Source organism: Thalassophryne amazonica, chromosome 13 (assembly GCF_902500255.1).
Source record: "Thalassophryne amazonica chromosome 13, fThaAma1.1, whole genome shotgun sequence".
Taxonomy (NCBI): Eukaryota; Metazoa; Chordata; class Actinopteri; order Batrachoidiformes; family Batrachoididae; genus Thalassophryne; species Thalassophryne amazonica.
Window position 1 is genome coordinate 49,890,911 of NC_047115.1, and position 119,954 is coordinate 50,010,864.

General features: G+C 41.6%; 2 protein-coding genes, 1 long non-coding RNA gene and 1 pseudogene across 9 annotated transcripts; 2 read left to right on the forward strand and 2 right to left on the reverse strand.

The window, feature by feature from the left end:
* The first annotated feature begins 4,520 nt into the window (after nucleotides 1-4,520).
* On the forward strand, nucleotides 4,521-24,578 carry agpat4 (1-acylglycerol-3-phosphate O-acyltransferase 4 (lysophosphatidic acid acyltransferase, delta)). 2 transcript variants are annotated; one of them, XM_034185672.1, is made up of 9 exons: nucleotides 4,521-4,811; nucleotides 7,943-8,124; nucleotides 8,826-8,995; nucleotides 9,102-9,263; nucleotides 9,349-9,502; nucleotides 13,360-13,462; nucleotides 13,577-13,652; nucleotides 22,551-22,749; nucleotides 23,424-24,578. In XM_034185672.1, the coding sequence occupies exons 2-9, from the start codon at nucleotides 7,947-7,949 to the stop codon at nucleotides 23,510-23,512; spliced, it is 1,131 nt and encodes a 376-aa protein (XP_034041563.1). In that variant the 5' UTR covers nucleotides 4,521-4,811; nucleotides 7,943-7,946; the 3' UTR covers nucleotides 23,513-24,578. The 2 variants fall into 2 exon arrangements, with proteins under 2 accessions (XP_034041563.1, XP_034041562.1); XM_034185671.1 differs by having other exon boundaries at nucleotides 4,522-4,766.
* On the reverse strand, nucleotides 23,759-71,845 carry map3k4 (mitogen-activated protein kinase kinase kinase 4). Of its 6 annotated transcripts, XM_034185666.1 has the most exons (27): nucleotides 71,743-71,845; nucleotides 62,548-62,738; nucleotides 61,022-62,451; nucleotides 56,816-57,082; nucleotides 56,262-56,414; nucleotides 55,951-56,108; nucleotides 53,600-53,716; nucleotides 53,395-53,494; nucleotides 53,144-53,227; nucleotides 52,773-53,042; nucleotides 50,845-50,994; nucleotides 49,780-49,941; nucleotides 45,637-45,770; nucleotides 42,286-42,364; nucleotides 42,102-42,180; nucleotides 34,011-34,104; nucleotides 33,557-33,679; nucleotides 32,296-32,396; nucleotides 31,379-31,459; nucleotides 31,077-31,268; nucleotides 30,927-30,997; nucleotides 30,700-30,816; nucleotides 30,437-30,596; nucleotides 30,218-30,340; nucleotides 25,355-25,461; nucleotides 24,631-24,810; nucleotides 23,759-24,507 (listed from the first exon to the last, which is right to left on the reverse strand). In XM_034185666.1, the coding sequence occupies exons 1-27, from the start codon at nucleotides 71,775-71,777 to the stop codon at nucleotides 24,487-24,489; spliced, it is 4,779 nt and encodes a 1,592-aa protein (XP_034041557.1). In that variant the 5' UTR covers nucleotides 71,778-71,845; the 3' UTR covers nucleotides 23,759-24,486. The 6 variants fall into 6 exon arrangements, with proteins under 6 accessions (XP_034041557.1, XP_034041558.1, XP_034041561.1 ...); XM_034185667.1 differs by having other exon boundaries at nucleotides 23,759-24,810; nucleotides 56,816-57,079; XM_034185670.1 differs by lacking the exon at nucleotides 33,557-33,679.
* On the forward strand, nucleotides 34,742-48,480 carry LOC117523979. The gene is made up of 3 exons (XR_004564661.1): nucleotides 34,742-34,892; nucleotides 46,047-46,050; nucleotides 48,469-48,480. It is a non-coding gene; the product is annotated as an uncharacterized LOC117523979 (long non-coding RNA).
* Nucleotides 71,846-77,088: 5,243 nt separating the features above from the next.
* LOC117522951 lies at nucleotides 77,089-100,220 on the reverse strand (annotated as a pseudogene).
* Nucleotides 100,221-119,954: the final 19,734 nt, after the last annotated feature.

Below are 119,954 nucleotides of genomic sequence, written 5' to 3' on the forward strand. Positions count from 1 at the left end.
AAAGAAACGTTATATTTACTTAATCTTGTTATGTGAAATGGCCCCACAAAACTTGGTTGTTGAAATGGAAAAAGCAAACTGTTACCTCCACCAAGGAGGTTAAAAGTTTCACTGGTGATTAAAGGTTTATTTGTCTTTCAGCAGGATAACTCAAAAAGTAATGGAAGGATTTCAATGAGGTTTGGTGAGCAGATAGCTCATGTTCCAGGAAAGAAGTGAATCAATCTTAGAGATGATCTGGAACATATTTTGGAACTGAGACCCAGAAAAAATATTTGGCATGTAGTGACATTTAACTCAAAAAGTTGTGAGAAGATGTTGATGCAATTTGGTGAGAGAATAGATAATGTTCTAGCAGGGGTGGTGGCCAAGTGTTTACTGTGTTTAGTTTCAGTGCGGAAGGTTCCTGGTTCAAATCTCACCCCTACACATTATTCCATGCAATGTGTAGTTGTGCCAGGAAGGGCGTCTGGTGTAAAACTTGTGCCAAATCAACACACAAGCAGCCAAAGGGACTTACTATGGATAATGTCCTAGAAAATTGGGATTTTATTTGGAATTTGGATCCAAGATACAGATGTTTGAAACTTTCAGGAAAATTGAAAAAAAAACTTTTCACCACAAAGAAAAAAAAAGTCTTCAAATAAAAAACAAGTGATCAAAAATGGAAACATATGATGATCAAGTTTGAACCTGCAGATGCAAACTGAGTAACTGAAGCTGGGGGCCTGAATGTGATACATTTGGAATGCTGCAGGAAGATGCCACTGGATGAACAAATGCAAACACATTTAACTCTTCCTCTGTGTGCTCAGATCAAAACTCTGCATCATTCCATCACATCTGCAGCTACAGCTGAATTTATGGATCATTTTTTAAAAGTTTCTCCTGATAATACATTTGGCATTTGAATAGGAGTACTATATGTTTGGGCCTCCTCAGACAGACCTGGCCTCTCTTTAAACTTATTTGGACTAATGATTCTCAGTGAGGTGGGAGACGCACACACATCTTTTACTGGTCTCATGGTTACAAAGAAAAACAATTGCGTAACGCTGACTTCAGTTTAAACATGACAGTATATAAGCTTAACTGACAAAAACAAAGTTTGTGTGTGTGTGTGTGTGTGTGTGTGTGCACGTGCGTGCAGAATGAGGTCAAATCGTTCAGCGCATCTTTAGCTCCCTCTACTGTTGTAAAGAGGAATGTTATTAAAGAGAAGGACAAGAAACCTTTCCATTCTCGTGAAAAATAACGGAATACTGTTTCAACTTGGGAGGAAATTAAAATAGACATTTTTCTGGCAACTGACCATAACATCAGGCCTTTATTGTGCTTTTGTTTACAATCATCGTTGTATACAATCGTCTAAAAGTATTAAGAAATTGCTTTTAACAGCTGGTTAATCAAGTTTTTCAACTATTTCAGGTTGTTCAAAGTTTCCAAATGACTTTTTTTTTCTTCTTAGAGCTGATTGTGAGATAATCAGATTAAGCTGTTTCAGATAACAGAGCTCGATCCTCTTTGGTTTCATTTCATGCACCAAATACGTGAAGCAAACAATAAATAAATAATACTAATACTAATAAAAAATACTAAAATAAATGTGCACAGCCTTAACCAGTGTTTACTTATCATTATTTATTTGATATCTTAGTCAATGCACTAAGATCTTCTGTGTGAATAAAACTCTTTGAAGAAAAGACTTGCAGTTTAGTGCCACCAGATGGCGCTGTCTACCAAGGATATACACAGTGGTTTCATATGAGACGGACACAGACTGGGCGTGACACATGATAAAGACAGAAACACAGAAACATGATAAAATGTTGCTCTATATATAATTATTTACTTTCATTTGCTTTGTTGTAGTATTTATAAATACTGAGGTGGATAAAAGACCCACTGCGCATGCGCTCTCCTTCCAGTTCATGCATGTGACTTTACACCGGATGCCAGATAAGGAAACGGCTGAGAGGAGGCAAACAGAGAGAGAGAGTACTCACTCCGCCAGTGTTTTTGTGTGAAAAAAAAATCAACAGGAAACATCTTACATTACCTTTGTTTGTTTGTGACTCATTTTGATATGCTGCGCACTGTAGAGATGTTATAACATTGTGACATCATTTTAATTTAATCAGGTTAGTCCCATTGAAATCGAGATCTCTTTTGCAATGGAGACCTGGGCAATTATGAAGTTTCCAATTAACCTGCATCTTTTAAATGTGGGAGGAAACCGGAAAAAAACCCCACGCAAACACGGGGAGAACATGCAAACTCTCACAGAAAGGCCACAGGTAGGGATCCAACCCAAGACCTTCTTGCTGTGAGGCAACAGTGCTAACCACTAATCCACCGTGCTGCATAATAATTGCAATATTAATTGGCACAACAAACATAAAACTTATTTTCATTGTGGTCCTCGATTATAATATTATAAAGTCATATATGGTTCTGTGTGGCCTTGATATTTGACCAGTTCTGTCCAAAAGTGAAACAATTTACATTAAACTATCACACATTTCTTCTATCATGAATTTCATCTTGTATCTTTGGCTCTGACCATGAGTGTGATATTTCAAAGTGACCAAAGGTCAAAATAACCATTGTAAATATCCCCTACATACAGCATATGCACTGGGCCAAAAGTAGTAGGTTGTAGCAGGAGGAGTACAAGTAATACTAGTTTGTATTAGTAGTAGTAGTAGTAATGATAGTAGCAGAATCAGCAATAACTGTAGTAGTACGACTACAAGTAGTAGTTTAACCTCTGCATTGTGTATGTCTGTTTCACGTCCGTCGCTCCACTCGGGACACAAACCTGTGATCTCCGGCATGGAAGGTGGGCGGTCTAACCAGAAGGCTAAAACCTGTGACCTCTGGCATCTGTGGCTAGAGTGTGTTTTGTTGTTGGGAAGTAAAGTTTACTGACTACCATATGCACAGTGACTTCTGTTGGCCTCCATCTCACTCACCCCCCTAAACATCACTCACATCCGGGTCACGGCACCAGTTTAACCTCTGCATTGTGCATGTGTTGGTCTCCTCTGTTGCTCCATTCGGGATGTGAACCCACAATCTCCACCATGAGAGGCAGGTGCAGAAGGCTAAAACACATGGCCTCTGGTGTCTGTGGTCAAACTGACGTTTGGCATTAGAAAGTGAGGTTTACTGACTACCATATGCACAGCGACTCCTGCTGGCCTCTGTCACAGTAGCAGGACTAACAGAAGTAGCAATAGTAGCAGTAGTAGGCGGCTGTACTAGTAGTAGTAGCAGTAGTAATTGCAGCAATGGTAGCAGTAGCAGTCATACTAGGAGGCGTACTAATAGTAGTAGTTGTATTAATAGTAGTAGCAGCCATAGCAAAAGCAGAAATAGTAGCAGTAATAGAAGCAGCAGTAGTAGTAGTTGTTGCAGTAGCAGCAGCAATAGTAGTAGTAGTACTAGTAGTTGTAGTAATAGTAGTAAGAGCTGCAGCAGAAGCAGCAACAGTAGTAGGAGGAGGAGTACAAGTAGTAGTAGTAAGACTAACAGTATTAACAAAAATAGTGGCAGTAGCAGACGTAGTAGGTTTAGGACAACTAGTAGTAGCAGAAGCAATAGTAGCAGAAGGAGGAGGAATACAAGTAGGAGAATGAGTAGTAGGAGGAGTAGTACTGGTAGCAGTAGAGTTTTTGATTTAATTTGATTTATTTGGCAAGAACAATCAATATACATGAAATACATAAATCAGAACTTGCAGAGGATATCACATTAAATCACAGAGACATTTATTTCCTTTGTGGTCCTTGAACTTTAATTCAAGAGACTGTTAATTTCACCTGGTTCTTATTGTAATACTGTCCCTTACAAAGAACAAAGTCAAACTATTTCTAAATTTAAATGTATTCAAAGTCACACAAAAACAGGCCTGGATTCCGAAGAATGTCTCTCTCTCCGGAGATTCACCCATTCAGAACTTGAACAAAGGACTAAAACAGTTTTTATATTACACAACATGGGTATGCCAAAGGCGGACCTTATTTCGCAAAATCCTTCCCTTATTGTTCCGCGTGGGCATTAGAGGGAAGTCCAGCCCCTGCCCATAACCCGCGTGATAACAGGACATATTATAATGTATATTGTAACTTGAATCTCTTTTTTTTTTTGTAAGTGGTAAAACTGGTTCAACTCACTTCAGCATGCACATTTAGACAAATAATAGACTAAAAATTTACCAAACTAAGAATATAACCATTTAAGTAAAGTAAAACAAATAGCAAAGAAAACTAAATAACAAATAATATATAAACACACAAATATATCCAACAATACCCTAACCATTGTTTCGTAAGTAGTACTAATACCAGCGGTAGCAGTAGCAGCAGCAGAACTCATATAGGCCCTAAAAAAATCGTATACTAATCTTATTATGACAACAGAGCGACGGACCGCTGTGTGGAGTCCGGAAAACGCCGACGTTACCTATCTTGTCAGACACAGACGATCTTTGTAGGCAGCGCCCGAGGTTGTAGAAGGAAGCGAAGCTCGCGCTTCTTCGTCTGGTCTCCGGGTGTGGTTAGCTGGTGGGTGTGGCTTCCGCGGGGAAGTTTCGTTCAAACAGTCAAAAACAAATTAAGGCCCCGCGTTATGTGATGCGAGTTGAAGGAAACAACTTAGTAGTTTATTATGGGCAAGCAGTAAATATTGGTGGGAGTTTATTTTTCTTCTTTACTTCGAAAGGTTGAAGGTGCACACGAGCCCAAAGGCGGTGACACAGCAAGGTAACAGTGACGTGTGAATCCAGGTGTGTCCGTTTGCTGAAAGAGGTGCTGCTTAGCTAACGACTTAGCATTTTACTCTGTTTCAGGCTAGAAACATAAAACATTATTTCATTAGTGCTGTACATTGTCCTAATATTTCTGCTGTGTATCTTGTGGAGGTTGTCATGGACAGTCAGATTTTATTTTCACAGTCAAATTAGTTAGAAAACTATTCGAATGTTCTTATAGTTGAAATCGGAGCTTGTCTTTTGGAGCTTGTACATACAATTTAAAGGCGTCATATTGTACACTTTTTGGGGAAAAAACTATGTGTCACAAGGTCTTTCAAACACAGACTAATGCTCATAGACAAAATATGCTACAATCATGGGGCAATGCAGCTGTTCTGCCCAATATAGGAAGATGGGAAACTTCTCGCTTTGGACCTGGACTGCATTGAAATTATCATACTGCACAAGGGTTCCAGATGTGCTTGAAGCCATCTCGTGGATCTGGAAGTATTGTTTAAGTTTCCAGGGTATTTATTTATTCAGTCAGTCAGTCAGTCATTTTCCATACCCACTTACTCCAATTAAGGTTCATGGGGGTTAGCTGGACCTGGACCTGGAGCCTATCCCAGCAGTCATGGGGCGTGAGACAGGGTACAACCTTGACAGGACACGAGTACATTGCAGGGCCACATATTGACAAACACATTCACACCCGCATGCACCCCTGTGGAAGTTAGACTTTATGCGTTCCAGAGAAATTAAATCCTAACCCATTTATGGCAAAGTAATTTGTAGATTTATACTGTGTTCCATTTATCTTGGAATTCATAAGTCGTATCTTGGAATGACATCACAACTGAAGCGAATGCATTCAATTTTCCACACAGCACCACAAGTTAGAAAATAAGCTGGATGCTTCTAAGACATTCGAGTATGGAGTGCTACAAAAATATTTGGTCCACAAAGAAACCTTATGGAAGAGAACAGATGGTGCAGAAGTTGCATTAACATTTTAATTTAATGCTTTGTTTGTAGCATGGTATATATGGTCTTGGTTTGTGACAGCTAACGGGTTAGCCAACATTGGCACTGCCAATTAACACATTACATGGTATTTCATGAATACTGCAACATGTCTGCAGCCAGCCATAGGACGGTACTTTGTGCATGATTTCTTTAAAGGACACAAAAAAGACAAGCAGTAGAAACACTAAAAACTAGAACGTTCACTGCTGTTGTCATGTTGGAATTTATGAACTCTGAGTATGTGGGGCTCTTGTGAGTTGACAAATGGGGTGGTGGCCAAGTGGTTAGTACCAGTGTTGTAATACTTAAGTAGAATTTTGATGTATCTGTACTTCGTTATTTACATTTCTGGTGACTTTCACTTTTACTCCACCACATTTCCTCAGTAAAATGTATACTTTTACTCCGATTCATTTCTCTTAAACGTCTTTGTTACTTCTTGCTACAATAAGAAAGTATAAGAAATTTGATTGGGCAATGCCTGTTTGCAGAGGTGAAAGTAAGGGCCCCTTCACACATAACATAATTGAAGCTGACGAGCACACGCAGGAGGAATTGCATGCCATTTGTGAAAAATCAGAGTTGCCTCCAATACCTCGTATACCTGTCATTACAACTATTCGTGCACACAAGAGGCTAAAAGACAGAGTGTGCCCTGTGAGAGCCCATTCGATCCCTCTCGCGCCAGGTGTCGGCCAAATTCCAGGTGACACACATGAACATTAACCACTGCTTGCTTGACACTTAAAAATGTGTGGCCATTTGCACTGTTAGCACGAAAATAGTGAGCAGACAATCACTTTTGATATGGATTTGAAATTTGTCTAAGTGCCTCCACGAGTGTGGCATTACAAAAAGTAAAATGTGGCGCGCATGTGTTTCGAGCCTTTTAGTCAAGTAATATTTTTCAAGGAGACTTTAACTTTTGCCAAAGTAATTTTATGGTAAGATACTTGTACTTTTACTCAAGTATCACTTTGAGGTACTTTATACAAGACTGGTTATTGCACTTGGTTAAGAAATAGGAATTCTGATTTCAGAGGTTGTTTTCTGGGGGTGTAACTAGGAAATTACAACCTCCATGCAGAAATGGAATGCACCATTACTAGGCAGTTGACAGAGCGGTTTAGAGCCTGTTTTGGGCATCCAAAGACTTCAGTGTTTGTCCACCTTCCCATGCTGCATGGAACAAAAACTTTTTGGTGTGGGGGGGCAGCGACTGTACATCATTCAGAAAATAGCCCGAGTCCTGTAGATGGGTTGGGTATCATTTTGTGTGTGTAATTTTTATTTATTTTCTTATGCCAATGCTATACTGCTACTTTGGAAATGGGGCGAGTTGCCTGAGCAGACTTTTTTTTTATGCACAACACAAAACCACGGTGCCATGTTGGGATCTAGCGGTCCAGCAAAGCCCTTCAGTGGTGCCAAAACCAGACTTGCGTAAACTTGTACCTAGGGTAATCCTAACATAGTCTCAAATGACTAGTAATTGTAACTGAATAATCACAATAAATGAGTTTCACTTTAAAAATGGCAATAAAACAATAAGGAAATTACATCATACAGTCTAATGTGAGATAAGGTGGAACTGTCATATCGGGTGACATTTCTTGAGGTTTGGTCATGCATCAGAAGACGATTCCTTTTAAAAATACCTTCTGCTGTGCATGTCAGAGGTCTTTAAAAAAGTCATTTTCATAAGTAAATTTTGCTTGTAGCAGCAGAAATTCTAAACGCACAAACTGAATTGTGACTTTGTGGTGGTCCAGCATGAACATTCAAACATTTTCAAATATAACAAATGAGCAATAATAATTTTGTACAATATAAAGCCTTCAATAATGGCCTTAATTTTAGTGGTGTCAAAGTACAGCTTGTTGTGGTACAAAAAGGTGACTGTAGAATGATTTAGCAATGAGGTTGTGTAGTCTGATGTGCACACTTTTGCCCAGTGCACGCTGCAGCTTAAAGGCTCCATTCAGAAAATGTGAAAAGAGGGAGGGAGAGAAAAAAAAACCCTCTGGTCAAAGAAAGCCTTTATTTCAGGCTGGCTGTTTTAAATGGTTGCTGTCACTGGCAAGGCGAGCCTCACATTTGAGCTGACTGCTCTGTTGGATGCTTCCCACAGTGCATGTGTGTGTTAATGTCTTCTCACAGAATTATGGGGCTTCTGCAGCTGCTGAAATCCCAGTTCTTGTGCCACCTGATCATGTGCTCTGGGTTCCTGGTCAGCGGCCTCATAATAAACATGCTGCAGCTCTGCACCTTACCTGTGTGGCTGCTCCATAAGCAGCTGGCCCGCAGGATCAACTGCAGACTGGCCTACTGCATCACCAGCCGTGAGTACTTCCTGCGTGCCTCTCAGAAACAAGTTAGTGTAGTATACACATACACACGGTGTGTTTGCTTTACAGCTGACTGTTGCCAAGACGGAAGTCACAAACGAGGTCACTGAAAGGGCGCATGCCTAATGGTTTTGCCCTTGGCAGCTGATTCTGACACTCCACCTAACGCACAAAAAAAATCAGGCTTGTGTGAAGTCACATGGTTTAAAAAAAAAGACAAAAGATAAGAGGCAAAAGGGAAAACCTGTCTCATTTAACACACCATAATGGAATGGAGATCAAACAAGATTTGATGTTGATCTGGATCAAATCCAGTGGATTTACATCAAGTTTAAAGTTATGACACCAGTGCAGCCTCAGAAGTATTCAAGCAGTGCAAATTTTAGAAATATTTCATGTTTGCTGGTGATTATTTTACTGAAATTCAGATTTTCTATTCATTTGACTTGGGTTCAATTAATGTAAATGCATATCATATGTACTTTTTTTTTTTTTAAATGAGCATGCCATAACTGTGACCATCTGCATCATGCAGATGCATTCAGACTTTTGACTGGTGGAGGCATGAGAATTCCCATCAGTTTTCCTATTAGTTGGATATTACCCCAAGAGGACAACTGTTTTGTTCACATGAAGCAAAAGTCAGGCAGATCACAAAACTGAGATTTTTCTGGTTGTGTTTTTATGATTCGAAGAAATGGTGGCTCTGCTGGAGTGGTGGTCCAGAACAGAATGTGTTCTCTACACAGACCCAAAGATGCATCCACTTTATGGAAAGGAGAACGCTATTGTGGTTCTCAACCACAACTTTGAGATTGATTTCCTTTGTGGCTGGACTTTCTGTGAGAGATTTGGAGTTCTTGGGGTAAATGAAAAGTTCCAGAAAATCTATTCTCAGCATCTTCAGACTTTTTGTATGCATTTAGGTGGTATTGTTCAATTCTTGAACATTTATATTCCGCTTCTTCCAGAGTTCAAAGGTGTTGGCTAAGAAGGAGCTGGCCTTTGTACCTGTCATTGGTTGGATGTGGTATTTCCTAGAGATCGTTTTCTGCAAGAGGAAGTGGGAGGAGGACCGAGTGACTGTAGCCAAGAGTCTGCAGAACCTCCGGGATTACCCAGAGAACTTCTGGGTAGGTTTGAGGTCATTTAAACTGATATCTCAAGGCTTATCTTGGAGCAGTGCTACTAATAAACATCCTCATTTGTTGGTGCTAGATGTTGCTTTACTGTGAAGGAACTCGCTTCACGCCAAAGAAGCACCAAATCAGTATGCAGGTGGCTGAGAGTAAAGGTTTGCCCAAACTCAAGCATCATCTTTTGCCTAGGACAAAAGGATTCTGGATCACAGTCCAAAACCTCAGAGGAACTGGTGAGCACCCACTCTGCCACCCAAGGTTGCGTAGGATTACTTTGAAAGAATACATGTGGATTACATGTATGTATGTACATACATTTGGATTACTTGTAATCTGATTACTTTTGGATTACATTTCAAAGTAATCCTACCCAACCTTGCTGCCACCCCAATGAAACATTCACGTTTTGGCATTAGTAAATACCACATGGATTTTGAGCATTGATAACTTGGCAGAGCTTGTCTCTGTGCATGTTGTGTAGTTCTGTTCAATTTTTCCGTGTGTGTGTGTGTGTGTGTCTTACACACACATTCAAATCACAATTGCAGCAAGCTGCTTCACACAAGGAAGGTCTAACCTTCACCACCCCAAATTTGTAAAAAAAAAAAAAAAATTTTTTTGTAACATTGTCATGGATGAAATTTATTTTTCCTCAAAATTCTACACACAATACCCCATTATTGTGTGTACAATTTGGAAGAAAAAAATGTATTTCATCCATTTTGGAATAAGGCTGTAGCATAACATAAAATGTGGAAAAAGTGAAGTGCTGTGAATACTTCCAGGATGCACTACAGTGTAAAATAAGAAATCACATGTACATAAGTATTCAGTTTTTGCCATGAAGCTCAAAATTGAGCTCAGGTGCATCCAGTTTCCACTGATCAAACTTGACCTGGGGTGTAAATTAAGTTGATTAGACCTGATTTCAGCATTAGTGTGGAAGACGCTATCATCTACCTGCTGCACAGCTCTCTGTCACATCTGGAGTCCGTGAGAGTCATGTTCTTTGACTTCCCCAGTGCCTTCAACACAATTCAGCCATCACTTTTCAAGGGAAAGCTGGAAGGAGCTGGAGTCGACTGTCACCTGGCTTCATGGACCATCGACTACCTCGTCAACAGACCACAGCATGTGAGGCTTCGAGACTGTGTCTGATGTGGTAGTATGCAGCACGGGGGTCCCACAGGGTACAGTACTCTTTCCTCTTCACGCTGTACACATCAGACTTCAGCTACAACATGGACAGTTGTCACCTTCAGAAGTTTTCCAACGACACAGCCATTGTTGGACGTCTGTCTGAGAGGAACGATCTGGAGTACAGGAAGGTCATCACCAACTTTGTGGCCTGGTGTGAACTGAACCACCTGTGCACCAATGGAAGCAAGGCAAAGGAGGTGATGATTGACTTCAGAAGGAATGCTCCTCAGATTGTGCCTGTGAACATCCAGGGCTTGGACATAGAGATTGTGGAGAAGTACAAATATCTGGGTGTCCACTTTAACAGCAAAGTGGACTGGACACGCACCACAGATCTTCTGTAGAAGATGAGCCAAGGTCGTCTTAACTTGCTGAGGAGACTGAGGTCCTTTGCTGTGTGCAGGACACTGCTGAAAACCTTTTATGACTCTGTGGTGGCATCAGCCATACTTTACACTGTGGTCTACTGGGGCTGTGGAAATCCTGAGAGGGACAAAGAGACTCAGTAGATAGCCAGAAAGGCAGGCTCTGTCCTGAAATGCACTCTAGACCCCATAGAGGTGGTGGGTGAGAGGAGGATGTTAGCTAAGCTGACATCAATTTTGGACAACCCCTCTCACCCCTTACATGAGACTGTGGGAGCCTTAACCAGATCCTTCAGTAATAGATTGCTGCACCCTCTGTGCAAAACAGAAAGCCTCCGCAGGTCATTTATTCCAACTGCAGTTAGACTGTATAATACCTCAAAATGTTTTAGCACCATAATCACCTGCTGATTTTGCACCATTAACTACACCTACTGCCATTCTATTTGTGCTTCATTGCATGCACAACTGTGCAGTTCATCCTGTGCTGTAAATTTTTACCATATCTATATATTCTTGCACTTATATTCTATTTTTCACAATTTGTTCACATAACTATTTATGCACCCTTCAGCAAACATTGCAATATACTTTAGTCACCTTTCTTTAATGTAAATATTTATTTTTCTTTACTACTGTACGACTCTTCTTGCTGCAAGAAGTGATTTTCCCCACTGTGGGATCAATAAATCTTATTTGGAAAGCCACACCCCTGTTTGCATATAAGGTCCCACAGTTGACAGTGCACATCAGAGCACAAACTAAGCATGAAATCAAAGGAATTGTTTGTAGACCTCTGAGACAGAATTGTCTGAAGGCACAAATTTGAGGAAAGGTACAGAAACGTTTCTGTGGTCTCCATCACCCGTAAATGGAAGACATTCGGCTCCACCAGGACTATTACGAGAACTGGTCACCCGTCTAAACTAAGATCGGGGTAGAAGGACCTTCATCAAGGAGGTGACCAAGAACTTGATGGTCACGTTGTCAGAGCTCCAGCATTCCTCTGTGGAGAGAGGAGAACCTCCCAGAAGGACAGCCATCTCTGCAGCAATCCACCGATCAGGCCTGTATGGTGGAGACAGAAACCTTAGTAAAAGGCACGTGGCAGTCCACCCGCAGTTTGTCAAAAGGCACCAGCAGCAGGACAGTGACCCTAAGCACACTGCCAAGATATCAAAGAAGTGGCTTCAGGACAACTGTGAATGTCCTTGAGTGGCTCAGCCAGAGCCCAGACCTGAATCTGATTGAGAGATCTGAAAATGGCTATGCATTGATGCTCCCCATCCAACCTGATGGAGCCTGAGAGGTGCTGCAAAGAGGAATGGGCAAAACTGCCCAAAGATAGGTGCACCAAGCTTTTGGCATCATATTCAAGAAGATTTGAGGCTGTAATTGCTGCCAAAGGTGCATCAACAAAGTATTGAGCAAAGGATGTGAATACTTATTTACATGATGTTAGTTTATTACATCTGCCAAGGACGTAATAAAATCATTCGCATTTATTTATTTGTCTGTCTGTTAGTAGGATTATGTCAAAATTACTGCGCTGATTGTGACTAAAATTTCACCAGATACATATTAGGCCATGGAAGATTCCACAAAATTTTGGAGGTGATCCAGATTCTGGATCAAGATTTCAATTTCTATAGGCTTTGAAGGATTACGTCAAAACTATTGTACAGATTCTCACCAAATTGCCACTACAGATGGATATTGGAGCATGGAAGACTACTGAATTTTGGAGATAATCCAGATTGGTGGACGTCAGAAATCTTGAATTGCTCCTGTTGTAAATGTCACTTTCTGGTTTGCCACATATGGTGCATCTGTAAAGTATTCACTGTGCTTCACTTTTTCTACATTTTATATTACAGCCTTATTCCTGTCACTGTCAATTCTGGATAAAACAAATGCAAGTATCAGTGTTTCTGCAGTCACCAAAGACAGGTTAAATCTATGCCATTTAAAGCAAGCATTCTTTGTCATGTCTGAACCCACACTGTCCTTTAAGCTCCACACAGATTACCTTAGCACTTTTTTGTGTTCTTGTGATGATGAATGAAATGCATCCAATGTTATATTCAGGCTATCTGAGACTGTGCACTGAGGAATTTATTTTATCTTAATGCAACTTGGATGTCTCATTTTAGGTTTGCAGAAGTTTCTTGGTATGCACACACCAATAGTGAAATTGTGTGTGTGTGGGGGGGTGCAATTCGGCCACTATCAAAAGTTTTGGGCACAGTGTTTTGTTTTTTGCTCTTACAATGGGAGCCTCTAAATATTTTAGGAGCATGCTGACTGATACAGGATACAGTCTCTATGAAAGTGTTCCTTCCCTTTCAAACATTGTGGAATCCAGTAATATGGTGAGGGAAATTAAGGCAGGACAACCACTATATGTGGATAGTGTACAACCACATTAAGGGTAGGCCTGGCAGGTTCTCTAAACACTTACTTAGTGGCCTGCTGTATTTTCCTCATGTCCACTCCCTTTCAAACGCTCTTTCCCATCTGTTTAGTTGCAGCTGTGTATGATTCCACACTGAACTTCAGAAACAATGAAGTGCCGACCTTTCTTGGAGTTCTAAATGGGAAGAAATATCATGCTGATTTGTATGTAAGGTGGGGCGGCTCTTTTGTGTTTCACGTTCACATCCTATTTGTTGCTTAATTTCAGGCTTTTGTGTTTCTCTAGCTTGTTCCCACTGAGGCCTCACTTCCTCTTTTCGCTTTTAGGAGAATTCCTTTAGAGACGATCCCAGATGATGAGGCAGGCTGCGCTGCTTGGCTTCACAAACTCTACCAGGAAAAGGTAACCACCCTGAAAGTTCTGCACTCATTGGTCACACTCATTATGGGGCTATTCCACAGAGCGCCAATCCTTCCTGTGAATAGCCAATTGGGCTTGTTTTGAAGTATCATAGTAATGCCTTGATCTATCTTTGTCAATCTTAAACTTGGTATACATAGTAGCTGTGGCCATCATCTGCACCAGTTTTGAAATCTGGGTCTAATTTTTGAGCTGTTAAAAGATTTCATTCTGATTTGCAAAATCATTGCTAATGGGTGGTAACTTCGGGCCGTTCATAGTCTTAACAGCTTTAATCACATTCGAATGCCTCTAAATGGGGTATTCCTAGTGAGTACAGCTTGAAACATGTTTGATCATGCTCCATATTTGAAGCTGAACTAGTTTTGTTTGTGGTCCTGGTCATGGCCACTTTACATGCGGGTTGCCAGGTCTGTACTTCATAAGTCAGCCTGGTAAGAGGGAAGTAGGGTTAAGCAGTTTCATCCTGTGATTTTTATTTTTTACTTTTTGGTGTCCGATCATAGTAGAATGGCACCCTTTGGAATAGGGGTGTTATTAACCTGGAGTAGTTTGCAATCCCAGCGCTAAATAATTACAGTAAGTCCCTTCAGCTGCTCCCTTGTTTTTCCACTGTAGGTCGCCACAGCAAATCCGAAGTGGATCTGCGTGTTGATTTGCCACAGGTTTTATGGTGGATGCCCTTCCTGACGCAACCCCATATTTCATGGAGAATGGGTAGGGGTGGGTTTTGAACCTGGAACCTTCCACACTGAAAGCAAGTGCACTTAACCACTTAGCCCTGCTTCAGGTCATTGACCAGGTCCTCCCATGTAGTTCTGGGCTTTCTCAGAATCATCCTTACCGCACGCGGAGAAATCTTGCATGGAGCCCCAGACAGAGAAAGACTGACAGTCATCTTGTGTTTCTTCCATTTTCCTAATAATTAGGCCAGCAGTTGTCTTCTCACAAAGCTGCTTGCCTGTTGTCCTGTAGTCCATCCCAGCCTTGTGCAGGTCTACATTTTTGTCCCTGGTGTCCTTAGACAGCTCTTTGGTCTTAGCCATGGTGGACAGGTTGGAGTGTGATTGATTGTGTGGACAGGTGTCTTTTATACAGGTAACAAGTTCAAACAGGTGTAATTAATACAGGTAAGCATGCAGAATAGGAGGGCTTCTTAAAGACTAACAGGTCTGTGAGAGCCACAATTCTTGCTGGTTGGTAGGTGATCAAATACTTATAGTAGTGTTCAGAATAATAGTAGTGCTATGTGACTAAAAAGATTAATCCAGGTTTTGAGTATATTTCTTATTGTTACATGGGAAACAAGGCATCACTAGATTCTCATAAATCCAACAAGACCAAGCATTCATGATATGCACACTCTTAAGGCTATGAAATTGGGCTATTAGTAAAAAAGAAAAAAAAGGGGGTGTTCACAATAATAGTGGCATTCGGTCAGTGAGTACATCAATTTTGTGGAACAAACAGCTGTGAATCAGGTGTCCCCTATTTAAGGATGAAGCCAGCACCTGTTGAACATGCCTTTCTCTTTGAAAGCCTGAGGAAAATGGGACATTCAAGACATTGTTCAGAAGAACAGTGTAGTTTAATTAAAAAGTAGATTGGAGAGGGGAAAACCTATACGCAGGTGCAAAAAATTATAGGCTGTTCATCTACAATGATCTCCACTGCTTTAAAATGGACAAAAAAAAAAAAAAGACACGTGGAAGAAAATGGAAAACAACCATCAAAATGGATAGAAGAATAACCAGAATGGCAAAGGCTCAGCTCCAGGATGATCAAAGACAGTCTGGAGTTACCTGTAAGTGCTGTGACAGTTAGACACCTGTGTGAAGCTAATTTATTTGCAAGAATCCCCCACAAAGTCCCTCTGTTAAATAAGAGATGCAGAAGAGGTTACAATTTGCCAAAGAACACATCAACTGGCCTAAAGAGAAATGGAGGAATATTTTGTGGACTGATGAGAGTAAGACTGTTCTGTTGGGTCCAAGGGCCGCAGACAGTTTGTGAGACGACCCCCAAACTCTAAATTCAAGCCACAGTTCACATTGAAGACAGTGAAGCATGGTGGTGCAAGCATCATGATATGGGCATGTTTCTCCTACTATGGTGTTGGGCCTATATATCGCATACCAGGTATCATGGATCAGTTTGGATATGTCAGAATACTTGAAGAGGTCATGTTGCCTTATGCTGAAGAGGACATGCCCTTGAAATGGGTGTTTCAACAAGACAATGACCCCAAGCACACTAGTAAACCAGCAAAATCTTGGTTCCAAACCAACAAAATTAATGCCTTGCAGATGTGAAGAAATCATGAAAAACTGTGGTTATACAACTAAATACTAGTTTAGTGATTCACAGGATTGCTAAAAAAGCAGTTTGAACATAATAGCTTTGAGTTTGTAGCGTCAGCAGCAGACGCTACTATTATTGTGAACACCCCCTTTTCTACTTTTTTTTTTTTTTTTTTTTTACTAATAGCCCAATTTCATAGCTTTAAGAGTGTGCATATCATGAATGCTTGGTCTTGTTGGATTTGTGAGAATCTAGTGATGCCTTGTTTCCCATGTAACAATAAGAAATGTACTCAAAACTTGGATTAATCTTTTTAGTCACTTAGCACTATTAATGTGAACACTACTGTATTTCATGCAATAAAGAGAAAATGATACTACAGTCACGTTTGCAATTTTGCCTCTGCACAATGGTGTTGAAATGAAACGAGAGTTACGAATGTAACTATGATTCTATGAATTCCGGATGACCGCCAGAGGGTGGTGCTTTAGCACCTGGATAACTACATGTGCGCAGCACAAAGGTCGAGAGTATATACAAACAAAGTCACTCCATTGGATGTGACCTGGGTAACGTCACTGGTTGTCTTTATATAACAGACGCACCCAGCGCTCGCTTCTTTTCGGAATGAACTCGCAATACTGAGTGACAAGCAACTCTGGCGGTCATCCGGAATTCGTAGAACCGTAGTTACATTCGTAACTCTTGTTCTATTTCATTCCTCCTGACTGCCAGAGGGCGGTGCTTTAGCACCTGGATGACTCAATACCAACAAGGTCACGAAGAGTCACACTCACCTCGCATCAGCAGTGGGGAGTGGAGGCAGACACCACCACCGAAGTCACCGCAGGAGGAGCAGCCACATTTAGTCTGTAATAGCGGGCGAAGGTACAGGACGAAGCCCATGTAGCAGCAGCACAAATATCACTCAAAGGGACACCTCTCAGTGCAGCCCAGGAGGTGGACACCCCTCTGGTGGAACGGCACGTAACCTTAGGAGGCAGAAGACCTCTGGACCTATATACTTGTAAAATGGCATCCACGACCCAATGCGAGAGTCGCTGCTTTGAGACAGCACAGCCTCTTTTGTGATAACCGTAACACACAAACAGGGCATCTGTTTTCTGGATCCTGGCAGTCGCACTAATGTACTGCTTCAGCATTCGGACAGGACACAGGGAACCTGAAACAGATAATCCTGGATCAGAATGCGGGACATACACAGCCAAGGAAACTGGCTGGTTAACATGAAAGGTTGAAATTCTCTTGGGTAAAAAGGAGGGATTAGGCCACAGCATAACCCCAGATCCGTCAGAATTCCATCGCAAACAGTCCCCAGTGACTGATAGGGCATGGAGCTCTCCCAAACGCTTAGCCGAAGACAGTGCAAGTAGAAAGGCAGTCTTCACTGACACCCATTTAAGATCAGCACTTTCAACTGGTTCGAAAGGGGATAAGCTTAAACCCTCCAGGACTAGAGGAAGGTCCCATGAAGGTACGTGTGCAAGCCTTGGAGGCCGCAAACGTAGAGCACCTTTCAAAAAACGACACACTAAGAGGTGTGAACTCACTGATCGGCCATCAACGTAGACGTGCCGGGCAGAGATTGCAGCAACATAAACCTTCAAGGTAGCGACAAAGTCCTTTCTCTAGCAGTTCTTGTAAATATTTGAGGAGAATAGGCACAGGGCAACGCTCTGGGTTTAACTTCTGGTTCTCACACCACCGCGCCAACAGCTTCCATCTGTTGTCATACAAAGCCCTGGTAGAAGCAGCACGTGAATTAAGGATAGTCTGAACAACAGCCTGGTCACAAGAACTTAACAAGGAGTCCGGCCCCTCATCGGCCACACATACAGTTGAAGGCGTTCTGGGTGAGGGTGCCAAATCCTCCCCTGTAGCTGTGACAACAAATCCTTCCTCTCCGGGAGAGCCCAAGGTTCCCCCTCGAGGAGCTTGCAAATCATGGGAAACCAAATCCTCCCTGGCCAGAATGGAGCAACCAGCAGCATCCTGTGGCTGCTCTGATCTATTCTGTGCAGTGTCAACATCAGCAGCGGGAGAGGAAGGAAGGCATAAAGGAGGCAATTCGGCCACGGGTGAGCCAATGCTTCTTGCCCCAGCGGGCTGTCTGGTTCCGAGAGGGAGTACCACCGTGGGCAATGTGTCGAGGTGCTTGAAGCGAAAAGGTCCACTTCCGCTACACCATACTTCTGCCAGATCATTTGGACCACAATCGGGTTCAGTCTCCACTCTCCCGGTGGTGGTTTCTGTCTGGAGAGTAAATCCACAGCGCTGTTCTGTACGCCGGGCAGATGAACTGCTCTGACACTTTGAAGGCGAGGCAACGCCCATAAGAGAAGCCTCCAAGTTTCTGTCAATGAGTGATTGGACCTGGTGCCCCCCTGATGGTTTATGTGATAGACTGTTGACGTGTTGTCCGACCGGACAAGAACACGTCTTCCTCTCATGGCCGGGAGGAAATGCTTGAGAGCCAGTCGCACAGCGCGAAGCTCCAGCACGTTTATGTGTTGGAGTCTCTCCTGAGGACTCCAGACACCCCTCACCATCCTGTGATTCCACACGGCCCCCCAACCTTTGAGTGATGCATCTGTAACAACCACCTCTCGGCAGAAGGCACTGGTTGGAGAGTCGTACAAGCTTGTGCTGATGCAACTTTGAGTTGAGGCCTAGGTTGTTGATCTAAATCTGTAGGGGACGTAAGAACAGAAGTCCCAAAGGGATGGCGATGCAGTCATAGTCAGGGAGTTGATGGCAATGCCGATAAAGGTCGTTTGTTGACTGGGAACAAGAGAACTCTTTGCAAAGTTCACTGAGTCCTAAATGAGAGACATGGTTCAGTAGAAGAGCTGTGTCGTTGTGTGCCTGCTCCTGAGTCGGAGCGCAGACAAGCCAATCGTCTAAGTACGGTAGGATTCTTAATCCAAGAGCTTGCAGTGGGGCTAGTGCTGCAGCCATACATCTGGTAAATGTACGAGGGGCGAGAGAGCGACTGAAAGGAAGCACCCTGAACTGGTATGACTGACCTTCGAAAGCAAAGCAGAGAAACTGCCTGTGACGAGGCGCCACTGGCACATGGAAATAGGTGTCTTTTAAGTCAACACTTGTGAACCAGTCTCCTGGTGTGATAGTTTGAAGGACGTCTACTGTGCAGAGCATGTGATACTGCAGCACTTTGATATAATGATTCAGACGTCGGAGATTGAGGATAGGACGAAAGCCGCCATCCTTCTTTGGAACAAGGAAGTAAATTGAATAGAACCCCCTGAGCTGGTCTGAACTGTGAACTGGCTCTATGGCCCCCTTCTCCAGGAGTTCCAAAATCTCCCGTTGTAGGGCAGCAGACTGCACCGAGTCAGAAACAACAGTCATCCTCACCCCATTGAACCTTGGAGGACGACATCTGAACTGAATTCTGTAACCTTCGAACACGGTTGAAATGACCCATGGGTCTTCAACTCAGCCACTGGGAGGCTCAAGTTCATTTTGTGAAAAACTGCTGCGGGCCAAACGTTGGCAGTCAGACCTGACCACCTCTGCCTCACATCCTTGACGACCTCTGGGCGCGATTACTGGAAGCTCTGTGAAACTGTTCAGTTCTCGGGGGTCTGCCCGTAGGCTCCCGAAAGGCAAGCTGCTGGGAGAGCTGACCCTCACCTGCGAAAGCACGTGCAGCTCTGGGCGTCAGAGGAAGCCTGGATGTAGAGTGAAAAGCTGTAGCACTGAGGTCTGGAAGACCGGTGTAGGTCAACAAACTGTTGCCGAGATTTACTAGCCTTAACAGCACGCTCCAAAGTTTGTTGGGCCGCAGGTCCAAATACTTGGCCTGGAAGAACCGGCAGCGAACGGAGTGTGCCTCTGCAGGATTCGGACAGGGGGGACTGTGCAAGCCACCCCTTACGTCTAGTGATGGTAAGGGTTGACATCAGTCTGCCAAGCTCTCTGGACATATAAGCAAATGTGTGGAGTGAGGCATCACTAAGACTTTGCATAGCATCATCAACCTCTGCCTCCCTCAAAGACTTTGGGAGGGCAAGGGCTAAATGGGACAGTGAGTTTCCTAGGTGACCGATGCGAGCACCTATGTCATAGCTTTTGGTGAGGTCATCAGTGACCCTACACTGAGGTCGTGGGCAGCGGGCATCCGGCCGAGCAGCATCAGCTGGAGCCACAACCAGGTTCGCAATAATGCTGTCAACGGCAGGCATACGGTTCAGACCATACTGCGCCAAATCACAGCGTTAACAGCTCTGCAATCTCCAGGTTTCCGCAGGGGGATTGTCAACCCCAAGCCTGGATAAAGCAAACAGAAGAGCTTGCTTGACAAAGGATAGTTCAGGTCCGGTTTGCGGCAGGGACTCTGCCTCAGAGGTGTGAGAGCCCACTAATGAATGGCTTGGAGAAAGACCCCTCTCATCCTTATCCTCCACACAGTTTATATCACTTGTCATGTACAAGGAATCAGTCGTAGCAATAGACACGACATCTTCCTCCTGAGTAACATTGGTCTGATCAGCCTCATTAGGGACAACAGGAACTGTCACTGCATCCCTTGGCTGTAGATTCAGAAGCAAGGACTTAATCTGAGCAAACTCAGAAGTCAACGTTTCGACCTTTTCAGCCAAAGCATGGTTATGAGTAACCTTCTTAGCAGATGGGGCTCCTGCATGTTGGTGTTCATGGCGCTTTGGTTCCTTCCTGGGGCTGGAGGCCAAAGTCACACTAGATATTCCACTTTCCAATGCTGCAAGTCTAGCAGATCTCTGTCAGTGGCATGCTGGCACAATTAAGGCAGGCATCGCCAGTCAGGGCTTCCCTCAGGTGTCCGATCCCAAGATACGAGGGGCAAAACATATGTCCATCATCTGGGCTCAAGGGAGCCAAACAGGTACTACAGCCATGCAACAAAGGCCCTGTCAACATTGTGGACTGTGTGTAGATGGCTAACGCAAGCCCTGACGGTTACAAATGGAAAGACAAAGCGCGAATCACACGCAGTGTAAATAGTAACACGAGGCACGGAGCGCGAAGCACTCACAGCCGCAGACTCGGCACGGAGCGCGAAGCACTCACAGCCGCAGACTCGGCACGGAGCGCGAAGCACTCACAGCCGCAGACTCGGCACGGAGCGCGAAGCACTCACAGCCGCAGACTCGGCACGGAGCGCGAAGCACTCACAGCCGCAGACTCGGCACGGAGCGCGAAGCACTCACAGCCGCAGACTCGGCACGGAGCGCGAAGCACTCACAGCCGCAGACTCGGCACGGAGCGCGAAGCACTCACAGCCGCAGACTCGGCACGGAGCGCGAAGCACTCACAGCCGCAGACTCGGCACGGAGCGCGAAGCACTCACAGCCGCAGACTCGGCACGGAGCGCGAAGCACTCACAGCCGCAGACTCGGCACGGAGCGCGAAGCACTCACAGCCGCAGACTCGGCACGGAGCGCGAAGCACTCACAGCCGCAGTAATAACACAATGCACACAGCCGAAAAACTCGCAGCCCGAGTGCTAAGTCACTTAGCGCAACGACGACAGCACTAGCTGCTAGCGGAGCTGTTTAACTTAGTAAAATGGCGGCAGTGCAGACGAAGTACTTCAAGGAGTGGAAAACACTCACTGCAAGCCCAACACAGTACACTATACTGGTTCTGATACACACACTACCACGTAGTTAATGGGGTTAGTGACACAACTAAACAAATAGCCAGGTTTCATCGAAACAACACAGCTAATGTGCACAAAGGAAAATACCCAGCAGGGCAGTGGCAAAGGCGCGTACCCAACGTTTAGGAAGGTGTACTCATGACAGGCGTCAGTCAAAGAATACAAAAACGGTGAAGCAGTGTCTTGCGGCCTCTGGAGGACGTGTGCAGTGCACATAGCTCCAACCAAAGGTGGGTTGCGAGGCTACAAGCGAGAGCGGCAATCGCAGCTGAATGCGTTCTCAATCTCTAAGAATGCGAGAATGTAGAAAGAAGCGAGCGCTGGGTGCGTCTTGTATATAAAGACAACCAGTGACGTCACCCAGGTCACATCCAATGGCGTGACTTTGTTGGTATATATTCTTGACCTCTGTGCTCCGCACATGTAGTTACCCAGGTGCTAAAGCACCGCCCTCTGGCGGTCAGGAGGAATGAAATAGAACCATCGAGATGTGCTTGTAGTGTTGGTTTCTTTTAAATGCACCCTCTGATTTTTGTAATCGCTCAGTCTGACAGTCCACCCTGCTGTAAATGGGCACCAGCCTTGGCTGGGGTAGTCATCCGCATCTGGCTGGTGTCCCATCCAGGAGGATTCGTAGACTCATCTGTTTCACACTAAGGAATTTGGAGATGAGCACCAACACTAGTGGGCTTCAGGGCCTTTTAGGCTTTACTTCTGTGTAATGTGACTAATTGTGCAGCTCTCCTGATTTTAAAGCATTGATGTAAAGGCTTTGAGCTTCTGCATCAACTAGAAAACCCATGGCGTACTATTACCTGAAATTGTCATGGTGGCAGGTCTGTGATGTCGACGTGAGCAGCTGCAGCAATATGTCCTTCATAATTTGTCCACAGGATAGCCTTCAGGAGCACTATGCACAGACCGGACGGTTCCCTTCCCCTGTTGTGGAGACAATACGCCGGCCTTGGCCCCTGATCAACTGGCTGTTCTGGTCTTCCTTGTTCCTCTACCCACTTGGCATTCTTCTTGCCCAAATGATCAGCTCTGGATCACTGATGACAATCCTGGTTTCAGTGGCTCTCTGCACTACAGGTTAGTTTTTGATGACATTTGAGCCCATTGTGGAGTCTCCCTGAAATTAGTATAATGGGCCTTCCTTCAGTTTAACCAGCACCTCTTTGTCCAAACACTCCATAAAGCAGCAGCAGATCTGACAACTCAAACGTAAGTTGCAGTTTTGGAAAATTGGTGCACATCCTTTTATCCAGGCATGCCCTTGTTTTTATACATGAGTAAAATAAAAGCATTCACTCACTGGAATAACACGATGTTAACAGAGAAACCTGTTTCTCTAACAGCATGGGTTCACCAGCAGCATGCAGTGTTTCCACAATAAATAATGCATGGATTTAGTTAGTAAAATGTCAAATCTGAAATGGTTCAATTTGTTGGCTTTACGAACTGTCAGTTAAATTGGAACAAAATTCCACACCACAATTTTGGCCTAAACAACCTGATTGTGAACCATCCCTCTTGTTTTACAAATTTTAGTTTTGCAGAATGACAGGTCACTATCCAGTTTTATGCTGACCTCTAAATTCTGACTCCATAATAGTTAAGCTTCCCGTTTTGATGATTTCTAAATTGAAGCTAAAAATATTTACGGTGGAAATATTCATATTTTGTACATGAGCTCAGACTGCTGCCCCCCACAGTAACTCATGCTTGTAAAACTACAGGAATTAAGATTCACTTCTGCTTCCCAGGTTCACTGGGAGTTCGCTGGATGATTGGCCAGACTGAGATCGACAGAGGCTCTAACTATGGGAATAAGGAAGCTTGTCTGAACAACTAAAGGGATTGGGATCCACTTACTGAACTGTGCTGGTCCAACAAGTACTAATCTGCTTGAGTGCAGACAGGATTACTTCAGCCAAAGGTTCCAAGCAGAACTGTAAAGATCACACATGCCAGGCATTTTGAGAACAGCTACCTCTGAAAACAGCTACATTATGATTTCTTTGGGGGGGGGTTGCACTAAATTAAATTAGAATATTAAGATATTGTCACTGTACTTGTCAATGTCACACATTTCACTTTCTTTACAAAAAGATTGGTTTATTTATTAATGTTTGTACATAGCAAACACTGAATGAGCAGCAGAGGACCAGAAGTTTGTTTGTGTGTGTGTCTTGTGTTCAGCAGCAGGGAGGGTGAGCAGACCACATTTCTCCTGTAGCAATGCTCCAATCACTGATACTGTTCATATCAGCCCCCTCTTGGAGGCGTCACAACCAACCTGACATTTACCTTTCAACAAAGAAAAATACATTTAAAATGAGCCTCCTCATGCAGACGCTTGCCAGACGATAAGTTAATTTGATAAGGTGGATGTTTTGTGCCATAAACCAGCAGCTCCATTCAGTCACAAATGGTGGCTGGTATCATCCCTCTACACAACTGCTCCCTACGGTAAACAATTTAAAAAGTGCCATAGATATTGCCACCCAACCCTCCTAAAGTATTCCTCAATGCCTCTTCTATGAGAATAAATGTAGCAATAGTTAAATCACTTTACAAATATGGTTTATACAGAGAATTAAAGCCAATTATTCTTACAGTATATATACAGCAACCCCCCCCCCCCCCCAAAAAAAACCCCTGAACTCAACAAGTTCAGTTATACTCTGAAATGATAGTGTGCAGTTCCTCAGCTTAAATCCATGTTCCTTCAGATGAGTCTTCCTCTTCTGTTCCCAGTTTTCTTTTTGCTGACATGTACAGTAGTGCTTTATTTTGTAAACCTGAACACCACAGTGCAGATCCTGGTCACTCTTCATCTGTGCAAACCTAAAACAGACAAACCAGCAGCTGATGGGGCAGAGTTTAGAGCAGCTTTAATGTTCAACAAGTTGCACCTTGGGAAACCTCTTTCAAATTCTTAACTGATCAGTTGCACATGCTCAGTCTCACCTTAACAAACGGGTGGTCAAGCAGCATGCTTGCTGTCCAGCGGCGTTTAGGTTCGCTTTCTAAACAGTGAGTGAGGAAGTCCTTGCCCTCTGTGCTCAGTTTCTCTGGAATGGGGGGTTTGTGGCCCATCCCCACTTTGTACATGATCTGGAAGTTGTGTTCATACTCATGCCAGGGTCTCTGGAGGTTTTACATGAACACAATGAGATGTGTTTGTCACAATCAACCTTCTGTCTTTATACAGTACTGCTGAGAGAGGGCCACAGCTGAGTAAATGTTCTTTGGCAGGTTGCAAAGTATGATTTTCTTTAAACAGTACTGTACAAGGTTCATGTCAACCAATTGTTTTGTTTTTTTACCCCCCTCTAAAGAAAGAAAAACATTTCAGCTTAAACAGCTTTACAGCAAATACCTATACTTATTTTAACACAAGCAGGTGAACCATTGAGACTGAATGTTTAACTGTTTGAGGTGAATGTTTGGAGGAATTTTTACTGCCTTACAGTAACTGTGTGCAAGTCACAGCTGATTTAAAACCTTGTCATGTTGCAATAACTGCTCCAACATCATCTTGCAAGACAGTAATAAAGATCTGTTTCTAGTCACTGGCTGCAACATAATTCTTTGCATAAGATTAATGCTGGGTTTTTTGAGGAGGTTCTTTTTAAAGTGAATCGATTGACACAACTTTAAATAGCTGTACTTCACATTGTGTAATAGTTACCTTTCCAGTCACCATTTCAATGAGCACACAGCCCAAACTCCAGATGTCTGCGGCTCGTCCGTGACCTTCACCCTTTGCTCTTGTGATTACTTCAGGTGCCATGTATGCTGATTACAAGAAGCAAAAGGAACAAATAACCAACAGTGAATGCATTAAGTCCATGTTGTACACTGACGCACGTCGCAGCAGCCAATCAGATATTCAAGTTTGAGGGCAAATATGAGCTTCCTGTGTTTTATCCAAATCAGACTGTAGGAATTACAGCACAGTGCACCAATTATGAGAAGAGTAATTTATTAATTTTTTTTTAAGTCTTGGGTTAAGTTCATGTCACGTATTATTGCCAAATCTGCTTACAGCAGGTCATCCTGGTATACTACGTAACTGACTGACCACCAAAATGCCTATACCACCACTGAAGGTGTTACAAACTTGAGTGGTTATAACTGGAAAACAACTTATCTTGTCCTTTACTTTGTCAGTTACAACTTGAAGGTATCACATTTTTCAACCTGGCCCCGGCTTCAAAAAACAGTCTTTTAGTCTACTAAACTTACTTAGTCGACAAAGATTAGTCAGCCACCATTAGCTGTCTAATCGCTGTTTCACATTGACGGTTAAACTTGTAGATTAGCCGCCTTACGTTAGTCGAAGATTTTCACGGGCATGGCAGCCTCGCGAGTTCTGTTGCCAAGAAATACCTCCAATGTGCAAGAATTTTGTTTACTTCAGGAATATCGTCTGGTACAACCATGGCTGAGGCGGACAAATGTGGTATCACTGTTGAAACTTGGCATCCATCTTCCATGGATTATTCCGGTCCCAGAACAGCCGCTCCCACCACAAGACTGTCCTTCGTTCCTACTCTTCGTACATGATAGCTGCCATTTTTAAGATAAGACAGTTTTTGTCAGCTAAAATAAGATTAGCCTCCTCTGTACCAGGCTAAAAACTTCATTCAGCTAACGTGAAACATTAGCCAACTAAGAGCTTTGTGTAACGACTGTCAAAAGATTAATCAAGTAAGTGACCTTAGTCGACTAAACAAGATTAGAGTGCTTGATGAAACTGGGCCCAGGGGTCTATTTTTAGAGCCACACATACACAGGTATTTTTGAAAACGGGGGAAGATGAAAGTTGGAAAAAATTACTTCAAAACAGTGGCAGTGTAAGTGTTCCTAACGGTGTTTCAAATTTGCTGTCACTAATTTGTGGTACCAACATATCTATTCATCTCAAGGAAATATGGTCAAAACTTTCCTGAAACCTTTGTCATGGGATCACTCAGTTTTTTACAACAGATATGAATACAGAGATTTGAGAAAAAACATTCCATATTCTTGGTGAGATGTGCATAAATATGAACAGCTGAATGTGGTACTAATAGGGCACCGCAGTCTCGTTTGAACCCTGTGTGATATCACAGGATTTGACCACTTAGGCTTGGTTCACACGGCAGGATAATTAGGCCGCTATCAGAGCTGATCTTCCCCTTCCGACAGTCTTAAGGACGCCCCGAATATCGTGATGATGCTAAAGATGATAATCTCAGATATTCCTGCCATGTGTGGTGTGTTAAGAGCGTTCTGATCTGCTCGGAAAGACGTCAAGGGCGCTCCGATCACAAATCGGGGATATTCAACATGTTGGATTGTCTTGGGCCGTTATCGCAGACTGTGTTGTGTCCTCCAACCACAAATGAGCACGCAGCCTGCTGAATGTTACGTGCAGCCATTCAGAAAGCAATGTTACGGACATACGGAGCGGAAAATGAAATCAAAACAGCTGTCCTGACTTACCAGAAAGTCTGGTGGTCGCGCTGTCTCCACTCCTTTTAAAGAACACCTTTAATTTTTCTTTTTGTATTTTTTTTTTCCTCTGTTGTAAACAGTCCATAAAGTATCTCCATTTGTTTACTCTGAAGTCACGTTTAATCTCGAGAGATTTTGCGAGATTTGCTGTCTGAGCTGTGAATGTCGTGTGTGGTGGTGTTGTCCTTACTGTGTGGCTGAACACCACACACTGTACGACCAAACCTGTTAGATCTATGATTTTTTTTTTTTATCTCCACGTGTGTGGTCTCAAGTTTTGGAAACCTAAGGATAATTTTTAAATCCTGTCGTGTGAACCAGGCTTTATGGGGACCTTTGCTGCCATTGTGCAATATATACACAGCTTAGCTTCACAAAAATAAATGGTGTACTCAGGGCTGTGAAATGAAAATTGTGAAATCCGAGGAAAATCTGCAGGGGTCCAGGGGGCACAGGCCCAGAGGAGCTGGGTTCTCGGGCCCTGTGGGATCCCAGAAACCAAATTAATTTTTTATCTAATGATACATTTTCAGCATCTCCTGGAACAAAAAAATCTCAAAATTAGTGCATATTTAAATGACCTTGGACAAGGTCTGTCCGAAAAGTAACGGACCTTTGGCTGGGAAAAAAAAAAAAAACTGGCTTACCTGGAGCGTTGGAAACCTAATCACCCTCGAAGTAGTCTCCTTGGGACTCCACACACTTCTAGCGGTGTCGCCACTGTTGGAAGCATTCCAAGAAAGCCTCTTTTGGAATGGAGTGCAGCTCCGCCGTCGTTGCAGCCATAATGTCCTTGTCTCAAATCGCGTTCCTTTTAATGTTCTTTTAAGTTTTGGGAACAGCCAGAAGTCGCAAGGGGCCATGTCAGGAGAGTAAGGCACCTATTGAACCACCGGAGTCTGGTTTTTCGTCATAAGTCTGAATTAAGTGAGAGGAATGAGCTGGAGCATTGTCATGGTGGATGCGCCAATTTCCTGTGGCCCACAACTCCGGTCTCTTGCGCCGCACACATCACGTAGACGGCGAAGGACATCCCTGTAATACTCCTTCGTTACTCTCTGACCCTGTGGTACGTACTCGTGGTGTACCACACCACAGGAGTCAAAACAGTCAGCATCACCTTTACATTACTGTGCACTTGGTGCGCCTTCTTTGGTCTCGGCAACGTGGAACACTTCCACTGTGACGACTGGAATTTGGTTTCCGGGTCATACCCGTACACCCAGGACTCATCACCGGTGATTATGGTGTCCATAAAGCTGGGATCAGTTTGAATGGAGTCCAGCATGTCCTGTGAGACTTCAACACGACGTTGCTTTTGCTCCGCCGTCAGCAACTTTGGCACAAATTTCGCCGCCACTCGTTTCATGCCCAAATCTTCTGTCACGATGGAATGTTCCGAAGTCTTTGTAATGTCCACCTCTTCCGCAATTTCTCGGACAGTCACACGACGGTCCCGCATAACCACAGCGTTTACTTTGGAAATGATCTCGTCATTTCGGCATGTTGAAGGCCGACCGGAGCGCGGCGCGCTCTCCACCATTACGCGGCCGTCTTTAAACCGGTTATACCACTCCTTAATCCGTGTGATGCTCATAGCTTCATCTCCGAAAGCCGTCTGGATTTTCCGAATCGTTTCCACCTGGCTGTCGCCCAGTTTGTAGCAGAATTTGATTCAATAGCGCTGCTCCAAGCGTTCGGCCATTTTCCTCACAATAAAAATCCGACGAGGTGGGTGGACCAGTGCTCACTCAAAGCCTGCCCACAGGTGAATAACGCAACGACAGGCGTGAAAAAACTCACGCATGCGCATGAAGGTTCAAGCTTGGCTGATGCAATCACACGTGATTCAAATCCATACAGTTTTCGAAAAAAATAAAAAGGTCCGTTACTTTTCAGACAGACCTCGTATTCAACCTTTCATTTGAACTGTCAATGATAATGTTGAAATAACAGAATATGACGTGGAAGTGGGACCTGGAATGATTTTCTTTTTAATTGTAAACCAAATTATGCATTAACTCAGAACAATTAAACTACATGAAATTCATGAAGATTGAAAAGACTGTTAAAGCATTTCAAAAACCACAGCTAAAGCTTGGAGAATATTTTGAAAATCATGGTAAAATATCAATAACATACATTATAGTAAAAAAGCAACATATTCTTGTGTAAATTCCTGTAAATCCACTGAAAGCCACGGTGTCTTTTTGTTTTGAGTTTGTAGCGTCAACAGCAGACGCTACTATTATTGTGAACACCCCCTTTTCTACTAATAGCCCAATTTCATAGCCTTAAGAGTGTGCACATCATGAATGCATGGTCTTGTTGGATTTGTGAGAATCTAGTGAATCTACTGGTACCTTGTTTCCCATGTAACAATAAGAAATATACTCAAAACCTGGATTAATCTTTTTAGTCCCATAGCACTACTATTATTCTGAACACTACTGTAGTCTGTGAGCTGCAGAATAGACATGAAACGGAAAGCGCATTCACAGTTATTAAATCATTATCGGCCCCGCAAGTCTGTGCTATGGAACAGCGAGGCAGATGTGCACTTTTGATTTTAACAGCACTGTGCGCTGATCAAACACTGGCTGCTTGCTACAGCTTGCAGACGAAGTATGCAGTTTTTTAGTGAATCAAGTTTAACTAATGAAAAAATGCCTTTATAGGGCTGAAAACTGAGCTCCTGGAATAACCTGAAAACTTTCATCTTTGTGAGTCACAAAGTATTAGCATTTATTGTGTTTGAGTTATGGCCTGCTCAAGCTTGCTGGGATGACTCACTTTCCCACAGATCCCCATTTTCACTGTCCAAGCCTTAAGCTGTCACCAGACAGCAGGCAAGCTCATAAGACAGTGACGCATTAAAATGTAGTTAGAAAACATACATTTACAGGAACATGTAATAAAGTGACATCAAACTTGATTTCAAATACTTCTACCATATAATTACAAGCAGACCTTCAATAAAAAATATGCAGTCAAGTAAGAGATTTTAAACAGTGACCCCTGGTGGTTACATATATCCAAAAGAAGACATTACCTGCTGTTCCCAGAGTGCTGTTCACTTCTCCTGGCATAGTGTGAGTGTTGTTCCTCAGTTTAACTGAACAGCCAAAGTCACCCAGTTTAATCAGACCAGATGATGTCAGAAAGATGTTGGCTCCTGATTTAAAAAATAAGAAGTGAGAGTTAAGCATGGAAATCTATCAGACTTTTCTGCATTTTTTGGGTGGCGGCGGGTGGGGGGGGGGACACTAACCTTTGATATCACGGTGGACGATGCCGTGTTCGTGGAGGACGTTGATCGCTATAGTGATCTGTTTACTGTAAAGTCGAATGACGTGCTCCTGCAGCCCTAGTCGGGAAACCTCCTCCAGCGTTCCCTCATCACAGTACTCCATGAAGATGTACATCTCCTCCTGCAGACACCAACATGAATATGAAGACAAAACAGCTTAACTAACAAATCTGCAGTGAATGAGGAATTGCGCACGATGCTTTAAACGTATGTATGCCTCTTACTCGATGGAGTTCGACTCCGAAGTAGCGCACCAGGTTTGAGTGTTTAATGCCCTCAAAGATTTTCAGCTCATCTGCAGTCTCTTTGATTGTTTTGTGGTCATTCGGCTGGAATCGGATCTGTTAGAAAATATGAAGTGTGTAACGCAACCTAATCCAAACTGCCATTATTCTGAGAATGATTATTATTAATCTGATTATTATATAATTGTTCATGATGGTGTACAAACCTCCTTCATTGCCATCAGTTCTCCAGTGTCCACGTTGATACACGTATACACTTTTCCATACTGGCCCTCGCCTGTTTTTGTATACACACTAAAGGTTACTGCCTGTATACTGTAAGGGAACATGCACAAACTACCCATGTGTAAACGTACCAATCTTATTGCCCCTCTGCCACTTGAAGGTCACTTTCCGAAGCCCAACGTGCATTACATTGTCATAGGACTTCGGTGTGTGGCACACTTGGCCAATGATGTTTCGCTGCTTCATCACGGCGTAGCGTTTTTCCTCAAACTTGCGGATGGAGCGACGCACAGCCTCCATGGGACTTTGCCGAGCTGCTGTGTCTGAAATTGTTAGGCGTGGAGATATGAAAAGTGATTTCATGGTTCTGAGACAGACAGAACCCGCTGTGTGGTGCAGGTTTCCAAATGCGCAACATCATTTAACATCTCACCTTTTGACTGGGTGATGAAATTGCGGAGTTCCCAGCTTCGGCGAGCAACACTGCTCGGTTCTCCTTTAGGATAAGATGGTTCTAAAGAAATAAATCACAGAGATCAACAATGTACAGGTCTGAATGTCATGTGACGTGTCTGGCAGGACATTCATAGACTGACTGAAAATGTATTGAACCAAAATCAATTTTTGAATCTTATAAATTCACACTGCACTCGGGGCAAAAGCTTTTTTTTTTTTGGTGTTAGTTTTGGGGATGAAAATTTACAGGGTGATTCCATAATTTTTTCCTCAGAATTGAGTGATTCCATATTTTTCCCTCTGCTTGGTCTAAAAAAGTAACCGTTACTGACTGCCACAATCTTTTTTCTTGATTTCTTATAGTGTTTCTTAAAGCCAGAAAGTTGCCATTTGAAATGACTTTAGTTTTGTGTCATGTCTGTGATCTGCTTTTTTTCTACAAAATTAAACAACTGAATGAACATCCTCCGAGGCCGGTGATTCCATAATTTTTGCCAGGGGTTGTACATAATCAAAACATCTACAATATTCCTTCTGTCTACTTAGGACATGTTTGGAGGAAATAAAACCGCTGGAGGGAACAAATGTGGAAAAATCCAGATGAAGGGGAAAAAAAAAAAAAAAAAACCTCTACTGTTACCATTTTACAACTGGCAGTGGACATGCCACACTAATTGAGCACTGCTCCTCGCATGTAGACAGCACCAGCACATTTATTCCCCAATAAACCTATATGCTGGGAACGGCCAAGAGATCGAGACAAGGAGGTCTAATATGTGCTGTTTTAGTTGCGACTGCCACCAATGTCCTTAGCAGTCTTGGATTTAGGGGTAATGGGACATCGACTCCCAGAGTTCCACAAACTTATTCTGCAGATATAAGGGTGGAACCCACCTTCTCTGTCCTCTGTTGGGCTGGAATGTCGGCTTAGAGATTTGAAGTGCGACTCTGCTGCAACTGAAGACAGGCGGTCATTCTCATGAAAACTGGATCCCCTGCAGGCAGATGGAAGAAAGTAATGCAACTGTGTGGCTGAATCAGATGGTTCATTAGTCTGCTGTTAAAATGTCCAGTATAGTATCAAGAGAACAGTCATTGTTGACAATCTCCACATGATTTACAATGCTTCTGATACTAGAACTTAATGATTTTCAAGTCTTTCCATCTAATAGGCCAAATGTCTCCATTATATCACAAAAGCAGAAATGGGAAAAGTTCACACTTGACTATGAATTTTAAGTAGAAGATATTTAAATAATGAATTTTGCAGAACTCTACAGTATTTGGATTCACATTATCATAAATAAAAACTGCCCAAATCATGTGAGAGATGACACCTTCAATCAGTGTATCAAGTGACGTCCAAAAATAACTCAGCATGCATCATTAGATCAAACACTTTCAGGTTAGAGTGCTGCAGTGCATATTCTGATCTAAATAGCAACAGCCAAAAAGAAAAGAGTCAATCACCAGGATAAAAGCCACACTGAGGTTAATAGCACTTGACAGCAGAATATCAATACTCAGTCTTACAGTGAAGGAAGACATTTTCAATTGTCACATCATGGACAATCACAGTCCCTTCCCTTGATCAGTAGGAGGGCTTGAATAGGCCTGATGATAGTTTGTTGGGAGTAATAAGATCACAGACATTTTTTCAGTAGTTGAGAAAAAAAAATTAAATTACTTTAGTGACGATTTTTGTGATCGTGCTATGTGTAAACCACCACAATAGAGTTGAAATGCAACAAGATAAGCTTGTAGTGTAGACTTAAAGCTTTAATTCAAGGGGTTTAACTAGAAGACTAGAGCCCACAAGTACAACTCCAAATCAGAAAAAGGTAGTATATGAAAAATGGGGGGGGGGGGGGGGGCAATTCTTACTTCATTTAATTTGTTAATACACTGTCATTCTCAGATTAAAGGCCTGCAACACTATTACAAAAAAGTTAGGACTGAAAAGCATTTTCCACTTTGAAATGCTGCCATTCCTTCTCGCAACGTTTAAAAAATTGTCTCAAAGCTTGGGGATAATGTCTTTCATTTCGTAAGAAAAGCATTCCCTTCTTTGATTTAATGGAATTTATAGTGAACAGTTACTTTATAGTTTGGGTTAGACAACAGTGTCCACTACATGATTCAGGGGTACGACTACCTGACATCATTGGGGGTGCTGCAGGGTGCTTTGCTGTGGCTGTGTTCAGCCGAGCCCTGAGGGGCGGGGCGGGGGCCATTGGGGAACAGCTGGTTCCGGAGGTCACAGGGGAGGCTTCGGGAGCTGCATGTTGAAAAACAAACAAACAAACAAAAAAAACTGCTTTGGGAAGCAAACTTGGTAGGGATATGCATGTTGTGAGTGACTGGGTGAAAGGTGAGGGTTGCTCACTTGTCTAACTCACACAAACAAGACCACACGACTGCACACACACAAACACACACAAAAGAGTTAAAGACAGAAACGCTCCCATTAAGCAAAGCTCACACGAAGCACAAACTCAACAGCAACAAGCCAAACCCCTCAATGATCTAAAGCACGAGCCATGCAGGATAAAACATCACAATTACAAACCCATTATATAAAAGAAAACAAGTACACGGTTACCACCTACCTGAAACCTTCAGCATTGGGGATGAACAGATTGGGGTTTGGTGGATCACTATGGCAGCGAGGTACCTTGACTGGGCGAGGGCTGTTCCTAGCCGCTTTAAGTGAAAGAAGGGAAGAAAAAGAATCCAAAACAACTGTGTTTAATAATCAGAACACCATATTTTCAGAATTATGCCATTAACAACAACAACAAAACTTATATTGCTAGTCATACAACTTATATATGAAAAATACTGCATTGTCATCTATGGACACAACATAGTAGGACCTACACACGACAAGATGTTCCTGTATTAATGCTCTGAAAGAGTGTGATTGACACAGTGGAGCAGAAAGTGGTGGTCATGTACCATTAAGCTGGATACCAACCACACAATGAGGGAAATTAATAAATCATGCTCTCAAACTGAAAGACCACACTCTTGAATAAAGAAAGGGAACATAGCCTTCATACTACTCGGCACTCCACTTGTTTGGATGTTGTGGGACAGCCAGAACAGCAATGAGCGCAGAGCAGCTTGGCGAAGGACAGGCTACAGTGCATTCGGCAAGTATTCACAACATTTCACTTTTTCCGCATTTGTTATGTTATAGCCTTATTCCAAGATAGAGTAAATTCATTTTTTCCCCCCTCAAAATTCTACTCACAGAACCCCATAATGACAACATGAAATAATAAGAGTGCTCTGGAGCAGATTTTCATCCAGGATCTTTGTACATTGCTGCATTCATCTTTGCCTCAATCCTGACTAGTCTTTCAGTTCCTGCTGCTGAAAAACATCCCCACAGCATAATGCTGCCACCGCCATGCTTCACTGTAGGGATGTTGCCTGGTTTCCTCCAAACATGACCCTTGGCATTCACACCGAAGAGTTCAGACTTTGTCTCTTCAGATGAGAAAATTTTGTTGAGTCCTTTAGGTGCCTTTTGACAAACTCCAGGCAGGCTGCCATGTGCCTTTTACTAAGAAGCAGCTTCCGCCTGGCCACTTTACCATGCAGGCATGACTGGTGGATTGCTGCAGATGTGGTTGTCCTTCTGGAGGGTTCTCTTCTCTCCACACAGGAATGCTGGAGCTCTGACAGAGTGACCATCGGGTTCTTGGTCACCTCACTGACTAAGGCCCTTCTCCCCTGGTCGCTCAGTTTAGACAGGCAACTAGCTCTAGGAAGAGTCCTGGTGGGTCTAAACTTCTTCCATTTATGGATGATGGAGGTCACTGTGCTCATTGGGACCTTCAAAGCAGCAGAAATTTTTCAGTACCTTTCACAGATTTCTGCCTTGTCTCAGCGGTCTACAGGCAATTCCTTTGACTTCATGGTTGGTTTGTGCTGACATGCACGGTCATCTATGGGACCTTATATGTAGTATTGCCTTCCCAAATCATATCCAATCAACTGAATTTACCCCAGGTGGACTCCAATTAAGCTGTAGAAAGATCTCACGGATGATCATTGTAAACGTGATTTCTTAGTTTTTAATAAATTTACAAAAATCTCAAAAAACAAACAAACATTTTTCACATTGTCATTATGGGGTATTATGTGTAGAATTTTGAGGAAAAAATTAATTTCATCCATTTTGCAATATAGCTGTAACAAACTGTGGAAAAAGTGAAGTGCTGTGAAAACTTTCCAGATGTACGATAACTCTTTTAAAGCGTATGGGTTTTTAAAAAGTTTAATTACATTTAGTAAGGTATCTATGCATGCATTTAGCTCTGAACAGAACCCCTAGAGACGTTTTCTACTTTATGGCACATCACTCTGCGAATACTATTTAAAATGAGTACATTAAAGAATAAAAAAGAAAAAAAAAACTGTCCTTGCACACTGAGGACTAAGATGGATTACTTTCTTAAAACTGTTTCAAGTATCATCAAGTTGAATTTAATGGTATATGAGAATAAACTGTGACTAATGGTGCACTTGAAAGGCAGCTGTAAGTGATTTTTACATTCTCCCTTTCAGTTCTATTTCATTCCTCCTGACCGTCAGAGGGCGGTGCTTTAGCACCTGGATTATTCCATGCGCACATGCATAGAGGTCGAGTCTTATACCAACAAAGTCACGCCAGTAGGTGTGACCTGGGTGACATCAGCAACAGTATATGAGTGCACGATACCCAGCATTCAGGTCTTTTTCCATCTCTCACATGAGAAGCTGAAGGCCAAACTTTTTAGGGTCGCTTGTTGATCAGAGCCTCGCAACCTTCCGTGGTTGGAGCTGTGCATACACGCCCTCCAGAGGCTGCAAGTCTACGAGTTCTTTACTCTGTTCTGCTTATCGCTGTGGGCGAGTAACTTCGTTTGCTGCAGGTGTTCAGTTGATTTGGCCTCAGCTCTAGGTGAGTAATTCTATTGTACTACGAGTGAGCGGCTGTGGCTTCACTTGTTTTCTGCTACTTTGTGCGGGACACGTCGCTCTCGTTTTCCTACGAGTGCGTGTTAATTTGTTACCGCTACTGTGTGCCGGATGTGTCGCTCTCGTTTTCCTACAAGTGCACGTTAATTTGTTACTGCTACTGTGTGCAACACTGCTGTGTGTGGGACATGCCAGGGCATGTCGCGCTGTCTTGACACTGTGGTATGAATGTTAATTAGTCGCTCTGAAGTTATTACACACTGCTGGCTCTTTTTCATGGCATAGTTCGCGCTCACGTGCCCGTTTCGCTTGTTGCTGTGATATTACACTGCTACAAGTTTGTTCACTGCTGTGGGTTTTTTCCCCCACTCCTGGTCATTCTGCTGCAAACATGCAGCTCACTGGCAATTTCTTGAATTTGACGCTGTTGCGCTTGAAAACCGACGCTGTTGTGCCTGCGAACTGACGCTGCAGCACTTGAACACTGCCGCTGTTGCTGCATTTAAAATTGACGCTGCTGCACTTGCAAATTGACACTGTTGCAAGTGGTTTCGCTCCTCTGCAACTGTGTTCCACACGCTGAGTTTGGACGCTGTGCTGCAAGTGTTTTTCCGCTCCCTGGTTACTTGGTCTGAATGTGCAGCTCGCTGTTGTCTTCTTTGAAATTACGCTGTAGTTGTGTTTTTCACTCCTGCGCTACAGCTGTTGCTCCAGTTCGTTCATGTCTTCTTGACATTGTGCTGTAGTTGTTAGTGTCTGGGCTCCTGTTGCACTGCTGTTCTGCATGCAATTCTGGAGTATTCTCTGACTTCCCTGCTGGTTGCGAGTGTTTTTCACTCTTTTCCTGCAGCAGTTTTTCACAGGCTGTGTTTGCCCGCTCCTCTGTATGTACCTTTCCACAGTAGCTCAGGGCTACTTTGCCATTTGGTGGCTCACATTTGTAATGCCTAGTGTCAGTTTGTGGGCTGAGTGCCGCCTCTCACTACTGCTCTTACAATTAACGCCTGGGTGTGAGTTTGGGATACTGTGAGTACTCTCGCTCACTGCACCCCAATTTTGTGTCTCTCTTACTTGTACACCAACACATGCTAATGTCTATTGTGTTGGTGCACATGTGCAGTAGCTGTCTGGTGTCTCTGGACGCAGAGGATGGCCATGCTTCATGCCCATCCTGTCTCGGACATGAACACTTGAAACAAGCATCACAGACGATGCTTGCTTCAACTGTGTTTCTATGCCACTGACTGACAGACTGGTTAGACTGTTCAAGTTTGAAGCGGAGATGTCCTCTGCGACACTGGCTCCACGCTCACGTAAGCGACCGCATGCTGAGCCCCTTACTGCTATGGTGAAGAAGGGTGCCCATGACTTTAACTTCTCTGATAAGGTTGACAACCTGGCCTCTGAATTTGCTCAGATAAAGTCATTGCTTCTTTCTCTGCAGCCTTCTGAATCTTCTGCTGCTCCTCTCACACAGCAATAGACACCTTCCTGTGATGACAGTGAGGAGGAACTGACCCCCACCCCCCCCACCCCCACCCAATGTCCCACAATCCTTGCCATATATTAAAGAGCTGCAGAGGTGCTGGTCTGACCCAAAATCCTTCACCCATATGCCCCAGGATTGTAGGACACTGTGCACAATGTCTGATGCACCGCAGTATGGCTTAGACCACATGCCTCCAGTGGATAGCTTTGTTAGTAGCCTGATTGTAGCACCTGCTGATGCTGCCCGGCCACAGGCCTTTGCCCATGACCTCAATGTAGGGTCACTGATGACCTCCTTACCAAGAGCTATGACACTGCAGCTCAAATTGGTCGTCTGGAGATCTCTGTGTCTCATCCTGCCCTTGCACTTTCCCGGCCTCTCCAGGATGATGCAGCTGACACTGACACACAGAGCATGAGTGATGCTTTGTTCCAAGCTTTCGCCTACATGTCATGGGAGCTTGGCAGACTGACGTCCACTCTGACCATAGCCCGGCGCCAGGTGTGGTTGGCTCAATCCCCTCTGTCTGAGGCTAGCAGGGGATCACTACACACACTGCCTGTTATCTCAGGTCAGGTTTTCGGCCCTGAAGCCCAGCAGATCCTGGAACATGCCGTTCAAGCTAATAGGTCTCGGCAGCAATTTGCCGAATTACAGCGCACTGGTGGCTTCCTTCCAGCTAAATGCAATGATAAATGCATCCCTTCACACGCAATAGCTCTTTCAACCAGCTCGATCAGCTGTTTTAAGCACGCACAGGCGCTACCGGGCTGAGTTTCACCGCACACTTGCACGCCCAGCATGCACGGGTGCTACTGGTGCGGATCATTTCACTGCACACTCATACTCAGGTTGTGTTCTGAGTGCGCACATGTCCACCATTTGATCAGCTGTTGTTGTAAGCAGGTACAGACATTGTGGGCTGTGTGGATCATGCAGTCACATGCACGCGCGCCAATTCGATTAGGAGTTAACCTGGATGTAGAAATGTCCTCCTGCTGGTGATCAGTCTGTGAGCAGGAGAATGGACTTTATATAATTTGTTGCACTCGTGAGAGAATTGAAGGAGGTGAAAAAGCAAAGCAGAGTGCATGTGGTAGTTGTGCTCGCAATCCGCCATGATAAGTGGACAGTAGATGGTGGACATGTCCTCCTGCTGGAGATTTGCCTGTGAGGACTTGCTCGCTCGCTCACTCCCTCCCTTTCTTTCTGATCACCAGGTCTCTTTAGCTGAGATAAGGCTGATCGTAGACAGAAGCACTGGCTTGTAGTTTGTGATTGCCTTTGAATTTACTCAGAAGTATCAGTAGCTGCCAGTGTACTGGAGTCGATACTAAAAGTTATGGGTTTAGCTTTTAGCTATAACTACTGCTAAATGTTTTAGGGGTTTATCGGTTTAGAATAGAATAGGTCTTTATTGTCATTGTAATATATACAACGAAATTTTTAAGTGCTCTCCGGTCAGTGCAACATCCCTATGTATATAAATATATAAAAACTTAAATTACTAGTACACATACATGCATACATAAATACATTCACACCACACACACCTCCACATACATAGTTGGCACGGTCACACTGTTACTATCCTCTAATGGCATTGAGGATAGTTATTGCAGATGGATAAAAGTTGTGTTTGATTCTGTTTGTCCTTACATTCAGTGACCTATACCTTCTTCCTGATGGTAACAGTTCAAACAGGGAGTGACCTGCATGGTGTATGTCCTTGATAATGTTCTTAGCTTTTTTGAGACAACGGTCACTGTGTAGCTCTTCCATTGTGGTGAGAGAGCAGCCGACAATCCCTTTGGCGGTATTGATGACCCCCTGGAGCGCTTTTCTCTGAGCCTTCTAAAACCCTTCTTAGCTTTCTAAAAGTTAAGTTTTCAGTTAACAGATTAATGGTTACTGAAGCTAACTTTTTGGTTAGCTGTGCCTACCACTGGTTGTGAGTTCTCAGGTGGCTGATGAGTCCAATTCTTGGCTTGACGCTTTGGTTGCAGTTACAGCATGTCATTCCTGGGGGTATGGATAGACTCGGTTGTAGTTCTTTCTCCTTCGCTGCTTCTCTTCCAGCTCCTGACACTGTTTGGCTTCGAAGGGCTCTACTCCTTGTTTGACTGTTGTTCTCCAGAGTAGCTGGTCTCTTGCGATGTCTTCCCAGCTGTGAAGATCCATGTCACATTTCTTCATGTTGGCTTTCAGGATGTCTTTATGGCGCTTCTTCTGTCCGCCTCTGCTCGGTTTGCCTTTTTTTTTTTAAGTTGGGAGTAAGCCTTGCTTTAGCAGACAGTCACTCATCTTGACAACATGGCCACACCATCTGAGTTGGTTCTTGAAGATACAGGCTTCTATGCTGGTCGTTTTTTTTTTTTTGTGTGTGTTTTTTTTGTAGGACACGGACATGGGTTCTTTGATCTTCCCAACTGATTTTGAGGATACTTTGAAGACAACAGTGGTGGAATTTTTCAAGTGTCTTCAGATGGTGATGATATGGAGTCTACATCTCTGGCGCATGCAAGAGGGTTGGAACTACAAATGCCTTGTAGACCATTGCCTTGGTGTTGATTGTGATGTCTCAATCTTGGACAACTCTCACTCGCAGACAACTGAAAGTGCTACCAGCACATTTCAGGCAATGCAGAATTTTGGTGCCGAGATTGACATTGGCAGAGAGATGACTTCCTAAGTATCAGATGTGGTCCACATTTTCCAAAGTTATTTCATCAAGGTGGACCAAAGACAGATTGCGAGCTCCTTCGTTCGGAGGTGGTTTGTAGATAACTTAGGTTTTCTTGACTCTCATGTTCAGTCCCAGCATCATGTATGCACGATGGAAGGGCTCAGGATTTGCTGGAGATTGTCTTCGTCAAGGGCTGCAACGCCGTTGTTGCCTGCATATTGGAACTCGATGAGGCTGTGTCGATATTTTGCGCTTACTTTTCAAAAGGTCATGGCTGACCAGCTTGCCATCCATTCTGTAGACGATTTCAATGCCTGGTTTTAGGTCATACTTGATAATGTAAAGAATGGTCACGATGAAGATGGTAAAGAGTGTGGGCGCAATGACGGAGGTTTGCTGCACTCGACGCCACTTTGAAAGGTTCCGTGTTTTATCTGTTGATCTTGACTGAGGCAAGCATGTCATCATAGAGGAATTGCAGAATTTGAATTAACTTTTCAAGACAGCCGTATCTGGCCAGGAATTCCAAGTGTAGTTTTCTCAAGATGCAGTCAAGCGCCTTAGAGAGCTCAATGAAAGCCATGTACAAAGGCCATTGTTGCTCGTGACATTTTTCTTGCAATTGGTGCATGATAAAGACCATCTCTACTACGCTTCTGGATGGTCTGAAGCCAGCTTGAGTTTCAGGGTGGATCTTTTCAGAGACAGTTTTGAGCATGTTGTTCAGGATTCAAGCCAGGATCTTCCCTGCAGAGAAATTCCATGGTGGTTCCAGGATTCTAAATTTTTCACCTTTCTTTTTAAAAATGGTAACAATAACTACATCTCTGAAGTCTGACAGATGCTTAGCCTAATGTCAGAAAATAATACAAATCAATTAATTTAAAATTCTTATGAGGCTCAAGTTAGATTCAAATTAAATATTTTGTCTTGTCTAATGAACAGGTCAATCCAAAGCTGTTTTATGCTTCTATTTTAGAAAGTTGAAGTTGTTATGTATTTCATGTTTGCTTGAACACTGACTGACTATCTTGTTATCAAAGTAGTTTACAATATAGAACCAGTAGTTTAGAGTATTTCTGTCAGTTGACTAACTGACCTAGTAACTAAATGCTTATTATGACTCATTTTTACAATCAGTATAGTTTTTGAATAATCAAAAGTGTCTATTGTATTTTCCAGAGTATAAGGTTTTGGGAGGTCTTGCAACTCTGTGGCACCTTATACATTGGGGGGGGGGGGGGGGCACGAACACACACACACACACACACACACACACTCACTAAACTAAACCAACCATTATATTAAAGAAAGAAATGGTCATAACATATACTATAACAATGTACAAAAACCTCAAATTAAGAGTTGATAATACAGAAGAAAGGTACCATTTATATTCTTGTGGAACTTGTACTCTGTGTGACTTTTTCTTCCCCTCTTCAAGAGGCATTTTTTGACAGGTGTGACTTAAAATACAGTAATTTTTACTTGTTAGGTAGAAAAGAATCAGTGTCAACACAGTAAACCAAATCCGAACTCCAAGTAGGTCCTCACCAATGTACGAGCCAGTTACTGGGCTGTGAGGTTTGCCAATCACATGCCCAATACATTCATTCATCAGTGCTTGTAAATTCTGCAAAAGACAAGGTAATTCACAGTCAAGAGAAACATCAATTCACCCTATGCATAGTATGATCACTGCAACGGCGCACAGAACAATTAAATCAGGCCATTTTACCACAAAATCCTCCTCAGGTAGTGCTGATATGAAAGCAGGTTCAATAGCCTGAAGAAAATCAAAACCCTGAGTAGCCCACCTGGAAAGGAAAAGACAGCATTCAATAAGTGTGTCCAAAAACTTTCAATTAACATTCAATCCATTCCATCACACCACAACACTATTTTACAACAGGAAGTGATTTCTTCAAAGTAATGGGAGAAAAAAAAGAAACACAGAAGTATCCACGAAACACACTAAGACTAAAAGTAGCTCCTAGTGACATTATTCTAATAAATATCTTAGAATTCCTGGAATTCTTAGACATTTCTTAATATTTTCCCTTGGTAAGATAAATGTTGTTCATAAAGCATCTTAGGCCTTAAGAGAGCTCCTAAGGTGACAACCTATTAAGAATAGGGAGGAGAACTTTTAAAAAGCCTAAGGGTGTCTTAAGCAGAGAAGAAGGAAAAGACAGAGGAAGGAGTGATATTCCCTGTATGTTGAATGGGAGTGATTCAGTAACATGCTACCAGTTTGATGGTGCAGTGATAATGTTGGTGGTTGACCTCATCATAAATTAGCTTACTTTACCTACCCAGCATAATAACTTAACGCCCAAGATGAAGGACATCACAACATTGCGATACTTGGCTACGGGAAAAATGTAGACTGCATACTGCAAATGTACATACACACACACACACACACACATATATATTTGTACATAGAGATTTTCATTGCACTGTCCTGTAGGATTTCATACTTATAACTATTTATACCTTTTGTTTTTTTTACTTCATCCATTTTCACTGACAAAGAAGAAGCTCTCCCCAGTATCATTGTACATTTGGTGTAATGACAATAAAGGGGATTCAATTCTATTCTCTATAACATTCATACAACTATTAATATCAAAGTAAGCGATGTCAATAGCCATAGCCTAAAATCACCAGTTTGAGACTAACTTCGCTTGTGTGCTGTGATCTCTGCTCTGCCTTTGGATTACAGCACGTGTCAATGCTTCTCTCACTTGCCGCTTGTGCGCAATTACCAGCATGGTGATTAAACTTAGTAAGATAATCAATATAACTAGCGCATTGCCCGTGGGGATCCACAGGCTCTAGATTGAGCAGTGTTTATAAACTAGGTAGCAGACATTTTTCAAGGGTGGTAAAAAATTATGTAACGTTTCTATAATGAGTTGGAATGGCATGCAAGTCCAGAATGTTTTTAGAACCTTAGACATCAACAGTATTTACAAGTATTTAACCCTTTTTTCCTGTTAATTACATCATGTTTTATGTTAATTTACTGTCTTAATGTATTTAGAAATTGTTTAGTTTCCTGTTATCATACACACTATTAATATTGGACTCACACACCTTTCCAGCAGGGGGAAGTAAATCATTATATTAAAAGCACAAGTGTGATTTTATTTCATAAGTTCAATGTAAGTGCACATAATTATAAATACGTTAAAAATACATGAATGACAAGAAAGTGAAAACACTTACTTTCATTATGGTCCATTTAAAAATCAAATGAAAAAATAGAAGTAAAAATAAAATGAAATAATAATAATTAGAAAAATGTGTATATGATAACAACAAGCTCAACAATTTATAAATGCATTAAGACAGTAAACTAACATTAAAAAATACATAATTAGCAAAAAAAACAATTCGAGGGTTGAATTCTTCTTCTAAAACTTGTTGAGGTCTAAGGTTCCAAGACATTCTGAACAAACACGCCATTCCAACTTATTGCTTAATTTATTACCACCCTTAAAAAATGTCAGCTACCTATTTTATAAACACTACCCAATCTAGAACCCATGGACCCCCACAGGCAACAGGCTAGTTATTATCATTTTTATTATCGGCATTATTAATATTGTTTTATTACTTCTATTTTGTCATTTGATTTTTAAAAGGACCACAATGGAAGTAAGTGTTTTCACTTTCTAGTGTCATGCATGTATTTTTAACATATTTACAATTATATTATGTGCTTACATTGAACTTACTAAATAAACCATGCAGGCACGCATGCTTTTATTATGAGGTACATTCAAACATTTTCAAGCTGTGCAACAATTCATTTAATTTTGCTGATTTTCGCCATCATTACATTAAATTATTTTCGCCATTACACAGCTTAATGCAGTTCAGCTTTTCAATCGGTTGATTTCACTGTCTATTCATAACGACGAGCGCAGAGTGCATTTGTTTTTGTTTTTTTTCCCCCTTCCCATTTTGTGACAACCAATCACAGCTCCTGGCAATATACCTGGCAAGGGGGTCAACCCTGCTTCCTCACGTAGATAAAAGTTTCTCTCCCTTACTTGCTCAGATCTCAGACCCCTCTTGGATCTCTCTTAGGCTAGGATTCCTTGCCAGGAACTTCTAGGCTATGTTAGGAACTCAGAGAGCTTTGAGTTGCTTTGTGGATACAGGCCCAGAAAATTACGGCACGCAAGAATTTCAACCAACATCAGAGGTTCTTCAATCAAGTATTTTTGTTTTAGTTCTTTTTGTATGAGACTCTTATCACAGTTACAATATAAACACTTAAGCCCTGGTTACACCTTGGGTTACAACCATGCTGCCCCAGGTTGAAGACAAAAATCACAGGTGTATTTGCCACATTCTCTCAACTGTTGCAAAAACAAAAAACAAAACACGTTGTGGACTGAAATTCAGACATCGAAAGTATTTTACACATCTCCAAAATATACTCTAACTCTAAAGTGTGCCAACTGATTTTCAACAAGCGTACCACAATGGTGCCACCAAAGTGTGCATGTCGGCAACTGTTGCCATGACTTTGGAGGGAAAAACAGTTGAATGATATACGCACAACAGTCTGATAAATTCATGCCATAAATACACACAAACAAGGTTGTCTGGATGTGTGTCCCACAACAATTTCACCACTATCATGCATATGTTGTGCCACAGTCCCTTCTCGGCCATCACAAAACAGTCTTATGTTTTGTGACTGCAGCTTTACATTTTCCCATAAACATCAGCAACCATAACATTCCCCAAATTGCAGACAGTCTTGTTCCCATGTTACTGGGGCTTTAACCCACTTAATTTTCAGAAATAATTTGAATCAATACGTTTTTGGCAAACTTATGCAGATTTATTCTTCTCACTCAGCGCATACACAAATTAGAGAAGGGATTGGTAACAGACAGGTGTGTTGTCTATGTGTTAGCAAGGGAGAAATGGTGCAAGCCAGGTGGAGCCACTCCATGTGTGGTGTCAAAAGACTGGACACACTTTTCCATTCAACTGAATGGGAAAATCTACAGCAGAGTTTAATATGCATTGTGTTCATTTTGTGGAAAATAATGTGCCTTACCTGGGCTTTGTTCCCCTTCCACTCTCACACTTTGTCAGAACATAGTTCATCCACTTTTGGGCAAAGGCTATGTAACGTTCTCCGATCCTCTGCCTGAATTCCCCTGACATCAGTCGTACCACCTCTTTGTGATACTGGAAGAAAATTCATTTGAAATTATAAAGACAGAAAAAAAAAAAATCTATTCAACACCTCCCAACATGTTCAAATGATGACTTATGAACTCTTCCACTGCAACTGGATTTCTGTTCAGTATATCTCATCTATGGATCCAAGATCACCAGCTGAAATCAGAAGAGTGGATGTCACTTACTTTTACCCCACATCTCCAAAAAAGCACAAGGTCACTGTTACTCCAGGACACAAAATCTAATGGCTCCACTGATGTCACTCAGTGACTCAAAGTAAAGAACTGTGTGGAATTTTATGGTTTTACAGACAACGGGCCCATTTCTGCCACACAAACTTGACAACCTTTTTAGTTGCCTTGTATTTAAGGCTAAAGTTTGTTTACTAGCTGTCACTAGCACTTCATGTTTGCTGTCACAGCGACCCTGGAGGTTCTTCACCGTAGTAGAGACACAATAACTGAGAAGGCCACTAAACAGGCTGTTCCTGTACCAGTTCTTAAAATCTGGAGAATAGGTAGGATTCCCGCAGTGGAAATGGGCCTTATTTGAGAGCCTTAGTGCTACAGAGTGCATTCTGAAATATATTGCAATTCAACATTAGTTTGGAATTTTAGAATCATGAAAGAGACATTAAATTGTGCAGTCATGACACACAGTACATGTATCACAATTCATATTAACATTTACTCATTGACTAAAAAAAGCTTTCATCTAAAGCAAGGGTGTCCTAACAACAGCCCAGGGGCCAACTGCGACCTGCCATCCATTGTTAATTGACCCTTATCAAAGTCTAAAAATATTATGGACTACGGCCCACACATAATTGTGCTTAAGTGTGTTGTACTTCTTACACTTGGTGGCGCAACTGTCTTGAACAAGGCAGCATGTCCACAAAGCAAGAAAACAAAATTGGTCAGGGACACCAGAAATGGTGCAACCGAAGACATACAAGATTGAAAGCGTGTGCAGAAAAATTTATTATTTTTTCATAGAAACCAAGGGGAAGTGTGTTTGTCTGACTGCAGTGAGAGTGTTGCCATAATGAAAGAATGTTCAAAGGTATTACGAGACAAAGCATCAGGCCTTCACCTCCTACACTGGCGCCCAGCGAGAAGGTGAAGTAAATAACAGCTAGCCTGGAAACACAGAAAGTTTTTTATTCCATGCTTTAGATTCTAAAGCAACTTATGAGTACAGAACAAATAATCAAGCTCAAGTAAAAGATACTACAGTAAGTGGCACCACATCAAATCAAAGAGGTGGTAACAAAATGGACAATGAATTAAAATGGGAAGTGAAGTAAGAGGATCGGGTCTGCTACATATACATATGATCACTCTCTGTCCAACATGCAAGTGGATGACTTGAAGAACCCCCCCACCAGGACAGGAAAAAAAAATACACACACACACACACACGTTAGTAATGCCAAGTATTACTAATTTGGACATCAATCAGCGCTCTGAGTGCTCTGCATCAGGATTTTGCAGCACTCTGGTGGTTTTGCCCTCACATAACTTCCAGGGTAGTAACCTTTTTTCTGATTTCACATGACATTAATTGCTTATTATTTTTTATTTATTATTTTGCAGCCGGTCTGCTCTGTGTCAGCCTGATCCCATCAGATCTCAGAAGCTAAGCAGTGCGGCATCTGGTGAGTACTTGGATGGGAGACCTCTTTGGAACACCAGCGGCTGTACGTGTTTCTCCAGGTAACACTGGAGCTGCGTGAGGAAGGGCATCCGGCGTAAAACTTGTGCCAAGTACCAGTGCAGATCTATCCGCTGTGGTGACCCCAAACAAAATGGGAGCAGCCAAATGGACAACACTTTTTATTTATTATTTTATCTAACAGGAGGTCAACTGACAGCAGGCCAACATTAAAAACTTTGCATCAGTCAGAATTTTCTTAGAAGGCAGCAGAAATCATGATCTGACATCTGTTAGACACGATTTTGACTTCTATCTACATCAGGGGTGGGCAACTTGTTCCAGAAAGGGCCAAGAGGGTGCGGGTTTTCTTTGCAGCCACTGACTCCACCAGGTGATTTCACTGATTAACTGATTCCATCTGCTCAAAGTGATATTAATCAGTGAAATCACCTGGTGGAGTCAGTGGCTGCAAGAAAACCTGCACCCTCTTGGCCCTTTCTGGAACAAGTTTCCCACCTGTTCTACATGATACAAATCACCACCTCCCTGAACACACAAAACTATCTGTTCTGTTAAAATTCCTTCAGTAACTCTTGTATCACACCAGACATGTGTTGTTGAAGACAAAGTATTATTTTATATACAATTATAAAACTTTGATGATCCACCCCCTGATGGTTTTGTCATATCAAAATACACTGAGGATGATCTGCAAAGTTTTATTAAGTACTACATGTTCTTGGGTGTGGGGGGAACACGTAACAATGTTATCATTAATCAATATTGGTCATGCATGAAATGAATGTTTTAGCTATAAAAATATTTATGTCAAACATTCATTTAATGAATGCCCAAGTCCTCCAACATTGCCACAGTAGCCACAGAAATGCACTGTAGCTACTAAACAGGAAAATGCATTACAAGTATGTCTCATGAAAAAGACTGAATTTAAAGTAAGTAAATACAGTTGTCACATCAAAACCATTATTATTTTAGGAGAGACCTGACTCATTGACTTGGTAACTGTCTCATTAGGTCAGTTACTTAGCATCACACCAGAATGTCATTTTTCCTTTGCAAGACCCCTGGTTATGTGAGGGTGTTAAGAGGTTTAGCAGAGGAGGCACTCTTGGAAGAGATGGGTCTTCAAGATAAAGAGGGATGTCCCACCTGACAGCAACTGGGAGTTTGTTCTATCATTGTGGCGTTATGACTGGGAATAGTCTGGACTGATACCAAACAGCGTTCTTTTGAGGAATGCAGTTGCCAAGACGAAGTATAAGCCTGTATGACTGAGCTCAAATAACTGGGTGAGGAAGCAGTAATCACTCTGTAACCATACATTCGTGAGCCAGTTGAGGTCAATGAGCAGCGGCCTCACGTGAACGTTTGAGCTGACACGCCACCATGTTGTGAACCCTTTGTAAAGGTTTGAATGCACCTGCCAGAAGAGGCAAGAAGGGGACTGCAATGAAAACTTTTTTTTTTTTTTTAAAGTTATTCTCTGAAGCCGAGCTCCCACTTCCAATTTTAGCCACACGTTGCATCCTGATAACAAGACTAAAGAAACTGGGTCTGATTTATTAAAATAACAGGCAAAATTTGTGTTTCCTATGATTACTACTGACTACATCAGAGTATGGCCAAGTCCCATGACACGAGTGCATGATTTGCACAATGCTATTCCATAGTCCATGTGGTTGTTACCACACATCTTTTCTACGAAGCTCACGTTATTACCACACTTACCACAAAGCTAAAATGTAGCTGTTAGCATCTTAAGATGGTCTATTGTTGAAAAGCATGACATGCAGAGAATGAGGAAGCTTCTGCTCAGAACAATAGGTCCTTTTCACTGCAGGTTGTACCAGCATGTCCACAGTCATCTGCTTACATACATGTGTAGGACATCTATGCTTTTGCCAGAGCGATTGCACCACTCCTCATTGTGCATGGCCCTGTATGAACCCAGGTTATATACCTTCCTCTGCACACAGCTACAGCAGACTGCTGCACTCATGACTGCTCTGGCCAAAATGTCCTCTCTGCATACATGTCCTGACTTTAGTTCAGTGGCAGCTCTATCTGCACAAATTACATCCAATTATTCATGTCTTCCTGATCACTCTCTGTCCCACAAATTGTTTTTAAACATGTTTGAATCTTTCCCAATTGCTCAGTTTTCTACAACACTACATTTACCCCAGATTACACCCATCTACATTCCCCGACTGGGTAACCATTTAAAAAAAACAAAGAAAAAGAAAGTATAATAAAACCTACCAAATGTGTACAGCTAGCAAGCTTCACAGTGAAAATATATAAGCTGTTCTCATACATAATCCCCAGAAGCTGTTACCTCAAAGGCAAAATTGTAGCCCTGACACATTGTCTCTCTGTAGTACTGCTGCAGGGTGGCTGATTCGGACTCTTCCACCTCACCATCCAACTCTGACGTGAACATGTACTCCACTTTGTCAATGGCAATGCTGATCTTAATGCATAGTCCTAATGCCTCATTCTGCAGCAGGTGAGACAACAAAAGGAGATGAAAGTCAGCAAAAGGGTAGTTCGAAAGAAAGGCATAATTTACACAAGCACATTTAGAGGTGCAGCAAAAGCAATAATTCAAAAAGCAGTTTGTCAGCATTCAAGACAAGGGACCCAAAAAAAAAAAAAAAAAAAAAAAAAAAAAAAAAAAAAAAAAAAACCCCGAAACTGCCACAGCAAGAAAATAAGTAAGCATATGTGGTACAGTTCTATGTAAAGGTTTGGGCACCTCTGATGATTTTAAGCGGGCTGTCCATGCTTGGAAACCAACAAACCTGACATGTATTGTAAAGAAGAATGGTCCAAAATACCTTCAACCAGAATCCAGACTCTCATTGGAAGCTATAGGAAGCATTTAGAGGCTGTTATTTCTGTCAGCAAAAGGTGGATCTACTAAATATTGATGTATTTTTTCTGTTGGGGTGCCCAAATTTATGCACCTGCCTAATTTTGTTTAAAGAATTATTGCACATTTTCTGTAAATACTAGAAAATTCATTTCACTTCTCAAATATCAGTGTTTTCATCTGCTATTTGATATATTTAACTGAAATTTCTGATCCAGACAATCAATGATTTATAAAGGAAAATCATCAGGGGTGCCCAAACTTTTGCATACAGCTGTATTAGTTTCTGAATGCAACAGATTCACACAACTTCCTTTTTGACCATTACTTCTTACTTCTGGTGTAATACTGGTCAAGAATCTGATTCAAGTTCTGATCATACTGAGAATGGAAACTCAAGGGAACCGACTGTAGCTGCAACAAATAAAAACTTTGAAAGTTGGACACTAATATGCCCCAGAATTTGCAGCCAAAAATGAAGCAGAGCAGATGTAGGTTAGAAATCAACTGATGTGGTTATTTCAGCACCTTGAGCTGCTCCAGTGCACTTGCAATGAGAGGCTGACTGGAGGTTTGCTCCCGCCAAAGAGTGAGGACATTCTCCATTGACTGTTGGAAGGACTTCCTTTGAGTCACCAAGTGAGCAGACTGCACCACAATCAGCAACATGTTCTCCACCTTTAAACAGAATAAACCAGTCAGAGGAATATAAAATTTTTGACACACTTGTTTCAGATGATTTAAGGCATAAATTATATACAACCCCTGGCAATAATTATGGAATCACCATCCTCGGAGGATGTTCATTCAGTTGTTTAATTTTGTAGATAAAAGCAGATCACAGACATGACACAAAACTAAAGTCATTTCAAATGGCAACTTTCTGGCTTTAAGAAACACTATAAGAAGTCAGGAAAAAAAAATTGTGGCAGTCAGTAACGGTTACTTTTTTAGACCAAGCAGAGGGAAAAAATATGGACTTACTCAATTCTGAGGAATAAATTATGGAATCACCCTGTACATTTTCATCCCCAAAACTAACACCTGCATTAAATCAGATCTGCTCGTTAGTCTGCATCTAAAAAGGAGTGATCACACCTTGGAGAGCTGTTGCACCAAGTGGACTGACATGAATCATGGCTCCAACACGAAAGATGTCAATTGAAACAAAGCAGAGGATTATCAAACTCTTCAAAGAGGGTAACTCATCACGCAATGTTGCAAAAGATGTTGGTTGTTCACAGTCAGCTGTGTCTAAACTCTGGACCAAATACAAACAACATGGGAAGGTTGTTAAAGGCAAACATACTGGTAGACCAAGGAAGACATCAAAGAGTCAAGACAGAAAACTTAAAGCAATATGTCTCAAAAATCGAAAATGCACAACAAAACAAATGAGGAACGAATGGGAGGAAACTGGAGTCAACGTCTGTGACCGAACTGTAAGAAACCGCCTAAAGGAAATGGGATTTACATACAGAAAAGCTAAACGAAAACCATCATTAACACCTAAACAGAAAAAAACAAGGTTACAATGGGCTAAGGAAAAGCAATCGTGGATTGTGGATGACTGGATGAAAGTCATATTCAGTGATGAATCTCGAATCTGCATTGGGCAAGGTGATGATGCTGGAACTTTTGTTTGGTGCTGTTCCAATGAGATTTATAAATATGACTGCCTGAAGAGAACATGTAAATTTCCACAGTCATTGATGATATGGGGCTGCATGTCAAGTAAAGGCACTGGGGAGATGGCTGTCATTACATCATCAATAAATGCACAAGTTTACATTGATATTTTGGACACTTTTCTTATCCCATTAATTGAAAGGATGTTTGGGGATAATGAAATCATTTTTCAAGATGATAATGCATCTTGCCATAGAGAAAAAACTGTGAAAACATTCCTTGCAAAAAGACACATGGGGTCAATGTCATGGCTTGCAAATAGTCCGGATCTTAATCCAACTGAAAATCTTCTGGTGGAAGTTGAAGAAAATGGTCCATGACAAGGCTCCAACCTGCAAAGCTGATCTGGCAACAGCAATCAGAGAAAGTTGGAGCCAGATTGATGAAGAGTACTGTTTGTCACTCATTAAGTTCATGCCTCAGAGACTGCAAGCTGTTATAAAAGCCAGAGGTGGTGCAACAAAATACTAGTGATGTGTTGGAGCGTTCTTTTGTTTTTCATGATTCCATAATTTTTTCCTCAGAATTGAGTGATTCCATGTTTTTTTCCCTCTGCTTGGTCTAAAAAAGTAACCGTTACTGACTGCCACAATTTTTTTTTCCTGATTTCTTATAGTGTTTCTTAAAGCCAGAAAGTTGCCATTTGAAATGACTTTAGTTTTGTGTCATGTCTGTGATCTGCTTTTTTTCTACAAAATTAAACAACTGAATGAACATCCTCAGAGGCTGGTGATTCCATAATTTTTGCCAGGGGTTGTATTATTTACCTTCATAGTCCTGAGGGTGTCAATGGTTTCCATCTGTGGAACCAGTTTCAGCATCTTTCCATCCCACTGAGCCCAGTCAGAATCAGCAGTGGAGTCCCCAGTTCCATGTTTACTTAAGAGCAGATAGGCCTCATCCTCATGAATATCATCTGGCTCTTTGGAGCACTCCTTTCCAGCAGCAGCATTAAGAAGTTGTAGGATGAGTGGACGCTGATCCATCAAGCCACAAGGGACAAAAATCTGCAGCTCTTCCAAGCCTGGAATCTGAACCTGAAGATGAAAGGACAATATTAGAAAAATAATTAAATATTCAAGACTAAAAAAATAGAAAACAGACATGAAATTAATATAAAACAAAATTACTTGCATACCTTGACATAGTTTTTCTCCTTTAGTGCCTCCAGGAGAAAGGGCAACCCCTTTGTAATACTAAAATCTGCAGCAACTTCCAAATCCTGCAGAGGGGAAAGCAAAGAATGCATGTTTCAGGACACACAGGCCCAATTCCTCAGTGTGCAGAAAAGTAGGGTCTGAAAACACTACTTCTCCAGTGCTGTTATGGTATTTGGTGATGTAAAGGGGAAAGGAAAAAAAAAAAAAATTAGAAAGTGCATTCTCTCACTTTGCGAAGCATTTTGGCAAAACCCAAAGCCTTGGAAGCTCTTTCTCTGGCTTCATGAAATAGCTCTTTGAGCAACCGACTCGTCTCAATAACTGACCGCCTTAAAAAGAGAAAATAATTTAAATTAAAAACTACCACCACCAAGAAGAATATTTTTAATTATTCATTATAGACTCCAATAACTGAAATGTAATATGCCCCTTACCTGATCTCATCTGAGGCTGTGCTGCTATCTGCACATTCACAGAATTCATTGCCGCTCTTTTGCAGGCCAGCATCAAGGAAGTCTCCAGTGGATTTCAGCAGCATCCCAGCAATGTCACTGTAAGGATCGGAACAACAATTAACTTATAAGCACAAAACTCCAAAATTGCATGTTTTTTGTTTGTTTGCGTTTTGTTGGAGGAGGCAGGGACTACATTTTGTGATAAAAAAAAATGCATGAATAAATAGATAAGCATTTTTCCTGACACAATTTAACATATTTTTTAAAGAGCTTGTAGAACACTGAATGGAAGCAGTTTCCACTGATGTGCTATTGCACATCTATTGACTTTTTGCACAATGGCAAAGCTGCTGGACGCATTTTTAATTTAATTTAACCTTGTTTTAACCAGGTTAGTTCCATTGAGATCAAAATCTCTTTTACAAGTGAGACCTGGACAATTACAAAGTTTCCAATTCACTTAATCTGCATGTCTTTAAATTACGCAAGGAAATATGATGGAAGAGCAGCCGATCAGAGAAACGCAGAGCAGGCTGGTCACCTGTGTGACCATCAGAGCTGCGTGGTAAATTTTAGCCCCTATTTCAGCTTAGAGTCTCGGTTTCTCCGTATCACCATGTGGTTTTGTAGTATTTGTTCAGGGTTTGTGCTGAGCTGCTTAGATCACAATGATCTAAACAGAACCATTTCATGCAGCAGCTCTGAGTGGAACAAGACCCAAACAGGAGGAGACCATTGGCCTATCGCACTGATCGGATTCTGATTCGCTAGTTTATACGGATATAATAACTTTACTCAGAGACCATTCTTAATGAGGTTCATTTTGTCACCAAATAAGCTCCAACTCTGAAAGAAGCAGCAGACTAAGCAGCTTTTCTGTGACAAGAGTTAATTCATTATGAAACCATTAAGAATCTGGTGCAGATGTTTTGTGACAGCAATTTTTCAGCTTTCACATTTAGATAGTTACAATATAATGTTAATAAATGTTTTTAAAGTGAGAGCATCATACTCTGTATATCAATATGGAGAGCCTCTTGTCAAATTGGGGACCAAACAAAAAAACATAATACCTATAATTCATGGAGTGAGCTTTATTTTTACAGAAGACAATAAGGTAAAGCTCATTTATGCAAACATTAAACATGAACATGGTCAGAGACTTCTGTCCACATTCTGTTGTTTTTAAACCATTTTGCAGTCAGCTTTCATCATGTTTGATGTTGTCAGTACTTCACTGAGGGGCTGCAATGCCTCATCCTCCAATGGATGCTTTGCTTAAACTTGGCAATGTAAAGGATGTATGGAAGTATGTGGGCAGTGATGGTTACATCGTTTGAAAAATGCAGATAAATCGGGTTCAACAGCTTCCCAGTTTATCAAAAGATACTTAAATATGACTGACCAGCTATATTTTATTTTCCTTCAAAACAGTACATGAAAGTTCAACGAGAGTCTATATACTGCAGGGACCAACAACACTATATGCCTGTGATACACTGTCAGATTTACGAGGTAACAGCATCACGACCACTGGGACGCTAGGAGTTGACCTAAAAATAATACCACAGCATTTCAATACAGTAACAGTATTACTGCGTTTGCGCAGTACAACTTCTATAATACTTATCTTGCTTGAGCACGAGTTTAACTTGAATTATTTTCATTTTTGGATTTGCTCCTTCAAAACTAAGAACTAAATGATAAACTTCATGAATCAGGTTCACAGTTCACAAATCTGCAGCCGTTTTCAATTAATGCTTCTTAAAGCTAAATGAGTGCACACAGCACAAATGTCCACTGGTTTACCTCACAGAATCATAGTTTAGCAATTCCCATGACTGTTAATCAAATCAAATATACCTTATTGTTCCCCACAGGGAAATTTTACATGGGCGCTATAGCAGCTGCAGAGTAATTCAAAATGTATAAAACACCAAGTTATTTCTTCATGTGAATGTAACTTTATAACCAGTTAGATCTGTAAAAAAAAAAAAAAAAAAAGTATTTAACAGGTGTTTTGATGCACATGGGGCACAGCACAACAGACAAAATAAATAAAAATGACCACAAAGACCACCGGCTCTGATCGTCACAGCCTCACCAATGCAGTGCTGATCAGGACTACACTGATCTCATGGGTATTCAGTACTGTTATGGGGAAAAACTGATTCTTCATGGTGGTGGTGGTATTGCTGAATTCATATTCTGAAGCACTATCGTACCAGTGATGACTAAGACACTGGTGTACTGCCCGAGCGCTACAGGTCGAGCTTGTGAAAAGCTCAAATTTGCAGCAACACATGTAAGTGAACTGCAGGTTCACTGACCAGAAAAGCTTGCCAGACTGGGCCTCTCCTCCACGGATGTAAGGAGTTATGACCTTAGTAAAGTGCCACTCCTCCTCTAACAGATTCTTTAAGCTGTGCGATGCCTGAGGCAGCTGCTGCAACATCTGGATCCAACTGTGCATGTAGTCAAAGTATACCTACAAAGCCGGGGGGGGGGGACAGACATTTTACACATAACTTTTACATAAAATTCACAAATCTTATACACTTTGAAATGTTTCTTTTGAGAATACGACCTATTTTCGAACAATCATAACTTTTACTAGAGGGAGAAAGGAGCATGATCCTACCACAAGCATCTTGTGAAGATCCTCCTCAAACTCATCAATGCTGGCATTCGTCTGCAAGCCCTGATCATCAGTCACCACACCACAAAGCATGAACTGATAGTACTGTTTCATCAGAAGGCCGCCTTTAAGAACCTCCTTGCACTCACGCACCAACTGCACAGCACAAAGATGACAGATTTGCATGAAACAATTCTGTCATACATGACTTAATTTCTGGAATAATGCAATAAACAACTGCTCAACAAACTTCAGTGTTTTCTTGTATTTCAATTACTTATGGTCATTTTGTTTTATTAAAAGCTTAGAATTTTTAGATGACAAATACTGCCAGATTGCCCTGTGACTGATTGGCAGCTAGTCCGGGTTGTACCCCAGCTCTTGCCAAATGACTGAGATAGGGTCTTAATAGCTATAAGCAGATTCAATGAATGAATACTTTAAGAAAATAGATAAAACAGCATAAACTGTCATTGAATGGGTGGTGCTGCAGTGTCATGAATCAAGCACAATACCCAGCTGTAAGACTAGGTTAGCGCACTAAAGCGGTTGCTTACTTGTTTGATACTGAGCAGTGAAGGTTCTCCAGCCGGCCGCTGCTCAAGCCGTAACTTAAGGCATTCGTGAATGACATTGAGAAGGACTCTGCATAGTACAAGGAACGCTGGTCGGAAAGATGGGAGGTCCATGTCTAGTAAATCCTTCCAGGACACCTGGTCTTCTCCCAACTTCGAGTCAGCAGGACCACTACAGGACACGTGACGTGACAGTTCTGGTAGGCAATCACTGTACATCATGGGGTCTGGGAAGTCTGCAAACTGCTGCTGGAAGATAGATCCAAAGAGCTTGATTCAGCATGACATTAAGCCCAAACGGACTTTGTGTCTCCTTACTGTTCTTTAATTCTCAGTCCTTGCTCAGCATAACCATCTTAAAATAATAACTGCAACTGTAATATCACTGATTATCTTGGGCAATTTTAAAGAACAAAATGTTTTGCCTCAAAACTTCATCTATTCAACTATTATGCAGAAGAAAGTGAGTACAAGACAAAAACATGACTGACTATTGCACATACTAGAAAAAAGAAAAAACAACCTTAACATCCATTGATCCATTTCCAACCACACATGCAGCAGTGAAATTCTCTCATGAATTACTAACCTATACAAAGTTAAGTCCATAAATTGCAAGACAGACTGCGAGACTGGCAAGTTTTAAAAAATAAATATATAAAATCCAGCAGCATATTGGTATCAAACGAAAAAGATAAACATGAGCTTCTACTGTAGAATTTATGCTTGAATTTGAAAGCCCACAATATCCAAAGCAAGTGACCAGTGTCAAGAGGTTAAACAAATGTACCATTTTTTTTAAAGAAAAAAAAATAAACTGACATTTGGTTGATGATTTCTGATGATGTGCAATTTTGTTATTTCACCGACAAGGTGGCAAAGAGAATGTTTAAAGTTGATTTCAAGTGCTGCACATCATTGGGACTCCAGTTAAATCAATAATTAAGAAATTTAATGAACCGTGCACAACATGGCAAATCATGACAGAGCAAGTGGTCCTCAAAAAATGAGCAACCGTGCATAAATGGCACTAGTAAGGCAACCCACCAGGGCATGAAAGGCAACAATGAAGGCAGTGTAAGCTCCGACTGTACAACACCTGCTGCTTCACCAGGGACAGTTTAAAGGTAGAGTAACTTAAAGAAACAAAAAGATGACAAGTAAACTTGAGCTTGTTTTCCACATGCCTTCAGGAAAACTCAATCCTGAATTTTATATTTCATATGGACGAGCCACAGACACATGGAGTTTGGGCTGCATGTGTATTAAGGTAATGGTTTGAGTGGGGAGTACCTGTGATGTAAAAAAAAAATAGTTTTTTTTACTGAAAACAGTTCTTTCTTTACTCCAGAGGCTTACAATAATAGCTAACATTTGAGGATACCGACACAGTGCAATCAGCCACAAATTACATAAATACATTAACTACATTTTAAACATCTTTATCATGAAATTGTAGTTATACTGGCCTTTCTGTGTGGAGTTTGCATGGGTTAAGTGAATTGGAAACTTTAAATTGGCCATAGGTGTGCATGCAAGTATGAATGAGTCTGTCGACCCTGCAATAAACTGGCATTCTGTCCAGTGTGTACCCAGTGGTGGGCACAGTTCCGATAATACGATAAATAATTATCAATGAATGTTTTCATTATCGGATTATCTTTTTAGATAACTTTAAAAACCATTATCGGACTAATTATCTTCCGGTAAATTTTTATCTGATAACTTTTAGACCGATAACACAGTAAACAAAGCTGAACAGCGGCAAACATTTTTAAAATTTAAAATCAGTTGAGCACCTACCTGAAAAAAGTTTCATGACAGATGTATAGTTCTACCCTCTGCAAACAGAAGAGAGCTGCTTCCAGGAAAAACTGCTCTATCCTCTGCAGGCAAAGGAGAACTGGTCACACAAAAAAAAAAAAAAAAAAAAAAAATTCCTTTAACGCCATACTAATACGCTGGCAATATCATCCAAAGTCATCCAGGCATACATTTTTAAACTTATGGTTCAAATTTTAACCAAACTAATTTTGGACAAGTTATTTAAAATTACTGTCATGTCTGAAGTTTTATAAAGTGAAAATATCAGATATATGTTTTAGTTTTAAAGTAATGTGCCAATTTTTAACGTTTTAGTGAGCACATGCTGTGCCCAGCAGTGCATTATAGGTAGGATAGGTAATCTCAGTACGTTCACGACAGGACAAATGCATTTCAGACACTATGTTCAGGCTCCACGGACAACAGCATTAAACTCTAGTGCCTAAAACTCTCGTGAATATATTCTTTGGGTTTACAGACATTGTTATTGTATTTGTGTTTATTAAATTCCACGCATCTTAAATGTAGCAGACACGGATTATCTGGAATTTTGTTTTGTCAAGTTTTCAAGGCCTCTACCGCCATCTACTGGCCAGGAGTGTTCATGGCAGTATTCGTCCTGAAGCTGGGCAGACACTGTTTGATATTTTTAATCACTGTACTCGGTTTCAGTTCAAACTGTACCACAGAACCGCACAGTATAAGAGTTCAGAGCACACAATTTATGTTCTCACACACATTGTACGTTCAAAAACCACACATCGAACTCGTGTTTCCAAAAGCAAAACGTAAGCCTTTTTTTCAAACTTAATTTACAAAAACTCTTGATGAGAGACATCAAAGTTTAAAAACAAAACAACAAAAAAAATAAAAACATTACAAGACAGGTCTGCCGTGTTTGCACATGCACAGTGCGAGCGGTTGGATGCTTGTAGCTCTTCAGCAGCAGGATACCCTCACGACGGCCGACCAGAATATCAAACAGGTTTGATTTTCATTCGACCATACGATCGGCGATCAGGAGGTGGTCGTGAGATGTTAAACGCAGCTTGTTACTCCATGTACACTACACGATGCAGAACGTGCGATTAACCTGAAACTTGATCCAAAAAATTCTCGTACGAATGAAAAATCATCTGAAAAAGGGCCAAAACTCGCACAGTGTAAAGCCAACATTTATGTGTCAAGACAATATTGAGTGCATGTTTTACAACATCATAAAACGTGCGCACATTCTCTCCACATGCAAACATTTTGCGATGACACTTCCAGGGCTCTGTAAAAATGCCTGTTTTTACAAATAAAAAAATGGAATATTTTACAAAAGCACATTTATCTGTAAACATCAACACACGACACATTAACGTGTTGGCTTACATAATGAATGACTGAACCAATCAGTGTTTAGCAGAGGCACTTTTACCCAGAATCCTTTGCGATCTGTCTGTTTGTTACAAAACCTCAGAATTAGTGCATTATTCAACATTAAAAGATATGTTATATTTTAACTTTGTACAAATGACAGAATTGACATTAATGGAGTTATTCTATCAGTATTTATTTATTGACTATTTTCCAAGACCTCCGCCTGACTGGAGCATTGTGATTGGTAGAGAGCTGGCTTTGTGGCTGCTCTCAGGGTACTTCTGTGGTGGAAGCTGTGTAGTAAACAAGAGCTTCCAGCAGGGGGCAGGATGTTCCTGAGGCATTCCCAAGCTAGCTGGGAAATGTAAACCCTTTGGCTGAATGTGCCTCGAAGAACTCCCCAGGGAGACGACCAAGGGGCATCCTCACCAGATGCCAGAACCTCCTCATCTGGCTCCTGTCAATGTGAAGAAGCAGTGACAGAGTCCCTCTCAGATATTCTCATCACCCTGTCCCCGAGTATAAGCCCATATATGCCCGGCAGAGGAACCTTATTTCTGCCACTTGTATCTGCCTCGCCATAACAAAGGTAATAGGCATTTCCACTGTTTTTTTAAACAAAAGTTCTGTTTTCTAGCAATTCTCCGTCGCTTCTAACATTCTTTCAATTGTTACATGAGCCACTCTGTGAGAACTTGTACTCCTACAAATGGTGTTTCAGCTTCTTTCAAGCACCAAATAAAATTAGTCACATTTACTCAGCAAACATTACAGCAGGCTGTTTGACTGCTTTTCCTTCACTGCAACTGCAGTTTTTGCTCCAGCTGCTTTAAAACTGCTCACCTTAGTATTAGCAAAGACATAATTACACTTATTGAACTGACTTAATTAAAAGGAGGGGGGGAGGGATCAGGAAGTTGCTTGTTCGCAGACTGTAAGATCTGTTATAAAATATGGTGATCATTATAAATTATGTAGCCAAAGCTATAACAGCCTCACCTCCTGTGCAGGAGTGTGGCAGAGCAGTGCTGCCCTAGACCTCTGGAGAGAGCGGTCCATCAGTTTGTGCAATCTGAGGATCAGTTTACGCAGTCCCATCTGTTTCAGAGCCTTATCCACAAATGGTCTGTAAATGGACGTGGGGCAAAACACTCCCCCTCCTCCTCCCACTTCTGCAGTACCTGCCACAGCAGTTGGGAGAAACTCATCTTCTGACAACAGTCGAGCAAATTTCGGAATCAAAGAGGGAGACAACTCTCCCTCTGCTGCACATCCCACTTTTCCATCTGGCTCAGCATCTCGGTCCTCTGCATCACTTTCAGCTGTGAAAGTGGCTGTTGAGTCATTCTCCTCGTCCTCTTCATACTCTTCTTCTTCATTACCACGGGAACAGCGGGGTGAAGGGATTTCAAACACAGGCCACCCGATACGGGACACATCGTGCAGGCCCAACACAGTAGCCATAACGCGCAGCTTCTGGTTGAGGTCCTGGGTGATGTTGAGCCACAGACAGAGCGCCTGCACCCTGCCCTGGAAGTCTCTCTCTGCATACTTCTCATAGTCCCTCTGCAGTGCCTGCAAGGAGGGGTATAATGCTTCCACAGATTCAAGCAATTCCATAACACGCTTGACCTGGTCAAATGCTAGCCGTTGGCGCTGAAGATGTTCCCTGTAATCAGCCCCGTTGCCAAGAGGCTCTGCTGTGTTCATTGCTGATGACGGACAGGCACTAAAGGCCCAAGAATCAACTCCACAGTGGTTGGTCTCTGCTACAGGAGACACCCTCTCTTCTTCACAAACTACATCTGAGGCATTCTGATAATCCTCTTGGGATCTTTGAGTACCTGAACACTGGGCCACTCTTAGGCTGTCGTACTTTACTTTAAAATGCAGCACCTCATTGATGATGTCAGGGATGGCCTTGCGAGCAGTGAAAAGGGAAACATCTTGATCACTGGTTGAGCGTCGTGCGTGCCAAGCCTGCAGCTCCAACCAAATAACTTCTTTGTTGTGACCCATAAAGGCCATGTTCTCCAAGCCTCTCTGCTCCTTCTCCTTCCTCTTGGAGGACATAGATGTGAGCTTGAGCAGCAGCCGCAGAGTCTCAAAGAACTTGAGGCGGTCGGCTGGACAGTCTGTTCTGGAGGTCTGGCGATGGGGTCGGGCCATGGGGTGAGGCATAGAAACAGGAAGTTTGTCACTGCTGCAGCGTAAGCTCAAATAATGCTTCCTGGGATCCATGTTAACGGCACCAAACGGGCTAGATTTTGACAGTGGATCCAGCATAAAGGAGCCTTCAAATGTCTTCTTGTGGTCTCTCTCCGTCGAACGCTGGGTGGCTCTTTGCTTCTTACCCTGCTTGTAGTTGTACTCTTCAGCTGGCTCCACTACCCTGGGACTCTCCCTCAAGAGAGATGAGCTGAGGTCGGCTGAAAAACATATGCTTATAGGTCAGAATTATTCAAAACATTATGTTGCTTTATAAAAAACACACAAATTCCAGTTATATTGTTCTCCTAACTTACCCTTGTTGGGAGAACGACCGGCACTCCTTGACTGGCTGTGCCTTTGATGTTTCCCTGACATGCGTTTCATCTGACGGTTGGTATAAGGAGGTGATGCCCCATACACAGCTTCCTCTTCCTCGCTGTGAGAGTCACAAGATTCATCCGCTTGAGAATTCTGTTTGGACGCATCTTTCACTGAGTTGGCCTGCCTGTCAACACAATAGAATTGAGAAAAAACAGACGATGCAAACTATTAACAAGAAGTAGACATTGCAGTTTTGCAATCACCACTGCTACCTACAAAGCATGATCAAAATTTTACATTCACACCAGGAATCCAAAGAAACGTATGCACAAGTTAAAACAGAGCAGGTGTTGATTATTCAAAATAGAATCTTCAGAAAATGCCTGTTAATACCAAAGCAAACAGCATGCTAGATGGAAGGAGAATAAGTGCCTGCTACAACCTAAAACAGAATGACAAGTGTCTGTCCTTGGAGCCCGACTGGCTTGTGTCCCAAATGTGCAGCAGCAGCAAGCAATGCTGTGTGCATGACCACAATCATCCAGACAAGAGATAATAAGCTGTGGCTTCTCCACTGGCACCCTCACTTAGTCTAGGTAAACATAATGGTTCAACTGAACAGGCAGAAATATTAAACTCCCTCCTTGTCATCAACCTGTCTACCTCTACAAGTCAAACTGCATTATGCACTCTGTCTCATTCAGTCAAAATGTGCAAAAACTTTATTATATGCAAACAGGGCTCTGGCCAATCAAGGAAAAACTTTTTAACTGGGCAATATTATTTTTCTATTGAAGAAAGTTCATAAGGCATAATATGGTACATTGGGCTCTGCAGAAAGAAAGCACTATAACAATAATAATAATAATAATCGTCTGGGACAAACAAAAAAGACACATATATACAAACATAAAAAGTAAAAGGATGGGGAGAAAATGGTGATAACAAGTGCAGACAATCTTTGCAGATTACAATGTCAGAGCTTTGCTTCCTAATGCCTTTCTGATTGTTTTTTAATAGGATTAGCATGAAAAGGCTGGAAGGTCTGACCCAGCCAACAGAAACAAAAGACAAAGATCAGGAGGGGGCACGAAAACAGATGTTCTATATGCTCGTCACCATGTGTCCTTCCATCGATCACAGACTGAAAGGCACGTGTGTATTACCGTGCCTGTAGAAAGTTCATAGGGGCAGGGATGTGTCACTTTCACTTGGGGTGTGCACTCGTATGGGGGGGAGGGGGGGGGGGTCTAGAAATCACCTGCTTAAGTTTAAAAAGAGCCATTTGAGCCTAGACTTCTGTTTTCCATCTGCCTGACTGCAAAATCTGTCACTTAAACACACAGACAGTCCTTGGACGGGAGCAGATTTGAAGTAGAAAGAACACCTGCTGCAAGGCTTTTCTAATTCATATGTAACAAAGTTTTAGATGGACTAAAGTCTTCATCTACACAAGACTTGAAGTGAAAACAAGACTTCACAGAACAACAGCAATGCAGTCTTAACTGCAGAATTTTTTAAAACTCTGGTGTCTTTATGAGTGCATTATGGAAGCTAAGAAAGTTCCTTGTTCTTCTCTGACCAGGGAAAGCAGGACCTTGGTGCACTCTTTTCACTATGCAAGCACAGTATTGTGTGTAACAAAAAAGCAACTCACGGTAACAGCAGACTCATATGTCATATCACAGTGTTTTATCAAAAAAGACACCACATACACAATGGGACACTGCATCATGAAAATAGATAGTGGGACACTAGTCCTGCCAAGTACTGTAAAAAAAAAAAAAAGTCCCATAGTAGGAGTCTCAAGGGTGACATGACTGTGTGAATTTGTAAAAATTCCAAAGTGTGCATGGTGTCTCGGGACATAGATAATGCATGCAAACTTTAAAAGATCATTTATATGCATAAAAGAGCATGACTAAATTGCTCAGGAATGATGGCAGAACCAATGACGCCACTGCTACCGGTTGTTTGTGTCGTTGCCATGAGACGCTTCAGCTGCAGACTGTGACAGCTTGCAGGAAAGATTGCACAAATTCCTCTTCAAAACGCTTTGCAGGCTGCACAGAAAGTCACTTGGCGAAAAGAGGTTTGAGTTAGCCACTGCTGTGGTTTTGAAGCCATCTTTGCCCGAGTGCCACAAGTGAATTATCACTGCAGATGGCGTCTGGCTGCTCTCAACGGCTCATCTGATGGCTCATTTAGGGCTCAAATAAAGGCCAGTGGAATGCTCAAGCCCCCCCCCCCCACAGCAGAATCACTGAGTGCATAAAAAAAAAAAAAAAAAAATCAAGACTCTTTTCTGTATGCTGACTAAAGCAGTGATACCAAGGGCTACCAGAGTGAGGGGGGCCTGACCTCTGACACCCAACCATCCTCACTATTGTACCAGGAAGGGACATTCTATTGTATGGTTGCGACACGTGGCTCGTGAGGCCCACAGCAAAATAGCACACAGCTGGTTAGTGAGCACACTTTCTCACAATAGCCAAACTACAGGGGGATTTTTGGAGAGCGGAAAAAGCAGAGAAGCAGAATGAGATTGTATAAGAGCATGCTTCCATCTCATGAAGCCATGATGGCATAAGTGGCAGTCAGTAGGATAACTCTATATTTTGATTATTCCATTTAAGATGCTGTGTCTGCAAGTTATCAATTTCTACCTGGAGTTAATGACAGAATCAGTAATGCTCTCTTCATGCAAATGTGCATGAATTTCAACATCAGTGGAGTTCACCAGAGGCAGCAACATACACTCTGGTCATACACATGAATTTCAACAACAGCAAAATTCTCAAGAAGGTACAAGTACAACCCAAAATGCATGTCTGATCTGCTGTGAATCCATGAAGAAAAAAGAAAAAAAAAGAAAAAAGCATGTTCATTATACAAATGAACAATAGCATATCTGGCCCAACTCTATTCTGGAACAGTGAAACAACTGAAACTAGACCTCCCACTCTTTCTCGCATGCGACTGTGAAAAGCAAGCATGCACAACAGAATAGTTTTCCACTGGGAAAGCACATGTTTGAGCACAATGCATGAGAACCAGGAAGTGCACGTCTCTGCTGTGCTTTCTCTTGGATCTGACAAATTACTTAACTCTCCTCAGTCACGGAACACTTAGGGAATCCAGTGTACCAGTTGCACTGCAACAAGTCACATGATCTAAAAGGTATCAGAATGTAGACGGCGCTTGCAGACTGCATGCTACCGCATGGGGTAAATATTGTTTGGGGGTTCCACCTGAAGCCACTTTCACCATGTGCAGCTGTCTGCTCCACTTTTGACATGTAATATGAAACTATAAAAACTCATAACCAACATGTTCATCAGCCTCCAGTAATGTTTGAGCTCCTTGTGTTACAGGATCTTACAAACTAAAAGCATCTGATTTCATTTCATTTCAGTTCTTATCAAGATCCCATTGTAAAAGGAAAACAACAGATGACAGTGACAGAATTTGAGTTCTGTGTTAGTTTCTCAAAAAGCAGGTGTGGGCAGACACAGAATGCGGTCTGAAAATGCTAGAGGATGCTCCATCTGTATTCCACAGCCTGTGCTCCTGGCAAATACAGGCATTAATGAGTTTTGAGCGCCTCCCACCCCGGCTCCAGACAGCTATCCACTGTACGCAGTACACCACATCCTGAAATCACTGGAATGCCTGTGAGCCACAATGCCTTTAGACTGATTCTGAGAACAAGACATTACTGACAAAAGCTCACACCACTTAGGCTCAATCCCAACACTCTGCCTTCACGCTACCACTTTGCCATTTCCCTTCATTTTCCATCTTCAAGTGAATGCGCAAGATGAAGCAAAAGGGTGCAGTGATAGGGCGAAGGGAGAGTATTGGGACTGGGCATTAATCTTCATTTGCAAAAGCGCATAAGTCATCCGAGTAAAAAATTAAGACTGAAAACATAAAAATGAAGTGAAATTGCCATTGAAGGAATCTGTCAATCTATTAACTATTTTGATGGTGGCTTAGTGGTTAGCACTGTTGCCTCACAGCAAAAAGGTTGCCAGATCGCTCCCCACTTGGCCTTGTCTATCTATATGTGGCAGGGTGTACCCCACCTCTTGCCCAATGACTTTTGGGATAGGCTCCAGTTCCCTTGTGACTCTTAACTGGGGAAAAAGCAGGTACAGAAAATGAATGAAGAAATATATTCTCCATGTTACATCTTGGTCATTTCATTTTCATTTCATTTATTTATTTATACAGGAAAAGGTTAAAAAGCATAATTGCACATTACTCCAGGCCTGACTCAGTAATACTGTTTTACAGCAGGTTCCTGTTTTATACACAAACATTTCATTCAATCATTTGGACAACAGACCTAACATGTACAGCACACATTCATAAAGTGATCAGTCAAGTAGGTGATTAATGATTTTTTTTTTATCCTGTTATTCAATTCCACTTAGCACAGAAATGCAGGAGTAAAACTATGACACAGCATAACACTGACTGAATGTTTTAGTTGTTAAAAATATATTCATTATGACTACTGTTATGATTATTAGTAGTAGTAGCAGCAGCAGTAGTAGTAGTAGTGTGCAAAATGTCTTAGAAATGTTTTCAAAAGTGGAACTTTACTCTTTGGGGGGGGTTGCAATAAAATTTTATTTTTATTTGTGATGAAATCAGACATTTTATTGAAACAGGTGTTCCGACGAAGTAATATTGGCCCCACTCTCCAACAGGCAGAGTTTTGCGCGGAACAACCTGAGCACTCTGATGCACAAATACAGCATTTATTTTTTAAGTTTACACCCATGGGATGTCCATTATTTTGCATCAGTACTGCATTCAAACAGCAGACACTCTGCTGCTGATGATGTGTGATTAAAATAGAGGGTGTATTGCATATTTAATATGAAGTAGTGTGATAAACTGATTTAAAAAAATTTGTGCTCTGTGCTGAAACCTGCACACAAAATACTACTTGATATATGGTGTAACAACACTGACAGATTAATTCAATGGTTCTTTCACTTATTATTTTCTGACTTGTAAGTGGGTTCAGTGCTGGTTTGGATTAAAGATGTTGCAGTCAGGCCCACCCTAGCAACAACCTTCTTCGATTGATCAGATGAGTACCATGAACAATTTTGCAATGGCCATAGGGTTTGGCAGTATGACTTAAAATTAACAATAGGGTATTTTTCACTTTTTGGACTGTGACTGTATTATAGCACGGTATTACTAGTTTTGCACTATACAACCCCTTTAATAATTTTTTTTTTTTTTTTTTTTTTTTTTTTTTTAAGTTAAACCTTGACTGTTTTCACTTTTCAAATCTGCTCCTTCGAAGTTAAAATCTGGGTGATAAACTTAATAAATCAAAGATTATTACATTTTATATACTTAAAAGGCCCTGTGCTGTGTTAATTAGCAATTAAGACTTAAAGGAGTCAGCAGCGCAAAAACTCCTCTGGTTCAGTTTAACCATTTTTATGATATAAAATCAGACGCGCATTCGTATGGAGAGCTGGCAACATCAGACCACACTGCCTTACCTCAGACTGCACACACCATCCCTCCCTCCTCTCCCCGCACAAGGAAGGGGATGCCCCTTGTGCTGCCCTGAGAACACCATGACCCCCCAAGCTCCTGCCCTGTGCGACATGTCTGCCTCTTTGGCTGTGGCCTCAGATCAGATGAAACGACCCACCGAATTTAAGCATATTACCAAGCAGAGTAAAAGAAAGTAAATAACCAGGATTCCCTCATTAGCGGCGAGCAAAGAGCCGGTGTATGGAAGATTAATATACGCTGCTGTGAAAATTTGCTTTTAATGAGTTATGCTGATAAGAGAAGTATTTTAACAGGTGTTCCGATTCACCAGAACATGGGGAGAGAAATAATGGCACCACCTGTGTCTGCGGGTCTGCTGTGGATGGACTACGTTAGCATCCACAGATGTATCTATGCACTATATATATATACACACATACATATATATACATATATACACACACATACATATATATACATATATACATACACACACACACACGAGGTCTATTAGAAAAGTATTCGACCTTATTTTTTTCAAAAACCATATGGATTTGAATCACGTGTGATTGCGTCAGCCAAGCTTGAACCTTTGTGTGCATGCATGAGTTTTTTCATGCCTGTCGGTTGCGTCTTTCGCCTGTGGCCAGGCTTTGAGTGAGGAGTGGTCCACCCCTCTCGTCGTTTTTTTCATTGTTTAGGAATGGCTCAGAGACTGCCGCTTTGCTTGATCGAAATGTTTTCAGAAACTGTGAGGGACATCAAAGTGCACACCATTCGAGAAATTCAGATGGTTTTTGGTGAAACTTTTATGGGCTTCAAAGAGATTACAGCGTGTTACTGTCGCTTTAAGGATGGCCCAGAGCGACTGGTGGTGCGCCGCGCTCCAAAGCCGCCATCGACAGGCTGAGCGACCATTTCATTTCTAAACGGATGGCTGTATGGATCCATGACCATCGTGTGCAATTTCTCTGGTTATCACAAGAGCTGGACAGCAACCATTTTCCGGCAGATTTCACTTTTAACAAGAGATTTTGTCATGGAAAGCTGAGCGGAGGCTTCGCGCATCACGATGGATTCGCTACTGGAGCGAGACAAAACCACCTCCATTTTGGTCTCACAGGACGGCTTTGAGATGGCGTTCAGACAGCTGTCGGTGGTTTTTCCATTGAGTGATTATCCGAGAAATTGTGGATGTGCCTGGACATGCCAGAACATGTCCTGTGAGGCTTCATCACGGCGTTGCTTTGCGCCATGCGGCACCGCCGCGATGCGCGAAGCCTCCGCTCCTCTTTCCATGACAAAATCTCTTGTTAAAAGTGAAATCTGCCGGAAAATGGTTGATGTCCAGCTCTTGTGATAACCAGAGAAATTGCACGATGGTCACGGATCCATACAGCCATCCATTTAGAAATGAAATGGTCGCTCAGCCTGTCGATGGCAGCTTCGGAGCACGGCGCACCACCAGTCGCTCTGGGCCGTCCTTAAAGCGACAGTAACACTCCGTAATCTCTTTGAAGCCCATAAAATTTTCACCAAAAGCCATCTGAATTTCTCGAATGGTGTCCACTTTGATGTCCCTCACAGTTTCTGAAAAAATTTTGACCAAGCAAAGCGGCAGTCTCTGAGCCATTCCTAAACAATGAAATAAACGACGAGAGGGGTGGACCACTCCTCACTCAAAGCCTGCTCACAGGCGAATGACGTAACCGACAGGCGTGAAAAAACTCACGCATGCGCACGAAGGTTCAAGCTTGGCTGACGCAATCACACGTGATTCAAATCCATATGGTTTTTGAAAAAAATAATAAGGTCGGATACTTTTCTAATAGACCTTGTATATATATATATATATATATATATATATATATATATTCAATTCAAAAATAGTTGGTCAGCCTTTAGAGGGTTGGTCAGCCTTTAGAGGGCCTGTATGAGACCTCTTATCACAACACAATAAGGCTGGCAAAAAACATCTCTGACAAATATGTCCTCCTTCCATCTGGATGTCGATACAGTGTTCCACAGTTTAATAAGGTCAGACTGAAACATTCTTTTGTGCATCAGTTGATACTTAAACTAAATATGGAGCTTAATCCATAACATTATCAAGGCCGCAATGTGAGTAAATTTTTGTTGTATGGATTGTTGGTTTGTGAAATATGTGTATTATTTGTGTTGTAATGCACTACTGAATATGTAAGACAAATTTAGGATCTGATCTGACAATAAAGTATTATCTTATTCATATATGTTTTTAAATGGTCCAAAACTATCGTGGGGCACTATCACATGTGACATGGGTGTACTGCCCATTTTCTTTCACATCCTACTCAAGGACACTATGCAATTTGGCACACGGAGCTGCCTCAGTAGAGTTATTTTAAGTTTGAATGAAATTACACTGTGATTTCCGTTATAAAAGCTAAACTCGTGTTCCAGTTTTAAAGATAATATATGCCAAAATAACCATGTTTACATGCGTGTTATAAAACCATGCAAAGCATACAACTGTCATTTTGTTTGTTTCACCTTTCACCTAAAACTCTGTGCACATATTTTAAGTGTGTTGAAATCACATTCATTCTTGACAAGGACACGTTTCCAGCAGCACTGTCATCAACAGGTCAGCATTCTAATTTTTGCCTTTTTTGACACGGCAACAATGTTAGGCATCAGTGGCATTTTGTAGGGCAGCATTGCACAATCTGTTTTTGTCCAATGTAGGTTGATGAATTAAGGGGAAATTGCTAGGATTTGCTGCTAAAATTATCTACGACCGTGCTGTTCCAACGTGTCAATCCTTCTGCAAGGCATGTGAGAAAGAAGAGGCAACAGACATAACAGTAGATTCCACACAGGGTCTGTCGCCCTCTCAGGGGCAAACAGCAGCGATTTGATTAAGATGACGCGCACAAAAACAGTTACTGCACGCAGAAAAAGCCTGCAAGTTGGCAAAAAATGCATTGTATATTAACCGCATGCAACTTATTTACAGACCTAATCAAGAAGTTATGGATGCAAATAACATTTTGCATAAAATATAAAACGAACTACTCGCTTCATGATTCAGCAATAAAGTCCGAAACAACAAGAGCAGGAGCACCAAGTGAAGCTACACAAATAAGAGTGGAGCTAACTCAGCTAGTTAACTTTGGGGTTTGGTATTATGCTCAAATGCATGCACAGAAAATTACGCATAACCACCAAATTATTAGCAATTCCACATCACAAGGGCACAGCGTAAACTTATTCAGTTCCACCTCAGGCGGCGTATCTTTTAATGAACTTGCGTGCGAACAATAAACTGACTCAGCGACCGCTAACGTTAGCTAGCTTCGTCTCTGACAGGTTTTTAAGAGTTTTATAAATGTCGGCAGCGTTACCTTCTCATTTGGTGAACATTCTGACTTGGTTCTCAAGCAAAACGAGCCGATACCGACGTAAAAAAAAATAAAAAATACGCGGAAAAAAAGTGGCTCCAAAAAAAAAAAAAAAAAAAGTTTGCAAGTCCAGCCTTGCAAAAGCAGTGTGAACTGCGCGCGCCACTATTTGACAGGAAGCTCGTTTCTTGGAGATGCGTAAGCGCCCACCCGTAGAGGCCGCTGCGGCTCTCAATTTGGCAGCGGTTGAGAAGCTGTGTGTTCAGAGCATACCTGCTGCTGGGCTTCTTACGATCCGGAGGCTCCATAGCAAGGCACTGGCTTTTTGTTCCTAGTCGTGCATGGAGTAAACCATGTCGGAGCAATATCAGAAACAGTTTGCCACCTTTAAATATTGCAAGAATGGCGGTGATGTGTCTCTTTGGGTCACTTTCTAAGCGCCGGCACAATTGACTCTCGCTTGTGCGTATGCTGTCGCCATTTTTTCTACGCTCATTGAGGAGGAGTGCCACAGTTTTGCACGACTACGGCAAGCCGGGCAGGTCAACTCCCATTGCAAGCATAGTGTGGAGGTTATGTATGGGACACGGTTTGCGCCAATGGACCGCAAAAAAAAAAGAAAAAAAAATCAAGAAACCCGTCATTTGATTATCAGTAATAAGTAGCACTAGAGGTGGGCGATACTGGGAATTTGGTATTGATCCAATACCAAGTAAATACAGGCCCAGTATCGCCGATATCGATACCGATACCAATACTTTTCATATTTCTGCTTCATAGATCCAAAGGATCCAAAAGACCTAGGATAGAATTTCGCCATTGTACGTGACAACAAAATACTTTATTATCACAATCAACATTTTTGTTTAAAAACGTATCACTCAACACAACTTAAAACAAAATCTCCTGAGGTAGAGGGCTGACAAACCACAATACAACAAAAATTAACACACCACAACAAATACTGTAAACAGTTTCAAAACATTCTGTTTTTGAAGTCAAACAATACAATAAAATAATACAAAAAATAAGGAATTTTTTCCCTTCAGTGCACTTCTCTACACTGTTTCTTAAATAAAAGAGTGTTTAAAAAAAATAGAACTTAAAGCAAATTAAAACAATCTTCTGAGGTTAGAGAGCTGACAAAACCACAATAGAGAAAAACTATAAAAAGTTTTGAAACGGAATTTTGATGAAATTTGTGGAGTGGTTGGAAATGACAAGAGGAACAAGTGTTTAAATTTTAGTGGTGATCTGGATCACGATCCAGATCCCGATGCTAACGCGTTAGCATGTCTATGGCTTTTTCAATGTTAAAAGTTAGCATTAAGCAGTTGCAGCTGTCATCACGTTCGGGTGCATTTGTTTACAAATTGTAATATTTCTTAAATTTATTTTTGTTTATATATTAATAATCTAATGATTATTATATACAATTTTAGAGAAAGAGACAAAAGAAATAGATCCTACTGTGCCAAGGAGGGAATCTCTTTAGGGTCAGTGACCCTATGGCCTTGTTTAGAGAAGTGTTCATAAATGTTAAAAAATTCATATATTTGCAGTTTAGTTGAATAATAAATTTAATTTGTCGTCTTATTTGTTTTTGTCTATAAGCACATGCAATATCAATATCAGTGCTCAGATGACAGTAGCTTCTGGGAAAGGTGCAAGTTGCAATAAACTGTGATGCCAAGCACTAAGGATACATGCTATCCAGTCACAGCAGATAAACTTTTTTTACTACTGAGCAAACATCATTGTTAGACTTTGTTAAGTTCAATGATTCCACGGCGTGTAGATGTTATGGCGTCATTGACCCCATGGCCTTGGTGAGGTTTGCACTCTCTGAGTGCTTCAGTTCTTTTTTTTTCAGTCGAACAATACAAGAAAATAATACAAAGAATAGGAATTTCCTCCCTTCAGTGCACTTCTGGCTTTAAAACAAAATAAAAACATTAAGTGAAAATTAAATAAAGAAAGTATAAATAAAGAAAGAAAAAGCACTGCTCTTACAGACAGAGAGTAGGCTTTGATGATCTGCGTGCGCAGCAGTCAGTGCGTGCGGGAGAGAAAAAAGCTTGAGTATCGATCTTTACACACGAGGATCATTCAATATCAATACCAGCTAGATATTATCGATATTAGGATCGATCCGTCCCCTCTAAGTAGCACATTCTCAAAGGTTGAAATACTGAGACATAAATAAGACCTTAACATTGTCTTTACAATCTGTTATAGTAAATCATAATACAAGCTACAAGCGCTGATTAGGAATGCGGTTATTTATGTGACAAAAAAAATAAAAGTGAAAGGAATTGTAAAAGAAATGGTGGTGGTTGGAAAGATCTTTAACTAGACCTCAAAAATTGTATTTAGATGTTTCTTCTATGTCAAATATGAAGAAAGGTATGAGCATTTGAAGTTTCAGAAGATCTTGATAATTTACTTCATAAGAAAAAAACCTTCATAAGAAGGGAGTAAAATACATTTTTAGTCTTGACTTAAAAATGTCAATCTGAGTGCCTCACGGTTGTAAGGAGGCTGTTTCCATAGAGCGGGTAATGATAAGAGAAGGCTCTTTGACTCTCTAACTTCTTCTTCACCCTAGGAACACACAGTAGTCCAGCATCCAGTGCGTAGGGCTTCAGCAAATCGGCCAGGAAGAGGCACCAGTCCATAGAACAATTGTTATAGGTTAGCAGCAAGACCTTAAAATCTGCTCTTACAGAGACAGGAAGCCAGTGTCCAGAAGCCAGAATGGGTGTAATATGTTCAAACCTTCTGCATCCGTGTCAAAAGTCTGGCAGCAGCATTCTGAACCAGCTGGAGACCACTAATGCTGGACTACGGTAACCCTGAAAATAGGACATTACAATATCCAATCTAGAAGAAACCAAAGCATGAATCAGGGTCTCAGCGTCAGCCATAGACAGGATGGGGCAAATCCTCGCTATACTTCACAGATGGAAAAAGTAGTCCTGGTAATATCCCTAATATGGAGGTCAAAGGGCAATGTGGGATAGAAAATTACCCCAAGGTTCCTTACTTTGTCCCTATGATGTGTGACACATGAACTCAGGCTGAACACCAGCTGGTCAAATTGATGCAGATGTCTTGCTGGACCAAGAACCATAATTTCAGTTTTATTAGAGTTTAAAAGTAGGAAGTTACTAGACATCTAGCCTCTCACTGATGCAAGACAGTCCTTCAGAGATTTTGTGGGATTGAGATTTCCCGCAGTTATCGGCATGTACGACTATCATCAGCATAACAGTGAAAGGCAATCCCAAAAGTCTGCAGTATACGCCCAACAGGTGCTACATAAAGGGAGAAAAGCAGGGGGTCTAAAACGGATCCCTGTGGAACCTGTGACTAAGGCTGGAGGTAGTGTTATTATACAAAACACACTGAGAACAACTGGACAGGAATGATGTTAACCACGCAAGGGCACTTCCAGTAATCCCCAAAAGATTCTTCCGCCTATCAAGCAAAATATGATGATCCACGGTATCAAACGCAGCACGAAGAGCTAACAGCACCAAAACCGTAGTGGTGTCCGAGTCCATTGCTTGCAGAAGGTCATTTACTACTTTCGTGAGCACTGTCTCTGTGGAGTGATATTTTCTAAAAGCAGACTGCAATGGCTCAAAAACATATATCTATCATATTTTTAAAAAGCACATAGCGTTGTGTGTTGACCCACTGGCTGCTCTCCGCATTCTAGACAAAGTGAAAGGATGCACACTTTAAGTGAACCAAGTGTGACTGGGAGGTGATGGTCTAGTGGTTAAGTTTCCAAGCTAAAAAACCCCGGCAATTTTGCCATGTTCACCGTCTTACCAACTCAACATCGGTGTGGGAGAATCATAAAAATATGCATATGAAGGCATTGATCACCACCAAACTTCACAGAAAGGTAGATAATTACATTAATGAAATATTCTATATGATTTTAAAATCTATCTTACTCACCTTCAAGGCAAAATTTCTTTCGACTTTCTAAACGCAAAAATTTCAGTCACGGAATTTTCCGTTCAAAAACAAGGTTTCAGCTATGTCATCAAATAGGAGGATTCCCCATTTCCAAGAAATAAACGCATTCCACAAAGTGCGAACTCAGCACTACTGCCTGGAAAGTCTCAGGCAAGGTACAGCTGATACATCCACAGCAGCGGATGCCATATTTAGGTTATACATGCATACCTATGTTATGATATGATAACTCAGGTCTCTCCGCAAAATGTAGAGCATGATGGTGTTAGAGGTCAGGTCCATTGGTATTTTTCAAATTCAAGTGGAAGCCATTTCCTGCAAATCCAACATTACATCTTATCTAAAATTATAAACTAAGGCCCTGCCCACACAGAAACGGATACGATGTTTTTCTTTGTTGTTTTCAAAGAGTGTTACACAAACACCGCACCATTAAGATAAGATAAACTTTATTGATCCCACAGCGGGGAAAATCACTTGTTGCAGCAGCAAGAGTTGTGCAATAGCAACGAAAAAGAAATATATTTACATTAACGACAGGTAAGTAAAATATATTGCAATGTTTGCTAGTGGGTGCATAAATACCAATGTGAACAGATTATGTGGAAAATAGAATATAGTGAGTATAAGTGTAAGAATGTATACCTAGGTAAAACTATTGCACAGGATAAATTTCACAGTCGTGCATGTAAGGTGATGGTAGATGTAGTTGAAAATCAGCAGGTGTTATGGTGCTAGAAACATTTTGAGGTATTACAGTCTGACTGCAGTTGGAATAAATGACCTGTGGAGACATTCTGTATTGCACCAAGGGTGCAGCAATCTTTTACTGAAGGAGTGGCTTAAGGCTCCCACAGTCTCATGTAAGGGGTGAGAGGGGTTGACAAAAATTGATGTCAGCTAACATCCTCCTCTCACCCACCACCGCTATGGAGTCCAGAGTACATTCCAGGACAGAGCCAGCCTTTCTGACTAATCGACTGAGTCTCTTCCTGACCCTCTCAGAACTTCCACAGCCCCAGTAGACCACAGCTGCTGTAGTGTGGCTAATATCTCCACAGAGTAAGGTTTTCAGCAGTGCCCTGCACACAGCAAAGGAACTCAGCCTCCCAGCTGGAGAAATATCTCCAGACCATAGACTATAGTATATACATCAGGCCTGTATGTGGCGCTGTAACACACAAGATGTGGAGCAAATGCATAACTGGTGCAAGGAGCTAATCGATGGAGCAGCAGAAGTGAGAACTTTACAAAATGGCACACTGAGTAAAATAAAGCATTGAACAGGATTAGGAATGAACATATCAGAGGGACAGCTCAGGTGGGACCATTTTGAGACAAAGTCAGAGAGGCAAGATTTAGATGCTTTGGACATGTGCAGAGAGAGGAGGGACCCAGGGTATATAGGGAGAAGGATGCTGAGGATGGAGTCACCAGGCAGGAGGAGAAGAGGGAGGCCAAAGAGGAGGTTTATGGATGTGCTGAAGGAGGACATGCAGGTGGCTGGTGTGACAGAGGAAGATGCAGAGGACAAGGTGAGATGGGAACGAATGATCTGCTGTGGTGACCACTAAATGGAACAGCCAAAAGAAGAAGAAGAAGAAGAGCATTCTGTGGCTGTTCTTATCAACTCAGCAGTATCAAACAGCGAGACAGAGACGCTTGTTGAACATCTAAAAGAGAAGAGTTGTGTATACAAAGCACTGTGTTCGCATATGTGACTGTGGGACCTTTGTGGCCCGGACGGCAGTGGGATTGAACCCCGGACTGCTCGAACTAGAGACCAGGGCTCTACCAGGTCAGCCAAAAGGGAATTCCCCATTAGCCAAGCTAGTGGGAACATCTTTTCAATCTGGACTTCACCTTGCTACACATATTTTTATAAACCTCACGGCGCTGTGTGTTGACCCACTGACTGCTCTCCACATTCTAGACAAAGCGAAAGGATGCACACTTTAAGTGAACCAAGTTTGACTGGGAGGTGATCTTCTAGTGGTTAAGTGTTGGGCTTCAGACCAGAGGATCCTTTGTTTGAACCCCAGTCTGACTGGAAAATCACTAAGGGCCCTTGGGCAAGGTCCTTAATCTACAAGTTGCACCCGGTGTGTAGTGAGCGTCTTGCATGGCAGCACCCTGACATCAGTGTGTGTCTGTGTGAATGGGTGAATGTAAGACATAATTGTAAAGCACTTTAAGTGTCTGATGCAGATGGAAAAGCACTATATAAATGCAATCCATTTATCATTTGACTATTGAAAAAACACATTTATCGGGTTGATTCTTATTGGATTTGATCTGAGTTTTCATCCACTCTTCAACAGCATGTGCAGCAGATTTATTAATGCGGCTTTGCAGAAAGCTGCACTCCACAGCCCAGTTTTCAATGATGCCTTGCATTCACCCATTCACATGCTGATGTCAGGGTGCTGCCATGCAAAGTGCCCACACAAAGTACTCACTACACACCAGGAGCAACTTGGAGATTAAGGACCTTGTCCAAGGCCCCTTAGCGATTTTCTAGCCTGACAGGGGTTTGAACTGAGCATCCTCCGGTCTGAAGGCCACTGCTTAACCACTAGATCATCACTTCCCCGTCACCTAGACCATCAGCAATATACTCATGATTTTGTTGTAGGAAGCCATATCTATGTCATAACTGGTAAGACATTAGCGGAGCAGATTCCTACCCAGTGGCTTTGCATTTCAAAATATAGCAAACTCTCGAAGTGGACATATTTGTCCAAGATCTGCGAGGGACAATTGTGGGTTTGCTGGGAGAATTGCTGTAATCTTTGTGATTGTTTGTGTGGGAATCTTAGTGTGATCTCTTGATCCCAAACACCTTATCCTTCCTAGATGAGATGCTGCCCAGTGTAGCATCACAAAAACTACCTGTATGACTCACATTCCTTCTCTTCAGACCGCTTAATTTGGGCGAATCACTCAAAAACAGGCATAGTTATTGTTCTTGTCTTTACTGGAAATTGTAGTGTGCTGACTTTTGCACCGATTTATGGAAATGTGAAACCACAGTAAAATGTATGTATGCTTTGTCTGTCTGTGTGTGTGGCCGCAGCCCATATATGGTACAAGAGGTGGAGGCTGGGTGAGACCGTTTATATCCTGGGCAGGACAAATGAAACCAGAACACAGACAAATTCAGCTAACAGACTAACGGGTACTAGACTGGCCTGCCTGCAGTCCAGACCTGTCGCCCATTGAAAATGTGTGGCGCATTATGAAGCGCAAAATATAACAACGGAAACCCCGGGCTGTTGAACAACAGAAGTCGTACATCAAGCAAGAATGGGAAAGAATTCCACCTACAAAGATTCAACAATTAGTGTCCTCAGTTCCCAAACGCTTATTGAGTGTTGTTAGAAGGAAAGGTGATGTAACACAGTGGTAAACATACCACTGTCCCAGCTTTTTTGAAATGTGTTGCAGGCATCTATTTCAAAATGAGCAAATATTTGCACAAAAACAATTAAGTTTATCAGTTTGAACATTAAATATCTTGTCTTTGCGGTGTATTCAATAGAATATAGGTTGAAGAGGATTTTCAAATCATTGTATTCTGTTTTTATTTACATTTTACACAACGTCCCAACTTCACTGGAATTGGGGTTGTAGATGTGCACCAGTGCACGCTCCAAGGCCTGACTTTTTTTTATATATAAATTATCATTATGAAATAACAAATCATAATTTGAGATGTTAAAATCACAAGACTGTAAATTTAAGGTTGTAAAGCAAAACTACTAGATAATAAGCAATAATTACAAAAACCTAAGTCATAAATATGGGATATGGACTCAGTTACAAGATGCTATACCACATTTGGAAGCAGAGACGTCTCACATTACTTTGAAATGTAATCATACAACCCCTGGCAAAAATTATGGAATCACCGGCCTCAGAGGATGTTCATTCAGTTGTTTAATTTTGTAGAAAAAAAGCAGATCACAGACATGACACAAAACTAAAGTCATTTCAAATGGCAACTTTCTGGCTTTAAGAAACACTATAAGAAATCAGGAAAAAAAATTGTGGCAGTCAGTAACGGTTACTTTTTAGACTAAGCAGAGGGAAAAAAATATGGAATCACTCAATTCTGAGGAAAAAATTATGGAATCATGAAAAACAAAAGAACGCTCCAACACATCACTAGTATTTTGTTGCACCACCTCTGGCTTTTATAACAGCTTGCAGTCTCTGAGGCATGGACTTAATGAGTGACAAACAGTACTCTCTTCATCAATCTGGCTCCAACTTTCTCTGATTGCTGTTGCCAGATCAGCTTTACAGGTTGGAGCCTTGTCATGGACCATTTTCTTCAACTTCCACCAAAGATTTTCAATTGGATTAAGATCGAGGATCAAACTCTTCAAGAGGGTAACTCTCACGCAATGTTGCAAAGATGTTGGTTGTTCACCAGTCAGGTGTCTAAACTCTGGACCAAATACAAACAACATGGGAAGGTTGTTAAAGGCAAACATACTGGTAGACCAAGGAAGACATCAAAGAGTCAAGACAGAAAACTTAAAGCAATATGTCTCAAAAATCGAAAATGCACAACAAAATGAGGAACGAATGGGAGGAAACTGGAGTCAACGTCTGTGACCGAACTGTAAGAAACCGCCTAAAGGAAATGGGATTTACATACAGAAAAGCTAAACGAAAACCATCATTAACACCTAAACAGAAAAAAAACAGGTTACAATGGGCTAAGGAAAAGCAATCGTGGATTGTGGATGACTGGATGAAAGTCATATTCAGTGATGAATCTCGAATCTGCATTGGGCAAGGTGATGATGCTGGAACTTTTGTTTGGTGCTGTTCCAATGAGATTTATAAATATGACTGCCTGAAGAGAACATGTAAATTTCCACAGTCATTGATGATATGGGGCTGCATGTCAAGTAAAGGCACTGGGGAGATGGCTGTCATTACATCATCAATAAATGCACAAGTTTACATTGATATTTTGGACACTTTTCTTATCCCATTAATTGAAAGGATGTTGGGGATAATGAAATCATTTTTCAAGATGATAATGCATCTTGCCATAGAGAAAAAACTGTGAAAACATTCCTTGCAAAAAGACACATGGGGTCAATGTCATGGCTTGCAAATAGTCCGGATCTTAATCCAACTGAAAATCTTCTGGTGGAAGTTGAAGAAAATGGTCCATGACAAGGCTCCAACCTGCAAAGCTGATCTGGCAACAGCAATCAGAGAAAGTTGGAGCCAGATTGATGAAGAGTACTGTTTGTCACTCATTAAGTTCATGCCTCAGAGACTGCAAGCTGTTATAAAAGCCAGGGGTGGTGCACAAAATACTAGTGATGTGTTGGAGCGTTCTTTTGTTTTTCATGATTCCATAATTTTTTCCTCAGAATTGAGTGATTCCATGTTTTTTTCCCTCTGCTTGGTCTAAAAAAGTAACCGTTACTGACTGCCACAATTTTTTTTTCCTGATTTCTTATAGTGTTTCTTAAAGCCAGAAAGTTGCCATTTGAAATGACTTTAGTTTTGTGTCATGTCTGTGATCTGCTTTTTTTCTACAAAATTAAACAACTGAATGAACATCCTCAGAGGCTGGTGATTCCATAATTTTTGCCAGGGGTTGTATTATTTACCTTCATAGTCCTGAGGGTGTCAATGGTTTCCATCTGTGGAACCAGTTTCAGCATCTTTCCATCCCACTGAGCCCAGTCAGAATCAGCAGTGGAGTCCCCAGTTCCATGTTTACTTAAGAGCAGATAGGCCTCATCCTCATGAATATCATCTGGCTCTTTGGAGCACTCCTTTCCAGCAGCAGCATTAAGAAGTTGTAGGATGAGTGGACGCTGATCCATCAAGCCACAAGGGACAAAAATCTGCAGCTCTTCCAAGCCTGGAATCTGAACCTGAAGATGAAAGGACAATATTAGAAAAATAATTAAATTCAAGACTAAAAAAATAGAAAACAGACATGAAATTAATATAAAACAAAATTACTTGCATACCTTGACATAGTTTTTCTCCTTTAGTGCCTCCAGGAGAAAGGGCAACCCCTTTGTAATACTAAAATCTGCAGCAACTTCCAAATCCTGCAGAGGGAAAGCAAAGAATGCATGTTTCAGGACACACAGGCCCAATTCCTCAGTGTGCAAAAAAGTAGGGTCTGAAAACACTACTTCTCCAGTGCTGTTATGGTATTTGGTGATGTAAAGGGGAAAGGAAAAAAAAAAAAATTAAAAGTGCATTCTCTCACTTTGCGAAGCATTTTGGCAAAACCCAAAGCCTTGGAAGCTCTTTCTCTGGCTTCATGAAATAGCTCTTTGAGCAACCGACTCGTCTCAATAACTGACCGCCTTAAAAAGAGAAAATAATTTAAATTAAAAACTACCACCACCAAGAAGAATATTTTTAATTATTCATTATAGACTCCAATAACTGAAATGTAATATGCCCCTTACCTGATCTCATCTGAGGCTGTGCTGCTATCTGCACATTCACAGAATTCATTGCCGCTCTTTTGCAGGCCAGCATCAAGGAAGTCTCCAGTGGATTTCAGCAGCATCCCAGCAATGTCACTGTAAGGATCGGAACAACAATTAACTTATAAGCACAAACTCCAAAATTGCATTTTTGTTTGTTTGCGTTTTGTTGGAGGAGGCAGGGACTACATTTTGTGATAAAAAAAAATGCATGAATAAATAGATAAGCATTTTTCCTGACACAATTTAACATATTTTTTAAAGAGCTTGTAGAACACTGAATGGAAGCAGTTTCCACTGATGTGCTATTGCACATCTATTGACTTTTTGCACAATGGCAAAGCTGCTGGACGCATTTTTAATTTAATTTAACCTTGTTTTAACCAGGTTAGTTCCATTGAGATCAAAATCTCTTTTACAAGTGAGACCTGGACAATTACAAAGTTTCCAATTCACTTAATCTGCATGTCTTTAAATTACGCAAGGAAATATGATGGAAGAGCAGCCGATCAGAGAAACGCAGAGCAGGCTGGTCACCTGTGTGACCATCAGAGCTGCGTGGTAAATTTTAGCCCCTATTTCAGCTTAGAGTCTCGGTTTCTCCGTATCACCATGTGGTTTTGTAGTATTTGTTCAGGGTTTGTGCTGAGCTGCTTAGATCACAATGATCTAAACAGAACCATTTCATGCAGCAGCTCTGAGTGGAACAAGACCCAAACAGGAGACCATTGGCCTATCGCACTGATCGGATTCTGATTCGCTAGTTTATACGGATATAATAACTTTACTCAGAGACCATTCTTAATGAGGTTCATTTTGTCACCAAATAAGCTCCAACTCTGAAAGAAGCAGCAGACTAAGCAGCTTTTCTGTGACAAGAGTTAATTCATTATGAAACCATTAAGAATCTGGTGCAGATGTTTTGTGACAGCAATTTTTCAGCTTTCACATTTAGATAGTTACAATATAATGTTAATAAATGTTTTTAAAGTGAGAGCATCATACTCTGTATATCAATATGGAGAGCCTCTTGTCAAATTGGGGACCAAACAAAAAACATAATACCTATAATTCATGGAGTGAGCTTTATTTTTACAGAAGACAATAAGGTAAAGCTCATTTATGCAAACATTAAACATGAACATGGTCAGAGACTTCTGTCCACATTCTGTTGTTTTTAAACCATTTTGCAGTCAGCTTTCATCATGTTTGATGTTGTCAGTACTTCACTGAGGGCTGCAATGCCTCATCCTCCAATGGATGCTTTGCTTAAACTTGGCAATGTAAAGGATGTATGGAAGTATGTGGGCAGTGATGGTTACATCGTTTGAAAAATGCAGATAAATCGGGTTCAACAGCTTCCCAGTTTATCAAAAGATACTTAAATATGACTGACCAGCTATATTTTATTTTCCTTCAAAACAGTACATGAAAGTTCAACGAGAGTCTATATACTGCAGGGACCAACAACACTATATGCCTGTGATACACTGTCAGATTTACGAGGTAACAGCATCACGACCACTGGGACGCTAGGAGTTGACCTAAAAATAATACCACAGCATTTCAATACAGTAACAGTATTACTGCGTTTGCGCAGTACAACTTCTATAATACTTATCTTGCTTGAGCACGAGTTTAACTTGAATTTTTCATTTTTGGATTTGCTCCTTCAAAACTAAGAACTAAATGATAAACTTCATGAATCAGGTTCACAGTTCACAAATCTGCAGCCGTTTTCAATTAATGCTTCTTAAAGCTAAATGAGTGCACACAGCACAAATGTCCACTGGTTTACCTCACAGAATCATAGTTTAGCAATTCCCATGACTGTTAATCAAATCAAATATACCTTATTGTTCCCCACAGGGAAATTTTACATGGGCGCTATAGCATGCAGAGTAATTCAAAATGTATAAAACACCAAGTTATTCTTCATGTGAATGTAACTTTATAACCAGTTAGATCTGTAAAAAAAAAAAAAAAAAGTTAACAGGTGTTTGATGCACATGGGGCACAGCACAGACAAATAAATAAAAATGACCACAAAGACCACCGGCTCTGATCGTCACAGCCTCACCAATGCAGTGCTGATCAGGACTACATGATCTCATGGGTATTCAGTACTGTTATGGGGAAAAACTGATTCTCATGGTTGGTGGTATTGCTGAATTCATATTCTGAAGCACTATCGTACCAGTGATGACTAAGACACTGGTGTACTGCCCGAGCGCTACAGGTCGAGCTTGTGAAAAGCTCAAATTTGCAGCAACACATGTAAGTGAACTGCAGGTTCACTGACCAGAAAGCTTGCCAGACTGGGCCTCTCCTCCACGGATGTAAGGAGTTATGACCTTAGTAAAGTGCCACTCCTCCTCTAACAGATTCTTTAAGCTGTGCGATGCCTGAGGCAGCTGCTGCAACATCTGGATCCAACTGTGCATGTAGTCAAAGTATACCTACAAAGCCGGGGGGGGGGACAGACATTTTACACATAACTTTTACATAAAATTCAAATCTTATACACTTTGAAATGTTTCTTTTGAGAATACGACCTATTTTCGAACAATCATAACTTTTACTAGAGGGAGAAAGGAGCATGATCCTACCACAAGCATCTTGTGAAGATCCTCCTCAAACTCATCAATGCTGGCATTCGTCTGCAAGCCCTGATCATCAGTCACCACACCACAAAGCATGAACTGATAGTACTGTTTCATCAGAAGGCCGCCTTTAAGAACCTCCTTGCACTCACGCACCAACTGCACAGCACAAAGATGACAGATTTGCATGAAACAATTCTGTCATACATGACTTAATTTCTGGAATAATGCAATAAACAACTGCTCAACAAACTTCAGTGTTTTCTTGTATTTCAATTACTTATGGTCATTTTGTTTTATTAAAAGCTTAGAATTTTTAGATGACAAATACTGCCAGATTGCCCTGTGACTGATTGGCAGCTAGTCCGGGTTGTACCCCAGCTCTTGCCAAATGACTGAGATAGGGTCTTAATAGCTATAAGCAGATTCAATGAATGAATACTTTAAGAAAATAGATAAAACAGCATAAACTGTCATTGAATGGGTGGTGCTGCAGTGTCATGAATCAAGCACAATACCCAGCTGTAAGACTAGGTTAGCGCACTAAAGCGGTTGCTTACTTGTTTGATACTGAGCAGTGAAGGTTCTCCAGCCGGCCGCTGCTCAAGCCGTAACTTAAGGCATTCGTGAATGACATTGAGAAGGACTCTGCATAGTACAAGGAACGCTGGTCGGAAAGATGGGAGGTCCATGTCTAGTAAATCCTTCCAGGACACCTGGTCTTCTCCCAACTTCGAGTCAGCAGGACCACTACAGGACACGTGACGTGACAGTTCTGGTAGGCAATCACTGTACATCATGGGGTCTGGGAAGTCTGCAAACTGCTGCTGGAAGATAGATCCAAAGAGCTTGATTCAGCATGACATTAAGCCCAAACGGACTTTGTGTCTCCTTACTGTTCTTTAATTCTCAGTCCTTGCTCAGCATAACCATCTTAAAATAATAACTGCAACTGTAATATCACTGATTATCTTGGGCAATTTTAAAGAACAAAATGTTTTGCCTCAAACTTCATCTATTCAACTATTATGCAGAAAAGTGAGTACAAGACAAAAACATGACTGACTATTGCACATACTAGAAAAAAGAAAAAAACCTTAACATCCATTGATCCATTTCCAACCACACATGCAGCAGTGAAATTCTCTCATGAATTACTAACCTATACAAAGTTAAGTCCATAAATTGCAAGACAGACTGCGAGACTGGCAAGTTTTAAAAAATATATAAAATCCAGCAGCATATTGGTATCAAACGAAAAAGATAAACATGAGCTTCTACTGTAGAATTTATGCTTGAATTTGAAAGCCCACAATATCCAAAGCAAGTGACCAGTGTCAAGAGGTTAAACAAATGTACCATTTTTTTTAAAAAAAAAAAATAAACTGACATTTGGTTGATGATTTCTGATGATGTGCAATTTTGTTATTTCACCGACAAGGTGGCAAAGAGAATGTTTAAAGTTGATTTCAAGTGCTGCACATCATTGGGACTCCAGTTAAATCAATAATTAAGAAATTTAATGAACCGTGCACAACATGGCAAATCATGACAGAGCAAGTGGTCCTCAAAAATGAGCAACCGTGCATAAATGGCACTAGTAAGGCAACCCACCAGGCATGAAAGGCAACAATGAAGGCAGTGTAAGCTCCGACTGTACAACACCTGCTGCTTCACCAGGGACAGTTTAAAGGTAGAGTAACTTAAAGAAACAAAAAGATGACAAGTAAACTTGAGCTTGTTTTCCACATGCCTTCAGGAAAACTCAATCCTGAATTTTATATTTCATATGGACGAGCCACAGACACATGGAGTTTGGGCTGCATGTGTATTAAGGTAATGGTTTGAGTGGGGAGTACCTGTGGTAAAAAAAAAATAGTTTTTTTTACTGAAAACAGTTCTTTCTTTACTCCAGAGGCTTACAATAATAGCTAACATTTGAGGATACCGACACAGTGCAATCAGCCACAATTACATAAATACATTAACTACATTTTAAACATCTTTATCAAATTGTAGTTATACTGGCCTTTCTGTGTGGAGTTTGCATGGGTTAAGTGAATTGGAAACTTTAAATTGGCCATAGGTGTGCATGCAGTATGAATGAGTCTGTCGACCCTGCAATAAACTGGCATTCTGTCCAGTGTGTACCCAGTGGTGGGCACAGTTCCGATAATACGATAAATAATTATCAATGAATGTTTTCATTATCGGATTATCTTTTTAGATAACTTTAAAAACCATTATCGGACTAATTATCTTCCGGTAAATTTTTATCTGATAACTTTTAGACCGATAACACAGTAAACAAAGCTGAACAGCGGCAAACATTTTTAAAATTTAAAATCAGTTGAGCACCTACCTGAAAAAAGTTTCATGACAGATGTATAGTTCTACCCTCTGCAAACAGAAGAGAGCTGCTTCCAGGAAAAACTGCTCTATCCTCTGCAGGCAAAGGAGAACTGGTCACAAAAAAAAAAAAAAAAAAAAAATTCCTTTAACGCCATACTAATACGCTGGCAATATCATCCAAAGTCATCCAGGCATTTTTAAACTTATGGTTCAAATTTTAACCAAACTAATTTTGGACAAGTTATTTAAAATTACTGTCATGTCTGAAGTTTTATAAAGTGAAAATATCAGATATATGTTTTAGTTTTAAAGTAATGTGCCAATTTTTAACGTTTTAGTGAGCACATGCTGTGCCCAGCAGTGCATTATAGGTAGGATAGGTAATCTCAGTACGTTCACGACAGGACAAATGCATTTCAGACACTATGTTCAGGCTCCACGGACAACAGCATTAAACTCTAGTGCCTAAAACTCTCGTGAATATATTCTTTGGGTTTACAGACATTGTTATTGTATTTGTGTTTATTAAATTCCACGCATCTTAAATGTAGCAGACACGGATTATCTGGAATTTTGTTTTGTCAAGTTTTCAAGGCCTCTACCGCCATCTACTGGCCAGGAGTGTTCATGGCAGTATTCGTCCTGAAGCTGGGCAGACACTTGATATTTTTAATCACTGTACTCGGTTTCAGTTCAAACTGTACCACAGAACCGCACAGTATAAGAGTTCAGAGCACACAATTTATGTTCTCACACACATTGTACGTTCAAAAACCACACATCGAACTCGTGTTTCCAAAAGCAAAACGTAAGCCTTTTTTTCAAACTTAATTTACAAAAACTCTTGATGAGAGACATCAAAGTTTAAAAACAAAACAACAAAAAAATAAAAACATTACAAGACAGGTCTGCCGTGTTTGCACATGCACAGTGCGAGCGGTTGGATGCTTGTAGCTCTTCAGCAGCAGGATACCCTCACGACGGCCGACCAGAATATCAAACAGGTTTGATTTTCATTCGACCATACGATCGGCGATCAGGAGGTGGTCGTGAGATGTTAAACGCAGCTTGTTACTCCATGTACACTACACGATGCAGAACGTGCGATTAACCTGAAACTTGATCCAAAAAATTCTCGTACGAATGAAAAATCATCTGAAAAAGGGCCAAAACTCGCACAGTGTAAAGCCAACATTTATGTGTCAAGACAATATTGAGTGCATGTTTTACAACATCATAAAACGTGCGCACATTCTCTCCACATGCAAACATTTTGCGATGACACTTCCAGGGCTCTGTAAAAATGCCTGTTTTTACAAATAAAAAATGGAATATTTTACAAAAGCACATTTATCTGTAAACATCAACACACGACACATTAACGTGTTGGCTTACATAATGAATGACTGAACCAATCAGTGTTTAGCAGAGGCACTTTTACCCAGAATCCTTTGCGATCTGTCTGTTTGTTACAAAACCTCAGAATTAGTGCATTATTCAACATTAAAAGATATGTTATATTTAACTTTGTACAAATGACAGAATTGACATTAATGGAGTTATTCTATCAGTATTTATTATTGACTATTTTCCAAGACCTCCGCCTGACTGGAGCATTGTGATTGGTAGAGAGCTGGCTTTGTGGCTGCTCTCAGGGTACTTCTGTGGGGAAGCTGTGTAGTAAACAAGAGCTTCCAGCAGGGGGCAGGATGTTCCTGAGGCATTCCCAAGCTAGCTGGGAATGTAAACCCTTTGGCTGAATGTGCCTCGAAGAACTCCCCAGGGAGACGACCAAGGGGCATCCTCACCAGATGCCAGAACCTCCTCATCTGGCTCCTGTCAATGTGAAGAAGCAGTGACAGAGTCCCTCTCAGATATTCTCACCCTGTCCCCGAGTATAAGCCCATATATGCCCGGCAGAGGAACCTTATTTCTGCCACTTGTATCTGCCTCGCCATAACAAAGGTAATAGGCATTTCCACTGTTTTTTTAAACAAAAGTTCTGTTTTCTAGCAATTCTCCGTCGCTTCTAACATTCTTTCAATTGTTACATGAGCCACTCTGTGAGAACTTGTACTCCTAAAATGGTGTTTCAGCTTCTTTCAAGCACCAATAAAATTAGTCACATTTACTCAGCAAACATTACAGCAGGCTGTTTGACTGCTTTTCCTTCACTGCAACTGCAGTTTTTGCTCCAGCTGCTTTAAAACTGCTCACCTTAGTATTAGCAAAGACATAATTACACTTATTGAACTGACTTAATTAAAAGGGGGGGGAGGGAATCAGGAAGTTGCTTGTTCGCAGACTGTAAGATCTGTTATAAAATATGGTGATCATTATAATTATGTAGCCAAAGATATAACAGCCTCACCTCTGTGGCAGGAGTGTGGCAGAGCAGTGCTGCCCTAGACCTCTGGAGAGAGCGGTCCATCAGTTTTTGCAATCTGAGGATCAGTTTACGCAGTCCCATCTGTTTCAGAGCCTTATCCACAAATGGTCTGTAAGATGGACGTGGGCGCAAAACACTCCCCTCCCTCCGTCCCACTTCTGCAGTACCTTCCACAGCAGGTTGGAGAAACTCATCTTCTGACACCAGTCGGCAAATTTCGGAATCAAAGGAGGGAGACAACGCTCCTCTGCTGCACATCCCACTGTTTCCATCTGGCTCAGCATCTCGGTCCTCTGCATCACTTCAGCTGTGACAGGTGGCTGTTGAGTCATTCTCCTCGTCCTCTTCATACTCTTCTTTCTTCATTACCACGGGAACAGCGGGGTGAGGGATTTCAAACACAGGCCACCCGATACGGGACACATCGTGCAGGCCCAACACAGTAGCCATAACGCGCAGCTTCTGGTTGAGGTCCTGGGTGATGTTGAGCCACAGACAGAGCGCCTGCACCCTGCCCTGGAAGTCGTCTCTCTGCATACTTCTCATAGTCCCTCTGCAGTGCCTGCAAGGAGGGGTATAATGCTTCCACAGATTCAAGCAATTCCATACACACGCTTGACCTGGTCAAATGCTAGCCGTTGGCGCTGAAGATGTTCCCTGTAATCAGCCCCGTTGCCAAGAGGCTCTGCTGTGTTCATTTCTGATGACGGACAGGCACTAAAGGCCCAAGAATCAACTCCACAGTGGTTGGTTCCTCTGCTACAGGAGACCCCTCTCTTCTTCACAAACTACATCTGAGGCATTCTGATAATCCTCTTGGGATCTTTGGTACCTGAACACTGGGGCCACTCTTAGGCTGTCGTACTTTAACTTTAAAATGCAGCACCTCATTGATGATGTCAGGGATGGCCTTGCGAGCAGTGAAAAGGGAAGACATCTTGAGCACTGGTTGCGTCGTAGCGTGCCAAGCCTGCAGCTCCAACCAAATAACTTCTTTGTTGTGACCCAGTAAAGGCCATGTTCTCCAGCCTCTCTGCTCCTTCTCCTTCCTCTTGGAGGACATAGATGTGAGCTTGAGCAGCAGCCGCAGAGTCTCAAAGAACTTGAGGCGGTCGGCTGGACGTCTGTTCTGGAGGTCTGGCGATGGGGTCGGGCCATGGGTGAGGCATAGAAACAGGAAGTTTGTACCACTGCTGCAGCGTAGCTCAAATAATGCTTCCTGGATCCATGTTAACGGCACCAAACGGGCTAGATTTTGACAGTGGATCCAGCATAAATGGAGCCTTCAAATGTCTTCTTGTGGTCCTCTCTCCGTCGAGACGCTGGTGCTCTTTGCTTCTTACCCTGCGTTAGTTGTACTCTTCAGCTGGCTCCACTACCCTGGACTCTCCCTCAAGAGAGATGAGCTGAGGTCGGCTGAAAAACATATGCTTATAGGTCAGAATTATTCAAACATTATGTTGCTTTATAAAAAACACACAAATTCCAGTTATATTGTTCTCCTAACTTACCCTTGTTGGGAGAACGACCGGCACTCCTTGACTGGCTGTGCCTTTGATGTTTCCCTGACAGGCGTTTCATCTGACGGTTGGTATAAAGGAGGTGATGCCCCATACACAGCTTCCTCTTCCTCGCTGTGAGAGTCACAAGATTCATCCGCTTGAGAATTCTGTTTGGACGCATCTTTCACTGAGTTGGCCTGCCTGTCAACACAATAGAATTGAGAAAAACAGACGATGCAAACTATTAACAAGAAGTAGACATTGCAGTTTTGCAATCACCACTGCTACCTACAAAGCATGATCAAAATTTACATTCACACCAGGAATCCAAGAAACGTATGCACAAGTTAAAACAGAGCAGGTGTTGATTATTCAAAATAGAATCTTCAGAAAATGCCTGTTAATACCAAAGGCAAACAGCATGCTAGATGGAAGGAGAATAAGTGCCTGCTACAACCTAAAACAGAATGACAAGTGTCTGTCCTTGGAGCCCGACTGGCTTGTGTCCCAAATGTGCAGCAGCAGCAAGCAATGCTGTGTGCATGACCACAATCATCCAGACAAGAGATAATAAGCTGTGGCTTCTCCACTGAGCACCCTCACTTAGTCTAGGTAAACATAATGGTTCAACTGAACAGGCAGAAATATTAAACTCCCTCCTTGTCATCAACCTGTCTACCTCTACAAGTCAAACTGCATTATGCACTCTGTCTCATTCAGTTCAAATGTGCAAAAACTTTATTATATGCAAACAGGGCTCTGGCCAATCAAAGGAAAAACTTTTAACTGGGCAATATTATTTTCTATTGAAGAAAGTTCATAAGGCATAATATGGTACATTGGGCTCTGGCAGAAAGAAAGCACTATAACAATAATAATAATAATAATCGTCTGGGACAAACAAAAAAAGACACATATACAAACATAAAAGTAAAAGGATGGGGAGAAAATGGTGATAACAAGTGCAGACATCTTTGCAGATTACAATGTCAGAGCTTGCTTCCTAATGCCTTTCTGATTGTTTTTTAATAGGATTAGCATGAAAAGGCTGGAAGGTCTGACCCCAGCCAACAGAAACAAAAAGACAAAGATCAGGAGGGGGGCACGAAACAGATGTTCTATATGCTCGTCACCATGTGTCCTTCCATCGATCACAGACTGAAAGGCACGTGTGTATTACCGGTGCCTGTAGAAAGTTCATAGGGGCAGGGATGTGTCACTTTCACTTGGGGTGTGCACTCGTATGGGGGGGGGAGTGGGGGGGGGTCTAGAAATCACCTGCTTAAGTTTAAAAAGAGCCATTTGAGGCCTAGACTTCTGTTTTCCATCTGCCTGACTGCAAAATCTGTCACTTAAACACACAGACAGTCCTTGGACGGGAGGCAGATTTGAAGTAGAAAGAACACCTGCTGCAAGGCTTTTCTAATTCATATGTAACAAAGTTTTAGATGGACTAAAGTCTTCATCTACACAAGACTTGAAGTGAAAACAAGACTTCACAGAACAACAGCAATGCAGTCTGTAACTGCAGAATTTTTTAAAACTCTGGTGTCTTTATGAGTGCATTATGGAAGCTAAGAAAGTTCCTTGTTCTTCTCTGACCAGGGAAAAGCAGGACCTTGGTGCACTCTTTTCACTATGCAAGCACAGTAGTGTGTGTAACAAAAAAGCAACTCACGGTAACAGCAGACTCATATGTCATATCACAGTGTTTTATCAAAAAAGACACCACATACACAATGGGACACTGCATCATGAAAATAGATAGTGGGACACTAGTCCTGCCAAGTACTGTAAAAAAAAAAAAAAAGTCCCATAGTAGGAGTCTCAAGGGTGACATGACTGTGTGAATTTGTAAAAATTCCAAAGTGTGCATGGTGTCTCGGGACATAGATAATGCATGCAAACTTTAAAAGATCATTTATATGCATAAAAGAGCATGACTAAATTGCTCAGGAATGATGGCAGAACCAATGACGCCACTGCTACCGGTTGTTTGTGTCGTTGCCATGAGACGCTTCAGCTGCAGACTGTGACAGCTTGCAGGAAAGATTGCACAAATTCCTCTTCAAAACGCTTTGCAGGCTGCACAGAAAGTCACTTGGCGAAAAGAGGTTTGAGTTAGCCACTGCTGTGGTTTGAAGCCATCTTTGCCCGAGTGCCACAAGTGAATTATCACTGCAGATGGCGTCTGGCTGCTCTCAACGGCTCATCTGATGGCTCATTTAGGGCTCAAATAAAGGCCAGTGGAATGCTCAAGCCCCCCCCCCCCCACAGCAGAATCACTGAGTGCATAAAAAAAAAAAAAAAAAATCAAGACTCTTTTCTGTATGCTGACTAAAGCAGTGATACCAAGGGCTACCAGAGTGAGGGGGGCCTGACCTCTGACACCCAACCATCCTCACTATTGTACCAGGAAGGGACATTCTATTGTATGGTTGCGACACGTGGCTCGTGAGGCCCACAGCAAAATAGCACACAGCTGGTTAGTGAGCACACTTTCTCACAATAGCCAAACTACAGGGGGATTTTTGGAGAGCGGAAAAAGCAGAGAAGCAGAATGAGATTGTATAAGAGCATGCTTCCATCTCATGAAGCCATGATGGCATAAGTGGCAGTCAGTAGGATAACTCTATATTTTGATTATTCCATTTAAGATGCTGTGTCTGCAAGTTATCAATTTCTACCTGGAGTTAATGACAGAATCAGTAATGCTCTCTTCATGCAAATGTGCATGAATTTCAACATCAGTGGAGTTCACCAGAGGCAGCAACATACACTCTGGTCATACACATGAATTTCAACAACAGCAAAATTCTCAAGAAGGTACAAGTACAACCCAAAATGCATGTCTGATCTGCTGTGAATCCATGAAGAAAAAAAGAAAAAAAAAGAAAAAAGCATGTTCATTATACAAATGAACAATAGCATATCTGGCCCAACTCTATTCTGGAACAGTGAAACAACTGAAACTAGACCTCCCACTCTTTCTCGCATGCGACTGTGAAAAGCAAGCATGCACAACAGAATAGTTTTCCACTGGGAAAGCACATGTTTGAGCACAATGCATGAGAACCAGGAAGTGCACGTCTCTGCTGTGCTTTCTCTTGGATCTGACAAATTACTTAACCTCCTCAGTCACGGAACACTTAGGGAATCCAGTGTACCAGTTGCACTGCAACAAGTCACATGATCTAAAAGGTATCAGAATGTAGACGGCGCTTGCAGACTGCATGCTACCGCATGGGGTAAATATTGTTTGGGGGTTCCACCTGAAGCCACTTTCACCATGTGCAGCTGTCTGCTCCACTTTTGACATGTAATATGAAACTATAAAAACTCATAACCAACATGTTCATCAGCCTCCAGTAATGTTTGAGCTCCTTGTGTTACAGGATCTTACAAACTAAAAGCATCTGATTTCATTTCATTTCAGTTCTTATCAAGATCCCATTGTAAAAGGAAAACAACAGATGACAGTGACAGAATTTGAGTTCTGTGTTAGTTTCTCAAAAAGCAGTGTGGGCAGACACAGAATGCGGTCTGAAAATGCTAGAGGATGCTCCATCTGTATTCCACAGCCTGTGCTCCTGGCAAATACAGGCATTAATGAGTTTTGAGCGCCTCCCACCCCGGCTCCAGACAGCTATCCACTGTACGCAGTACACCACATCCTGAAATCACTGGAATGCCTGTGAGCCACAATGCCTTTAGACTGATTCTGAGAACAAGACATTACTGACAAAAGCTCACACCACTTAGGCTCAATCCAACACTCTGCCTTCACGCTACCACTTTGCCATTTCCCTTCATTTCCATCTTCAAGTGAATGCGCACGATGAAGCAAAAGGGTGCAGTGATAGGGCGAAGGGAGAGTATTGGGACTGGGCATTAATCTTCATTTGCAAAAGCGCATAAGTCATCCGAGTAAAAAATTAAGACTGAAAACATAAAAATGAAGTGAAATTGCCATTGAAGGAATCTGTCAATCTATTAACTATTTTGATGGTGGCTTAGTGGTTAGCACTGTTGCCTCACAGCAAAAAGGTTGCCAGATCGCTCCCCACTTGGCCTTGTCTATCTATATGTGGCAGGGTGTACCCCACCTCTTGCCCAATGACTTTTGGGATAGGCTCCAGTTCCCTTGTGACTCTTAACTGGGGAAAAAGCAGGTACAGAAAATGAATGAAGAAATATATTCTCCATGTTACATCTTGGTCATTTCATTTTCATTTCATTTATTTATTTATACAGGAAAAGGTTAAAAAGCATAATTGCACATTACTCCAGGCCTGACTCAGTAATACTGTTTTACAGCAGGTTCCTGTTTTATACACAAACATTTCATTCAATCATTTGGACAACAGACCTAACATGTACAGCACACATTCATAAAGTGATCAGTCAAGTAGGTGATTAATGATTTTTTTTTTTATCCTGTTATTCAATTCCACTTAGCACAGAAATGCAGGAGTAAAACTATGACACAGCATAACACTGACTGAATGTTTAGTTGTTAAAAATATATTCATTATGACTACTGTTATGATTATTAGTAGTAGTAGCAGCAGCAGTAGTAGTAGTAGTGTGCAAAATGTCTTAGAAATGTTTTCAAAAGTGGAACTTTACTCTTTGGGGGGGGTTGCAATAAAATTTTATTTTTATTTGTGATGAAATCAGACATTTTATTGAAACAGGTGTTCCGACGAAGTAATATTGGCCCCACTCTCCAACAGGCAGAGTTTTGCGCGGAACAACCTGAGCACTCTGATGCACAAATACAGCATTTATTTTTAAGTTTACACCCATGGGATGTCCATTATTTTGCATCAGTACTGCATTCAAACAGCAGACACTCTGCTGCTGATGATGTGTGATTAAAATAGAGGGTGTATTGCATATTTAATATGAAGTAGTGTGATAAACTGATTTAAAAAAATTTGTGCTCTGTGCTGAAACCTGCACACAAAATACTACTTGATATATGGTGTAACAACACTGACAGATTAATTCAATGGTTCTTTCACTTATTATTTTCTGACTTGTAAGTGGGTTCAGTGCTGGTTTGGATTAAAGATGTTGCAGTCAGGCCCACCCTAGCAACAACCTTCTTCGATTGATCAGATGAGTACCATGAACAATTTTGCAATGGCCATAGGGTTTGGCAGTATGACTTAAAATTAACAATAGGGTATTTTTCACTTTTTGGACTGTGACTGTATTATAGCACGGTATTACTAGTTTTGCACTATACAACCCCTTTAATAATTTTTTTTTTTTTTTTTTTTTTTTTTTTTTTTAAGTTAAACCTTGACTGTTTTCACTTTTCAAATCTGCTCCTTCGAAGTTAAAATCTGGGTGATAAACTTAATAAATCAAAGATTATTACATTTTATATACTTAAAAGGCCCTGTGCTGTGTTAATTAGCAATTAAGACTTAAAGGAGTCAGCAGCGCAAAAACTCCTCTGGTTCAGTTTAACCATTTTTATGATATAAAATCAGACGCGCATTCGTATGGAGAGCTGGCAACATCAGACCACACTGCCTTACCTCAGACTGCACACACCATCCCTCCCTCCTCTCCCCGCACAAGGAAGGGGATGCCCCTTGTGCTGCCCTGAGAACACCATGACCCCCCAAGCTCCTGCCCTGTGCGACATGTCTGCCTCTTTGGCTGTGGCCTCAGATCAGATGAAACGACCCACCGAATTTAAGCATATTACCAAGCAGAGTAAAAGAAAGTAAATAACCAGGATTCCCTCATTAGCGGCGAGCAAAGAGCCGGTGTATGGAAGATTAATATACGCTGCTGTGAAAATTTGCTTTTAATGAGTTATGCTGATAAGAGAAGTATTTTAACAGGTGTTCCGATTCACCAGAACATGGGGAGAGAAATAATGGCACCACCTGTGTCTGCGGGTCTGCTGTGGATGGACTACGTTAGCATCCACAGATGTATCTATGCACTATATATATATACACACATACATATATATACATATATACACACACATACATATATATACATATATACATACACACACACACACGAGGTCTATTAGAAAAGTATTCGACCTTATTTTTTTCAAAAACCATATGGATTTGAATCACGTGTGATTGCGTCAGCCAAGCTTGAACCTTTGTGTGCATGCATGAGTTTTTTCATGCCTGTCGGTTGCGTCTTTCGCCTGTGGCCAGGCTTTGAGTGAGGAGTGGTCCACCCCTCTCGTCGTTTTTTTCATTGTTTAGGAATGGCTCAGAGACTGCCGCTTTGCTTGATCGAAATGTTTTCAGAAACTGTGAGGGACATCAAAGTGCACACCATTCGAGAAATTCAGATGGTTTTTGGTGAAACTTTTATGGGCTTCAAAGAGATTACAGCGTGTTACTGTCGCTTTAAGGATGGCCCAGAGCGACTGGTGGTGCGCCGCGCTCCAAAGCCGCCATCGACAGGCTGAGCGACCATTTCATTTCTAAACGGATGGCTGTATGGATCCATGACCATCGTGTGCAATTTCTCTGGTTATCACAAGAGCTGGACAGCAACCATTTTCCGGCAGATTTCACTTTTAACAAGAGATTTTGTCATGGAAAGCTGAGCGGAGGCTTCGCGCATCACGATGGATTCGCTACTGGAGCGAGACAAAACCACCTCCATTTTGGTCTCACAGGACGGCTTTGAGATGGCGTTCAGACAGCTGTCGGTGGTTTTTCCATTGAGTGATTATCCGAGAAATTGTGGATGTGCCTGGACATGCCAGAACATGTCCTGTGAGGCTTCATCACGGCGTTGCTTTGCGCCATGCGGCACCGCCGCGACGCGCGAAGCCTCCGCTCCTCTTTCCATGACAAAATCTCTTGTTAAAAGTGAAATCTGCCGGAAAATGGTTGATGTCCAGCTCTTGTGATAACCAGAGAAATTGCACGATGGTCACGGATCCATACAGCCATCCATTTAGAAATGAAATGGTCGCTCAGCCTGTCGATGGCAGCTTCGGAGCACGGCGCACCACCAGTCGCTCTGGGCCGTCCTTAAAGCGACAGTAACACTCCGTAATCTCTTTGAAGCCCATAAAATTTTCACCAAAAGCCATCTGAATTTCTCGAATGGTGTCCACTTTGATGTCCCTCACAGTTTCTGAAAAAATTTTGACCAAGCAAAGCGGCAGTCTCTGAGCCATTCCTAAACAATGAAATAAACGACGAGAGGGGTGGACCACTCCTCACTCAAAGCCTGCTCACAGGCGAATGACGTAACCGACAGGCGTGAAAAAACTCACGCATGCGCACGAAGGTTCAAGCTTGGCTGACGCAATCACACGTGATTCAAATCCATATGGTTTTTGAAAAAAATAATAAGGTCGGATACTTTTCTAATAGACCTTGTATATATATATATATATATATATATATATATATATATTCAATTCAAAAATAGTTGGTCAGCCTTTAGAGGGTTGGTCAGCCTTTAGAGGGCCTGTATGAGACCTCTTATCACAACACAATAAGGCTGGCAAAAAACATCTCTGACAAATATGTCCTCCTTCCATCTGGATGTCGATACAGTGTTCCACAGTTTAATAAGGTCAGACTGAAACATTCTTTTGTGCATCAGTTGATACTTAAACTAAATATGGAGCTTAATCCATAACATTATCAAGGCCGCAATGTGAGTAAATTTTTGTTGTATGGATTGTTGGTTTGTGAAATATGTGTATTATTTGTGTTGTAATGCACTACTGAATATGTAAGACAAATTTAGGATCTGATCTGACAATAAAGTATTATCTTATTCATATATGTTTTTAAATGGTCCAAAACTATCGTGGGGCACTATCACATGTGACATGGGTGTACTGCCCATTTTCTTTCACATCCTACTCAAGGACACTATGCAATTTGGCACACGGAGCTGCCTCAGTAGAGTTATTTTAAGTTTGAATGAAATTACACTGTGATTTCCGTTATAAAAGCTAAACTCGTGTTCCAGTTTTAAAGATAATATATGCCAAAATAACCATGTTTACATGCGTGTTATAAAACCATGCAAAGCATACAACTGTCATTTTGTTTGTTTCACCTTTCACCTAAAACTCTGTGCACATATTTTTAAGTGTGTTGAAATCACATTCATTCTTGACAAGGACACGTTTCCAGCAGCACTGTCATCAACAGGTCAGCATTCTAATTTTTGCCTTTTTTGACACGGCAACAATGTTAGGCATCAGTGGCATTTTGTAGGGCAGCATTGCACAATCTGTTTTTGTCCAATGTAGGTTGATGAATTAAGGGGAAATTGCTAGGATTTGCTGCTAAAATTATCTACGACCGTGCTGTTCCAACGTGTCAATCCTTCTGCAAGGCATGTGAGAAAGAAGAGGCAACAGACATAACAGTAGATTCCACACAGGGTCTGTCGCCCTCTCAGGGGCAAACAGCAGCGATTTGATTAAGATGACGCGCACAAAAACAGTTACTGCACGCAGAAAAAGCCTGCAAGTTGGCAAAAAATGCATTGTATATTAACCGCATGCAACTTATTTACAGACCTAATCAAGAAGTTATGGATGCAAATAACATTTTGCATAAAATATAAAACGAACTACTCGCTTCATGATTCAGCAATAAAGTCCGAAACAACAAGAGCAGGAGCACCAAGTGAAGCTACACAAATAAGAGTGGAGCTAACTCAGCTAGTTAACTTTGGGGTTTGGTATTATGCTCAAATGCATGCACAGAAAATTACGCATAACCACCAAATTATTAGCAATTCCACATCACAAGGGCACAGCGTAAACTTATTCAGTTCCACCTCAGGCGGCGTATCTTTTAATGAACTTGCGTGCGAACAATAAAACTGACTCAGCGACCGCTAACGTTAGCTAGCTTCGTCTCTGACAGGTTTTTAAGAGTTTTATAAATGTCGGCAGCGTTACCTTCTCATTTGGTGAACATTCTGACTTGGTTCTCAAGCAAAACGAGCCGATACCGACGTAAAAAAAAATAAAAAATACGCGGAAAAAAAGTGGCTCCAAAAAAAAAAAAAAAAAGTTTGCAAGTCCAGCCTTGCAAAAGCAGTGTGAACTGCGCGCGCCACTATTTGACAGGAAGCTCGTTTCTTGGAGATGCGTAAGCGCCCCCCGTAGAGGCCGCTGCGGCTCTCAATTTGGCAGCGGTTGAGAAGCTGTGTGTTCAGAGCATACCTGCTGCTGGGCTTCTTACGATCCGGAGGCTCCATAGCAAGGCACTGGCTTTTTGTTCCTAGTCGTGCATGGAGTAAACCATGTCGGAGCAATATCAGAAACAGTTTGCACCTTTAAATATTTGCAAGAATGGCGGTGATGTGTCTCTTTGGGTCACTTTCTAAGCGCCGGCACAATTGACTCTCGCTTGTGCGTATGCTGTCGCCATTTTTCCTACGCTCATTGAGGAGGAGTGCCACAGTTTTGCACGACTACGGCAAGCCGGGCAGGTCAACTCCCATTGCAAGCATAGTGTGGAGGTTATGTATGGGACACGGTTTGCGCCAATGGACCGCAAAAAAAAAGAAAAAAAAATCAAGAAACCCGTCATTTGATTATCAGTAATAAGTAGCACTAGAGGTGGGCGATACTGGGAATTTTGGTATTGATCCAATACCAAGTAAATACAGGCCCAGTATCGCCGATATCGATACCGATACCAATACTTTTTCATATTTCTGCTTCATAGATCCAAAGGATCCAAAAGACCTAGGATAGAATTTCGCCATTGTACGTGACAACAAAATACTTTATTATCACAATCAACATTTTTGTTTAAAAACGTATCACTCAACACAACTTAAAACAAAATCTCCTGAGGTAGAGGGCTGACAAACCACAATACAACAAAATTAACACACCACAACAAATACTGTAAACAGTTTCAAACATTCTGTTTTTGAAGTCAAACAATACAATAAAATAATACAAAAAATAAGGAATTTTTTCCCTTCAGTGCACTTCTCTACACTGTTTCTTAAATAAAAGAGTGTTTAAAAAAAATAGAACTTAAAGCAAATTAAAACAATCTTCTGAGGTTAGAGAGCTGACAAAACCACAATAGAGAAAAACTATAAAAGTTTTGAACGGATTTTGATGAAATTTTGTGGAGTGGTTGGAAATGACAAGAGGAACAAGTGTTTAAATTTTAGTGGTGATCTGGATCACGATCCAGATCCCGATGCTAACGCGTTAGCATGTCTATGGCTTTTTCAATGTTAAAAGTTAGCATTAAGCAGTTGCAGCTGTCATCACGTTCGGGTGCATTTGTTTACAAATTGTAATATTTCTTAAATTTATTTTTGTTTATATATTAATAATCTAATGATTATTATATACAATTTTAGAGAAAGAGACAAAAAGAAATAGATCACTGTGCCAAGGAGGGAATCTCTTTAGGGTCAGTGACCCTATGGCCTTGTTTAGAGAAGTGTTTCATAAATGTTAAAAAATTCATATATTTGCAGTTTAGTTGAATAATAAATTTAATTTTGTCTCTTATTTGTTTTTGTCTATAAGCACATGCAATATCAATATCAGTGCTCAGATGACAGTAGCTTCTGGGAAAGGTGCAAGTTGCAATAAACTGTGATGCCAAGCACTAAGGATACATGCTATCCAGTCACAGCAGATGAAACTTTTTTTACTACTGAGCAAACATCATTGTTAGACTTTTTTAAGTTCAATGATTCCACGGCGTGTAGATGTTATGGCGTCATTGACCCCATGGCCTTGGCGGAGGTTTGCACTCTCTGAGTGCTTCTAGTTCTTTTTTTTTCAAGTCGAACAATACAAGAAAATAATACAAAGAATAAGGAATTTCCTCCCTTCAGTGCACTTCTGGCTTTAAACAAAATAAAAACATTAAGTGAAAATTAAATAAAGAAAGTATAAATAAAGAAAGAAAAAGCACTGCTCTTACAGACAGAGAGTAGGCTTTGATGAATCTGCGTGCGCAGCAGTCAGTGCGTGCGGGAGAGAAAAAAGCTTGAGTATCGATCTTTACACACGAGGATCATTCAATATCAATACCAGCTAGATATTATCGATATTAGGATCGATCCGTCCACCTCTAAGTAGCACATTCTCAAAAGTGTGAAATACTGAGACATAAATAAGACCTTAACATTGTCTTTACAATCTGTTATAGTAAATCATAATACAAGCGTACAAGCGCTGATTATGGAATGCTGTTATTTATGTGACAAAAAAAATAAAAGTGAAAGGAATTGTAACAGAAATGGTGTGGTTGGAAAGATCTTAACTAGACCTCAAAAATTGTATTTAGATGTTTCTTCTATGTCAAATATGAAGAAAGGTATGAGCATTTGAAGTTCAGAAGATCTTGATAATTTACTTCATAAGAAAAAAAACTTCATAAGAAAGGGAGTAAAAATACATTTTTAGTCTTGACTTAAAAATGTCAATCTGAGTGCCTCACGGTTGTAAGGAGGCTGTTCCATAGAGCGGGTAAATGATAAGAGAAGGCTCTTTGACTCTCTAACTTCTTCTTCACCCTAGGAACACACAGTAGTCCAGCATCCAGTGCGTAGGGCTTCAGCAAATCGGCCAGGTAAGAAGGCACCAGTCCATGAACAATTTTATAGGTTAGCAGCAAGACCTTAAAATCTGCTCTTACAGAGACAGGAAGCCAGTGTCAAGAAGCCAGAATGGGTGTAATATGTTCAAACCTTCTGCATCCGTGTCAAAAGTCTGGCAGCAGCATTCTGAACCAGCTGGAGACCACTAATGCTGGACTACGGTAACCCTGAAAATAGGACATTACAATAATCCAATCTAGAAGAAACCAAAGCATGAATCAGGGTCTCAGCGTCAGCCATAGACAGGATGGGGCAAATCCTCGCTATACTTCACAGATGGAAAAAAGTAGTCCTGGTAATATCCCTAATATGGAGGTCAAAGGGCAATGTGGGATAGAAAATTACCCCAAGGTTCCTTACTTTGTCCCTATGATGTGTGACACATGAACTCAGGCTGAACACCAGCTGGTCAAATTGATGCAGATGTCTTGCTGGACCAAGAACCATAATTTCAGTTTTATTAGAGTTTAAAAGTAGGAAGTTACTAGACATCTAGCCTCTCACTGATGCAAGACAGTCCTTCAGAGATTTTGTGGGATTGAGATTTCCCGCAGTTATCGGCATGTACGACTATCATCAGCATAACAGTGAAAGGCAATCCCAAAAGTCTGCAGTATACGCCCAACAGGTGCTACATAAAGGGAGAAAAGCAGGGGGTCTAAAACGGATCCCTGTGGAACCTGTGACTAAGGCTGGAGGTAGTGTTATTATACAAAACACACTGAGAACAACTGGACAGGAATGATGTTAACCACGCAAGGGCACTTCCAGTAATCCCCAAAAGATTCTTCCGCCTATCAAGCAAAATATGATGATCCACGGTATCAAACGCAGCACGAAGATCTAACAGCACCAAAACCGTAGTGGTGTCCGAGTCCATTGCTTGCAGAAGGTCATTTACTACTTTCGTGAGCACTGTCTCTGTGGAGTGATATTTTCTAAAAGCAGACTGCAATGGCTCAAAAACATATATCTATCATATTTTTAAAAAGCACATAGCGTTGTGTGTTGACCCACTGGCTGCTCTCCGCATTCTAGACAAAGTGAAAGGATGCACACTTTAAGTGAACCAAGTGTGACTGGGAGGTGATGGTCTAGTGGTTAAGTTTCCAAGCTAAAAAACCCCGGCAATTTTGCCATGTTCACCGTCTTACCAACTCAACATCGGTGTGGGAGAATCATAAAAATATGCATATGAAGGCATTGATCACCACCAAACTTCACAGAAAGGTAGATAATTACATTAATGAAATATTCTATATGATTTTAAAATCTATCTTACTCACCTTCAAGGCAAATTTCTTTCGACTTTCTAAACGCAAAAATTTCAGTCACGGAATTTTCCGTTCAAAAACAAGGTTTCAGCTATGTCATCAAATAGGAGGATTCCCCATTTCCAAGAAATAAACGCATTCCACAAAGTGCGAACTCAGCACTACTGCCTGGAAAGTCTCAGGCAAGGTACAGCTGATACATCCACAGCAGCGGATGCCATATTTAGGTTATACATGCATACCTATGTTATGATATGATAACTCAGGTCTCTCCGCAAAATGTAGAGCATGATGGTGTTAGAGGTCAGGTCCATTGGTATTTTTCAAATTCAAGTGGAAGCCATTTCCTGCAAATCCAACATTACATCTTATCTAAAATTATAAACTAAGGCCCTGCCCACACAGAAACGGATACGATGTTTTTCTTTGTTGTTTTCAAAGAGTGTTACACAAACACCGCACCATTTAAGATAAGATAAACTTTATTGATCCCACAGCGGGGAAAATCACTTGTTGCAGCAGCAAGAGTTGTGCAATAGCAACGAAAAAGAAATATATTTACATTAACGACAGGTAAGTAAAATATATTGCAATGTTTGCTAGTGGGTGCATAAATACCAATGTGAACAGATTATGTGGAAAATAGAATATAGTGAGTATAAGTGTAAGAATGTATACCTAGGTAAAACTATTGCACAGGATAAATTTCACAGTCGTGCATGTAAGGTGATGGTAGATGTAGTTGAAAATCAGCAGGTGTTATGGTGCTAGAAACATTTTGAGGTATTACAGTCTGACTGCAGTTGGAATAAATGACCTGTGGAGACATTCTGTATTGCACCAAGGGTGCAGCAATCTTTTACTGAAGGAGTGGCTTAAGGCTCCCACAGTCTCATGTAAGGGGTGAGAGGGGTTGACAAAAATTGATGTCAGCTAACATCCTCCTCTCACCCACCACCGCTATGGAGTCCAGAGTACATTCCAGGACAGAGCCAGCCTTTCTGACTAATCGACTGAGTCTCTTCCTGACCCTCTCAGAACTTCCACAGCCCCAGTAGACCACAGCTGCTGTAGTGTGGCTAATATCTCCACAGAGTAAGGTTTTCAGCAGTGCCCTGCACACAGCAAAGGAACTCAGCCTCCCCAGCTGGAGAAATATCTCCAGACCATAGACTATAGTATATACATCAGGCCTGTATGTGGCGCTGTAACACACAAGATGTGGAGCAAATGCATAACTGGTGCAAGGAGCTAATCGATGGAGCAGCAGAAGTGAGAACTTTACAAAATGGCACACTGAGTAAAATAAAGCATTGAACAGGATTAGGAATGAACATATCAGAGGGACAGCTCAGGTGGGACCATTTTGAGACAAAGTCAGAGAGGCAAGATTTAGATGCTTTGGACATGTGCAGAGAGAGGAGGGACCCAGGGTATATAGGGAGAAGGATGCTGAGGATGGAGTCACCAGGCAGGAGGAGAAGAGGGAGGCCAAAGAGGAGGTTTATGGATGTGCTGAAGGAGGACATGCAGGTGGCTGGTGTGACAGAGGAAGATGCAGAGGACAAGGTGAGATGGGAACGAATGATCTGCTGTGGTGACCACTAAATGGAACAGCCAAAAGAAGAAGAAGAAGAAGAGCATTCTGTGGCTGTTCTTATCAACTCAGCAGTATCAAACAGCGAGACAGAGACGCTTTGTTGAACATCTAAAAGAGAAGAGTTGTGTATACAAAGCACTGTGTTCGCATATGTGACTGTGGGACCTTTGTGGCCCGGACGGCAGTGGGATTGAACCCCGGACTGCTCGAACTAGAGACCAGGGCTCTACCAGGTCAGCCAAAAGGGAATTCCCCATTAGCCAAGCTAGTGGGAACATCTTTTCAATCTGGACTTCACCTTGCTACACATATTTTTATAAACCTCACGGCGCTGTGTGTTGACCCACTGACTGCTCTCCACATTCTAGACAAAGCGAAAGGATGCACACTTTAAGTGAACCAAGTTTGACTGGGAGGTGATCTTCTAGTGGTTAAGTGTTGGGCTTCAGACCAGAGGATCCTTTGTTTGAACCCCAGTCTGACTGGAAAATCACTAAGGGCCCTTGGGCAAGGTCCTTAATCTACAAGTTGCACCCGGTGTGTAGTGAGCGTCTTGCATGGCAGCACCCTGACATCAGTGTGTGTCTGTGTGAATGGGTGAATGTAAGACATAATTGTAAAGCACTTTAAGTGTCTGATGCAGATGGAAAAGCACTATATAAATGCAATCCATTTATCATTTGACTATTGAAAAAACACATTTATCGGGTTGATTCTTATTGGATTTGATCTGAGTTTTCATCCACTCTTCAACAGCATGTGCAGCAGATTTATTAATGCGGCTTTGCAGAAAAGCTGCACTCCACAGCCCAGTTTTTCAATGATGCCTTGCATTCACCCATTCACATGCTGATGTCAGGGTGCTGCCATGCAAAGTGCCCACACAAAGTACTCACTACACACCAGGAGCAACTTGGAGATTAAGGACCTTGTCCAAGGCCCCTTAGCGATTTTCTAGCCTGACAGGGGTTTGAACTGAGCATCCTCCGGTCTGAAGGCCACTGCTTAACCACTAGATCATCACTTCCCCGTCACCTAGACCATCAGCAATATACTCATGATTTTGTTGTAGGAAGCCATATCTATGTCATAACTGGTAAGACATTAGCGGAGCAGATTCCTACCCAGTGGCTTTGCATTTCAAAATATAGCAAACTCTCGAAGTGGACATATTTGTCCAAGATCTGCGAGGGACAATTGTGGGTTTGCTGGGAGAATTGCTGTAATCTTTGTGATTGTTTGTGTGGGAATCTTTAGTGTGATCTCTTGATCCCAAACACCTTATCCTTCCTAGATGAGATGCTGCCCAGTGTAGCATCACAAAAACTACCTGTATGACTCACATTCCTTCTCTTCAGACCGCTTAATTTGGGCGAATCACTCAAAAACAGGCATAGTTATTGTTCTTGTCTTTACTGGAAATTGTAGTGTGCTGACTTTTGCACCGATTTATGGAAATGTGAAACCACAGTAAAATGTATGTATGCTTTGTCTGTCTGTGTGTGTGGCCGCAGCCCATATATGGTACAAGAGGTGGAGGCTGGGTGAGACCGTTTATATCCTGGGCAGGACAAATGAAACCAGAACACAGACAAATTCAGCTAACAGACTAACGGGTACTAGACTGGCCTGCCTGCAGTCCAGACCTGTCGCCCATTGAAAATGTGTGGCGCATTATGAAGCGCAAAATATAACAACGGAAACCCCGGGCTGTTGAACAACAGAAGTCGTACATCAAGCAAGAATGGGAAAGAATTCCACCTACAAAGATTCAACAATTAGTGTCCTCAGTTCCCAAACGCTTATTGAGTGTTGTTAGAAGGAAAGGTGATATAACACAGTGGTAAACATACCACTGTCCCAGCTTTTTTGAAATGTGTTGCAGGCATCTATTTCAAAATGAGCAAATATTTGCACAAAAACAATTAAGTTTATCAGTTTGAACATTAAATATCTTGTCTTTGCGGTGTATTCAATAGAATATAGGTTGAAGAGGATTTTCAAATCATTGTATTCTGTTTTTATTTACATTTTACACAACGTCCCAACTTCACTGGAATTGGGGTTGTAGATGTGCACCAGTGCACGCTCCAAGGCCTGACTTTTTTTTATATATAAATTATCATTATGAAATAACAAATCATAATTTGAGATGTTAAAATCACAAGACTGTAAATTTAAGGTTGTAAAGCAAAACTACTAGATAATAAGCAATAATTACAAAAACCTAAGTCATAAATATGGGATATGGACTCAGTTACAAGATGCTATACCACATTTGGAAGCAGAGACGTCTCACATTACTTTGAAATGTAATCATACAACCCCTGGCAAAAATTATGGAATCACCGGCCTCAGAGGATGTTCATTCAGTTGTTTAATTTTGTAGAAAAAAAGCAGATCACAGACATGACACAAAACTAAAGTCATTTCAAATGGCAACTTTCTGGCTTTAAGAAACACTATAAGAAATCAGGAAAAAAAATTGTGGCAGTCAGTAACGGTTACTTTTTAGACTAAGCAGAGGGAAAAAAATATGGAATCACTCAATTCTGAGGAAAAAATTATGGAATCATGAAAAACAAAAGAACGCTCCAACACATCACTAGTATTTTGTTGCACCACCTCTGGCTTTTATAACAGCTTGCAGTCTCTGAGGCATGGACTTAATGAGTGACAAACAGTACTCTTCATCAATCTGGCTCCAACTTTCTCTGATTGCTGTTGCCAGATCAGCTTTACAGGTTGGAGCCTTGTCATGGACCATTTTCTTCAACTTCCACCAAAGATTTTCAATTGGATTAAGATCCGGACTATTTGCAGGCCATGACATTGACCCTATGTGTCTTTTTGCAAGGAATGTTTTCACAGTTTTTTCTCTATGGCAATATGCATTATTATCTTGAAAAATTATTTCATCATCCCCAAACATCCTTTCAATTGATGGGATAAGAAAAGTGTCCATCAATATCATCAATGACTGTGGAAATTTACATGTTCTCTTCAGGCAGTCATCTTTATAAATCTCATTGGAATGGCACCAAACAAAAGTTCCAGCATCATCACCTTGCCCAATGCAGATTCGAGATTCATCACTGAATATGACTTTCATCCAGTCATCCACAGTCCACGATTGCTTTTCCTTAGCCCATTGTAACTTTGTTTTTTTCTGTTTGGGTGTTAATGATGGTTTTCGTTTAGCTTTTCTGTATGTAAATCCCATTTCCTTTAGGCAGTTTCTTACAGTTCGGTCACAGACGTTGACTCCAGTTTCCTCCCATTCGTTCCTCATTTGTTTTGTTGTGCATTTTCGATTTTTGAGACATATTGCTTTAAGTTTTCTGTCTTGACACTGTGATGTCTTCCTTGGTCTACCAGTATGTTTGCCTTCAACAACCTTCCCATGTTGTTTGTATTTGGTCCAGAGTTTAGACACAGCTGACTGTGAACAACCAACATCTTTTGCAACATTGCATGATGATTTACTCTCTTTTAAGAGTTTGATAATCCTCTCCTTTGTTTCAATTGATATCTCTCGTGTTGGAGCCATGATTCATGTCAGTCCACTTGGTGCAACAGCTCTCCAAGGTGTGTTCACTCCTTTTTAGATGCAGACTAACGAGCAGATCTGATTTGATGCAGGTGTTAGTTTTGGGGATGAAAATTTACAGGGTGATTCCATAATTTTTTCCTCAGAATTGAGTGATTCCATATTTTTTCCCTCTGCTTGGTCTAAAAAAGTAACCGTTACTGACTGCCACAATTTTTTTTCCTGATTTCTTATAGTGTTTCTTAAAGCCAGAAAGTTGCCATTTGAAATGACTTTAGTTTTGTGTCATGTCTGTGATCTGCTTTTTTTCTACAAAATTAAACAACTGAATGAACATCCTCCGAGGCCGGTGATTCCATAATTATTGCCAGGGTTGTATACTGAATACAAATTACATGGTCATTTTGTGAGGGGTAGAGTAATCCACTGGATTACAAGCAGTAATGTAATCTGAATACTTTTAGATAATTTCAAAATCAATTACTGAAAATCATGTGCATTATGGACACAACTACATATATTAATTTGTCCTCTTTATCTCATAAAATTATAAGTAACTTGTAAATTAAAACAAAGTATCTCAAAACATATCTGTTTCTGGTAGGTAGAACTGCTAGTTCACTCCTCGATGATGAGTTAAAAGATTGATTGTTGGAAACATTTTCCCAATTTTAAACTGACCACATTTTAGTAATCAAAATGTAATCAAGCAATCTTTGACATGTAACAATAACTTGATTATACATTTTTCCAATCTAATCTGTTCTAATTATAGTGATTTTTATTTGGTAATCTGTTTACATAATCCCAATTATATGTAATTCATCACTATCCAAACCTGATTGTAAGATGTTATAGTCATAGTTTTGAAAAACTGTCATTATTACAAGATGCTATGTAACATTTTTGTTGCAATAAAGAGCATTGCAAATACTGTAATTTGCTCGCCTCTTGTCTTCAGTTCTTTATATGTAGATGGTTCAATGTGCTCAAGAGACTCAACTCCAGCATATTAGCATATTACCGTGCACACATCGCTGTTGCTGTCTGGCAGCCAAACTGTACTGTCAGACCCATTCAGATTGGGGTTAGTTGGCAATCTGGCTCGAGTTGGATTCAGGCTGAATCTGGTGAAAGACAGTTTTTTATATATGAACAGAGCTATTAGGATTTAAAATGGATTCTTATCTATCCGGCTCACCTCAACTCCAATTTGAGCCAGATTCAACGAGGTCTGAACGCAAAAGTGGTTAGCTTGGAAATTATGATGTCATACTTCTGAGTTTGAAAGGTCAAAAGCAACAGCCACACGCAAACTCCTGAAGTTAACTTTGCCTAAACTTTGTACAGCGTCTTGTTTGACTTTGTACTAGTTGGTGATGCCCACGAAAGAATCCACAGACCAGAAAACACAAAAAAGTTGGGCGTAATCTGTCAAAATCAGAACATATTTGAGGCCATTGCTGCTACACTAGCAATAAAAAGATGACAAGCCAGTGCTGTGGCAAGATAAAGAACCTCAAGGCCAAGTACAAAAAGGTGAAGGGTCACAATGCAAGAAGCAGAAGAATTTGACTTGAGTCAAACTGAGTTAAGACACGTGTAGGATGAGCTGGATTTGAAAAACAAGTCTAGAAAGCAATCCTAAATGGATCCGACTTGAACTGGATTACTAACCCCAGCGTAAACAGGGTTTCAGACAGCATGATGTCTGTTGATGATCAGTAGGTATGGTCTGTTTTTCTCCCACTCAGCCTCTGTAATACTGTCTCTCTCTTTCTTTCCAGCTCTTATTCTCGCTTTGGGTTTCAAAACCAGAAACAGGATAGACAGTCATAATGATTTGCCTCACTTCAGACTTTAGTTCAATTTTCAGGACTCTCATCCTGCATTTTGTGTGTGTGTGTGTGGGGGGGGGGGGGGGGGGGGGGTTGTGGCAAGAAGCCACAAGAGACTCTGTCTGGCTGCACAAGACAACTGAGATGAGGTCATTTAAGGATCTGGGCAGAGATCTCTGACAGACACTGACATTTTCAGCTTCCTTTGTGCAACACGGATGCACACACCACAAAAGACACAGTCATAAGCATGTGCACATAAAGTGCAGTAGAGCAGCATTGTGAAAATGTGCTGATTTTTTTTTTTTTTTTAATGTATAACTCAAACCCCACACAATTAATGCACATCTGGGTCATGTTGTCATTTGCACATAAAATCACAGTAGATTTCTCTGTGAGCCAAATCACACACCCGGCTGTTAAGTTCATTAAAAGTGAGTTTGAAGTGAGAGACATGCTGATATACACAGCTGCACGGCTGTGACTGTTGGTTCTTGATGTGAGGACAAACTAGCTGCGATGTCCAACGCTGAAATGTGTGGTGGCTTTCTGGGTGGGGATTAAGAGGCTCCTTCTGCCCTGGGGGGAGCAGGCGCTGCATTTTGGAGCCCAGGCTGGGTATTACATCTAGTTATCACTACTCCATTCTGCCCTGCTCTTGTGGGGGAATGGGTGTGGCTCTGTCTTCCCCCGTCCCTCACCGTCTGGGTGGTCCCTGCTGTGTATGGTGGAACAGCACATGGCCTGGAGACCCACTTGTCGAATGGAGTTAAAACTTTTGCTTTTTGTTTACTGCTGTCTTGTGCATGGGTGTCTTGATGTATGTACCAACTTGCATTGGGGGGTGGCGGCTCATGGTTGCTGGTGGCCAGGTTGGGACCTTTCTGTCTGCTTTGCTGTGTTTGTACCTGAAAGGCTGTAAGACCCCTCTTCTTTCTTGGAGATCTTGTATCACTGTTCTGACCCAGACTCTTTCCCATCAAAGGTACTGGTTGTAACAGATCTAAAGCGGTAGCATGTGCTATGCCAGCTTTTGCCTCAGGAACTCGCAGCCCATTTTAGGAGGCCTGACACCTTTGCATGTGTCTCTATGGGCACCTCCCCTAAAAGCTGACTTTACTGGGTGGTTTTGGGAGAAAAGTCCCAGCTCAGAGGTGGGTACTTCTGAGCAGCCCTGAAAAATTATTTGGCAGGGCTCAATGCTGATTGGTTGGTAACAACATGCGCCAAGTCATCGTACCAAAATGAGAGAATGAGCAGAAGAACTGAAACATGAATATCGGAGGCAACACATGGACCAAAGTGGATCATTGACAAGGTCCAGGAAGGATTCAGGTCCTCACAAAAACAATGTTGTGGCTGAAACTGTCGCAGAATTGTTACACTACTGCATACATAGCTGCACAAGCCCAGTGGATCTTCACCACAATGGAGATACAACAGCCGAGAAGGCCATTTACGGGGCCATTCCTGTAAACATTCATGACATCTGGGAAGCAGGTAAGATTGGCTGCTGTCTGCCTGTCTAAAAGAAGAAGAAGAAGAAGAAGAAGAAGAAGAAAAACAAGACCAATACAATTGATTTAAATTTCAATTAATTATATTTTTCAATAAAATTTGTTTGGAAGATTGGCCTTGGGGCAAGGACAAGCCCCTTAAATTTTCACGTGGGCCCAGATCAACCAATGGGTCTGGACTTTTAATTATGGTTCTTTGATTTTGTGTCATGTGAGTGTGTAATCAGCTTCAAAGTAATCTGCAACCTGGAGCAATGTTTGGTGATCAGGATCAAAGGTTAGGATCAAAGATGAGTAATCAGGAACAAAGTTCACATTTAAAAGACAGTGAGTTGGCTCAAAGATGAGTGATCAGGATCAAAGTCTATCATCATAGTTGAGTGATCAGGATCAAATATGAGCAATAGGATCAAAGTTCACAATCAAAGCTGAGTGATCCAGATCAAAGAGGAGTGGTCAGAATCAAAGCTCAGCTATCCAGATCAGAGAATGTTCTATGAGATTAGAGAAATTATTTTTGTGATCAAAAAGAAAGAGACAAAATTGTTAACAGACAGTATAAACGGAGCTGGACCTTGGCAGAGGTGTGTGCTCTCAGTCCTTCTAGTTTTAACACACAGCTATAGGTTGTGGATTGTAATGTGTATTCATATCCTCAGTGTGTCTGAAAACCTATAAATAAAATAAAAACAGAAGAAATAAATTGATTTTGGAGCCAACTGAGCTGTTAAATTGTTTAATGCTATTTTGAATTATGGTAAGATTACCAACATAGAATATCGAATGACTGGAAAGCAAAAGTCAGTCAGAAGGTTTAGCAGACAGCACACTTAGAATGAGCCAGAATACTTGCATCTATCTGCAGCTATTGACAGCTGAAAGGAATACCCAAATAGAGAGCATGCATTCACCAAGACCTGCTACAGGGATGATGATTAGTGTGCTTGGTTTCAGTGTGGAAGGTTCCCAGTTCAAACCTTACTCCTGTCACATTTTTCCATCTAATGTGGAGTTGCATCAGGAAGGGCATCCGGCATAAAAGTTGAGCCAAATCAACATGCAGATCCATGTTGGATCTGTTGTGGCGACCCTGAGTGAAAACAAGGGAACAGCCTAAGGGACTTACATTTGCCAAAACCTGAAGCTGTTTTTTTTTTTTTTTTTTTTTTTTTTTTTTTTTTAGTAATTCTGTTTATAACAACAAACATCTGATTACAAAAAAGAAAACAAACAAACAGAAAAAAGAGAAGCGAATTCTTGGTAATAAACTGTTCACAATAATGGCAAGAAGCAAAGGGGAGGGTGGCGGTCTGTTCCAGGTGTAAGGAGGAGGGTGAAATGGTACCCCCAGGCGGTTGATCTGCTCATTGCACCAAAAGCTCCAGAAGACTTTCTTTCTTCCAACACCCCCCACACTTTATCTTTACAGTATGAGATCCTGAAAAACAAATCCAAGATATTTTTCATTCCAAAGAAAAAAAAGCAACTGAATCAACACCCCCAAAGCTGGATTTTTTTTGTGCTGTGATGATACTCATCTTCTTTTCCATACTTGCAACTGTTCTGACTCTTTCGTTTCCTTTTCAAACTGCTGTCACTTCCCAGAGAAGTCCTTTCTGGATATCTCCTTCTCTCCTTGAAGCTGTCCATTTCAAGCTTATTGAAAATAGGCAATGCATTTGTATCACTTTCTATATAATTCTAGCTTTGTACATTCTTTGTACTCATTCAAGACAGAGTACATGTGTGTGAGGTTTTTTTTTTTTTTTGGTTGGGGGGGGATTGCATGGGGGAACAGAGAGGTTCCAAGGAGTAGAGGTGATGAAGATAAATTAGTTTAAATACTTGAGGTGAACTGTCCAATGTAATTAAGGGTGTGGTAGTGGATAGGTGAAGAACAGACCCCTCTGCAGAACCCCCACACCCTGGACACACACTGTTTAAACTCCTCCCCTCTGGTCGATGTTACAGAGCTCTGTACATCAAAACAAGACACAGGAACAGTTTCTTTCCACAGGCCATCACACTGATGAACAATAAAACCTGCCAAAAAACTCACTAATTCATATTCCTCATGTATAACTTCAATCTGTTTGTCTGTTTCTGCATTTTTTTACTGCACATTGTATTTGCACATTTTTATTGTGAATTATTTAGTGTCTAGTGTATATTTATACAGTACATGCTTGTATAGAGAGATGACCATTGTTTGACCATTGAGATGACCAATTCTTTATATTCTTTGAGGATCATTGGCAAAAAGGGTACAGTGGTCCCTCGCTATAATGCGGTTCACCTTTCGCGGTCTCGCAGTTTCGCTAATTTTTTTTTTTTTTTTTTTTTTTGCAATTTTGCGTGCTTCTTTTTTTTTAACAGCGCATTGTGTTCTGCGTCCTTATCAGGCGGGCCAGTCACGGCATCGGTCAGCATCACCGCGATTGCTCTCACTGCCTCCGATGCGCTTACTGAGTCTGCGGGCTTGGTAAACACCGCCGCGGGCCACTCACACCGCCCCCCTGTCTGCTGTGCGGAGCTGCGGACAACTCTGGCAACAGGTCCAGAGACTACGCTTGCTGTTTTGATGCGGAGCGCTCCACCAGCCCGTGAGGATAGACTTCTTGTGGAAAAATCTGCAGCGCCTGCTGCATGGTCTCGGTAACCACAGCCGCAGAGCTCTGTGGCCATGACTTGGATTCTTTGCTGGTCCTGCATCCGTACCCCCAGAACCAGTGAGTGAAGGGAGAGCACGTGCATTGTGTTCTACGTGTGTCTGTTTATAATCTTCTCGCCCAGAAGAAAAAGAGTGTTTACACAGGAGAGAAAAGTGAGAAAATGTTAATGCCTGTTTGAGAAAAGGGTATAAAGTTTTACAGCCTTAAAACATCTATAATAATTGTAAAAAAAAAAAAAAAAACGCTGACTACTTCATGGATTTTGCCTATTGCGGGTTATTTTTAGAATGTAACTCCCGCGATAAACGAGGGACTACTGTATTCTGATTCTGACTGCTGGCAGAGTGGAGTGGGTGGAGAAAGATGGCAGGAGTAATTTGTGATACATGGATATTTGCAAGAGTGAAAGACAGGACCTAGACCAGCTATGCTGTATGGCTTAGAGACCGTGGTGATAACAAAAAGACAGGAGGCGGAAATGGAGATGGCAGAGCTGAAGATGCTGCAATTTTCTTTGTAAGTACAAAACAAAATCAGAGAGGATTGAGATGGTTTGGACATGTGCTGAGGAAGGACCCAAGGTACATAGGGAGAAAGATGCTGATGATGGATCCACCAGGCAGGAGGGGAGAGAGGGAGGCCAAAGAGGAAGTTTATAGATGTGCTGAGGGAAGACATACATGTGGATGGTATGACAGAGGAAGATGGAAAGGATAGGGTGAGATGGGCATGCATGATCTGCTGTGGCGACCACTAACAGGAGCAAAACAAGAAGAAACAACAATTGTTTGAGAGCTCAAGCAATGGAGGCACAATGAACTATTTGAGTCCTCTGTTTTTTCTCAAAGTGGCTATTTTTATAACAGTTGTTCACGCTGATGATTGGACGCATGAGCCAGTCACCATCCCCAATGATATCCACCCACATTCATGCACCTGAACACCAGATGGACGTAAGTCCCCCCCAACATGGAATGAGGTGAAGACTGTGAAGCAGGCGAGATCAGCATCAGCACCTGGGCCCAATGGCATCCCGTTTAGGCTCTATAAGAACACCCATGGACTTCTTAGATACCTCTGGAAGCTGATGAAGGTGGCTTAGCAGAAGGGAGTGATACTGAAAGCATGGAGAAGAGCAGGATGTATCCTAATCCCCAGAGAGAAGGATTTGTCATCCATTAGCCAGTTTTGCCAGATCAGTCTACTGAATGTGGAGGGAAAGATCTTCTTCAGTGTCCTGGCTCAAAGGTTCTCTACATTCTTGCAAAGAAACAACTTTATTGATACATCAGCGCAGAAGACCAGGATCCAGGGTTTCTCAGGATGTCCGGAGCATGCCAATATCATCTGGCATGGCACCAGATACAAACTGCAAAAAAGAAACAGAGAGACCTGCACGTGGTTTTCTTAGACCTTGCTGATGCCTTCGGTTCAGTCCTGCACAAGATCTTATGGACAGCCTTCAACTATTTCGGCATACTAATGTAGCGGCTGCACTCTGCGTTGTGTTGTTTTGACTCCACCCATTCGCTCCCCTTGGGACGCGAACTCACGAGCTCCGGCATGGGAGTCGGACTCTCTAACCAGAAGGCTAAAACCCAGGGCTCTGGCCTTGTGACCAGAGAATCCTTTTGAGCTGTTGGGAGTGAGGTTTACTAACTACATCTGCACAGCGACACCTGCTGGCCTCCATTACACTAAACCAATGGGTAGTGGGAGGCGAGAGTACCAATAGTGGCCTGTGTCTTCCGCCAAATAGAGCCTACCTGGAAGAGATGACCGATATTACAACAACAAATCCATGTACTAGACGCTTGCTTCAGAAACACCAGGAAAACATCCACTAGGCAAGAATGGAGTTCAACCAGGCAAGTCATGCAGCATATCTGTTGTTAAAGGCCAACTAACAGGCAAGCAGTTTTACATCAATGATTAACCAATTCCAACAGTCCTAGAGAAACCCATCAAGAGCCTCAGACAATGGCATAATACAGACCTCAAAGGCACCCAGTAACTTGAGCAACACTGGCAGGATATGGCTAATGGCCTTCAACAAATCAACAACACTGCACTACCGGGGAAAAAACTGAAGCTTTGGTGTTACCAGTTTGGGCTGCTACAGAGACTCCTGTGGTCACTGACTACAACCCCTGGCAAAAATTATGGAATCACCGGCCTCGGAGGATGTTCATTCAGTTGTTTAATTTTGTAGAAAAAAAGCAGATCACAGACATGACACAAAACTAAAGTAATTTCAAATGGCAACTTTCTGGCTTTAAGAAACACTATAAGAAATCAAGAAAAAAAAATTGTGGCAGTCAGTAACGGTTACTTTTTTAGACCAAGCAGAGGGAAAAAAATATGGACTCACTCAATTCTTAGGAATAAATTATGGAATCACCCTGTAAATTTTCATCACCAAAACTAACACCTGCATCAAATCAGATCTGCTCGTTAGTCTGCATCTAAGAAGGAGTGATCACTCCTTGGAGAGCTGTTGCACCAAGTGGACTGACATGAATCATAGCGCCAACACGAGAGATGTCAATTGAAACAAAGGAGAGGATTATCAAACTCTTAAAAGAGGGTAAATCATCACGCAATGTTGCAAAAGATGTTGGTTGTTCACAGTCAGCTGTGTCTAAACTCTGGACCAAATACAAGCAACATGGGAAGGTTGTTAAAGGCAAACATACTGGTAGACCAAGGAAGACATCAAAGCGTCAAGACAGAAAACTTAAAGCAATATGTGTCAAAAATCGAAAATGCACAACAAAACAAATGAGGAACGAATGGAAGGAAACTGGAGTCAACGTCTGTGACCAAACTTGTTATGTGTATAATAAGGTGTGAGGGACACCACATTTACTGACTGTATAAACGTTAGTCACAAAATGTAACGTACCTCAGGAAGTGTGCTGACGAGCGTGAGACCTCACCCCCTCCTCTTTCACAGACCGTGCATCAAACCCTGGACGTTCTCTGCATCCACTGATGATGAGATGGCTCCCGAGACGACGATCTCACCCGTCTGGTCACAAGGTTGAGTCTCTGGCAAATACACACTGTATACTCCAGTCTTAAATGCCACCATGTTCCAATCCATATAGATGCACCGCAGCTGTGAGTCCTGACGAGCCGCAGGTGATCAGGGTGAGGTCCTGATAACCTCAGCAACACAGCCACTCAGTCCCAAATGCAAGCCACCTGGAAGGAAAAACAAAAGACAGAAACAAAAAGGCAGCCAGGCCCCCCAGCCATACAACAGAACTGTAAGAAACCGCCTAAAGGAAATGGGATTTACATACAGAAAAGCTAAATGAAAGCCATCATTAACACCCAAACAGAAAAAAACAAGGTTACAATGGGCTAAGGAAAAGCAGTTGTGGACTGTGGATGACTGAATGAAAGTCATATTCAGTGATGAATCTCGAATCTGCATTGGGCAAGGTGATGATGCTGGAACTTTTGTTTGGTGCTGTTCCAATGAGATTTATAAAGATGACTGCCTGAAGAGAACATGTAAATTTCCACAGTCATTGATGATATGGGGCTGCATGTCAGGTAAAGGCACTGGGGAGATGGCTGTCATTACATCATCAATAAATGCACAAGTTTACGTTGATATTTTGGACACTTTTCTTATCCCATCAATTGAAAGGATGTTTGGGGATGATGAAATCATTTTTCAAGATGATAATGCATCTTGCCATAGAGCAAAAACTGTGAAAACATTCCTTGCAAAAAGACACATAGGGTCAATGTCATGGCCTGCAAATAGTCTTAATCCAATTGAAAATCTTTGGTGGAAGTTGAAGAAAATGGTCCATGACAAGGCTCCAACCTGCAAAGCTGATCTGGCAACAGCAATCAGAGAAAGTTGGAGCCAGATTGATGAAGAGTACTGTTTGTCACTCATTAAGTCCATGCCTCAGAGACTGCAAGCTGTTATAAAAGCCAGAGGTGGTGCAACAAAATACTAGTGATGTGTTGGAGCGTTCTTTTGTTTTTCATGATTCCATAATTTTTTCCTCAGAATTGAGTGATTCCATATTTTTTTCCCTCTGCTTAGTCTAAAAAGTAACCGTTACTGACTGCCACAATTTTTTTTCCTGATTTCTTATAGTGTTTCTTAAAGCCAGAAAGTTGCCATTTGAAATTACATAAGAAAAGTATTAAACTTACCCTGACACCTGCACATTCTGAAATATTAGTGTTGAAAGTTACACATATCCGATCTGTTCCAGCTACAATAAATCAGCAGCTGAGCTCAGCTGAGACACCCTGCTGCAGCGCAGCGTGGCTTATCAATCTATTACAATATATACGAGGTCTATTAGAAAAGTATCCGACCTTATTATTTTTTTCAAAAACCATATGGATTTGAATCACGTGTGATTACATCAGACATGCTTGAACCCTCGTGGGCATGCGAGAGTTTTTTCACGCCTGTCGGTTACGTCATTCGCCTGTGGGCAGTCTTTGAGTGAGGAGTCGTCCACCCGCTCGTCGATTTTTTTCATTGTTTAGGAATGGCTCAGAGACTGTTGCTTTGTTTGATAAAAATTTTTTCAAAACTGTAAGGCACAACTGAGTGGACACCATTCAATAAATTCAGCTGGTTTTCGGTAAAAATTTTAATGGCTGATGAGAGATTTTGGTCTGGTAGTGTCGCTTTAAGGACGGTCCACGGCGCCTGACGGCGATCTGCGCTTCGAGGTGGCAGCGTCTCGCCATTTCAAGTTGAAAACTTCCACATTTCAGGCTCTGTTGACGCAGTAAGTCGTCAGAGAACAGAGAACTTTCAGAAGAAGTCGGCATGAGGAGTTTATTCGGACATTCCATTGTTAACGGTCATTTTGTAATGAAAGAACGTGCGGGCAGAGTCGCATGTCGGGCTGGACCCGACCGCGGGGGGTCGCGGCAGGAAAAACACCTCCGTTGGAAATCTTAACGGGCAAGTTGGAACATGCCCAAGCTGTTAAACAATTTCTCAGTTACTCACTTGTTGAAAGCCATTAAAAGCCGCCTGAATTCTACAAATGGTTTTCAACACGGAGGTGTTTTTCCTGTCGCGGCGCACAC

Bases quoted from the DNA above. Each gene is read 5' to 3' on its own strand.
- map3k4 (XM_034185665.1), bottom strand. From the start codon at position 71,777: ATGGAGCCTCCGGATCGTAAGAAGCCCAGCAGCAG. The intron at 56,109-56,261 runs GTAGGATCATGC...CCGGCTTTGTAG, and splicing joins ATCTTCACAAGATGCTTGTG to GTATACTTTGACTACATGCA. The intron at 31,460-32,295 runs GTGGGTTCCACC...TTATTTCTTTAG, and splicing joins CCCAACAGAGGACAGAGAAG to AACCATCTTATCCTAAAGGA.
- agpat4 (XM_034185672.1), top strand. From the start codon at position 7,947: ATGGGGCTTCTGCAGCTGCTGAAATCCCAGTTCTTGTGCCACCTGATC. The intron at 8,125-8,825 runs GTGAGTACTTCC...TATGATTCGAAG, and splicing joins GGCCTACTGCATCACCAGCC to AAATGGTGGCTCTGCTGGAG. The intron at 22,750-23,423 runs GTTAGTTTTTGA...TCTGCTTCCCAG, and splicing joins AGTGGCTCTCTGCACTACAG to GTTCACTGGGAGTTCGCTGG.